The 136,758-nt window shown below is 39.4% G+C and overlaps 1 protein-coding gene across 1 annotated transcript; it reads left to right on the top strand.

Annotated features, from left to right (window-relative positions):
• The first annotated feature begins 16,283 nt into the window (after positions 1–16,283).
• On the top strand, positions 16,284–115,805 carry trrap (transformation/transcription domain-associated protein). Its single transcript, XM_079846123.1, has 71 exons — positions 16,284–16,389; positions 16,481–16,530; positions 16,615–16,725; positions 16,821–16,925; positions 18,227–18,310; positions 18,427–18,483; positions 18,567–18,692; positions 19,429–19,506; positions 20,017–20,105; positions 20,235–20,331; positions 20,433–20,571; positions 20,944–21,022; positions 22,921–23,155; positions 23,301–23,631; positions 23,777–23,874; positions 24,077–24,265; positions 24,387–24,578; positions 25,520–25,685; positions 25,982–26,238; positions 26,323–26,523; positions 29,642–29,793; positions 30,996–31,195; positions 32,655–32,872; positions 32,976–33,173; positions 33,265–33,525; positions 34,534–34,695; positions 34,785–34,881; positions 35,595–35,716; positions 36,107–36,277; positions 37,520–37,588; positions 41,067–41,087; positions 41,409–41,528; positions 42,207–42,326; positions 42,454–42,618; positions 42,720–42,901; positions 43,759–43,957; positions 45,609–45,737; positions 46,268–46,534; positions 49,017–49,223; positions 49,551–49,709; positions 49,826–49,960; positions 50,091–50,201; positions 50,286–50,432; positions 54,215–54,428; positions 54,827–54,952; positions 57,680–57,826; positions 60,027–60,229; positions 61,636–61,757; positions 62,170–62,383; positions 63,417–63,596; positions 65,070–65,216; positions 71,053–71,172; positions 72,129–72,416; positions 72,688–72,825; positions 73,402–73,505; positions 73,925–74,060; positions 75,736–75,927; positions 81,183–81,378; positions 81,461–81,726; positions 83,296–83,396; positions 87,172–87,373; positions 92,991–93,152; positions 97,066–97,156; positions 97,264–97,463; positions 98,303–98,564; positions 104,075–104,300; positions 104,832–105,049; positions 108,354–108,538; positions 111,545–111,748; positions 114,198–114,392; positions 114,493–115,805. The coding sequence occupies exons 1-71, from the start codon at positions 16,290–16,292 to the stop codon at positions 114,775–114,777; spliced, it is 11,520 nt and encodes a 3,839-aa protein (XP_079702249.1). The 5' UTR covers positions 16,284–16,289; the 3' UTR covers positions 114,778–115,805.
• The last annotated feature ends 20,953 nt before the right edge of the window (positions 115,806–136,758 follow it).

The following is a 136,758-nucleotide window of genomic DNA, read 5'->3' as shown; positions in this document are numbered from 1 at the left end:
TATTTATAGGTGAGTGGATTGTTTTAACATCTATCATGTTGATATAGCCTAATATGTGAATATTATAAATTGCTTGTCTATTTTAAATTAAAGTAGCCTAGGTTCATTTTATGCTCTAAACTGTTTAAATTATTGTCACATTATAGACTACATAAAGTGGCATTGTTGTTGTAAAACTAATTGAAAACATGGACATTTAACATTTTGTGCATGAATTAACTGCAGTAATAAAATTATGTAATATAATAATTACCATCTTCCATCACCACCCCACTGAAAACAACTATTAAAAAAAAATAAAATACATAAAAAATAAAATGCATTTCTCTCTCTCCACCCCATGGCTTCTTGTCTGATCTCCACACTGTCCTATCCAATAAAGGCATAACTTAAAAAAAAACCTATATGGGGACAAAATGTCCCCACGGAGATGGCAATATCCAAATTCCTTGCCCTTGTGGGGACATTTTTTGGTCCCCATGAGGAAAACAGCTTATAAATCATACTAAGTAATGTTTTTTTTAATTTGAAAATGTAAAAATGCAGAATGTTTTATGTGATGGATAGGTTTAGGGGTAGTGTAAGGAGATAAAATCATTATGTCTATGGAAAGTCACAAAACATGAACACCCAGTGTGTGTGTGTGTGTGTGTGTGTGTGTGTGTGTGTGTGTGTGTGTGTGTGTGTGTGTGTGTGTGTGTGTGTGTGTGTGTGTGTGTGTGTGTGTGTGTGTGTGTGTGTGTGTGTGTGTGTGTGTGTGTGTGTGTGTGTGGTTTAGGTATACCTTACATTATGGAGTCAAATAAAGACGGCAAAATCCAAAAATGTCCTTGACATTTTTAGTCCCCATGCAGGAAAAGAGCTTTTTAAAAAATTTTACAAAATGCTAAAGTTTTCTGTGAGGGTTGTGTTTAGGAGGGTTAGGGGATTTAATAATGGTGTTATGCTTGAAATAGAAAATTAGAATATATATAGCTTGTTTTAGACATTTAAGTGAAAATCTTGTGTGGTTAATGTCAAATTATATTACAAATTACAACAGAAATGATGATGGTTGATGCCTGTTCTGTTTTTTAAAATCCATAAATGCAAATTTATTTTTTCTTGCATAAAGATTTGGCTGTAAATGCAACTTAAGATTGCACCTCTGCTCGATTCTTATTGGTTAAACTAATTTTAATCGGAACACTTTCCGGTGTCCCCTATAGCTTACGTATGTTCTGTTACTACGGATGTAGGCAAGATGAAGTTAAATGAGATTTAGATTAGCTTTACAGGTCACTGTGAGGGGTCACGTGTCATCTGCAGTAAAATGGAAATCAAAACAGCAAGTGCTGCATTATAAGCTTATTCACACTGCTGTGAGCAGGCTAGGTTACTCAATGGTTGTCATTGTCAAACTATTCATTTTTTAAATGTTTAAAACAAATATTCATAATTATATAAGCAGAATAAATATAAATATATTTATAAAAATATAAATAGAAGAAAAAATATTAGGCTAATGTTGATTTACGTAACTAAACATGGTGTGCCTTTGGACCGGAGCAGAGGTTTTACAGGATCATGATCAGAACTTGGCTTTTCACCAGAGCCACTGCAGAGAAAACTGATGCCGGGAGCAGCCTAAGCTTATTGCTGAGCCTGGCAGAACTTTGACACCTTCTCAATGGTGGTAAGAACATACAGTCAAACGGACACTGCACAATTAATACTGTTTTAGAATGTGTTAGTACACAAATTAATTGACAATCAGGGCAAGTTACTATCAAGACAGAGACCTTCTTGAATGGTAATGGAAATAAAAAAAACAGTCAAAAATAATTATTTTATATAATAATGTAATAATTTTTTTTTGAACTGCCGATTTTATTAATGGTGAGACCATCTGTACTGCATATTATTCGGTTGTCCAGTTTAAACATGTCCAGTTCATGAACAAAGAATACTTTTCAATCGGTTCTTTAATGAATTGTTCATTAAAAGTTACCAGACTAAATCTGTTAGTTCAGATTATTCACTGAATAAACTCACTGAATACACTGAATAAATACATGGCTCACTTATTGAATGATCCCATATAATATCCTTTGATTAATACAAAATTATGTTGGAGTGGGCCATTATTGTAAAAAAAAAATTGTAACCTGAAATTGTTACCTTAAAGAACTATTTCTATAGGCTACTATTTCTACCTAACCCATAAAAAATTTGGTTTATGTATAAATGAATGGTTCAGCGATGTTAAATAATATTTTGAACTTGAATAAATGCCATTTTTAGGTTATATATATATATATATATTTTTTGGTGTGTACAGTCTATTCTTTTCATCAAACAGCAGTAGAACATGGCACTAGCAATGCCAATGTCATTGGTAAATCATAAAAAATAATCTGCCAAATGTACAGTTGTGGTCAGAATTATTGGCACCCCTAGAATTTTTTTATGAGTAAAATATATCTGAAGTAGATTCCCATTAATATTTACACTTTTTGGCACACCTTGGTGACTAGGAGCATGCAATTGTCTAGCCATGACTTTTATTTCACAGGAGTATTAATATGAGGAAACACAAAGGCCAACCTCCCTTAATCATCCATCAGAATGAGTAAAACCGAAGTAGTTCTTCTGTGCAGCAAAAGATTGATGAGCTTCAAGAAATAGAAAGTGGCTGTAAGAAAATAGCTAAAGCATTGATAATTCCAATTTCCATCATCGGAGCAATACTTAAGTTCCATGAAGGATTCTGTAGTCACAGGCTGGAGCTCTCTCCGGATGCTGGTCAAGGGGTGGAGCCCTCTCCGGACTCTGGTCACGGGCTGGAGCCCTCTCCGGACTCTCCGGACTCTGGTCATGGGCTGGAGCCCTCTCCGGACTCTGGTCACGGGCTGGAGCCCTCTCCGGACTCTCCGGACTCTCTGGACTCTGGTCACGGGCTGGAGCCCTCTCCGGACTCTCCGGACTTTCCGGACTCTGGTCACGGGCTGGAGCCCTCTCCGGACTCTCCGGACTCTGGTCACGGGCTGGAGCCCTCTCCGGACTCTCCGGACTCTGGTCACGGGGTGGAGCCCTCTCCGGACTCTGGTCACAGGCTGGAGCCCTCTCCGGACTCTGGTCACAGGCTGGAGCCCTCTCCGGACTCTGGTCACGGGCTGGAGCCCTCTCCGGACTCTCCGGACTCTGGTCACGGGGTGGAGCCCTCTCCGGACTCTGGTCACAGGCTGGAGCCCTCTCCGGACTCTGGTCACAGGCTGGAGCCCTCTCCGGACTCTGGTCACGGGGTGGAGCCCTCTCCGGACTCTGGTCACAGGCTGGAGCCCTCTCCGGACTCTGGTCACAGGCTGGAGCCCTCTCCGGACTCTGGTCACAGGCTGGAGCCCTCTCCGGACTCTGGTCACAGGCTGGAGCCCTCTCCGGACTCTGGTCACGGGCTGGAGCCCTCTCCGGACTCTCCGGACTCTGGTCACGGGCTTGAGTCCTCTCCGGACTCTCCGGACTCTGGTCACGGGCTGGAGCCCTCTCCGGACTCTCCGGACTCTGGTCACGGGCTGGAGCCCTCTCCGGACTCTGGTCACGGGCTGGAGCCCTCTCCGGACTCTCCGGTCTCTGGTCACGGGCTGGAGCCCTCTCCGGACTCTCCGGTCTCTGGTCACGGGCTGGAGCCCTCTCCGGACTCTCCGGTCTCTGGTCACGGGCTGGAGCCCTCTCCGGACTCTCCGGTCTCTGGTCACGGGCTGGAGCCCTCTCCGGACTCTCCGGTCTCTGGTCACGGGCTGGAGCCCTCTCCGGACTCTCCGGACTCTGGTCACGGGCTGGAGCCCTCTCCGGACTCTGGTCACGGGCTGGAGCCCTCTCCGGACTCTGGTCACGGGCTGGAGCCCTCTCCGGACTCTGGTCACGGGCTGGAGCCCTCTCCGGACTCTGGTCACAGGCTGGAGCCCTCTCCGGACTCTGGTCACGGGCTGGAGCCCTCTCCGGACTCTGGTCACGGGCTGGAGCCCTCTCCGGACTCTCCGGTCTCTGGTCACGGGCTGGAGCCCTCTCCGGACTCTCCGGTCTCTGGTCACGGGCTGGAGCCCTCTCTGGACTCTCCGGACTCTGGTCACGGGCTGGAGCCCTCTCCGGACTCTCCGGACTCTGGTCACGGGCTGGAGCCCTCTCCGGACTCTCCGGACTCTCTGGACTCTCCGGACTCTGGTCACGGGCTGGAGCCCTCTCCGGACTCTGGTCACGGGCTGGAGCCCTCTCCGGACTCGGTCACGGGCTGGAGCCCTCTCCGGACTCTGGTCACGGGCTGGAGCCCTCTCCGGACTCTGGTCACGGGCTGGAGCCCTCTCCGGACTCTGGTCACGGGCTGGAGCCCTCTCCGGACGCTGGTCTGTGAGAGGAGAAGTCACTGGGCTCTGGACGGAGACAGGAGGCGTGACTGGGCTCTGGACGGAGACAAGAGACGTCACTGGGCTCTGGATGGTGGGCATGGCAACCATGATGGTTGGAGATTTGGGCGTGGATGCCATGACGGGTCAAGACTTTGGACTGGCGGCCATGACGGGATGAGACTCTGGACTGGTGGACATGACAGGAGTGCTAGATTCATCCTCTGTAACTCCCACAGTGAATGCAGGACCACTCAGTGCCAGATTTATATAAGATTCCAGCGTCCAATTAGGGAGGTGCAATATCATGACTGAACTGAGTGGCTCAGATAGTCCTCCACGAAAACAAAACCATAAGACATGCCGAGTCCATTGTAGTCAAATGTGCCAGCTCAGTAAAGTCCTTGATGTAACTCCACAATAGGCCTGTCTCCCTGACGGAGACGCATAATCTGTGCTGCTGGATTCATGTTGGTCGGTCGTTCTGTAACGTATGAGCAGGCATAGTGAGAATCCAAATGCCAGTACAAAACATTTATTCAAAAACAACACAGATAATCCAAGAACAAGAGCATAATCCACAGAGAACCAAAAGGAGCCCAACGGCAAGAACACATACTGTATACAGGAGCAACGACCGACAAACAACAACTGAAGCACTAGGGTATATACACACAAAGGGAAACAAGGTTAACAAGAGGGTGTGGCTAAATGGGAAACACCTGGGGAAACTAATCAACATGAAAAACTACAAAGAACTACAAAACATGACACAAGACAGGAAATAACAAAAGTCCTCACAAGACAGGGAAACAGGCTGGGATCATGACACAAATAATATAGCAAAACGCAACCTATGTAGTCTAGACATGTGCCGGTAAACGGTAATACGATGAACATGCACAATATTGTTATCGTGGGTACTTCAAAATACCGTGAATAATTATTTATTACGAATTATTCAGATTTTTAGAATTAATTTTAAGAATACTTTACCCATCAACCGTTTAAAATGAAAAACACGTCAAAGAGGAACGCACTGATGTAAATAGACCATGCATGAGCCGAGCACATGGCGGAATGAGGAGACTTGCTGAAGTGCACATTCATTCTTCGACAGCAGAGGGCGCTGACGGAACAGCAGAAATGCAGCCGTTTCCCCAGTAATCACATAACCTAATACATAATACTTAAAGACTTAAGGCTATTCATTTTCAAACTTGCAGTTTATATTTTAATCTGGACTAAATTACATGCCCTAGATATTGTTAGAATATGTTCTGACTGTTGTTCAATCACACACTTTACAAGGCTCCAGTATTTAACATGAGTTCCTTCATTAACAAACTGACAATGAAAAATACTTCTAAAGCATGTATTAATCTTAGTTAAATGTACATTTCAGCATACCTATTGTTCTTTATAATTCTTTTGCACTTTAATCTGTTTTAAATATTTGTTTACTTTATACATTTTTGTGTATTGCTTTATTGTATTTAAATGTTTGGTTCTTTTGTTATAAGACAGTTATTTAACCTGTTATAGTATGACAACACTTTTTTTGCAACTTATTTCAATATCGTGATAATACCGTATACCGTGATAAAAGCTTCAGCAATTAATCGCAACATGAAAATTTGATACAGGCACATGCCTAATGTAGTCTAGTTCACAGTCAAATGACATTTATTAATCGATTCTTTAATTGATTGTTCACAAGAAAAATCACAAACTCTGGAGTTACCAGATTGAATCTATTTGATGGATTATTCACTGAATGAACTCACCGAATCAGAGTGGATACTGAATAAAAATATGACTCACTTACTGAAAGGAAAGTTCCACATTATTATCATTTCTTCAATACATCCATTAAGCTCTTACTTGCAGTGCCTCCAAGAAAACAAAATTACATTCTCTCTATTGTCCTGTAAGACCTATTCTCTCTATTTTCTCTTTACCTGCCTGGCCTCTTATAAGAGAACAAATGCATTTTCTTTTTTTCATATTTCACTCTAAAAGGTTTTTGGTGCGTCTCAAGATTGATAGGCCTATATCTCTCTAGGTGGGTGCTAGAATGAAAAGGTTTGGGAATCTGTGATCTTCTAGTGAACCTGTTTTAACACATCTGATCATTAGCAGAGTGCACATTAATTAAATTAGACACAGGCTACACTGTATCAAACAAGGTACCAAAATGTGCAGTATGACCATGGTTGGGAAACACTGCTCTATGTGATTTACCCAAAAAGTAGCAAGTATATGGAAACATAATATAACTGAAAAGTTAATCAATAAAATTTCAATGAGAAACACATTAGTCCTTGCCCATTAATAGAGCGCTTGTGACTAATAAAAAAATCATACAATCATGTTTCTGAGAGATGGAAAAACCAGTGAATAAACAAGGCCCTTCACAAAACGTATCTAAATGAGTTGATGCACTCCGCAGAGAAAATGTTATAGATATTATATTTTGAGTCTGGTACCCTACACTCATTAAACTGAATAGATGAGAGCTCTGTTTACAGTGGCAGCACATTTGTGCTGTGAACCCGTGACCCTGTTTACCGCAGAATGTGAGTCATCAGGTGTTTAGTGAACATCGCTGTGCTCTTACTGAGCCTCACACAGCATCAATTTTAGAGGTTTTATTAGAATTAATTTTCTACTTTGAATCTTTTTCTTTACATCAACTTGCCTTAATGGTGCATAGTCATTTTAAACCTCCTGAATGCCACTGTCCACGTACAAAGACATTATATTTGAGTGAATTTCTCTGACACCATACATGTCACAGTTTTAACTCTGGGCTTTTCAGAGATATCATTTGTTTCACCAGGACAACAACTTCTCCTTAGTCTTTAAAAATGACTGAATGATCAAATATAGCCCTCTTATTGAAATATAATATTTCGTAATTATCATTTAAAACGGACTAATTTTCAAATTGTTTGTTATAAATCAGCATCTCAGGAAAATGTTATGGGGTTTCTAATCAAAATATGACTGTTACAAAACTTAAATCATGTTTATCAGGCATTTTGGGAGACACAACAAGTGAATAGGGAAAGAAATTACATATCAATATTCCTATAAAATATTTTTATTATGAAAATGTTGCCAACTTTTACTCCCAATATTATACTTCTTTTTTCATTACATGTTGCTCCAAGAACACATGTATATGCAAATTAGATCCAGTGTATAGACACATTGCCTTGAATGGGAAAAGCATATAAAATGCAATTTTACCCACATATTGCATAAAATAAAATGGTATATTCATTCCGTTATATCTTTCATAAAACAGCTGAGAACCAAAGTTTGGTTAAAATAAATCTGAAACCTGAAATTAATGGGTAAATGATTTTTTCCTATACATGTCAATTCATTTCATGTCATTTTATTTTTTAGTCCTTGTGTTCACTTACGAGGACATAGCATAACATGAATAAAATATAATTTTTCCAAAAAAAAAAAATATATATATCTGTTTTTTTCTTATGCTCTAAACCAGGAGTCTCCAAACTTGGTCCTGTAGGGCCACTGTCCCTATGTAAATCTTTTGTGGGTTTTTTTCTCTCGTTTGGTTTTATGTTTCTTGTCTGGATCTCGTCGTACCTTTTTGGTTGCAACAAATAGATCATCACCTCTCCTCTTAAAGGATTACTTCAAAATGAAAATTTCCTGATATTTACTCACCCCCATCTCATCCAATATGTTCATGTCTTTCTTCCTTCAGTCGAAAATAAAATTAAGTTTTTTGAGGAAAACATTCCAGAATTTTTCTCCACACCATTGACTTCCATGGCAACCAAAATGTTGAAGGTTCAAATCAATGCAGTTTCAAAAGGCTTCGAATGGCTTCAGAGGCTCTGCGCGATCCCAGACGAGGCATAGGGTCTTATCTAGTGAAAAGATCTGTCATTTTCAAGGAAAAATAAAAATGAATATACTTTTTAACCTAAATTGCTCATCTTGCGCTGCTCTGTGGCTCGAAAGAAAGACATGGGGGTGAGTAAAATATCAGGAAATTTTCATTTTGAAGTGAACTATATAAATATATAATAGTTAACTAAAATAATTTTATTTGTTGTTTCTGTTCACCACTATAGAAGTCTATACCCAACTATGACAACTTCTGTTTCTGAGAACCCCTTGCAAGAATCCACTTGCATTACTTTTATATTGTAACCTATATGTGTGATCTAGGTGTGATTTTTTTTTCAATTCATGTAAAACTATCACATGAATCAGTTAACAGGTTCAGTGGGAGACAGGATTTTGTTCCTGCTTTTATGCTCCCAGCCCAACAGAGAGGCTATTGAAATGATAATGTGACCTTTCACCATCTGGGCTGTTGAAGCTCCACTAGGATTACATCTGCTACCACCGCTGTGATTGTACTCAGTTAGTATGATTGGTAATAGACAGCTGTGACGATGTGAAAATTAAAAATGTATAGCTATGTGGATTTCTTATTATGTCTGTTTTACATTCATTGGGGCTGTCGTGGCCTATATGGTTAGAGAGTCAGACTTGTAATCCGATGGTTGCGGGTCGGATTCTCAATACCGGCAGGAAATGACTGAGGTGCCCTTGAGTAAGGCACCTAAAAAAGCAAAAGTATTCTGGTTGATAAATATTACAGAAACATGTAAATTGTGATAAACTACAGCTGCATAGGACACCTGTGTGAACTTAAAGGCCTGAACACACCGGGACAAATATCCCGCGCGCTTATCGCCAGCGTTTTTCGTGGCCTTTTTTCGGCACGTCTTGAGTGTTCACACCCAAGCGATTTTCACTGGCGATGCGCCGAGTGAACGTGCACATTCAGTAGATAGCGTTCAGACCTTAAGGGGAACTGATTTCATACATCCACTGAAAAGTCCTTAACCCCTTGAAGATCATGCCGGCGCGGCCACCTCAATTTTTTTCTTATCAGTGCCAAAGAGACTCAAATAACTCTGTTGATTTTTATCATTCAGGCAAGTGTTATACATCATTATAATTTGTTATGTATATACTTTTATTTATGTACACTCACAATAAAACAAAATGTTGTGCTTTTTGTAAAATAAAGAAAACAAACATAATGCGCGATCTGCAGCCTCCCTGTCAATGAAGTCCAAGCTGATACTCTTCAGAACTGTAACTTAGTGAATACTTGTCACACAAACATGAGACATGTCTAAAGAAACATTGAAATATCAGGTTTTAAATAATTTAAATAAAATAGAAAACAAATATTCTCTGTGTATGTAATCTGTTTGAAAAGAGAGAAAGGTCACGGAGCACGCGTTCTTTGAAAGTCAAATACTGACACCAAATACTGATCCATGCGAGCAGAGTCAACGCCCACATCAACTCGAATTAACACATCAAGATTAGTGCATGTACTTTACATCGTTTTGAGACACGGTGAATAATCCTGGAATAATTCACCTCAGAAGAAAAGTTGTTTATTTCCAAGAGCAATGGATTCAGCCGATGATTGTGAGGTAAGTTTATTCTGCTAGTGTCTGTGAATATTAATAGCCACCAAAGACCTTTTAAATATGAATCCTGCTGCAACATAAAATGTCATAGACGTAAGAGTGTTTAGATAAGATTTCTTTGGCCTGTTTTGGACAGATTATGAAGTGTTTACTGTAAAATAGCCTAGTGTCACATCAATAAAGCTTTTGTTCACAAATTTCTGCACAGATGCTATATGTTTTGTGTACAATAGGCTACTTGTAGTAGCCATTAAAACGTATTTTGTTTCATATTAATGTTTAAATATTATAGCCTAATGTTGTTTTTAATTTAATCTATGTTGATTATGAAAAGTGAACAGCACGAGTAAGAAAGGACATATCATAAGATCAGTTCGCAGTTCAATTATCATATAGTGTCATTGCGGGCGGATCAGTAATATAGTTGAATATTTAGTGTCCCCAACTAAGCAAGCCAAAAGCCAAAGGCAAAAGAGGCGACGGTGGTAAGGAACCAAAACTCCATTAGATGACAGAATGGAGGAAAAGAAACTTGGGAGAAACCAGGCTCAGTCGGGCTGCCAGTTCTCCTCTGGCCAATGAACAAACAGTGTGTGATTATGATTCAGGCAAACATTACAGGTTAGAAGTCAGATTAGATAGGAACATTCAGAGTATTTTTCCAGTTCCATCTGCTTGAAGATCGGAGTCATCACGCAGGAGAAGGGTTTGTTGAGGATCAGTGCCACTGGATGTTGTGTCGATGAGGCCTTCACAGGGGAGAGTCTAGTTGACCCGGTATCTGCAGACACTTCAGAGATGCGTTGGTCGTGTCTAGGCCCAGTTCCACCATCTGATCTGGATACGGCCCGGATCCGGCTGACTACAGTAAAACTCCGGATAAACAGAGAGACTAACATTAGCGTAGATACCCTTCTTGTTATGATGTAATGAGTACATCAGGTGTTATGGGAAGTGTTCCCGGTTATGGCAGACCTAGTTAATGCAGCCTAAAACAATAATTTAACTCATTTGAATAATATAATTTAAAAATGTTTTATGTGTATGCCATAGTAAAGAGATTTTTAGTCTAGATTTAAACTGAAATCATAATTGCATTGCATTATGTTTTTTTAAATCCCAAATATTTTACTTATAACATTCATCATTAGAAATTATTCTATTGTATTTACTGAATACCAAATTGTGTTCAATGTCACAAAATTACTGTTTGTTTAGCATGAGACTTCTTTCAAAAACATTAAAACTAGTAGTCAAATCTTTTGATAATTTAAAATAATAGGCTTTTGTAATGTGCCTTTGGCTCTCACTTTATATTGTTAGCAGAGGTGGACAAAGTACACAACTCCATTACTTGAGTAAAAGTAAAAGTACTATTGGTTAAATATTACTCCATTACAAGTGAAAGTTGTAAAGATAGATTTTTACTTAAGTAAAAGTACAGAAGTACTTGCTTTTAAAAGTATCAAAAGTAAAAGTAAACACATTATTTTATTATTGTTGCATTGTTGTATGAATGCACACTGTTCCATCATGGTGGTTTAAGCCAGTCATGCTCCATCTGACATGCTAGCATATCTTGAACTCATTTAAATACTTGCTTAAAAGTTACAAAGCTCTTATCAAAGTCAAAATTATACTAGAAAGGAAAGGTTTCTACATTGTGTTTATTTGACAGGATTATGTATAAACATATTTCTGAAAGGACTTCAGTTAACATTATTAGCCCAACTACGTTTCTGCATGCTAACTAACATCATTGTGGAACGTTACCTATGCGTTAGCACTGTATCCACAAGGCTATGGCAACTTGGCTTGTAAATCTATAAAAATCACTTGACGAATCATCCTTCATACCATTGTGAATTTTGACAGCAAATTTGGATTTAGTTTTAGTCAGTCTTTTGACTAGAACATTTTAGGCATCTGAATTGTTTTAGTCTAGTTTTAATTGACTATAATAAGATTTTAGTTTTCAATTGACTAAAATTCAGTGGTCTGGCGTCTGAGAAGGAAGCTTTCTGTGTGCACTTTCGTGTTGTCGCACTTTTTCAGACTTATCCATGTCTGCTCTTCAGAATTTTAACTTTTAAAGGGGTCATAGAATGACATTTTTGTACAAGTTAATATGATTCTTTAGTGTCTAAATGAAAAGTTTGTAATACACTTTAATTAAAAATTCTCATTAGTATTGTAAGAAAACAGTCATTTTACCTGGTCAAAACCAGCTCAGTTTTCAGCAAGTCATTTCAGTGTATGTGACTTTAAATGATAATGAGCTTTGCTCATTTTTGACATTACTTCTTAATCAGTAACAGACACTGTTAGAAACCATGTACAAAAGTGAGCTTAGTGTAGTGTTACCACGTTAACTTTATCACCTGAGTACACAGTTTGTAATAACAAACATAACGCATTGTTCATTATAAACATGGGATTATGAATTATATTGAGAACGTCATACACAAAGCATGCCGTAATGTAACTTCCCCTGTAAACTTTAGCCTCATTCGTCGTGAAGCGTGCAAGCGATTTGCAAAGATTAATATAAAGGTTAATAAAACGTTACACTCACTTCTTCCTAAGGTGCAGCAGGAACACGATCCTTTTTTCAAGAGCAGCTTATTAGCAAAACCTGCTTTATACTGACCCTCGTTTGCTGAGAAATGATTCGCGCAAACATTGACGTTGATCGGGGGGAATATTCCCTTCTAAAACAAAACTCAGCAGCCATTGGGTCTTCAGCGGTTCGGATTTAGGAACATCAAAATGACTGCTGTGTTCGTTATTACACCCAACAACACAACACCACAATCACTTAGACGCCATTCTGCTCCAGAGTATCAACAATGGCGGATTGATGACAGCTCGCTCAGGGCGGGTCTGTGTTAAAACGCTGTTGTCAATCAACAATCGTAGGAGGGGCGTACACCGTGTAACGTCACACGATCAGACGGCTCGATTTGAGACAGGGGAAAATATATAAGGAGATTAAAAAAAACACTGTATGTATTTTTATCATTATAGGATGGTTGTGTACAGGCACTGCCAACACACATTTCCGTATAATCAACTTGTAAAAGTGCATGTACCATTATATGACCCCTTTAAGAATAACCATGGTTCTGCCGCCTTCTATTTTGCCATCAATTGATTGGTGTTCAAAAAATACTTGGAAATCATTGAACTTCATGTGATCCTACAAGAGTGATTACTGATAGGCTGTCTGCAAAAACAAAAAAACAAAAAACATCACGTTTTAAAGAAGAAAACAAATCATCCACTGTCTTTCAAAGCGGCTACGACTTTCTACTTCGAGGGCCTTGATAGAAATGTAGTGGAGTAAAAAGTACGATATTTGTCTTTCAAATGTAGTGAAGTAAAAGTCATAAGTTTCCAGAAAAAATACTATTGAAGTAAAGTAAAGATACTCAAAAAGTGTACTTAAGTAGTACTCAAGTAAATGTACTTAGTTACTGTCCACCTCTGATTGTTAGATATATTCTAAATAAACTACAACAAAACATATTTATTTTGTCCTGTTCCTTAGCTCCCTCCGTCACTTACCTGACTCAAAGGTTCCTTCATTATGCTGCTCATTGTGCGGCTTATTCGATTCTATTGTCCTCAGGTGTAAATCACTGCATTATTCATGATCATTCAGGCTTTGTAAAGAAAATGTGTCTTACAAAAATGTTATCAATATATTATTTTATCACCTCACATCAGTTCGAAGCAAAAACTATAGACAACAACACGCATTAGTCAAAATTCTTGTGAACACATATCTTTTGTGTGTTTTGTGGCCTTACATTTAGTTTTTAGTTTTTTTTTCAAAAACACATGCATAAACGTTATTCTCTCAAAAATACAAGCATGTACATGTTGCTCACATATTATGGTAGCCCAGTTTGTGCTGAATACAGTGTAATGACACTTTTGCCATTAATATGTTTATAAGCAACTGAAAAAAGCGCAAATGTCAGAGCATATCAAAACTTCTAAAGGGCCCCACTGTGCAGATTCTAGGGGTTTTAAGGTCAGTTGCCAAAATCAAAACAGAATCACAATGGGAAATGAAAGTTAGTTCTTAACAAAATATTTCGTTATCTCACGAAATGCTGATGTTTTATTAATTATTAAGTGACTTTTGATGGTCTTTTTGGAGATTAATACACATGGATGAGTTTCATTGAGGTCCCAGCTTTTCTGGCGCCCACAAGTGGTCATATATGTACCTGCCTGTTATTTGCTGTTAGATATATTTATTTAGAATCCTTATTATGATCCAACAATAATTATTATGGATCTAATAAAAACCAGCACATCAACGGAGCTGATCTATTAAATATTTTAGGTGTCATTTATCCAATAGTATTTCCTATAAATCTGATACAACCAAACGTGTCGAATGTATTCTTTCTAAATCACCCTGAATCGATTATTAAATTGTATGTTGTTTCATAGGGTGCAGTAACGTTAAATTAAACATTTATATACCAGTTGAAATGAAAACTGGAAGACCATCGTTATCGATGGTCTTCGCACGCCTGCTCTCCTTGTGGTATCCGTCCGCGTGGAACTATATTGCTGTCTAAATATGAAAACCACTGCTTGAAACGAACCTTGGACACCCAATTCTAGATTAGAATCACTAGTATAAAAGCATAAAATTCGCTTGATATGGTTTACAAAATATAACAATTCACACAATTAGTAAACACAACAACGGCGGATTGATTTAAACCCTTCCACTAAATTTCATTCGGTGTAGCGGAAGTTCATTTACAACTCCATCCGGTCTCCTTGCTGGGTAAGTTGGTGCTGTTTTTTGTGAGTAATTTTGTAATTTAGATACATAACGAGTGCAGAAGTATCTCATTAGCAATTGTTTGAAAGAAAACCGCCCTAGATATTTGCACCAATTGAGGTAAAAAGTGAAAATCTTCAATTCTGCACGTGAAAAATGTCTTGGACTTGGTATGGGTTAGCAGCCGGCTAGTCAGTTAGCGACAGTAGGCTCTTTCTTCTGTAAATGGCCTGGTGTGCTGCTAGCTTATTCTATGCTATAATAAACAAAGTCCTTTTCAGAAAGAGTAAAAGTCTCAGTGTCCTTGGCAGTTATATGATAGATAGGTTCATTTCGTTTTTAATATTAATACTTTGGCTCGAGCGCATCATGTCATGTCAGTGAGCGTGACTGCAGTAGGCGTGTTGTTGCAGTTTGGCGCGCCCATCGCTTCCCCTGTACTAGAGGAGAACTTATCAACTAGTCTGAATAAAACATGTTGAAAGTAATTGTGCAGGATAAGATGTTGTTGTTTTTTTAGATTATTCTTGTTGTTTGCTTATAACAGTTGTTATAAATACAATGTCAAGTCATGTTGCTTGTTTATGTAGGGCTGTAAACAACAGATTGCTTCAAAACAGCCTTACAGTAATAAACAGGAAAAACCGTCAATGTTGCAAAATTCTTCCGTTATGAAACAATTTTAATTATAAAGCTGCTCTACAGAAGACACTATAGTGTTATTATTCAGCTCAAACTCGTCTTCATTTGTTGATATTTCTGAATCATCAGTGAAATTACTGTTGTAGTGTAGACCAGGGGATTTTAATCTTATGGACCCATAAACATGATCATCCTTGTGCAAGGGACCATGCTAAAATTAAAAAAAAATTATAATTATACCCAATTTTTACTGTTTTATTTGTTCTACTCACTGTACTGTTGGATGTGTTTATTTAAATTAAATTAGTGTTACTTTATATTACCATATGTAAGATTTTTGGATAAAATATCCAAAAACCACTAGAACAATGTTATATATTTTGTTGACTTGAGTTCTTACATTATCCCAAATGTTTCCAACATCTAGAAAAATCAGCTATTTTAACCAGTGTTACGGACCGTGTCTTTGCGTGGCCTGTCAATGATGTCGTATCCACGCTGCCCTTTCCTTCCTTAGAAACCATGGAAACACCAAAGACGCTTTAATATATTACCTGTTTTGTTAGACAGGCGGGCAACTGTTTGGATACCTTTATTTTGTTAGACAGGCGAGCAACTGTTTGGAGACCTTTATTGACAGAAAACTAATCATTGTTATAGTCTTATTGTTTGAATCTCTCATTTTCATCTTGATTTACTTGTATGTTTGTACCATGCCTCTCAAAGCGGCATCCATGAACGCGATTTCTGTACATGAATTTGGTACCACTGCATTTGTTGAGTACTGATATTGTACTATAGTATATTTATTGTCCTTCATTTTGCAAGGTTGCATAGTAAAATTGACCGTTCCTCTTGTTTATTCTCCTAAAGATGACATGAATTTCTACTGAGACGAGCGCAGACACTAGTCTGCCCCTATTCAGCGCAATCCTGTCTGTCCCGGCCGCCACCATGTCTTTTGTCCCCACCCCGAGCCCCACCGTGGTGGACCAGACCACCCTCATGAAGAAATACCTGCAGTTTGTGGCGGCACTCACTGACAACAACACGCGTTAGTCTATTTCCTTCTGCTTCACTTGTTACTATGTTGTCTCTGTGTTGTCTCTGCTTACTGATGTGTTTTTCCTTCATTTAAACATCAGCGGATGAAACCAAACTGAAAATGATGCAGGAAGTCAGTGAGAATTTTGAGGTAAGCTCTTATATTTTGCTTATGAAAAGCTGAAATCAAAGCTGCTTTCTCGTAGTAATTGATGGTTACTTTCTTCCTCCTCAGAATGTCACATCCTCACCACAGTATTCTACTTTTTTGGAGCACATCATCCCTCGTTTCTTAACGTTTCTGCAGGATGGAGAAGTGCAATTCCTTCAGGAGAAACCAACACAGGTGTGTTTAAAAAAAAATAATAATTATATTGCTCCAGTCATTAAGGCCTCATTCCTGACATTTAAATAAACTTGGTGTGTCTGTGACTCTTATAGCAATTAAGGAAACTCGTCCTGGAGATCATCCACCGGATCCCAACTAATGAACATCTGCGGCCCCATGCCAAAAACATCCTCTCTGTCATGTTCCGCTTCCTTGAGGTCAGCTTTCTTTACCTGAATTCCACTTCGTCTGATGTAAAGAGAAACTGTAATATTTTCATTTTACAAAGCATTTTATTGAACAAATGTTTGTAAATGCAATTTTGGGACAGCATTTTTGTTCTGTTTTTACATAAACATGGTCAGCAGAGACACAATGATGAGAGCGATGTGCTTTAGTCCGCGGCATGGTACTGTGTGTGTGTGTGTGTGTGTGTGTGTGTGTGTGTGTATGTGAGAGAGTACCAGTAAGCCTGGGCGCTGAAAGCAAAACTGATAAGATCTGAGTGTCCAAATGCTGAACTGTGTAGATTGACAATATTATAGTATAGCCTGATGCTATTGATCAGGGGTGTCCGATCCTGATCCTGGAGGGCCACTGTCCTGCAAAGTTTAGCTTCAACCTCAATTAAACACACCTGAACCAGCTTATCAAGGTCTTATTAGGCATACTAGAAACTTCCAGACAGGTGTTGAGGAAGTAAGAGCTAGGACAGTGGCCCTCCAGGACCGAGTTTGGACACCCCTGCTATAGATAGATATATGCATATAACATTTTGTCAACTTTTAGAATACTCTAGCATATATAGACTACAGTTCAGTTTCGGGTCAGTAATATATATTTTTTTGAAAGGAATTAATACTTCTATTCAACAAGGATGCATTCAATTGATAGGGTCATTACAGACTTGCACTGTTTATATTTATTATTCCAAATAAATGCATTTGAACTTTTGATTAATCAAAGAATCTTGAAAAAAAAATCAGTTTTTCCATAATTAAGCATTCTAAAAATTTTCTAATATGATCAGAAATCATGTGACAGGCTAAAGACTGGAGTAATTATGCTGAAAATTCAGCTTTGACATCACAGGAATAAATAACATTTTAAAATGCATGAAAATAGAATACAGTTCTTTAAATTGTAATATTTTACAATATTCATGTTTTACTGTATTGTTGATTTAAATAAAAGTGACTCCTTTCAACAACAAAAAATACTGACCCAAACTTTTGAACGGTATTTTAGATGGTCTCAAAGCTTTTATACATGGACTAAAAGCCACAATACTGAATTTTTTTATTTTATAAGTCTTTAAAGGCTAATTACTTTAAAGAGTATTCTAATAGATGATTTATTTAATTCATTTAGCAGACACTTTTGTCTAAGTTTACTTAAAAATGAATCTGTGGACATAATTAATTTTACATTTCTTTACAATGTATCATGTGTTTTTTTTAATATAAATAATGGTTCTGACTGGATTGCTTCTGAATTGCTTCTGTGTTTTATCATTTAGATTGAAAGTGAAGAGAATGTGCTCATTTGTTTACGCATCATCATTGAACTGCATAAACAGTTTCGCCCACCAATCTCTCAAGAGGTAAAATGCAGCCTTCGTTCTGGTGCTCTGGGATGTTGACTAGCATTTGCATTTCCTGTGTTTCAATAAATAGTTTCAAATATTATTCAATAACATCTTCCTGTCAACTCTTACAGATTCATCATTTCTTGGACTTTGTGAAGCAAATTTACAAAGAACTGCCAAAAGTTGTGGTAAGCTGTTAGCCAGAGTTGGATTTGTAGTATTTGTTTGTGTTAAAGTATCTGTTTTCTGAACCTGTCTCTTTGTCTGTCAGACAAGGTATTTTGAGAATCCTCAGGTTATTGCAGAAAACACAGTGCCTTCTCCAGAAATGGTGGGCATGATCACCTCAGTATTGGTGAAGACCGCACCGGAGCGTGAGGACAGCGAGACCCGGACGGTCAGTACACATGCTCTGTAACTGCACAATCCTCCTCATCTAAATAGTTTTGACAAATATGATCAGCAGAGACACAATGATGTGAGCGATGTGCTTTAGTCCAGAGAATGGTACTGTGTGTGTGTGTGTGTGTGTGTGTGTGTGTGAGTGTGAGAAACTGTAAAGTACCAATAAGCCTGGGCGCTGAAAGTAAAACTGATAAGATCTGAGTGTCCAAATGCTGATCTGTGTGGATTTTGACTTGATCACTAATGCGCACTGATGAATACTGATATCAAAAAATTGGATCCGACAGTCTGAATTTAGCCAAAGACACTACACATTCAATGTTGTCACATGCGTTTGTGCATTCAGTCACACAATGTTTTGAACCCTGATTGCACATGTATTTTTTCCCACCACTTTAGCCATCATGTGTAAACTTTACATTCCTTGAGGATTCTAATGCAAATGACATCTTCTTTATGTAGAACACTAGGGGGCACCAAATTCCTGCTTAGAAACTTTGTGCAAAGAGGTGCTAAAATGCAGTTGCAATCCGGCTCTTCTGAAACAAACATTTTCTGTAAAGCTGCTTTGAAACAATATCTATTGTGAAAAGTACTATACAGATAAACCTGAATTGAATTGACTTTTACTATCAACAAAGACAGCTCCATATAGGTGCTAGAAGGTTTTATGTTGACACCTAGTGTAGTCTCTCACTGGCCTCATCCGTCTCCTCTGTGTCCTCCAGCATACCATAATCCCCCGGGGATCGCTGTCACTCAAAGTGTTGGCTGAGCTTCCCATCATCGTAGTCCTCATGTATCAGGTGAGAGCCCATAAAAACCAACCATCCTCTTTTAGACATTTGGCTCATTTATCAAAGGTGTTGTCAATCAAATGAAACTCATACTTTCTAGCTAAATCCATTGTTTACTTAAACCTGGCACGCTTATCGAAAGGGTTGTTGTGATTCTTTTTTTTGTGTGTCTTTGCCATAATGAGCTTTAATTGTAAAGAAAATAAATTGATGTTTGGAGCAAACACTGCTTTTGGTTTACTATTTCTGCATGTTGTTATTATACATTTGACCAGCAGGTTTATTTCAATTTTTTTGCCTATAATATAGCACCAACAAATATCCGGATCTTGCATGAAAAATTCCACAATATGATTTGTTTTTAAAATGCTAAGATGTATTGGTAGATCTATACAGGAATTTGCTGTTCTGTTTTGAGTGCATGAATCTTATAAAGTGTGTACATTTCAAGCAGGGGTCTGCTTTCTGTCTGTGGCCCACTGATACATTAATTGCTTTTCTGTTTGATGTCTTTCCTAGCTGTACAAACTGAACATTCACAATGTGGTGTCGGAGTTTGTGCCTCTTATCATGAACACCATCATGCTGCAGGTGTCTCCGCAGGCTCGGTCAGTGACCTCGCTCGTATCGTTCAGTGTGTGGTGTTACATCACTGTTAATGCACTGAAATGGATTTCATAGATGCAATTTAACACACCGTGACATTTAACGCTTTTTCTGGTTTCTATCCGTGACAGGCAACACAAGCTGTTCAACAAGGAGCTTTATGCAGATTTTATCGCAGCTCAGATCAAGACCTTGTCATTCCTCGCTTACATTATCCGGATCTACCAGGTAGTGTGGCTCCAGAAACCATAGCTTGACCACCTGTTAATTAAACTTTTCTCAACTTGAGATACTCAAACAGTGACTAATGTGAAATGTGTGTGTATCAGGACTTGGTTGGGAAGTACTCCCAGCAGATGGTGAAGGGGATGTTGCAGCTGCTGTCTAACTGCCCCCCTGAGACGGCTCACCTGCGGAAAGAGCTGCTGATCGCTGCCAAGCACATCCTCACCACAGATCTACGCAGCCGTGAGTCATCCACCGCTAAACACTTTGCAGATTGTTGGCAGATATTCCCAAATAAGATATGCAAAGCGTTCGCTATTGTAGGAGCGCTCGCATCTGGTGTTAATTACACCACTGAGCTTCATGGGGTACCACTTTGATATGTAACGGCTGCATTCTCTTTGAGCTTCACCCCTCAATCAATAGCATTTGAGAGAGGAATCTGATACACTCTTCTAAATCATTAATCCTGTAGAGAAGGTTAAATGAATCGATGAGAAACTCTCACTGTTGAGACCTGACATTGATGCATCTCTGGGTTCATGGGCCCTTGAGCCGTTTTGGTTGAGCTTCAGAGCCTGCGATGGCATCTGATAAAGTCTGTTTGTGTTGCAGAATTCATTCCATGCATGGACAAGCTTTTTGATGAGTCGATACTCATTGGCTCAGGATACACTGCGAGAGAGACACTAAGGTAAGAACACAGATTAACCCCCTCCAAACTTATATGGAGTTGTCCAATATAAGAAATCTGTGCAATTTGCAGGGCACACATTTAACTTCCAAATACTGTACTAAGGTGCCTACGTTGGCAGTGTTTCAAGGTATAATAGATTCTTGCATAAAACAGGCTCTTTTCTAAAGCCAAATTCTAAGGTAGGGTACATTCTGTGCTCTTCAGAGAAGACAATCCCAGAATGCAATTGAAACCACTTTCAACATAAAACAGCCCGGCACTTACAACAATAGGAGGATAAATCAATGAAGGAAAAACATGAATAAAATAATAATAGAAAATGCATGTGATTTTAGGCATCACAACATTATAAAATACAGTGTGAAAAGTGGATAATCATTTTTAACTGATATTACTTTTATTTTTTTACAGATTCACTTTAAGTACATTTTAGATGATGGCAAAGATATTTCTTAAAAAAGATTGTTTAATTAATAATGGCCAATATTTGTAAATGCTATGTATTTTACTTACTAGAGTATCACATTGTTAGCTTGAAAACATGCTCCAGTGAAATCTGTTGTGAGTTCTAAAAAGCACTATTTAAATGACTCATGTTTATACTGTATGGTTGCTTTGGTAGAGGATTGCAAGTCAAACACTTTTTTTTTCTCGGTTGGGTTGCTCTCTTAGAAGGTGGCTGCCTACATAAACAGCAAGGTAGGTGTTTTTTGGAAAGGAGCCATAAGTGTTCATTTTATTATAATTTCTTCAGTGTGGCTTGAGGCCACAATCCTTTTCCTCTCAAATTTCTTGAAAAAAAAAAGAAGGAAAGTTAGATTTCATCAAATGCAACATATCAGAATTGATAGTTAATGGTGCTTGACTGAGCTGAGATGCCCCACTGGGCAGAGGATCTCCAGGTGCCCATCTTCATGTGCCAGGCCGTCCTGGCATTGCACACTCTCTGTCTTCCTGCCCCAGATGTCATATGCCTGCCAACATCACCTCTCTCTCATCCACGGCTTCCATCAGCCTTCAGCGGGCAAATTTGGCAGTACTCACAATCTGTCAAAGCCATTAGTGTCGTTTATTCTGAAACTTTGCCTGAAATCCCCCAAGTATTGACCCAAGATATTATTATCAGCCAGGGTTGAGAGCTATTTGCTCTTTGAGGGTTGGTTTTGATCAATTTTAGGCTGGAGGTTCTACACCACAAGAGTAGAGATGTATGTACCAAGTCAATAGTAATATAAAATTACACTACCGTTCAAAAGTTTGAGGTCAGTACGATTTTTTTTTAAAAAGAAGCTAATGCTTATGTTCAGCAAGGACTCATTAAATCGATTAACAGTAAAGACATTTATAATGTTCCGAAAGATTCATATTTCAAATAAATGCTGAACTTTTTTTTTTATCAAAAGAAAAAAAAAATGGTTTCCACAAAAACCTTAAGCAGCTTCAAATTTAACTGTGATGACAGAGAAATATTTATTGAGCACCAAATCAGAATATTGGAATGATTTCTGAAAGTGACACTGAAAACCGGAGTAATGACTTTGGCTTTGACACCTCAAGAATAAATTGAATTTTATAAAAATATATTAAATAGAAAACAGTTATTTTAAATTGTTATTTCTCAATGTTACTGTTTTTATTGTATTTTCACCAAGCTTTGAGCTTTTGAATAGTAGTGTACATTTGTGAATATTCAAAAGCAGTTAAACATCCCTGTTTTAGCAAGGTATTCATGTAAACACAGTCCTAAGAACACAATGTTGAGGCCATCAATGAACATCAACATGGTATTGAAATTGCGATCGAAATTAACAATCATGAAATTGGTTTAAGCCTAACAGAAACCCTCTAGAATGCATAAATGCTGTTGTCTAACACTGAGTCTGTTGATGTTTCAGGCCCTTGGCATACAGCACACTAGCAGACCTAGTGCACCATGTTAGACAGAACCTCCCCTTGACAGACCTCTCCCTGGCGGTGCAACTGTTCGCTAAGAACATTGACGATGAGTCCCTTCCCAGCAGTATCCAGACCATGTCCTGTAAGCTGTTGCTAAACCTCGTAGACTGCATCCGATCCAAGAGTGAACAGGAGAATGGGAATGGCAGAGACATTCTCATGAGAATGCTGGAGGTGAGAGAGACCACATTAGCCCATGTAAACTATGTTGCGATCGTAATGACAATGGGCTACAAAATGCCACTGTCAGGCCATCTGTCAATGCATTTGTAAAGCACAAAATCATTGATCTGATATTCTATAATTTCTATATCCTCAGGTTTTTGTGTTGAAGTTTCACACCATTGCACGCTACCAACTGGTATCCATCTTTAAGAAGTGTAAGCCCCAATCAGAGATGGGTGTGGTAGACTCTGGGGCATTACCAGGAGTCCCAGCAACTCCTACTGTAGCTACACCAGCCTTACCTCCACCTGCACCCCCAACACCCGTCACCCCTGCACCACCCCCGGCCACTCCTTTTGATAGACCTGGTGAAAAGGAGGACAAACAGACCTTCCAGGTTTCCGACTGTCGCAGTCTGGTGAAGACCCTCGTATGTGGAGTGAAAACTATCACGTGGGGCATCACTTCTTGTAAAGCTCCTGGAGGTGAGATGGACGGACATTCTTGGCTTTAGTGATCTTTTTTTCCATCTTTGTAGGGCATCTCAGTCATTAAAGGGTTAGTTCTGCTCAGTATTTCCATTTGAAATAATTTGTTTTGGTATTTAATGTTGGTATTGTTGTATTTCAGAGGCTCAATTCATTCCCAACAAGCAACTCCAGCCCAAAGAGACACAGATCTACATCAAGCTGGTCAAATATGCCATGCAGGCCTTGGATATCTACCAGGTACGACCGTCCACTGATTGGTGCAGGTTATTACCACAGCAAAATCCTCAAACCTAAACTTTCTAATTGAATTGTAGAGGTGTGTCCAGTTATGTTGCCACATCTTAGAGCGTAATACAGTTGGTTTATTCAAGTACACATGATACAGAGAGCTGAAGTTTACAGCTTATCACAGAGCCAACCCCCTTTTGGCTAGGTACAGATTGCCGGCAATGGGCAGACATACATCCGTGTGGCTAACTGTCAGACGGTGCGGATGAAGGAAGAGAAGGAGGTTTTGGAGCACTTTGCAGGAGTCTTCACCATGATGAATCCTCTCACTTTCAAAGAGATCTTCCAGACGACTGTTCCATACATGGTTGAACGCATATCCAAGAACTATGCCCTACAGGTACTGGTGCTGCAGTTTTCATTCAGTGCAGAATTAAATTTGATAGTGACTTTTTAAGGCTTTTTCTTTCTGTAAAATTCATTGACCATTTATATGACATGGCTGTTCAATCTTTCAACAGATTGTGGCAAATTCTTTCCTGGCCAACCTAACCACCTCTGCACTGTTTGCCACCATCCTCGTGGAGTATCTGTTGGAGCGTCTGCCTGAGATGGGCTCTAACGTGGAGTTATCAAACCTCTATCTCAAACTCTTTAAACTGGTCTTTGGCTCGGTGTCTCTCTTCGCTGCTGAAAATGAGCAAATGCTCAAGGTGAGTGTTGTGTCTTGTGCTCATGCAGGTTTATAAAGTAAATTGTAGCCTCTTTTGTCTTTTAGTTGGCTAAGGTGCTTATTTAGATTGAGTAGGATTTAGTCATTTTTTCAGAGTGTTTAGATCGCTCACACATTCCAAGCTCTGATGACACGGTGCTGTCTAACGCCTCAGCGCCAGTAACCGTGCTGCATTAATTTTAATGCGTTCTGTCAGCTCCTCTGATGAGAAATGACACTTGTGCCTCAGATTGACAGGAAAGACCAAAGTGAAGGTCACTGTGAAATAGTGGAAGGGAAGAAGCTTCTGTATCTCACTTCCCATCAATCCTTTTGCCTGCTGAAATTATCATCTTATATTCAGTAACTGTTTTGAAATGGTCTATTTTTTTTAAGCTGGATGCAGTTTACTTTTCAACTATATTCTTTCACACACACATTTGTTTAACTATATTAGTGAGGGCATTGCATAGTCTTTGACATTGCATTTTATGTCAGGTTAATGATATTTTCTATTGCTAAACCCAACCCTTACCCCTAAATATAACCCTAACCGAAACATGTGCAACACACTACATTTACATTTACAATATAGCCTAGCCATCACAGGAATAAAAAAATTAAATATGAAAAGTTACTTTAAGTTGTATTGATATTTCACAGTATAATTTTAGGAATATTTTTGATCAAATAAATGAAGCCTTGTGAGCATGAGACTTTCAAAAACATTTAAATATTTTACCAACCCTTTTTGAATGGTAATGTAAGTGTCTGTCAAATCATATCATGTATAGTAAAAGATATCATTTTCACCAAATCGTCAAATGTATGCCAATTAATCAGTAAAGCATTTTTAATCACTCTTGCATACAATGACGATGACGTATAGAGTTTTTTAAAAAGTGTTTACTAAAGTATGTGTTGAATCTATTTTTTTCACAGCCTCACCTTCATAAAATAGTGAACAGTTCCATGGAGCTTGCTCAATCTGCCAAGGAGCCCTATAACTACTTCCTGTTGCTGAGAGCCCTGTTCCGCTCTATAGGGGGGGGTAGCCATGACCTCTTGTACCAGGAGTTTCTGCCTTTGCTGCCTAATTTGCTGCAAGGTAAGTGAGATCACTTACTGTAGTGTTTTTCATAACTGTAGTTCTCAACTGGTGGGTCATGGCCTTATTGAAAAGGTCATGGACAGTAGATAAAAAAAAACAGTGTTTAAATGCAAAAACAAAATAAAATATGAATATCATCTCTTCACATCTTACCAAAACTAGTTAAGAACCACTGGTTTAAAAAAAAAAAAATCAAAAACTGAAATATTTTTTTTTACTATGAAAAAACACTACATAAAACACTTAAACTAAATGACCACCCTGAGTATTGATTCTTTGTGGCATCTCTTTAGGTTTGAACATGTTGCAGAGTGGCCTCCATAAGCAGCACATGAAGGATCTGTTTGTTGAACTGTGCCTCACTGTCCCTGTGCGGCTGAGCTCTCTTCTGCCCTACCTGCCCATGCTCATGGACCCACTGGTGTCAGCACTCAACGGTTCCCAGACTCTTGTCAGCCAGGGCCTTCGCACACTGGAGCTCTGCGTGGACAACCTGCAGCCTGACTTCCTCTATGACCACATCCAGCCAGTCCGAGCCGAACTTATGCAGGTAAAACCTTTTGACCTGTCACTTTTGAACTGAGCATAGACCTGAGGGATAGTTCAAATGTTTTGTTAATGCCTTTATGGACAGGCATTGTGGAGAACGCTTCGTAACCCTGCGGAGACCATCTCCCATGTTGCTTACCGGGTGCTGGGCAAGTTTGGAGGAAGTAACCGGAAAATGCTGAAGGAGTCACAGAAGCTGCAGTATGTGGTGACTGAGGTTCAAGGCCCCAGCATCAAGGCAGAGTTCACCGACTGCAAAGCCTCCATTCAGCTGCCTATGGAAAAGGTGATGCTTTTATAATTTTCATAGGCATCTCATTGTGATGTCATTGCATCATAAATGTAGTACCTTGTAGGCACTCACAATACATAAAAATAAAATCAATATTGTGATATGGGTTAGTGTGATTTATGAAATTGCACAGGCTGCAATTTTTGAGTAAATAAATAGGCATCGGCTATTTGCCGCTAAGTGTATTTACGCTCAGTGAAAATAGCATATTTTCTTAGCGATAATTGCTATTTACACTAAGTGCAAATAACTGTAGATGCTATTTACTAAGTGAAATGGCATACTAAGTGGAAATAGTGATATATTCTATTTGCACCATATAAAAGGAGCAGTTCTTTGCCATATGTGTAAATGGTAATTGCGTGCAATTTATACTTTATTTTGACAGATACATACTATTCGCACCTCAGTATTGTTGTACATTAACAGGATGCAATAATACCATAGTTAAATTATTAAATGGATCCCGCCTTAATGGGACGATAAAAGCCCTCCCATTTAGAACATTTTCTTAATTTTTATTGAAAGTAAATGCCTTTCTGATGTGATTTGTGATGAGAAAAGGAATAAGAGTGAGCTCTGCAAAAGGCGGATTCGAACCCGGTTCGATCGCGTCAAAACCAAGATCCTTAAGCCATACGCTTTACTGATTGTGCCACTGAAGTTTTTTTTTAATGTTGTTTGGCCCAACAAGCCATTGTTAGGCGGAGCTAGTGCGGATAGCACTTGCCAACAAGGCACACTATTTGCACTTGGTGTGAAGAGACACTCCGAAATAAATATATGCCCTGCAGGTTTCAGAGTGTAGCATGACACTGCTCATTTACAAGTGTAAATGACATTACATTACATGTTTGCATAGTACCACACTTCACTCGGAAACCAGCATTTATTTATTTGCCTACAAAAACACTGAAATACATTGTTTGTATGACAAAAACACCATAAAAGTGGTCCATATGAGCCTTCTAAAACGTCCAAAATACAATAGTTTTTGTGAGATGAACAACCCAAAATACCACCAAAAGTGTGCCTTCAGAAGACTTGGAATATAGTGCACAAGTAATACAAATTACAGATTACTTTTAGTTTTTTTTATTTGTTTATTTTGTAGTTTTTCAGCAGGGGATCCAATTCGGTTTAATTTCATGGAAAAGAAAGGCCAGTATATTCTTAAACATTCTGTCCAATGGGCTTCAAGTGACATTTTCATTTATGGTTTAATTATAAATTCCTTTAATAAGGAATTGATAAATATATTCATATTAAATGCCGCCTTTTCAATGCTGAAGAGATTTGAATTTGAGGTTGATTTACGATGAATCCACTTGTGTTGGTTATGTTTAAGGACTCTTACAGAACCATAAGAGGCAGCGAACCACCACAGCATATGTAAACACCAATTTTGTTTTCTGGCTTGCTTCTCTATAAACCGTAACAAATCCACTTCCTTTTATGTGTCAATTTGCCCTCAATATGTGTGTGAGAGGGATAGGGAGGGTCAGGGGTTGGAAGAGGGATTCACGTCATGTAATGAATACTTGTCAAAGTGTAGTGTGTGCAGAAAGACATCGTCTTCCCCAGGTAATTAAATAGATCATCAGGCTGTAAGCTGTGCTCATCTCTTCCCTCCTACCCACCCCCCTCTAATCAATCTCTCCCTGCTGTGCAGACGGGATTATTTACTCCAGCTAATGGCCTTTCCTGCTGCTCGTCGCTGCTTGGGAAAACGCAAACTGTCATTTCTGTAATTGTGTTCACTCCACAAAGATGGATGCTACCGCCGTTGTGCCGTCGCTGCTTAATTTCATTTGCATGCGCCCTGTGGTTGCTGCAGGCGGCAGCTGCTGTTTGCAGCCGCCCGGAGCCCAGCGATGTGTTTGGATCGAGACAGACAACAACTCATTCTGTCCCCCATAGGACCGGCCTTCACTCTCGAAGCATGCTCACTTCTTTCAATATGTGTGGGGATCCGCTCAATAGCGCAATTTGATTTAGACACCAGCCAAACTGAGTCTTCTTCCAATTTAATATGAAGCCACACTTCGTTCCTCCTGTCCAGGAACCCAGGCATTTGTAAATGAGAGCTAATGCTGCGTAGTTCAAGGAAGTTCTTTACGTATCTTCTCCCGTCAAAGACCGATTGTCTCCCAGCAGCACTGATGGGTTCTCTGCAGCATGACTGCTTGATTAATCCTGCCCATATTTATCTGATTTTCAAGCATCATGTTATTGAACAAAATTTAAACATTCAGACATGGTGTCAGAGTTCATTACAAGGGGTTCCTAGGCTCATTTGCTTGATGCCACTGAAAAGAAGGCACAATTTAATGTTGAGGGAAAACTCCCAAAGAGTTTTAAAGAAAAACACATGCTTTTATATTTAATACACACACATTTTTATAGGCCAGGCCTCCACAGTAGAGGCCTTGAGCTTTTGAAAAATGACATGGTTTGTGTAGAGGGATCTCTTGGGAAAAGAACATGTGTACAAGGTTATGTGACATTTATAATAATGTCTCAACAAGGCAGAACAGCTCAGGAGTCCAGGACCCTCAGGAATTGTAAAACAGTGCTGTACTGAGAAGTATGGCCCTCTTTTCCTCAACCCGTGTGCCATTTATTTCACCTTTTCCCAGAGCACATCAGTATTAAGAGCTGTTTTTGGGGTTTGACTTGCATGTCTGTCAGTGGTCACGCTGTCTTTGGCTATAATTCAGTCAGACGGGCTCTGTGGCAAGCTGCCTTCTCTATTTTTGAATCTTATAAATTAGCTCATCTTCTCCTTCGACGCGTCTTACCACTTTAGCTTGTCTCTTTATAATGTAAGGGTTTAAGAGGCATCTAATCACTGCAGAATGTTTTAATGTTTGATGGGTCTTTAAGTGTCATCACAGAAAATTTCACTCAAGCGAGGGAGATTAGTGTCGTATAAATGTGCAACGTAACTTGAATAAAAATGATGTGTGAAGTGCGTGAACATATGTAATTTTGTGATGAGATTTCTATCACTAACTAGATTTTTGCGTCGTAAATGGGATGTATTAAGCCATTTTTTTGATGCGCACGTTTGGTCCACTAACGCTTAATGCTGTTCTCCTGATGTATTTAGGCTATAGAGACTGCATTGGATTGCCTAAAGAGTGCCAATACTGAGCCGTATTACAGACGACAGGCCTGGGAGGTGATCAAATGCTTCCTGGTGGCCATGACCAGCCTGGAGGACAACAAACATGCCCTTTACCAGCTCCTCGCCCATCCCAAGTAAGACAACCACTCAATGTATCATGCACTGGAATCTGTGTGAATAGCTCAATATGAAACAATTTTTTTATATTAAACTGGTTACTGTTATATCTTTATCTGTAAATGTTAGAAAGTCTTGTGCATATTTCCATTTTGCATAATGGCTCATCCTGACAACGAGAGTCTCGTTAAACTTAAAAAAAAGAAAAACGAAACAAACCAAATGTTATTATTTTAATGTAGTGGGGTTTTTTTTGTCTGCAAATATAGCATAGCCTACATAGTCACAATTTTTCAAAGCCTTTAATATATATATATTAAAACAAAAAAAATGAATCAAGGAAATAATCAGCATATCATTATCAAAATAACCATTAATTGCAGCCTATTCCTGTGCACTCTGAGACTGAAATGTGCCTCTACATTTTTCACTGTTTTTACTATGTTTGCAGCTCCTCTGGGCCTCGTTCAGCCTGGCCGCCACTGTCTACAGTGTTCAAAGGGCTAATTACTCAGAGCCGTTTCTACTGGCTGGGCAACAGGGTCACATAACAGAGTCATTGATCTCCACACTGAGGCTAATTGACTGTACTTTATCTGTTTACCCCAAAAGCCAGTCATACAGGCCCCTTAACTGAAATAGCCGAGTGTCATTTATACGGGAAGAGAGCCGCTGTCAGATGTCTTGATTCATGACATCTTCTCTCCCTCTTTCAGTGTGGCACACTGTGCTGGTCATCATGAAAAGGGCCTTTTTTCAGAAGGCGGAATGCCCTCTTAATATTGCAAATGCCAGGCTGGATAATTGAGTCCCATTCAAGTGGCAGCGTTATGAATTTGAATTGATCTGACCGCTCTCTTTGGCTCAGTCCTCTCCCTAAGCCAAGCCTTTTAAATAGCGATAATGAAATGGAGCGATCCATCACCACTGCTACCGGCTTTGGCATTATAGAATGCAAGCTTGAGGAAGGATAAAACACTCACTCCATCACTGTGCTGCTATCAGCTGGGGTAAATAACCAAACATGAGACAAAATGTCAGCCAGATGCAAAGCCAGACTCCCATGGGGCTCAGCTGTCTAAACACAAAAAGCCTTTTATACTCGGTAATCAAATCAAATCGCCTGATTGGGTTATTCAACCTCAGGCTCTTGTAATGGAGCGAGTTCATGGATGCGATGCAAAATTATGAACTAAATCCCTTTGCTGGTTTTCAACAGCTTCACAGAGAAGTGGATCCCTAACGTGATCATCTCCCACCGGTACAAAGCCCAGGACACCCCAGCACGCAGGACGTTTGAGCAGGCCCTAACGGGGGCGTTCATGTCTGCGGTCATCAAGGATCTCAGGCCCAGCGCTTTGCCGTTCGTTGCCAGCTTGATCCGCCATTACACCATGGTGGCAGTGGCTCAGCAGTGTGGTGAGGAATCATTTGGCCTGTGTGCATTGAAGTTCAATCTTAACATTGCTTGAGATAGAAATACATGGACTGCATCTGGATTATTTAAAACTGTAATTAGCATTCCTTTTAGACCATAAACTTGACTAAAATGTCTAACCTGTTAATGTATGTGGTCCTTATCCCGCAAATTTTTCAGGACTGTGGTACTGAAAATAGTGAACATGAAGATAGATCATAGTTGTTCATTCGACCTATAATTCAGAAAATCTGCGAGTGTACGCCGTAGGCTGTGTGCTGCGCGCGTACCCTACGACGTACCCTGACGCGCACCTCTCCAAAAATGTAACAACGCGTCAATTCTACGCAGACCTGGTCTGCCAGAACCCTTCCCTCAGGTCAATAAATAAATAAAATCTGCGATAGGAGTGTGTGTGTCCAGAAATGGGATGATAGTTTCATCCTTATATCTGCTATATAACACAATATTTTGTAGTGCAGAGATTCTTTATGTTAGTGAATAAATACATAGATCTGCTGTGTATAGTTTATTTATTTTCTCATGAAAACCAAAGATGTTAATCAGTGATTGTATATCAAGAACAGGGACACATCACAATGGGTGCATTTCGTTTTGTGATTTCAACAGAACGAATAAAGTCTCCGCAACAGCGATCGATTGAAGCGCTCGTCTGCATGAGCCACCGATACTGAAAACAGCGGCCACGAGCATAATTTCAAAAACGCATTCCAGCGGCAGATCGCCTCTTAGTTAACTCTACTAATCAACAAGAGATGCTTAATTTGTATTACATACAACAACTCAAGCTGCAAGAAAAGCCGCTATCTGCCATGACGGCTGCTGATACTCCAAAAATGTAAACAAGCTGCTTCTTTGGCTTTTGCCTTGATACTGTGGGTTACCTCTCTACTGTTGATACTGTTCGCTCTCGTCTTCCACTGTCGTCACTCATCCTTTTATCCTTCTGGAGCTCCTCCATGACACCAGTGTGGGCCGCTCATTAAAGGGATAGTTCACCCAAAAATGCAAAATTTGTCATCATTTACTGACCCTCAATTTGTTCCAAACCTTTATGAGTTTCTTTGTTCTGCTGAACCCAAAAGAAGATATTTTGATGAATGCTTGTAACAAAGCAGATAGAGAAACCATTGACTACCATAGTATTTCCCCTGCTTTGTTACAAACATTCTTTAAAAAGATCTTCTTTTAGGTTCTCATACAGGTTTGGAAGAACTTGAGGGTGTGTAAATGATGACAGAATTTTCATTTTTGGGTGAACTATCCCTTTAACAGTCACTTCACCGGCCTCGCTCCGTTCCCATGGCCCTCGGGCCCCCTCTCTGCTTCATGTCAGATATAGTTTTATGACTTTTTACTAAGCAGCAAAGATGCTAGATTTGATTTTCTGTCTGTGTGGGTGAAACATCAGAAGTGCACTCATAACATTCCTTTCCTTAGGTCCTTTCTTGCTGCCATGCTACCAGTCAGGCAGCCAGCCCAGCACTGCCATGTTCCACAGTGAAGAAAACGGCTCCAAAGGCATGGACCCTCTCGTGCTGATCGACGCCATCGCCATCTGCATGGCCTATGAGGAGAAAGAGCTGTGTAAGATTGGGGAAGTGGCACTTGCTGTCATTTTTGACGTTGCCAGCATTATCCTGGGCTCCAAAGAAAGGGTGAGGTTATCTCCTAGATATTATTTTTCCCACAAACCCTTTTTAGAAGATAGATTACACTTGAAGGATTTTCTGTTGAAGCTTGATCTTGTTTTTTTTTTAGGCGTGCCAGCTGCCGTTGTTCTCCTACATAGTGGAGCGACTGTGTGCATGTTGCTATGAGCAGGCCTGGTATGCTAAGTTAGGTGGAGTGGTATCCATTAAGTTCCTGATGGAAAGGCTTCCTCTGATCTGGGTGTTGCAGAACCAGCTAACTTTCCTCAAAGCTCTGCTCTTCGTCATGATGGACCTCACAGGAGAGGTACAAACACTTTCAAATGTCATTAAAACGTATTGATCTTGATCGTTGGGTTACCTGCATGAACTTCTGTATCCCATAATGTCCCTCTCAGGTGTCTAACGGTGCAGTTGCCATGGCAAAGACCACGCTGGAGCAGCTGTTGATACGCTGTGCAACTCCTCTAAAGGATGAGGAGAAGACTGAGGAGCTTCTGTCTGCCCAGGACAAATCCTTCCACCTGGTGACCCATGACCTGGTACGAGAAGTGACCTCCCCCAATTCCACTGTCCGCAAACAGGCCATGCACTCCCTGCAGGTGCTGGCTCAAGTCACAGGCAAGAGCGTCACCATCATCATGGAGCCTCATAAAGAAGTGAGTATGATACACTTCAATATGATTATAGCAGGAATTTCTTTGCCGGCTCAGTCAGACTTTTTTTTGCCCTGGTGACATTTTCACTGGCCCAGCCATTAAAAATGGTACATTATATTATTTTTAAAAAAATTATGTGTTAGGAAAAAATATATATATATTCAAAGTTTTCTCTAAAATAGAAATTATTTATAAATAAAAGTAATTACAATTATTCAAATAAAATATTAATTTACTTAATTTTTCTCTGCTAAAATAAAAACCATGTATTAATTCAAATTAAATATCCATTTTTAAATGGAAATGTTTATATTTAAAAATATAAATAAGTATAAAAAAAGATTTTGCAAAAAAAGATGGGAAATATACTACTAGAATTTAACTCCAATTCATGAAGCAATTTTTAGATATGTTAGTCTGCTAAATAGTTATATTGATGAGGTAATTAAATCAGCAGAATTCATAGCCACAGTTTTCAATATTTCACAGAAAAGCAAATGTTTATTTTTACAAAACAACACATGTTTATATTCTATTAGATTAGATAACACTAGACTGCCCAAGTGACCGTTCCATCAATTTTCTCAACATAGGCCCAGGTAGGCCCAGGGCTATCACACAATTCTTATTCTTAAAGGAACTGTATGTAAGAAATGTATTTCAATTAAGCATAAAATCGTCCTGATATGTCACTAGACATTAAGAAATCATGTTAATTTCAAATACTTATATCACTGACAACAGTAGTCCAGCCAGGATATTGTCATTTAAAAGTGAAGTTGCAGCCCTCAACTGATGTTGACATGTTGTGTTTTGACCTGAAGCGCCACCTTCCACCTATCTACCAATCACATCGCTCTACAGTAATTTGAAATTGATTGCAGTACCAGTTATGGCCACAATCTTACATACATTTCCTTTAACTCCTTCAAGGACTTGCAAGGAACATTAGGTCAACTTCCTGCCTCTATTTAGGGAAAGTTTAAAGCTCTCCTTATTTTCATTCAGGTGCTGCAGGATATGGTTCCTCCAAAGAAACACCTGCTGCGGCATCAACCCGCCAACGCTCAGATCGGCCTGATGGAGGGCAACACCTTCTGCACCACCCTACAGCCCCGCCTCTTCACCATGGACCTCAATGTGGTGGAGCACAAAGTCTTCTACACAGAGGTCGGTCTGAAACTCTCTGCACTGAAGTGAGTAATATGAATACATCAATGTGTTGATGCTCTGTGAACTTCCTTTCTGATTCCACACAGTTGCTGAACTTGTGTGAAGCTGAAGATGCTGCCCTGATGAAGCTGCCTTGTTATAAAAGCCTTCCTTCACTGGTGCCGCTACGCATTGCCGCTCTTAGTATGTGCTACTTTTTCCATTCATATGTACAAAGAACTTTATAAGCTCTGTTTCAAAACATGGTAGACTGCCTTGCTGTTTTCTGCCTACACAGACAGCTTTAAAGCAGCATCCTATCTGAAATGGAACCTGATAAGAACCTGGAACCCGACATCAGTTTTTAAACATTTAACAGAGGCAGCAATACAGATAAAACTCCTCACACAAAATGCATAGGAGGCATTGGCTCTCAGCGTATTGGTTGTTAGCATGTTGCTTAAGTAGTCCATGTTTAATTAGATTTAACTTGTTTTATTGATACTTTGTGTACTTGAACTGTACTTGAGTCGATTTTTCGACTTTTAGCTGCATTTATTTGATCAAATTTACACTAAAAACTGAATTATTGTGACTTTTTATTACAATTTAAAATAAATATTTTAATATATTTTTAAGTGTAATTTATTCCTGTGATGCCAAATTTTCAGCAGCCATGTCACGTGAACCTTCAGAAATCATTTTAATATGCCAATTTGGTGCTCAAGAAAGATTTCTTAACTTTTTCAGATTTTTCAGTATTGTTTGAATAGAAACATGATACTGATAAATGGTAATGTTTTGGTGTGTGCCAAGTAACTGAAAGAAAATAATAAATGTGCACTGTATATTAAGGCCTGTAATCTTGTCAGTCTTTAGGATTTTGCTGTTTAACCCTTCCTTGTGTGTTTGTCCAGACGCTCTGGCAGCCTGTAACTACCTTCCCCAGTCCCGAGAGAAGATCATAGCTGCCCTCTTCAAGGCCCTCAACTCCACTAACAGTGAGCTCCAGGAGGCCGGAGAGGCCTGCATGAGAAAGGTCAGCCCTCTCCCTCCACCAGCCTTATTTCCTTTCTCCAATCTCTCTGTCTCTTCCTCTGCCCTGCTGCCTCTAATGAGTCCTGCCTAAAAAGATCAATACAGGATGGAGTGAAACAGGCTGAGAGGAAAATGAATTTGGCCGTGATGCATCGTCTCATTGCGGAAGGCTGGCGTGGCCTTTCTTTTTAAGCTGGTCTAGAGTTTTTCTGCTGCTGTGAGTTGACAGGACAGTAGAGAAAACAGGGTTTTAAGATGCCATTATCGTGTAGTCTTCCTTGTAGGGCATGTAAAAGCAGCTGTCTCTATTAAGCACCCATGGGGTGTTTAATGGCCATTTATATATGCATTGAAGTCTCAGTGTGTATTCATGTTCCTATGCATTTTTCAGTTCTTAGAGGGAGCTACAATCGAGGTCGATCAGATCCACACGCATATGCGTCCCTTGCTGATGATGCTCGGAGACTATCGCAGTCTGACGCTCAATGTGGTCAACAGGCTGACGTCTGTCACGCGACTCTTCCCCAACTCCTTCAATGACAAATTCTGTGACCAGATGATGGTAAGTTAATACTGTAAAACAGTTTAGTGTTCATAAATACTAAAAATAAGAACCAGTTTGGGTTAAATACGTCTTGAGGTCTATACCACCTAAAAATAATTTGGACCCTTAGTTTGAAGCAAAGTTTGATGGTACTATTGTGTGTATATGATGAAAGAGAAAGGTCACGTTTTAACCAAAATGTTCCCTTAATAAAGGTAATGATGACTATTAATTAGGGCTGGGTTAAAAATGATTTCTTGATTCTCATTTTGAAGAACCGATATATTGATTCTTAAATGACAAGAATCAATCTTTGTCTATGCTGTTTTCAGCTGACGAATGAACAAAACTTTGTAGCATGTCTCCCATCCAATAAATTGCAGTAAGCCTTGTGCTTTTTAACTTATAATTTGAAAGCTGAGACTTTATTTTATAATGAATTTAAAACAATAAATACAGTTTTTTCGGTTTAATGCAGCATTAGCTTGTAGCACCTCAGTTCAAGCAAAGTGCCAGTTTGGAGCACACGTGAACCGATCATATCTTTCTCTTTACTACTAGTTACAGCACAAAATAAACATGAATGAACATCAGACGGTATGTTGAAAGATGTGTTGTTTCAACCACAGAAAGACGTCAATGAAACAGCTTGTAAACAATGTCACGTAATGCTACATTTATCTCAGAAAAGCCATTCAGTGTCAACTTGTTAGTCAGCTAGAAAAATAAAACTCTATAGAGGAGCGTTTTGCTAAAATACACTACATCAGGGTTTTCAAACCGCAAGAGTGACAGGGGTTCCGTGGAAAAAGCTGTTAAAAAATGAAAATAATAATAATTAGATTAAAATATAAGAGTAAAGCAATACATTAAATCTATATGAATAAAAGTGATATTTTTTTTAGTAAATTAGATTTAAAATAAAATAAACAATGATTAATATAAATAAATAAAAAATTGATTCTAAATAAATAAATAAACAAGAAATGCATAATTCATATAACAATACATTACTACATTGAGTAGAGCAAAATATATACAAATGTAACTAAACTAATTTTAGATTTATAATATAATTTTTTGTATAAATTGAGTGTTTATAGAAGACGGAAACCTTTATAAATTTTAAGATGGTGGTCCCCCACACAGGGATGATCATATTTGGGGGTTCGTGGCTTCTAAAAGATTGAAAATCCCTGCACTACATTATTCAAAGAATTTAAACAGTCAGAGAACTCCATGTTTTTCCTGCTCTTGCAGCAACATCTGCGTAAATGGATGGAGGTGGTGGTGATCACGCATAAAGGAGGCCAGCGTAGTGATGGCAGTGTGAGTATAAGCTTGTTTTGATATCTCTGTTGCATACACTGGGGTTTGTTGGTCTTTGATTCCAACAAAGGCCAGTATTTTGCTTTACTTTGAATTATATGTTGAACTTTACAAGGGTGGCAGCCTCGTAATTTATCTGTGAGCGAAAGGGGTCTCTGCATATGGAGAGCTGAGATGAGCGCTCTGGACTGGACTCCCCCTCCAGCCCAGATCGTCCCACTCAGACTCCGTGAGTGGCCATATTACAATCAATGATTGATTAGGCGCCATCCACCCCCAGGCCGCCTAAGTAACGAGCCGCAGAGTTCTGGATCCTCGTTATCTTGTTGGACAGATAACCTTGTAGAATAAGAAAAGGTGAAGGGGGAAAAAGCCTTGCTGTTTCCACGCTTCAAAACGAGCTGCCATTCTTTCTGTCTCATTCACGCCCTGCATTTCTCTAAAATGTATTATAATTACATGCAAATTGGCCCTCTGTTCCTGCAGTTCTTAATATTCTTACAACAATGACAGAATGACCAGCCATACATGACAATGAGGTGGGGTCAGTCAGGTTCAGGGTTGGAGGGGTGGGGAGCATTCAGAACACTAGTTCCCGAAGATTAGTTTAGTCATACTGAGAAAAAGAAGGTCGATTCAGGGAGAGCGTACAGATTTAGCCTTCATAAGTGTACATACTCGGTAAAAGCTCATGCTGGGGTGGTAGCATTTTTTTTTAATGTTCCCTCAGTGTAAACATATCTTGACAGGGTCTCAAAAATAGTGAGATGATGCATTCAGGGCTCATGAAGACCATTGTTTTTCCGTGCCATTCTTTATAAAAGGACATTTTTATTCAAATGTATCTAAAACAATGTGTGAAAAAAACTTCATATTTTACCCCTAGGAATTTTTTTCCATGAATATGCTATTTATTAGGACTGCTAAGATTCTGGCATTATGAAAGTTTGACTAATTTTACCCCCTGAATTCTTACTGTAATGCAAAAAGAAAAGGTTTTTAGTATGCATTTATACATCATTGCAGCATTAGTTGTAATTTATTTTAAAAACTGTAGTTGCTTGATGTTGTAGTTAGGCACTGTTGCTAATACTGGCATCGGTATCAGGTCCGAAACTATGCTCATGTACTTGTTCTCATTAAAATACTCTGATACATGTTAGTGCAGTGTTTGTCCCCACACAAAGAAATACCAGAATATATAACAGAACAGGGGCCCGTTCTTCGTACCTCGCTAACTCAGTTAGCTGGATTTGATTGTTGACGATTTGGCATGATCTTGGATTGTTTGGTTCTTCGAAGCTCATCCTGGACTTGCTGTCATAGTAACAGGTCCGTGAGCTTAAACCTGCTCGGGAGCAGGCTTATTTCATGTAAACAGGATTAGATTGCATCTTGAGGTGATACTTAAAATCTGTCCCAGCCACTGCTACTTTATTACAAGAGTGCATTACTGAACCAGGGGAAATAATAATAATTTTAAATAATAATATAAAAATTTTATATTGTATATGTAGCCTATATGAGAATGTATAATACTATAGACACAGCCACTTGATTGAGCGATTTATTTGTGATGGAATAATTACTTTATATAATTTTGTTTTTATTGGTTTACACACATGTTGTACAGTTAATCTGAGCCGTGCATTAAGTGATCACGGATATTATGGGAGTGGCTTGATGCAGCGCAAGAGAGGATAATTTGATCTTGACCCATAAGAAACTTAAATACTGTCACGTTACAAATCTGCTTCAAATTGAATTAAAAATTAAATTACAACATTGAAATAAAAATGTAAAGGGTGTACAAATACTGTATAAAATCGTGAATATAAATAATTGGTTATCATGTTAAAAAAAAAAAACATTTATCATTTATCTATTATAACTTTTATGTTGGTTTGGTCGTTTGGCTGTTTCCTTATAAAGGTTCAGAAATTTGTGGGTTTTTTTTGTGTAATTTGTCAAGTTTTTTGCCAGGTGGCTTTTTAATTATATGATGTCATTACGTTGCTGTCTTGACGCCAGCCAATCGCTGCATTGCTGATCGTGGTTTCGAGGATCGATGCATCTGCCCTCTTCAGGGAAAAAAAGACATTCAGTGATCTTAGATCATTTAATCCAGATATTTTAATCCAATCCGCAAATTCGTTTGAAGAACCAAATTAGCCAGAGATCAGTTATCACTATTAAAAGATCTGGGATCTGTCAAATCATCTTAGATGTATTAAGCGAGGTATGAAGAACGGGCCCCAGGGGTCCGTTCTTCGTACGTCGCTAACTCAGTTAGTTGGATTTGATTGTTGACTGGTTCTGTCAGGTCAAGCGGCGTACGAAGAACGGACCACGGAGAGCAGAATAGAGATTTCCAAGATTAAGGATGTCTATATTGTAAATTTATCTAATTTAGTGGTGAGCGATATGACCAAAATATTATATCACGATAAGAGTGATTTTATTTCACAATACTGATATACATCACGATATAGTTATTTTTGCTTTAAATAAAGTAAAAAAAAAAAAAAGTAAACAGACAGTGATTTCAAGTAGAAACAAAGAAATTAATAACAAGCATTTACAATAATTTTGTTCATGAGCTGATAGAGTGAAGCATATTTAGTGGATTCAGTGCGCAGTCTGGAAAATAATCTCAATCTCAATTTTTTTTTGACAATTCTTGCTAGGTTTTGTGAGGTTCACGTGGATGTGTAATATAAAATACAATGCGTGTAAAGTATGTATGTGTATATAAAATCATCCACAATATTATTTAAAGTATTTATGTTACCTTCGTCTGTTATTAAATTATGGAGAGGTTACGCAGTACTTGTACTCTGTCAAGATCATTAAAATGTGATTTAAATGTTTAGAAACTATCATTGGTTTTGCAGTTAAAGGGTAAGTTCGCCCAAAAATGAAAATGAGCCCATGATTTACTCACCCTTAAATCATCCTAGGTGTAAATGACATTCTTCTTTCAGACAAACACAATCTGAGTAATATAAAAAAAAATGTCCTGTCTCTTCCAAGCTTTATAATGGCAGTGAATGGTAGTTTGTGTCTGTTTTTGAAGTCCATAAAAGTGCATCTGTCCACCATAGACGAAATTCACACGGCTCCGGGGGGGTTAACAAAGGCCTTCTGAAGTGAATCGATTCATTTGTGTGAGAAAAATATCCATATTTATAACATTATTAAGTTAAATAACTAGCTTCTAGCAGACAGCGGAAGAATAACAACTGAACTGGCGCATGCACAGAGGTTTTGCAACAAGCAACAAGTGCGCAGCCCAGAAGGAAGATTTCTCTGAAAAAAGAAATACACACACACACACACACACACACACACACACACACACACACACACACACACACACACCCACCCACCATTCACCTGAACCCATCCCCTCAATCCATACAGTGCTCATTACCCACACTGCTTTGCTGATTGTTTGTTGTCTCCTGTTCTGGCGCAGCCTGCCATGGAAGGTGTAGAGGTGAGATGGCGGTCCGCTGTGGGGTCTTCATTGGCTCCGCTCTCATTGTGCTTGTGATTTACTCTGTGCTAGTGCAGTCTTTGTAACTGTATCTCTGTGTCTGTTGTATTGTGTTTGATCCTTAAGTTTCACATTTCTGAGGTGGTCCCTCTCAAATGAATCTGTGATGTTTTTTCAGGAACCTACCTGCCACTCTGACTTTCCTGCAAACGTTCCCCGACTTGTCACTGTTGATCATATATTACAGGAGGTAGACTTGGGTTTCCACTGCTGGTTATCACTAACAATCACTGTGATGCATTCCTCTGTTCACCTCTGTAGGAAATGAGGATCTGTTCGGCCATTATAAATCTCTTCCATCTGATACCAGCTGCTCCACAAACCCTGGTCAAACCTTTGCTGGAGGTGGTCATGAAGACGGAGAGGGCAATGCTCATAGAGGTACAAAAATGTTGGTCTAATCTGTAGCTAAAGGTAATGTTAGTTCAGTTTGTTTGAACTGGGCCAGTAATTAATCACATCTTCATTTGTGGGTTGATATAAATATTGATAATTCAAAGACTAATATGGCAGATTTGTGAATTATTGAATAGACTTCATTGGAACACACTACTGTTCAAAGTTTTTTATTTTTTATTAATACTTTTATTCACCAAGGATGCATTAAATTGATCTAAAATTACAGTAAAGACGTTTACAATGTGGCGCAAGATTTCCATTTCAAATCAGTTCTTTTCTTTTAAACTTTCTATTATTTAAAGAATCCTGAAAAAATGTATCACGGTTTCTTCAAAAATATTAAGCAGCACAACTGATTTCAAAATTGATATAAAGAAATGTTTCTTAAGCACCAGATGGTTAGAATGGTTTCTAAAGGATCATGTGACATTGAAGACTGGAGTAATGGTGCTGAAATTTCAGCTTTGCCATCACAGAACTTACATTTAAAAATATATATTAAAAAAGAAAAGTTATCTTTAATTGTAATATTTCATAATATTACTGTTTTGATCAAAATGAATGCAGCATTGGTGAGCTTACTAATTTGAAGGCTATTTTATATTATGTGAATATTGTGGCTTTATGCAATTATTTTGTGTCCGTGTTGTTACTCCACAGGCAGGCAGTCCTTTTAGAGAGCCGTTGATCAAGTTCCTGACGCGTCATCCATCTCAAACAGTAGAACTGTTCATGATGGAGGCCACGCTCAACGACCCACAGTGGAGTCGCATGTTTATGGTGTGTTTCTTTTTTCCCTTCTTCATACCGCTACTGTATTTTGTGTCTTTGCTAAAAAAAAACTCTTGCCATGATATCTTATGTGTGTTTTATTTTCCCTTATCTTTTTACTATTATTAATTTGCAGAGCTTCTTGAAACACAAAGATGCCAAGCCACTTCGAGATGTCTTAGCCTCTAACCCAAATCGGTTTGTTCCTCTGCTGGTTCCAGCTGGGCCTGCTGCAACTGTGCGACCCGGGTCTCCCTCCACCAGCACCGCACGCCTTGATCTGCAGTTCCAGGCCATCAAGGTGGGCCACACTATCATAACTGAATCATTTACTGTTATATTTGATGTAATGTGCTTGTTTGTAGAGCCTGAATATTAATGAGCATTCATACACTTCCTCAGATCATAAGCATCATTGTGAAAAATGATGAAGGCTGGTTGGCCGGTCAACACTCTCTAGTGAGTCAACTCAGACGTGTATGGGTCAGCGAGGCCTTCCAGGAACGCCACCGCAAAGACAACATGGCTGCAACCAACTGGAAAGAGCCCAAACTTCTAGCGTTCTGTCTGCTTAGCTACTGCAAGTAAGTGTTGTCTTATTGGTGGTGCAGAAATGACACGCTTCACTAATGTTGTTGCAAATATTTTAAAGGGTTAGTTCACCCAAAAATTAAAATTGTCACCCTCATGTCCTTTCAAACCCGTAAGACCTTCACCTTCGGAACACAGATTAAGATATTTTTGATGAAATCCGAGAACTGTGACCCCTCCATAGACAGCTACTTAATTAACACTTTTAAGGCCCAGAAAGGTAGTAAAGACATTGTTAAAATCATCCTTGTGACTCCAGTGGTTCAATCTTAATTTTATGAAGCGACGAGAATACAATTTTTTCTGTGCAAAAAACAAACAAAATGACAACTTTATTCAATTTCTTCTAGCCTGTGTCAGACTCTTAAGCTGTTGACGTAACGTAAATAGTGCAGTGCTTCCAGAATGCCGGCTTGGCCGACGCTATTCGCGTGAGCACCAACGACGCATGTGCACAAGTCGTTCTGCCGTAGAACTAGGAAACACTGCTCTGTTTACACTACGTCAACGGCATAAGAGTCTGACACAGGCTAGAAGAAATTGTTGAATAAAGTTATTTTGTTTGTTTTTTGCACACAAAAAGTATACTCGTCGCTTCATAAAATTAAGGTTGAACCACTGGAGTCACATGACAATGTTTTTACTACCTTTCTGGGCCTTGAAAGTGTTAATTGAATAGTTGTCTATGGAGAGGTCAGAGAGCTCTCGGATTTCATCAAAAATATACTAATTTGTGTTCCGAAGATGAACGAAGTTCTTAGGGGTTTGGAACGACATGAGGGTAAGTAATTAAGGCACATTAATACAGCACATTTTGATTTTGACACTAAAGTCATGCATTTTCCTTTAGACGCAACTACTCTGAGATTGAGCTGCTCTTTCAGCTGTTGAGAGCCTTCACTGGCCGCTTTCTATGCAATATGACCTTCCTGAAGGAGTACATGGAGGAGGAGATCCCCAAGAACTACAGCATCACGCACAAACGAGCTCTCTTCTTCCGCTTTGTGGAGTTCAATGACCCACACTTCAACGATGAGCTCAAGGCGAAGGTGAGGTTATACCGTTATACTGCTGTGAGCTTTAACATGCGAGGAGAAATAATGAATTTTGCCTTTGTGAAGACCTCTCATTTTTGATTAAGAGCTACCCAGGAGTGTGACTGATGATACGACACGGACCTCTATGGTCAACATTATAAATTTCACCTTTCTGTTCAGAGTGGCTCAGCTTCACGCTCTCTTAGCGCTGACCATCTAATGCGGCTAACAACCAGCCCCTGATGAATATGTATGTTTGAGAAGGGGAAGGTGACAGGGACTGGCCGTGCATGACACACTTGGCTCTCAAAGGCACGTCTTCACCGCCATCCGAAGTCTTTGAAGAACGCTAATGAATATTTATCTGCAGATTACTCTAATAGCCATTGCTCAAATGCTAAGGGATTTGCCTTTAATCATCCCTGGAGAAGATGGGAACTTTTTCTTCTAGCTTGGATGCACCAGTAATTCAGATGTTGAACTTGTTTTGGTGGCATTTCATCACTGAGGCAAATTTAAACGAATCTTGCTTTTTGTTTTAAATGACAACATATCACACGATAATGCAGCATTTTTGAAAATTGTCACTTCTGTTGTGATTCTGTGAGCAACCTTATACCTTACCTTTATAGTGGGCGAGCTCTACCTGGAGTACATGGACCCACTGGTAAACGGGTCATTGTGGTATTCAAGGCTTATTCCCAATTCATGTTTATTCATGTGAAAGAATTCCATCAAGTTTGAGAAAATGATCAAATGCCAGTTCATTAAAATGAGCTGGATGTTCTCCTCCAAATGCCACCCTCTACAATGACATTGAGAAACGGTAGAAGTTCATTGTCGGATAGTCTTCACAGTTTTGATGGCTGAGGCCGTTCCTGCTCTGCTATATCACCCCTAACAGCCAAACAGACATTGCATCCCAAACATTCCCCAGGAGAGCTCAGCAGCTGCACACTCTTAACAGAATACACGTTTAAGGTGATGTTTTCAGGCAGCTGGTGCCTTGGTGGTTTGGGCTGTGATGGATTGTGTAGAAAAGGATTTGTTGTGATCCATCACTCATGTTAACGGTAGAGGGGCTCATTAGGACGAGGGATAATGAAGGAACACCTGCAGCCCTACGGCACCAATGTTTGAATAAATCCACATGCTGATGCACACTCCAGCTACCAAACAACACAATTATTGTGTCTGACTGGACAAACTATTGTCTTGTCTAAGTAAAAAGCTAGTATTATCCCATAGCTTAAATTAGTGTTCAAAGACACTAATTATATAACAGGGTGACATCTGGAAAGTCGAGGCTCGAGGAATTTGGGTTTTTGAGCATTCTGATGATGGTAATATGATCATCAACGGAGTAGTTAATAACAGTGGGCTTTTATTTTAATGGCTTTATTTATGCCGGAGCTATCAAAGCAGCCCTGGTGTTGATCATTTAAGCAAATTCAATGGTGTTATAATTGTATTTTAACAATAATAATGTGTATATAATGTATACTAATTATTTTTATTATAATGCTTATTATTAAACATTATTATTATTATTATATTTTATATTGATAATTATGATGAAGAATATCAAAGCACTGGGAAGGTATCTGTTTATAGATGTAAATAAATAAATGTAGCTTGTATATTAATTTTGTCCTTTGTCCAGGTGTTGCAACACATCCTGAACCCAGCCTTCCTGCACAGCTTTGAGAAAGGGGAAGGCGAGCCACTCCTTGGGCCGCCCAATCCAGAGGGTGACAACCCTGAGAGCATCACTAGTGTCTTCATAACCAAGGTAAACCCTATCCAGCAGCTCCAGACCAGCACTTTTTTGAGTCACTAGTTAATTTTGGATGACCTCTGGCTGTTATTTCACTGGCAGAAATTTCAAGGCCACGCTAAAGACCATAGTGTTTGTTTTTCAAACTGACCCAGTGAGGCACAGAGGTGAAGGTTAATAGCCTTCATTTATTTCATGCTTAAATTGATTGTTCACTCCCCAGGCGCCACAGAAAAAATGGCTGCGCACTGCTCCGTGTGTGTGTGTTCACTACTCACTACTCCTAATGTGTGTGCACTAAGATGGGTCTAATACAGATGACAAATTCTGATTATTTGTTACCATACTTGGCCTTCACATGTCACTTTCACTTTCAAGGAGCAAACTGTTTGTTCACATGGTCTGTTTTCAACACCTCCAGCTGGAGAGGAACTTGAAGTTAAAATAAACTTAGAAATCTGTTGTACATCACAGCCGTGGCCTCACGACACTGAAAACAATGCATTTTTTAGTATCTTTTGACATATACCTCTCGTTCTTGTTAGGTACTTGACCCTGAGAAGCAGGCAGATCTGGCAGACTCATTGAGGATTTACCTGCTTCAGTTCTCAACCCTGCTGGTAGAGCACGCCCCCCACCACATCCATGACAACAACAAAAGCAGGAACAGCAAGCTGAGACGTCTCATGACCTTTGCTTGGCCATGCCTGCTCCCCAAAACCTGCGTGGATCCGGCCTGCAAGTACAGTGGCCACCTCTTGCTGGCTCACATTATCGCCAAGTTTGCCATTCACAAGAAGATTGTGCTACAGGTGAGGATGCACCAAAATTTCAATTGCCAAAAGTACTATGAAACGCCTTTTATCTGATTTTGTCCGATTGAACACATGCAGAAAATATTGGTCCAAAATAGTAAGAGAAGTAGTTTCTTTAACAGCTGATAACTGAATCTTTGACGTGGAGAAAAAACAGCAAGCCTGTGACAAATTTTAATAATCATATTTAGTATAATCTCCAGCTGATGAAATCAAATAGGATATTGGCAAAAGGTAGGGTGCATCCGGAAAGTATTCACAGCAATTCACTTTTTCCACATTTTATGATGTTACAGCCTTATTCCAAAACAGATTAAATTCACTCAATTCTACAAAAAATACCCCATAAAGACAACGTGTACGAAGTTTGTTTGAAATCTTTGCAACTGTATTAAAAAATAAAAAACGACTGATAAAAAACGAAATCCACTGATCATCCTTGAGATGATTCTACAACTTGATTGGAGTCCACCTGTGGTAAATTCAGTTGATTGGACATGATTTGGAAAGGCACACACCTCTCTATATAAGGTCCCACAGATAACAGTGCATGTCAGAGCACAAACCAAGCCGTGAAGTCCAAGGAATTGTCTGTATACCTCTGAGACAGGATTGTATTGAGGCACAGATCGATCTGGGGAAGGGTCCAAAAAAATTCTGCAGCATTGAAGGTCCCAATAAGCACAGTGGCCTCCATCATCCATAAATGGAAGAAGTTTGGAATCACCAGGACTCTTCCTAGAGCAGGCTGCCAGGCCAAACTGAGCAATCGGGGGAGAAGGGCCTTAGTCAGGGAGGTGACCAAGAACCCGATGGTCACTCTGACAGAGCTCCTTTCTGGGGAGAAAGGAGAAACTTCCAGAAGAACAACCATCTCTGCAGCACTCCACCAATCACACCTGTATGGTAGAGTGGCCAAACGGAAGCCACTCCTCAGTAAAAGGCTGCCTGTAGTTTGCCAAAAGGCACCTGAAGGACTCTCAGACCACGAGAAACAAAATTCTCTGGTCTGATGAAACAAAGATTTAACAATTTGGCCTGAATGTCTGGAGGAAACCAGGCATCGCTCATCACCTGGCCAATACCATACCAATACCATACCATGCTACAGTGAAGCATGGTGATGGCAGCAGCATGCCTATGGGGAAGTTTTTTCAGCGGCAGGAACTGGGAGACTAGTCAGGAATGAGGAAAAGATGAATGCAGCAATGTACAGAGACATCCTTGAAGAAAACCTGCTTCAGAGTGATCTGGACCTCAGACTGGGGCGAAGGTTCCTCTTCCAAGAGGACAAGGACCCTAAGCACACAGCCAAGTTAAAAAAGGAGTACTCTGTGAATGTCCTTGATTGGCCCAGCCAGAGCCCAGACTTGCACCCAATTGAACATCTCTGGAGAGATCTGAAAATGGCTGTGCACCGATGCTCCCCATCCAACCTAATGGAGCTTGAGAAGTCCTGCAAAGAAGAATGGGAGAAATTGCTTGTAGCATCATACTCCGGTGCTTCAACAAACTATAGAGCAAAGACTCTGGATACTTATGTACATATGATTTTAATTTATTTTTTTATAAAATTGCAAAGACAAACAACTTTCCCATTGTCATTGTGGGGTATTGTTTGTAGAATTGAGGGAAAAAAATGAATTTAATAAATTTTGTACTAAGGCTGTAACATAACCTAAAATGTGGAGTTCTGTGAATACTTTCCAGATGCACTGAACATTTTGTACAAATAGAAGTACAAATAGGTTGTAGAGTACAGATGTTACTTGTAAAAAGGTGTTTTTTGTTTCGTTTTGTTTTTTGTGCGAATCAAAAATGCCTTTGAAAATGTACACTACCATTCAAAAGTTTGGCTTCTGTAAGAATTTTTTAAAAATTTGTTTTTAAAGTAAGTTTCTTACTAAGCCTGCATTTATTCTATCAATACAACAAATAATATTTCACAACATTACAGTTTTTACTATTTAAATTGTTTTCGTAAATTAACTTTTTTTATTTTAAAATGTAGTTTATTCTTTTCATGACACAGCTGAACATTCAACAATCATTACTACAGTCTTCAGTGTCACATGATTCTTCAGAGGTCATTCTAATATTCTGAGTTTGGTAATACAAAGCTCTTATCAATGTTGAAAATAGTTGTGCTGCTTTATATTTTTATGAAAGATTTGAAATAAAGCTGTTTTGTAACATTAAAAATGTATTTATAGTCACATAATTTAAAGCATCCTTGCTGAATTAATACTTTTTAAAAACATACTGACCCCAAACTAAACTAAGTCAATGTGTTCTCAATTTATTGAAACGATTTAAAAATCATTAGATTCTATGTTATTGTGGTCACACCAATTAATTATAAACCCAAATTGCTTGCATACCTCAGTATTTCAAAGGATAGAGCATTTGCTACTTCAAGTAGTACTTTAGTCAGCTACTGTGAAATGCTGCTAAACGTCAATGTATCTGTTCCGTTCAGGTTTTCCACAGTCTGCTAAAGGCTCATACTATGGAGGCACGTGCCATTGTTCGGCAGGCCATGGCAATTCTCACACCTGCTGTACCTGCTCGGATGGAGGACGGTCATCAAATGCTCACGCACTGGACCCGCAAGATCATTGTGGAGGAGGGCCACACAGTTCCCCAACTTGTTCATATACTTCATCTCATTGTACAGCACTTCAGAGTATGTAACATGACTTAACACTCTAAAGATATTTGTTATACTAATGTCTCCCATACTACAGCTAGTGCATATCCACAGTGCATTTTAATTTGTAATCATATGACTTTTAATGTAATAGGTTTAGTAGGGCTGGGATATATAGTCTAGATATAGATCTTGATATTTTGACTTTTGCTTTGGGTGATATATTGCTTATTTACTTTTATTATCCATTATTCACATTGTTCAATCTATATTGCATAGCTTAAGCTGTTTAGTTTGTTTGGTAGTTCAAATAACATTTCGTTTTTTTGTAGCTTGCTTGAGTGTATGTGTCTCTGCTTACAGGTATATTACCCAGTGAGACATCACCTGGTTCAGCACATGATCAGTGCTATGCAGCGATTGGGCTTCACCCCTAGTGTGACTATTGAACAGAGGAAGTTGGCAGTGGATTTAGCTGAGGTGGTCATCAAATGGGAGCTCCAGAGAATCAAAGACCAACAGGTCTGTCGCCAGGAAATAAGATGGCAAAATCAGTGTTTTGGTGAATTTTATGTGATTTTAAAATATGTTGTGATTTAGATTCCGGCAGTTTATTGGGTATCAATTTCTTTTTGCAGCCGGAATCGGAGGCTGATTCAGTAAGTGTGGGGGAGGGCACGAGTGGAGCCTCTGCTGCTATGAAGAGAGGAATGTCTGTTGATTCGGCACAAGACGTGAAGAGATTCCGCACTGCTGCTGGTACTGTCGGCACGGTGAGGAAACCTTAAACCGTTCGCTGAAGCCTGAATGTGACCACTGTAATCAGTCTTTTGTGCTCTACCCTGATGGCCTGTGCCATGTTGAAGTACATTGGCTATATTATGTTTGTGTTGGTATGTGCAGGTCTTTAGCCGCAGCCAGTCGATGCCAGGCACTGAGGCTTTACTTACCAAACCTGTGGAGAAGCAGCACACAGATACCGTCGTCAACTTCCTTATCCGCATCGCGTGCCAAGTAGTTATTTCATACCTGCTTAGTGAATCTTACTGAAACGTCCACTAATACTTGCACAGACTAATTCCTGCTCTGTGTTTGCAGGTGAATGATAGCACTAATGTAGCAGGCTCCCCCGGTGAGCTGCTGTCCCGTCGCTGTGTGAACCTCATGAAGACTGCCCTCAGGCCGGATATGTGGCCCCGTGCTGAACTTAAACTCCAGTGGTTCGACAAGCTCCTCATGACTGTAGTGAGTTAGAATTTTTTTTTTTATACCAGAAATGTTGAATGTTCAATGTATTGAGTGTATAACAGCTAGGCCACAACTAAATTTGAGTCTGGATGTGAAATGTAAAAAGAAAAAAAGTTTGACAAATGTAAGTAAACATTCAGTCTGATTTTCCCATGTGATTTTTGTCTGTTAAGACTAGTGCAAATTCACTCTCTGGCAGTAGGTTGTGCATTTCGAAAAGCAGAAATGCCCTAGTTACTCCAAACACAAAGCGCTACATAACTTTGTTTCTGACACCTGCTTGTAACAGAGAAGAAAGGAAATCAAACACTATTTGCATGTTTTCAAACAGCTGTTGCGATTTCTACGGTCTTAATCAGAGAACACCACATACAAGATACAGAGATGAGAGTTGGTTCCAGATCTGCTATTAGCAAAATATCTCTTAGCAAAATACTCTGCTTGTGAGTGCCACCATGTTGTGGTTTTATTTAACAGCTGCTGCTCTGGGCATGTGATCAAAACCGTGAATCCTATTGGTTGGCTGGTTTTCTTTGCAGTGTGATGGAAAAGAAATTAGAATGAATCAATGAAAAATTGATTCCGCATTGCCGCCATTCGAATTTGTTGTTCTGAACAGACTCATTAACAGCCAGTCATTCAAATTAAAAATGTTTGAAATTTTCCTCTTGGTGTGAACACGACTAGAAGTGTTCATTTTGGAGATGAAGACCGCCATATCCTGTTCCTCTCTCATCCTTCTTCATTATTTCCAGTGCCTTTCCAAGAGCAGTTTTGATGCCAGCCAAATCGATATCCTCACTCTTATGAATGATTTTTCTTTCTTTAGGGTTCACTGGTGTGACTAACTCAGCTGTCATCTGAGAGAACAGCTCTCAGTTACTGAGTGTCAGCCACCTGCACTATTATCACTGTAACCTCCCATCCCTCTCTCACTTCCTCTCTCACCACACCTGTTATGAAGCAATGGGCTTCCTGTTGTTTGGACGCAACATTCTATCGATTCTTTGGATGGCAGACAGTTATGCGGCTCTCTATGCTCATGTAGGCCAGTGATTGAAATGCTGTGATATGGCATTGAGGAGTGTGCCTGGACCTTGCACAGACTTTTCATTTGCCCGTTACGTGTCAAAAGATCAGACCATGCCTTCATGTCCTCCTGGAAAGTTCATGCTTACGTCATCATTATGACATGGTGATAATCTGTACATATGTTGACTCCCACATTGACACATGCAGCCTCTCGTGTTTTCAAACAGCCATAGAAGCTGATGATTACCGCCCTACCATCACCAGCATTTGGTTACACCAAAAATGTATAATAATATGAATTATTAGTATTATATGTTTTGTTTCTTGGAAATGCACATTTGACTGTAAAATTAGTTGACAGTAGCAGTAGCTTCAGATGTGGATGTAACTTTTATTTTCATTAACATCTGTAAAAATTGTACCCAAAACAACCACATTTTTAGTGTCTCAAGTCTAAGTATTCTGACTGAGTTAGAACTCTACTCTTATTAAAGCTGGTCCTCCGTTGTATCATATATTTTTAGATCATAACCACAGGTAAAACCACACATAACACCTAACTATCATGCAAAAAGTAACTATGGTTTTATATTTGTTATAATAGCCTAAACTCATTTAGTATAAATACAAATGCAAAAAAAAATGTAACCAAAAAAAATACTGTATTTGTATTCAATTATTGCTTTAAAGGATTAGTTCACTTTAAAATGAAAATTATCCCATGATTTACTCACCCTCAAGCCATCCGAGGTGTATATGACCTTCTTCTTTCTGATGAACACAGAGTTATATTAAAAATAAATATCCTGACGCTTCCAAGCTTTATAACGGCAGTGATGGGGTCCATTGAGTTTGAAGCTCAAAAAAAGTGCATCCATTTATCATAAACGTTCTCCACAAAGATCCGGGGGGTTAATAAAGGCCTTCTGAAGTGAATCGATGGAGTTTTGTCAGAAAAATATCCATATTTAAAGGTGCTCTGTGTAAATTTTAGCGGCATCTAGTAGTGAGGTTGTGACAGCTCACCCCTCCCTTTTGAAGCACGTAGAGAAGATACAGTGGCCGACACATGACAAAAATGTTGTCGTCTGAAACCGCAGGGAGTAGCTACCGCTCTATAGAGAAGTTTGTCAGTTTAGGGCTACTGTAGAAACATGGTGATGCAAAATGCTGATTTCATAAAAACATAATACACCACTGAAAACATAGTTATGTATATTATATTGCATTTCTGTCAATAGATCCTCATAAATACTGCGCACAGCACATTTAAAACTTTCTAAAGTGAATTATCTAGCTTCCATTTTCAACTCATGAAAACAGCGTAACTGGCGCAACGTATGACGTCATTTGGAACTACGAGAGTCCTTAAACTTTCTGCGTAACTTATTATGATTATCTCACATTTATGCCACAATAATACCATGTTTACAGTTAGTGTTACTATAATAAATGCATTGAAAAGCCTTCTAACTGGATTGTTGTGATACTATGTTATTCCTGTTTTCCATGTCAGTGTTGTTGAGAGAGTCGGCATTGGTTTAAATTACAGAGATGTTAAGGTTTTGCATAGAAGAACTCTGGTCTTTTGAGCAGAGTTGATCAATCGTCCGCACGGTTCAAACGAGTAGCACTGTTCTTTCCACTTTTGTCGCATTTAATGCATCTCATATGCAACAGAAATGGCAGCAATTGTCAGTTAGTCAAATTGGTTGAGGCACCAGTGCGACCTCTTAAAAAAAAAAAAGAGTCCCACTGGCAGTAAAAGACATCGTCACAGTCTAGAGCCCGGCTTCTCTTCCATCTTTATTTTCAGAGTGGGTCAATGACACTTCCTGTGGCAGGAGTTTAACACAGGTCACTCATCGCCTGTGCCCCGGAGCCCTGTTGAAGAAGTGAGGTGCTCTTATCCAAACTAATGAACAGTGCTGCAAATCTTAGTGGCTTTTATCATCTCATTGTGCTGGCTTGTCAGTGATTAAAGAACAGGCTGCAGGGACAGGTTTGGCTTTGTGGAGATCTGTCTGCCTGTCCCTCGGCCCTCGGGGGCCAGACCTTAGTTGTCAATATTCAGCAGACCCTGAAACCTAATCAGCACTGGTTTTTACTTATTGTGCCAAGCCTATGCATTACTTGGCTTAAATGAATGTTACCTGTTTCATAGGGCTGTAACTAACGATTATTTTGAAATTTTAGTTTAAAAAAATTCAGTTAATCGGATAAAAGGCCCATTTATTATTTTGACAAAACACACTATTCCACATCTTGCCCAATGCTGTCCTTCAAACAAATGGGTCAGTTGAGTGCTATGAAAACATACATAGTGAATATATCTACCATTACATAAATTAACCATGGTTTTACAATAAACAAAAACAAACAAACAAAATAATAATGATAAATAAATAAAGGTTATTGTAGTTATTCAATTGTAACCACAAATTAACCACGGTTTTGCTTCAAATCCGTAGTTTAACGATATGGTATTTGTGTAGTTATACAAATGTTAATCAATACGCCAAAAAACGTATTGACTACAATAAAACATTCATTTTCATATGGTATGGAAATGCGTGCGTAGTGGATTTGCTTTGGAACTTTGAAACTTTGCACATCTTTTACGTTTACAAACAGCTATATTAAACACATGAAAGAAACGGTTCTTTATTAATAAATCTTACTGACCTTTTAGTGTCAGTTCCTCTGTACCTCATCAATCAGTGCATGCATCCTCTTCTGTTTTTCAGGAGCAGCCAACTCAGGCGAACTTCTCCAACATCTGCACAGGACTGGAGATTCTCAGCTTCCTTCTGTCAGTGCTGCAGCCTCCAGCTATCCTCGCACACTTCAAGCCCCTGCAGCGTGGCATTGCAGCTTGCATGACCTGTGGCAACACCAAAGTGTTGAGGGCAGTCCACTCCCTCCTGTCCAGACTCATGAGCACCTTTCCCACAGAACCCAGTGAGTAGATCGAGTTCTGATTGATATCTTCTCCTGGAGACCTTAGTTGAGCGCAGCTGTGGATGTGTACGGTAAACAATAATTGCATCATTTGATTTGCTCGAGTGCAAGACACAGTCAGAAGTATAGTCAGCAGCTGTTAAAAGACATAAATGGGTTGAATCTCCACAGGGGTTGCAAAAAAACTCCAGACATGGTGGTGATTATCAACAGGATATGATGTCACTGTTAAATCATTGTTAAAATTGGTATGAAATGCAAGTCGCACTAGTCTTTCTTCTCTATAGTTATATGTAGGGAGGGACTTGATTTTGTCCATTGGGAATTTATTGGATCACTGTCATTTGAAAACTATGGTAATTGTACATTTTTCTTCCAATATTTTGGTTTTCCTTTAGGCACATCCTCCGTTGCTTCCAAGTATGAGGAGCTGGAGTGTTTGTACGCTGCCGTAGGGAAGGTCATTTATGAAGGCCTCACCAACTACGAGAAAGCCAGCAGTGCTAACCCAACTCAATTGTTCGGTGAGAATTTAATAGCTCTACTACCTGACCACACACTACATGGATATTAAAGGGTTAGTTGATTATAATTTCGGCTTTTTTAACTTTAGTTAGTGTGTAATGTTGCTGTTTGAGCATAAATAACATCTGCAAAGTTACAACGCTCAAAGTGCAAAGCAAAGGGAGATATTTTCTTTTAAAGAAATCTCTTTAAGGACTACAACTAACGGCTGGTAGGGACTGCACAAGCTTCCTCCCGGTTTTATGACATAACTAACCCTGGAATTTACATAAACCCTGTCCCCGGGAACAGGCAACAAAGGGGGTGAGATTATCATGACAGAATATTCTAATTAATGACTTAAAGATCATTAACTCCGCATCAGCTACATATATTAATCAACTAACCATTAAGAAACGTCCTGTTGCATTCTACATTGTCACTTCTTCTTGAGTCTCACCATCATTGTCCAACTCCAGTGACCATAAAAGGCTGAACAGTTTCATTGCCTGTCTGCATGAGGTTATCAGAGCTGCTAACACAAGCTTTTGAAGCTCCGCTCTCTTCTTGAAAGGAGCAGCAGCTCATTTGCATTTAAAGGGACACACAAAAACGGCATGCTTTTGCTTGCCCCCAAAAAGTGATAATTTTAACATGCTATAAAAAATGATCTGTGGGGTATTTTGAGCTAAAACTTCACAAACACACTCTGGGAACATCAGAGACTTATTTTATATCTCTTTTTTTTTGATCGCCTTTTTTCGTATCATATTTTTTAGTAATTATCATAAATTAGGTATCATTCGAAAGCTTACGAACTCAAAATTCATCCTTTGAAAACCGTTTTGAAATCAGACGTTGCCTTAAGGCCTGTTCACACCGGGACGATTTTCGCGCGCGTTTATCGCCGACGTTTAACGCCTCGTGACTAAACAATGGGCGCCAATGCGAGTGTTCACACCGACGCGTAAAACGCCAGGCGTAAAAGCGTCATTTAAAAAAAAACGCCTCGGGTTCGTTTTTTTATTTTGACGCGGCGCGTTAAAAACTGGCCGCCCAATGAGATCAGCGCTTTTGTTCACGTGCCTGGAGCTGCTGAAGTGACATTAAAACACGACTTGGTGGCGCTCAAGCACAACATCGGTCTTGCCGAGCACACATTGATACGACGAAGAAGTAGTAAGTAGACAAAGAAGAAGATGAACTGCTAATGCTGCTTGCCAGTTAGCAAAAAGTGTGTGAATGTTTTTGTCCAAATACATAATATGTCTATGGTTTTAGCAAGCACGTAAATACTGTCTCTCTTCTCCTTCTGTGTGACAAGCGAGTGTCAGAGGCTTAAAGTGCCGCAGCACCATCTTGTGTACCGGGAGCGCATCTACTGAATGTGCACGTTCACTCGGCGCAGCGCCAGTGAAAATCGCTTGGGTGTGAACACTCAAGACGCGCCGAAAAACGTCACGAAAAACGCTGGAGATAAGCGCGCGCGATATTCGTCCCGGTGTGTACAGGCCTTTACCCTGTAAATGGTACTTTAAATTCTTCTAGCGGGCTCCTCCCCTAGTGGGCGGTGTCATGTTTCATATTACAACATTTATTTTAACTACTTTATAATCAAAATCTTTTCTAATCTTGACAAAACGCATATCGTTGGAAAGGTCTGAGTCTCAAGGTTCCATATCTGGTGACTGTTTTGTGATGGAAGTGATATTTGGACTGAAATTTACAGGAAAATGCATAAAAAAACAATCAATGGAATTTCAATGACACCGGTGGCTATTTTTGACACAGCGCCTAAACAAAATCTTATGGGAGCTTCATTTTTTGTGATATCAACTTCAAATTTGGAACACAACTTGGTTAGACATATGGCTTTGAATTTATAGTAATTTTAAATTAAAACATTTTTGTAAAGTATATATATTTTATATAAAATAACAAATATTTAGTATAGTATTTTTTATTTACTGTAAATTTAAACTTCCATAACTTTCATACTTTCATATTTTGAATTGCTTTCACTGCAGCAATAATCTGCTGAGTGTCTGCTTTAAAACAAGACTTTGGTCTATATTCCAAAGCATTCTTGAATTACAGCCCTTTAAGTTTGGATAGTGCATTTTCATGTGTATTCTTAAAAAGGGGGGTGGACAGCTAAGGGGTTAAATTGTGATAATAATATTACTGTTTTATCAAATAAATCTATCTTTCTAAAACATTATAAAATCTTACCAACCCCAAACTTTTGAATGTTGGTATTCTTCAGTATGGATCCCTTTCAGATGAGATATTTTACAAAAGAATACTCGTCTTTAATTATTTCATAATTGAAAACAAAAAAAGTGACAACTCTATTGGATAACATTCTAAAGTTACCGGTGTTTCATTTCAGCCCAAAATGGCACCATTGGTCAATAAATGCCTCCTGATTCCGCTCTGGCAGTGCTCTAGAGTTACACTTACCACTGATGTACTGTATGTGTCTCCATCGAGGGTGACTTTTTACATTTATCTTTCCTCCCCAGAGCTGTGATCTAAGAAATGCATTACTCATACATTTTTTTTGTCCCTATCCTTACCCGGTAACTCGGTTAGATTTCTCCAGAAACGTCCTTGTAATACAACTACAGGGACAAAGGAGCTGCACCCAAAGTCATTAGCAGGTGCATGTCGCTTGCTGTCCCTGACAGTGTTGTGAGGGCAGCGGGGCGTCATGTTACCGGCTTCTCTCTCCTCTGTGCTTCCAGGAACGCTGATGATCCTGAAGTCCGCCTGCAGCAACAATTCCAGCTACATCGACCGCCTCATTTCCGTCTTCATGCGCTCCCTGCAGAAGATGGTGAGGGAGCACCTGAGCCCGCAAGCCAACCCCGGAGCCGCTGAAACCAGCACAGGTGACCATTCTTTAGACACTTGGGTCAAGGAGGTTTTTTTTCTTTCCCAAAGACGCATTAAAGGGTTAGTTTGCCCAAAAATTAAACTTCTGTTATTAATTAACTTAACCTCATGTCGTTTCAAACCTGTAAAGACACGTTCCGACATCTTCGGAAGACAAATTATGATATTTTTGATGCAATCCGAGAACTGACCTCTCCATAGACAGCTTTTTATTTAACACTTTCAAAGTCCAGAAAGGTAGTAAAAAATTTGTTTTAATTGTCCATGTGACTCCAGTGATTCAACCTTAATTTTATGAAGCGACGAGAATTACTTTTTTTTTGTGTGTGCAAATAGCAAACAACGACTTTATTCAACAATTTCTTCTAGTTTGGCAATATTTTATTTTGTGTAGTTTTTTTTTTTTTATTATAAGAATTAATTATTTTAAATATCAAATGAATATGATGCAACCAGCTCGCAGGAAATTAAAAACGGGTAATGGTATCATAGAGAGGACCCCTGCAGACCCACATCACTGGTTGTCAAGATCAAGAAGTCTCTGAAAATATCAGATTTATTAGTCAAGGTTAGTTCAGATTGTAAAATGTCATGTAATGCAACTCCTCAAAAACTGAATGATATTTATAAATTATTAATTCATGATATTTGTTCAAATGAATAATTTGTTCACAAATGTATTCAAGTTTTAAGGAAAATAACTTATTAATTTATGGTTGCTAATTATTACAATGTAAAACATTTTTGAAAATGGAATGAAAGTGTTTTTTTTTTTTTAACATATGAAACATGATTTTTAAAGGATTTTTTTGTATCATGTAGACTCTTATGGCATTGATCCACTAAGTAAATTTAAACCGAGCAGACAATATAGAGGTCAGATTCGTTCGTATGTTGATGGCACTTAGAGGATTGCCAATTCATCTGAATCAATCCTAATTGGCAGCTGTCTAGAGGCAACCATGTAAAGTTAATGCAATATAGATGCTATGCTCAATTTAAACAATTTTGTGCGTTAGCACTGGCCTCTTTCTGTCATTAACCCATCTGCACTTGGTTAAGATCACTTCCTCCCTTCCAGGAGGCCGTTTTCAAGCCTTTAAAGATTTCAAGCTTGACTTTATTTTGGATAGTATATGGAAGCCAGCTGAGGTAGGTTAAGATCTATTGCTTTGTCTGACAGAATGGGTTTTCTTCCTCTTGGCCCAGAAATGACAGTCTGTCTTAAATTTAGGCTTTTGACAGTATGATGGAAAAATATACACTCTTACTGGGACAGCTTTAATCCTGTTGTCTGCAGTCATCTGGAGTAGTTTAAAAAGTGGGCAGAAAGACAAAAAGACACGTTGTCACCTTGGAGCAGAGTGTGAGAGAGAGAACCATTAGACTCCAGCATGTGCTGTCCATATTTGACCACTGGGTGCTGCAGGAGGGCCAATCAAATGTTCTGAGACCAGCCCACAAATCCGTCCATACTGAGACGCATCTTCTGTGATTGAAGTCAAAAATCTCCCACTGTGTCCACTGGAATATAAAATCCAGACAATTCCATCTGCTCTGTGCCTTCTAGATGCTATTATGGTTTTTAAATGATACATGGAGATGGGATTGAACAGACACACGCACATTCGCATGCTCTCGGCCCTGCCTGTCCTGTACTGTCTGAAAGGCCTCACACTTACACTGCAATGTCACCCTGACAGCGTCGCCCAAGACCACCTCACAGCATGAGTCAGCGGCGAACTGGAAATCAGCCTCTAACATATTCTCTCCCAAGGGTTCGACTCATCAGAACAATCACATTTTACCTTGAGCAAATCAAGCAGAAAATGCATTCAGAGGCCAAACTAAACTCATAACCCGTCTCCGTTCTGATACGACTCTCCATGCTAAAACTCAATCACGTTTTCCTCCATTTTCAGCAGGCAGAATTTCGTATTTTATGGTTCATATCCTCAGCTGTCTTTTATAATTTTTGATGTATGTTCAATGCTTGCTTTTGAGATTTATGTAATATTTGGCTGTGTACGCAAGCTTACGTGTAGGTTTTCCTCTTTGTTAGGTTTGGAAAATAATAAGTCCTGTGAAGCTCAACAAAAGGGAAAATAGTGTTCAACTGTATCACAGATTTCTGTTGAATATCACATATATATATATAAAAAATCGTGTGCGCTCATTCTTCTATGCTGTTTGTAGTGACGAGCGAGTTGGTCATGCTCAGTCTCGATCTGGTGAAGACGAGGCTGTCGGTCATGAATATGGAAATGAGAAAAAACTTCATCCAGGTCATTCTCACCTCCCTCATCGAGAAATCTCCAGACCCAAAGATTCTTCGAGCTGTGGTGAAAATTGTGGAGGAATGGGTCAAAAACTCAGGCAACCCCATGGCCACCAACCAGGTAAACTCTTGTCAGGCTGACGTCTCAAAATATTTAATCTGTCAGCATCTGGTGTCGTATGAGAAATACATTTTTTCCTTTGTGTTTTGAGTTTAGATTTCAGTGTACTATGAAAACGTACTGCATCAATGTTCAGAACTCTAAACTTTGCTAATACAGAAAGAATTAAGCAGCAAAGATTAAATTTACATTTCAATCACTCTTGGGTGATTAGAAGCTTTGGCTGCCCAGAGCAACATGGAGGATAAAAGAATGATGCTATTATTCCTACGGTGTGGACCATTGGTTCTCAGCGTTTTTTGTCTCCACAGCCCCCATTAGTTTGCTGAGGACCCCACCCTCCTGGTTAAGAATTGGTGTAGATGGTTTAAACTATATGCTGTTCCTGGCTGTGTGTAGCACCTATCCTGCATGTCCTTCCAAAGGAGTACAAGCAGAAGTTTCCTTTTATAAGATCTCTAATCATTTTAATCTGACCTTGATAGTTTATGTGGTACTGGTACATTTTTGGCATGAATTGTTTTGTGGTCCTGTCACAATGTAATGCAGACTTTGCAAAGAGGCTATTGAATGATGGTGCAGTTAAAATGAAAGTCGACAGCAAGGTCAGAAAGAGGATAGAAAATGATAATTATAACTGGACCTCAGGGAAAAGCATTCAATAATAATAAAATGTATGACAAGACCCATTAAAAGGGACTTTAAATGTTTATTTTTATTTTATTTAAAAAAAAAATATTTTTTTCAAATTGTCAATTTGTACAAGATATGGTCTAAGAGGAAGAAAAGAGTCGAGGAGTGTTTTTTTTTTTTTTCCACCAACAGAATTGCAAAAACAATGACTGTTTTCTATTTGTCTCTAATTGGTCTAGCTGTATAATCCCACCTCAAACTCATGTTACTGCTTAAGCCAGTATTGTTTGTTTGAAATACAGAAACATATAGTGCTACAGTTCTTGCAATTTTTAGGCAAATCAACTAAAATTGGCTTAACCTGATTCACATTTCATGCATTATTGATTAACATGGTGTTGCTACATTAACATGTAATTCTGTCGACTTGCTAACCTCACAATAGTAAACCAACCTTGTGTCGACTCTGAATACACTGGCATTAAACATTTTGAGCTCAAGCCTATCCTGCTGTAAATGAGGCATTGTGTATTCAGCGCGCTGTGGCCCGGACAGATGAACTCAGGTGTCTGTTCTGTTAGCCCAAGGCGAGAGAGCAGACAGGGAGAAAAAGGAGCCGAGCAAAGGTGCTGCACAGCTCTCCTGATAGATGAAAGATAAATGGACTGTATCAATCTGTTGCCCCCTCCTCTCCTCTCTTCTCCTCTTCTCTTGCAATCCCTTTCTATTCTTCTGTCTTACTCTCTCTCTTTGTCTTCATTTCTCTTTCCTAGGTGCCTAATCCAAGAGAGAAGTCCATTCTGCTGGTGAAAATGATGACCTACATTGAGAAGCGCTTTCCTGATGACCTTGAATTGAATGCCCAGTTCCTGGACCTCGTTAATTACGTCTACAGGTAATTACGCCGATTAATCACAGGGTCTGCTGTCCACACTGGCCCTCCATCTATTGCCATTAGCAACAAGACTCCGGCTGGTGGGTGGTAGGCCCAGTTTTGATTGCTAAAGTTGGGGTTGTGGGTGTTTGGTGGCTGAGGGGCAAAAGGCATTAGGGGCCACAGTCACCCTCGCCAAGAGAGCATTTCTCCCGCATCGATCAATTCATCCTAGTGAGAACAAACAGGCCTAAATCAACAGCTCTGTATCTATGCTGGAACACATGCAGTCCATAATAGCTGTGGATTACTAAAGATCCACATAGCTGTTTATCGTCACGCTGCATTTCATGCTGTCTCGGAAGGTAAATACAACAACAGTCTTGCAGAGTATGTCTGAAGCACTTCTGTATTTTCTTTTTGTTTTTTTCAGAGATGAGAACCTTTCAGGTAGTGACATCACATCCAAGCTGGAGCCAGCGTTCTTGTCAGGGCTGCGCTGCACCCAGCCACTGATAAGAGCGAAATTTTTTGAGGTGTTTGACTCCTCAATGAAGCGACGAGTCTATGAGAGGCTTCTGTATATTTGCTGCTCGCAGAACTGGGAGGCCATGGGCAGCCACTTCTGGATCAAACAGTGCACTGAGGTACAGACACATTTTATTGAGAAAAAAAAAAAGAGTAAGGAAAACACATGAGACAATTTTAAAATTAGTTGCTGGTTAGAGATGCATCAATATTGAAATTTTTGGAGAAACCTGCTAATTATTTTTGACTAGTTGACGCAGTTATTAGACTTTTTTTTTTCAAATAGTAAATATAATACATAAAATCTTAAATGAAACCTAAAACGTTGATTGGTATAAATTAACAAATAAATATTTTATTTTTAAATAAATATGAAATACAGAATGTATTATATAATAAATAATTATTATAAATCAATAGATATACTATTTATTTATTTATTTATTTATTTAAATCAACATTTTTGGTTTCATTTTAGGATTTAAGGAATAACAAAGCATGCCACCGCAGGATGTGTCTAAAAATAATTTTATTTATAAAAAAACAAATAAATAAATGCCAATATATGGTACATCTCCAATCATGTTGTATGCTCCAATCAGAGTTGATAATACTTAATTATGCACATGCTTAAATTACACTGAAGCTAATTGCACCTTGAATTGCACCTATATGCATACTATGTCATTTTAACGTCGCAGTTTTCGCCTTGATGATTTTATGAAAACTTCAGCTGGATTTCTGGTGTTAATGCATTCACCATAATGTAACAGCTCTGGTTTTTGGCTGCTCTCGCTCAAGTCAGGTCACAATCCATCAATCTCAGCCACAATCAATGCTACTCTGGCTCTTGAATTATTAATGCTGTCCTATACATGGCGGCTGTGTGTGTGATTCATCCTGCCGTGATGGAGTAGAAGAACATTCACTGTTGGAGCTCTACAGATGGTGTCAAGCATTTAGATGCATGTACGCTAGTGGTTAAAAATGGCAGCTGTTAAACAATGCTGGCTCATGCAGGTGTCATTTATTTGTGAATGTTAGCTACTTTTTTCCATGTGATGTGTTCCTCACAGACGGAGCAGCTGTTTGCATGTGTGTTTGAGCAATTGTGGCAGTTCAGAGTTTGATTCTGTCGTCTCTGCTTCACAGCTGCTGCTGGCGGTCTGTGAGAGGAACACCACCATTGGCACCAGCTGCCAGGGCTCCATGCTCCCCTCCATCACCAACGTCATAAACCTGGCTGACAGCCATGACCGTGCAGCTTTCGCCATGGCAACGCATATCAAACAGGAACCTCGTGAGAGAGAAAACAGCGAGACCAAGGAGGAGGTCAGCTGTGATATTGTGTATACAAACATCTGTACAGAAGTGCTTGTTTTGTGCCTTTATTAGCTCATTTCAGCTCTAATATCAAATTCTGATATATAGAGAAAGTTTTAATTGCATTTCATCAGCATATAGGAATACATAATATATATATATATATATATATAAAATTTACTTTTAATGAGTTGGAATTTCTTTTGAATTGATTCTATATTGATGTTTGACTACATTTTGAGTTGGGGAGATTTAAAAGCAGGGAATCAAAAAATGGGGGTTTGTGAGGGAACTGCAAAGGGGTATGTATGTAACATAATTACAAAAAATGTATAATAATATAAGAAATATGTTAGGACCAACCCCTAGTAGTCGACAAAATATTAGTCAAAGAATCATTTGGTTAGTCGTAGAAAAAAAACTCCACAGGAATTGGCGAAGTCACACAGTGACAGATCGCTAACACAGCTGTCTATGCGGTTATATGTCAGGCAGAAAATCCAATGTTGGAACATTTCGAGAGTGTAAAGAATGACCACAAATATATATATATATATATGTGTGTGTGTATATGTATATGTATACATATACATATACATATACACACACACATATATATATTTGTGGTCATTCTTTACACTCTCGAAATGTTCCAACATATATATATTATGTATATATATATATATAGCTTTTGTGTTCCGAGTTTTCATTCAATGTTAAAGCTGCTTTTCTGTTGGACTGATTATGTTTACACGATACTTCTGTTATTTCTATTATAGGTTCTTTATTTTGTTTGCATTCTGATTTCAGAAAGGTTCATGCAATGTTTGCCAGTCATTGCGGCAAGATTTATGCACATGCTGGAGTGCTTTGTTTCTGTTTTAAATGCTCATTATTATTGTTTAGTATTTCTCTCTTGACTAATCAACTAATGGCTTAAATGAATGACTAACAGTAGACTAGGAAAATCTTTAGTTGGGGCTAGCCCTATTATAATAAAAAAAAAAAAAAAAAAATATATATATATATATATAAAATAATTTCATAAATATAAAAAAATTTATATATTGTTATACAATTTCATTGTTATTTTACTCTATTTAAACAGATTCTGTAATTTAATTCAGATTTAATTTCAGAGACATTCTCAGTTCTCAAGTTCATAAAGGCCTGCTGTAACTGTCAATTAACCTTAATTTATTTATTTACAATACAGATTGTTTCAAAGCAGCTTTACAGTGATAACTGGAAAATAATGCAACAAAATTAGTTTCAGCTGTACTGCTGCTCTTGAGAAAACAGTGATGTCATCATCCAGCTCAGTTCAATTATCATAAAATGTTGTCAATGCAGGCAGATTAGTAATATTGTTGACTATTTAGTGTTCCCAACTAAGCAAGCCAAAAGGCGACAGAGGCAACTGTAGCAAGTAAACACATTTTCTTCCAATATTTGATGTTTTTGTGACCTTTTCATCTGTAGGATGTAGAGATAGACATCGAACTGGCACCTGGAGACCAGACCACCCTCCCCAAGACCAAGGAGCAGGCGGAGAGAGACACAGGCAACCAGCTGCACATGCTCACCAACCGCCACGACAAGTTCCTGGACTCCCTGAGAGAGGTCAAGGTGAGCAATCACCTCAACATATGTCGCCCTCACGAGTGCACCCTCAAGCAGTGAGAAAAACAAAGAAAAACTTAAAAAAGGACACCGGTTACATTGAGGACATGCGTGGGAATGAGTCACATGCAGAAGTCATACATGCTTTTGAACAGTGATTTTAATATGCGCCACTGGTTCTTGCTACTTTCATCTCTAACCTACTCTTCCTCATTTGGCTGCTCCCTCATAAGCGTCTCTGTTAAAGAGAGTTTGATCAGGGCAACATGGGATTCTGTCTCTGAGCGCTTTGAGGTCACAACGTCATTGATTTCTATTTAATCCTGGACACGGTTCTGATTTATATGCACCTCTCAAGCAGGCTTTAGATAAATGATGAAGTGAGGAGTTCAAAGCCCTGACCTGCCTGCTTTGCCCACCGGAGCCGCTGTCAGGAACCACAGCACACATTTGAGTTCTGACTTATGCTAACATCTCTCTTCTTCTTGTGGTCAGAGGTCCAAACCTTTTTCGTGCAGTTATGCCCTAAGAATTATTCAGTGGCAAGATGTGATTTGACCGGTCATGCATTTTAAAGTACACTGATCCCTTATGAAAAGTCATATTTGAGAAGGAATAGTCTCGTTTGCCCTTGAATGTTTTGTGTCATAAGTGACGATTAAATTGTAAGTATCTATTTCTGCTGCAAACGTGGCAGTGGGTGATATACTATATGCAGAAGCAAGTGTGAACGGTGAATATTTAGCAATGTTATTCGTTAACTAAAACTAAGCTAAAACCATTTAGTTTGACTTGATGTACTAAAATAATTAAAACTGAAATAAAATTTAAACTATAGACATTAAAAACCACCAAAAACGAATAATAATGATATAACACAAAAAATGATAATGCACACAACAAAATTACAAAAACTTTAATTATGGCATTATGACCATCTAGGGTCAGCTGTAACATAAATGAATGTGAGCTCACTCAAAGGTATAAACTCAACACATTTATTTATTAAAAACAAAAATTATATAGTGAAAACCACAAACAAACAAACAAATGGATTCAATTCAGGAGTGGACAAGGCCAAAATAACAAACATAAATTTTGTACCCTCTAAATTCCCTAAATGAAAGAAAACAAATGAAAACACCTTATGACCACAACCACACCAAGGACCGTGACGTCGCCCGGCATGGCGCAGCCGGGGCCCCACCCTGGAGCCAGGCCCGGGGTTGGGGCTCGTATGCGAGCGCCTGGTGGCCGGGCCTCCCCCCATGGGGTCCGGCCGGGCTCAGCCCGAAGGAGTGATGTGGGGCCGCCCTCCTGTGGGCGCACCACCTGCAGGAGGGAGCTTAAGGGGCCGGTGCATTGTGAATCGGGCAGCAGTCGAGGGCGAGGCCCCCGACGACCCAATCTCTGGACACGGAATCTGGCTTTAGGGACGTGGAATGTCACCTCGTTGGCGGGGAAGGAGCCTGAGCTTGTGCGGGAGGTCAAGAGGTACCGACTAGAGATAGTCGGGCTCACCTCCACGCACCGCTTGGGCTCTGGAACCACACTTCTCGAGAGAGAGGCTGGACTCTCTACCACTCTGGAGTTGCCCATGGTGAGAGGCGGAGGGCTGGAGTGGGTTTGCTTATAGCCCCCCAGCTCAGCCGCCATGTGTTGGAGTTCACCCCGGTGAACGAGAGGGTCGCTTCCCTGCGCCTTCGGGTCGGGGATGGGTCTCACTGTCGTTTGTGCCTACGGCCCAAATGGCAGTGCGGAGTACCCGGCCCTCTTGGAGTCTCTGGGAGGGGTGCTGGAAAGTGCTCCGACTGGAGACTCCGTCGTTCTACTTGGGGACTTCAACGCCCACGTGGGCAGTGACAGTGACACCTGGAGGGGCGTGATTGGGAGGAACGCCCCCCCTGATCTGAACCCGAGCGGTGTTCTGTTATTGGATTTCTGTGCTAGCCACGGTTTGTCCATAACGAACACCATGTTCAAGCATAAGGGTGTCCATCAGTGCACGTGGCACCAGGACACCCTTGACCGGAGGTCGATGATCGACTTTGTGGTCGTGTCATCAGACCTTCGGCCATATGTCTTGGACACTCGGGTGAAGAGAGGGGCGGAGCTGTCAACTGATCACCACCTGGTGGTGAGTTGGATCCGATGGCGGCGGAGGAAGCTGGACAGACCCGGCAGACGCAAACGTACTGTGAGGGTCTGTTGGGAACGTTTGGCCGAGCCCCCTGTCAGAGAGATCTTCAACTCCCACCTCCGGCAGAACTTCGACTGGATCCCGAGGGAGTCTGGAGATATTGAGTCCGAGTGGACCATGTTCTCCACCTCCATTGTCGCTGCGGCCGCTCGGAGCTGTGGCCGTAAGGTCTCCGTTGCCTGTCAAGGCGGCAATCCCCGAACCCGGTGGTGGACACCGGAAATAAGGGATGCCGTCAAGCTGAAGAAGGAGTCCTATCGGGCCTGGCTGGCTTGTGGGACTCCGGAGGCAGCTGACCGGTACCGGCAGGCAAAGCGGACTGCAGCCCGGGTAGTCGTGGAGGCAAAAAATCGGGCCTGGGAGGAGTTTGGTGAGGCCATGGAGAAAGACTATCAGTCGGCCTCGAAGAGATTCTGGCAAACCGTTCGACGCCTCAGGAGGGTGAAGCAGTGCCCTACCAACACTGTTTACAGTGGAGATGGGCACCTGTTGACCTCAACTGGGGATATCGTCGGGCGGTGGAAGGAATACTTTGAGGATCTCCTCAATCCCACCGACATGTCTTCCGTTGAGGAAGCAGTGGCTGGGGACTCAGAGGTGGACTCGTCCATCACCCGGGCTGAAGTCATCGAGGTGGTTAAAAAGCTCCTCGGTGGCAAGGCACCGGGGTTGGATGAGATCCGCCCTGGGGTCTTGTTCACGAGTGAGGGAAGGATGGAACGGGAGATTGACAGACGGATCGGTGCAGCTTCTGCAGTAATGCGGTCGATGTACCGGTCTGTCGTGGTAAAGAAGGAGCTGAGCTGCAAGGCAAAGCTCTCGATTTACCGGTCAATCTACGTTCCTACCCTCACCTATGGTCATGAGCTGTGGGTCATGACCGAAAGGACAAGATCCCGGATACAGGCGGCCGAAATGAGCTTTCTCCGTAGGGTGGCTGGGCGCTCCCTTAGAGATAGGGTGAGGAGCTCGGTCACTCGGGAACTCCACATCGAGAGGGACCAGCTGAAGTGGCTCGGGCATCTATTTCGGATGCCTCCTGGACGCCTTCCCAGGGAGGTGTTCCAGGCACGTCCCACCGGGAGGAGGCCCCGGGGAAGACCTAGGACACGCTGGAGGGACTATGTCTCCCGGCTGGCCTGGGAACGCCTCGGGGTTCCCCCGGAAGAGCTAGAGGAAGTGGCTAGAGAGAGGGAAGTCTGGGCTTCTCTGCTTAGACTGTTGCCCCCGCGATAAGCGGAAGATGATGGATGGATGGATGGATGGATGGAAAGAAAACAAAATAAAAGAAAACTACAATGCAACTTGCCTAACTCCCTTAACCCAAAACATAAAACAAACGATAAATACAAAAGAAATGGCGTTGCACTCCCTACTTCCTTTAAACTGAGTATTTACAAATAATATGTACACAAATACAACTGAAAACAAAAAGTAATGCTTAGAATTGAAAATCCTACTAAACAAAAGTAAGTTTGACCAAGAACACAAAATCAAAATGGAAACCCAGACAGAGCAAAACAAATGGCACACATTCGGCCTCCATAAAGTATTTGGGGTGGTGCTTTTCACCAGATCCAGGAATAGGCCAATCAGGACTGCCAGGATGCCATTTTTGAGACATAAGTGTTCATTGAATCGGTTTTAAAATCGATTTTCCATGTCTAACGTTTCCATTTTCAATGCCAAATATAGGCCAATCCACAGACAACTAACAGGCATTAGGACGAACGTAAAGAGGGCGCTTGAAACGCACAAGTCAGCAATATTTCTGATGATTTATTGGCGTGAAGTTTCGTGCTCAATAACAAACAGGAGTGCAACATTCTCGAAGAACAATAAGCAGAGTGGACTGCCATAACATCAATGAAAAACATTACTGCATGCTTTAACATGGCTGTGTTTACGATTACGAAACATTACGAAAAATTTGCCTACATAGATGATTGTAGCCCATGAAAAGAGGTTGAAAATAAAACTTTACATTTACTGCCTACATTGAATGTGAAGTTCGTGTAGGATAAACACGCAGGGCCGCTACATTCTCCAAATCAGACAGTGGACTAGAAACATATGTCGCAGTCTACAACAGGGATGCATTTATGATTTAGGCTATTCAAAAATCTCCTGAATTATTTTGCGTAATGATTCAATCTATTATAGACAACTGTTCAAAAATGAAACTTTAAATGGACTTACTTGAGAACAGGCTATGTGTTTTTTGTTTTTTTATATTGAACGTAACAACACTTAGGCTAGGCAGACGTATAATGAAACGTGCAAATAAAGTTAGGCCTATTAAAAATTATTGGACAGGAAAACAAGTCGATCAACATTTTTGGGGTCCAGAGCAGAGTGTTTTTTATTCACTATATGTCCAGCTGTAGAGAAGACGCACTCCAGACCGCACTGATGTCTGAGGGACTCTCGTACTTCATTGCCACTTGACCAAGGTGGGGGTATTCCGTACTTCCAATCTTCCACCACAAAAGCAGGTCGCTTTTGTTACATCTATCTTTTTTATTCATTTAATTAGTTTAAAATGAATTGTGTACATTATTTGGTTAAAATAGATTCCCTATTTTCGTTTTCGAAACTGGTGTTGGTTGGTCCGATCGAAAGTGCAATCGATTTTCGAACGTAAAGTGACATCCCTAATCAGGACCAGACCAATCAGGAGCTCTGCTGGCTTGAGTGCAGGCCACACCTTTCCCTGCAACAGACACACTCAGAAACAACACACATTTCTAAAATGACATTAAGACGTAACCGTATGTATTCAGTTGAATTAAAAAGTAAAATGGTCATTGAGCATGTGCACCAGTACGCTGATAACTCACAAAAATATCCGGGTTTACATGCAAACCGATAACCCAATTTACAAGACTTTATTAATAAATCAGGTTTATTTCCTGGTAGTGACATCAAAATGTAATAATTTGCTTATCTGAATACGAGTATTTAATTTCTTATGTGATGTTAAATAAAGCATTAAAATCTGAAGAAGTGTATTGCAACATGTTAGCAGGAAACTTACGGATCATATGTTATCCTCTAATGCAGTTAGAGATGCAGCATTTAGACTTTATAAAAGTGATCTCATCTCGTGCAGCAGCAGAAGAAGTGAAAATGTTTTGGGTCAAGAAAGAGTTTGCGACTTTATATTTCCTCCTCCCTTACTCCAAAACCCTCGCTCTTTCTGGGTGCACTTAAATCTACAGTAAGGATGTGTTCCTGTCACATATCACGCATGCACACTTCGATAAGCCGTCAGGTTATCGACTATCGGCACAAGGGGCAAAAATCTAGCTGTGACGATCGGTTTATGCTTAAGCCATTTGTGACTTTACTCTGATAAAAGAAAACGGGTTAACGTGTTTACATGATCACGTGCGTTGTCAGCTTATTAAGCATGATCGGGTTATGAATGTGCATGTAAATGCGCTCATTGTTACATTGACAAAGGGTTCCTGGTAGACTTTGGAACTTAAAGGTGCACTCCTGTTAATCAGCTGAGCCAGCCCTGTTATCAGCCAATGCGATAATCTCAAGTGGCTAAATGTCGGTTGATTAATGGCTGATAAATTGCCTATCACTAAATGAGTCTCGTGTGTGTGTGTGTGTGTGTGTCTGTGTAATCAGACGGGAGCTCTGCTGAATGCTCTGGTTCAGTTGTGCCACATCTCCACCCCACTGGCCGAGAAGACCTGGGTTCAACTCTTCCCCCGCCTCTGGAAGATTCTGTCGGACCGCCAGCAGCATGTGAGTATTTCACTGTCCCAGTTCTCCAAAATAGCTGAGCTGACAGGTGGCCGTTTTCATCTAAACATTTTCCATCTAAATGTAGCGTATGACTGCTGATGGTTTTGAACTGACCTTTGCTGTGGTTAAAGTATAGACGTACTACTAATAATGCATATGACTGCAGAATCAGCATGCAAAATGTGTGTTAATGGTGTCAGAGGTTGCGCCTATCCGCTCATCTTGGAGACCTTTGCATGGGTGGGGGTCCGACGGGCTGTCTTTCTGCTCCTGCTGCTGAACTTAAACAAGCAGCATTTGCTAATGAGCTGAAATTAAACCTTTTATGCAAATTTCAGAGTTTAATGGACCAGATGTCTTAAGTATTAGAATTCTCATTAAAGAGCTTTAATTTGGAGTGACTGAGGCTGTTGACTGTTACAACATATTCAAAATGAAAATCTTCCACTTTATGGCCTTTTGTTTGTAGGAGGTATTAAAAAAGGACACATTAACTGCGCCAGTATTTTCTATAATAATAATGCAACACTGTTTGTGTAACACAGGATATGTTTCTTTAGAGTTGTCATGCCTATTGAATAATTACGGAAAATTCTCATTGTTTGGTGTGATGTTAGGTTTGTGAGGAACTACTTGAAGATGCTTTTTGCATTTTATTTTAAATTTTATTATAAAGTTCTCATCAAACTTGCTATTCTATTGATTGGGGTTGAGCATAATAAAAATTCAGGCTGATGCCATTAACCCAATGCAACTAAAATTAATTCTTAAATCAATGATTTTTTTTTTAAATCATAAAAATATATCTTTTATAATGTTTTATATTACCTTTTTTTTACATTTTATTTGTAGTTTTTACATGGCCTATAAAAATCAATAACAATTCAGCCAATGACCAATATTGTACAAATATATCATGCATTTCGAATTTTGAACTTTTGTATCCCTTTTTGTAGGCACTGTCAGGAGAGATGGGTCCGTTCCTATGTAGTGGTAGTCATCAAGCTCAGAGAGATTGTCAGCCCAGTGCTCTAAACTGCTTTGTGGAAGCCATGTCTCAGTGCGTGCCGCCCATACCCATCAGGCCTTGCGTGCTGAAGTACTTAGGCAAGACCCACAATCTATGGTTACGCTCCACCCTGATGCTGGAGCAGCAAGCCTTTGAGAAAGGCCTTAGCTTGCACATCAAACCCAAACAGAGCACAGAGTTCTACGAGCAGGAAAGCATCACTCCTCCACAGCAGGTAAAGTGATTCAAGAGCCCTTCTTCAGTCTTTGTTGCCGTTGATTTTCTTGACAGATGAAGTTCTGAAGTGTTCTGAAGGTTCCCGGTGTCGCTCAAAATGAACTTGCTGAATTTCCAGTTGGCTTTGTTTTGACCTGTCAGTGAGTTCAGTTTGAAGTATCCCAGCATTCAAGCTGCTTATGCTAAACAGTCATCTCATTGGGACACCTCTGAATATGGATGTGTTTGTCCCCTATATTCTTTGAAGATGTGTTTTCGTATTCCCTCAGGAGATCCTAGACTCGCTGGCAGAGCTCTACTCCCTTCTGCAGGAGGAGGATATGTGGGCGGGCCTGTGGCAGAAGAGATGCAAGTTTCCAGAGACAAGCACCGCTATTGCGTACGAGCAGCATGGCTTCTTTGAGCAGGTGAGACTGAAAGTATCAGCATGTATCAGCAAGTATCGGCGTGTATTTAGGGCCCTATGATGTCCACTTTGCCAAAAATGTGGATTGGATTGTGGAATACCGTCATAATGGTAGAATGTCATGGATTTTGGCAAAATTTGGATGAATAAATCAAAAGAAGGCTTGTACACATAATGTCAGTGAATATTAAAATGCAAAAAGACTCATATTATTTAATATTACATTTCACAAGATTAATTCCATTGTTAAAGTTTTTTGATAATAAACAACTGTTTTTGAAAAAACCTTTGTATATACTTAAAACACAGCATCCTGAGAAATTTCAACAGACAACAAGGAATTTCTGGAAAAAAGGAAAACATTTCATAGGTCACTATTATTATTAAAATGATTAAATTGATAGTTTTCGGAATTCAATGGATTAGGCATACTTTTTGATTATTACATTTAATTACACCATTAAAACGTTCAGAAAATACAGAATTTGGGGGAAAAATCAAATGGTTTTCTTAGGGACCTTTGTATTGTCCCTCTCATATTTTAAGGTGTTAACATTTCTGGTTCTATCATCATTAGGCTCAAGAAACCTATGAAAAGGCTATGGAGAAAGCTCGCAAAGAACACAATGTTTCGCCCGCCATCTTCCCTGAGTACCAGCTGTGGGAGGATCACTGGATCCGGTGAGTTGAATGATCACAGCTCAGACTCAACACTTGATATGTCCTCCGTCAAATAGGTTTTCCATCCTCATTGAAAGCAAAATACTGCAGCAGGCAACAAAACCTCTGCCAACAAGACACATTATTTTTGATATACAGCGGTGTAGTCGTTTTAGACGGACCAAAAAGATTGTGAGTGGGTCAACCTAGCACAATGCAAACAAAAGCAAAGGACTTACATAGATCGACCAAAAATACACGCTTAACGTTTTTCTTTTTTGCAGTGTAAAATAATTAATTGTTACACATGGATATTGTCAGCCGTCCAAAAGCTAATATGATTTTAAAAAAAATGCATGAACATTCTGGACCATCTGTTATATTCTAATATTTGATCAATTTATAATGTAATGTAATCTAAATTTTATGTTGATTTTCAGCTGTTCTAAAGAGCTTAACCAGTGGGAGCCTCTGACTGAGTACGGGCAATCTAAAGGCCATAACAACCCATACCTGGTGCTGGAGTGTGCCTGGAGAGTGTCCAACTGGGCCGCCATGAAAGAGGCTCTGGTGCAGGTAAACTCAGTACCACACTGCAATCAACACATATAGGGATTTAAGATTTGTGACTAATTGTATGTTTTATTTGTGGTCTTTACTTAATCTTACTACCACCTTACTATCTAATAACCATCACTGAAGATGAGCGAAGTTCACAACCAGTCTATAGATGCATACACTACCGTTAAGAAGTCGGAAAGATTATTTTAATGTCTTAAAAGAAGTCTCTTATGTTCAACAAGGTAATTATTTGATGAAAAATACAGTAAAAACATTAATATTATTACAATTTAGAATAACTGTTTTCTATTTGAATATAATAATAATAAAAATGCCATTTAAGCCTGGGATGACACAGCTGATTTTTCAGCATCTGTTACTCCAGTCTTTAGTGTCACAAGATTCTTCGGAAATCTTTCTAAAATGCTGATTTGCTGCTCAAGAAACATTTCTTATTATTTTCAGTGGTGAAATAAATTTTGTGGAAACAAACCTATTTCAAAGATTTTTGAAAATATCACTATGAAATAAAATATTTATTAAATAAAATACAAATTTGTTTTGTAGCTGTCTTTACTGTCACTTTTAATCAGTTTAATGTGACCTTCTAAATAAGACTATTAACTTCTTAAAAAAAGGGCCTGTAAGAGTTTTCCCTAAAATGTTTTTTTTTTTTTTTTTTTTTTTTAGATACTCTGCATTTTTGCATATACACTTCCAGTTCAGTAAGATAACTTCGTAGTTACGACTTCACTGTGACTCTTAAATTATTATTGGAGCTTCACCATATTGCCAAACGAAAAAAGCGCACCACTTTTTTATGCAGAAAGTCACACTCTTAACTATGCTTGCTGAATTGTTTATGACTTCAGAATTGTAGCCTTGCAGTCGGTGGGTAATTTATGGGCTTCACTTCTAAAACAAAGTAGAAAAAGTGTGCGATAGAGGCTGGACACATTATAAATACTCTTGGCTCTTGTTCAAGGAGACTTGGAACGAATCCATTCAGGTTTCTGTCCTAAGGTGACACCTAATTAAATTGTCCGGCCCAGCAACCCTCCCACTCCTCCTCCTCTTCCCTCTCCTTTCGCTTTGCATCTAATATTTACGGATACGTGCTTGAATAATTGCTCAAACATCTGCTGGGAAGTGATTTGTTTTCTCTGTTCCAGGGCAGGCTGCTTGGCAGCAGCAGTTGCTCTCAGGAAGTTTAAATGTCCCCTCTTTCAATTAAAGGCGGGTGGATAAGGCCAGCCCTGACGCAGGGTTATTTATCAAATGTCGGCCATGATAAGCGCACACTGACCCAAAGAGTGTAAATCCCTCCAAATCGTCATACTGTACAATGCCAGCAACCTGTGCTGACTTTTTATTCTTCCTGCGACCACCTATTTAGCTCGAATTGCAGTGTGCAGCACCCACTGTGGAATAGGGTGACCAGATGACCATGAACAAAAACTAGGACACACGTGCTGCTCAAATAACAGGGATTCAAGTTTAAAATCATTATTTCTAGCAATCAAACTAAAGCTAAGATTTGTTTTAACCCCATCATGTACACAAGTTTTTACTGTATTTTTGATCAAATAAATGCAGTCTTGGTGAGCATAAACCATTTAAGAAATGTTAGGACCCCAAACTTTTTAACGATAGTGTATGCTGATACAGCTGTGTTTCCTGTCTGCATCAGGTGGAGCTGAGCTGTCCAAAGGAGATGGCCTGGAAGGTGAACATGCATCGTGGCTACCTCGCCATCTGTCACCCAGAGGAACAGCAGCTCAACTTCATCGAGCGGCTGGTGGAGATGGCCAGCAGTCTGGCCATCAGAGAATGGAGGAGACTGCCACACATCGTTTCTCACGTTCACACGCCCCTGCTGCAGGTGAGGACCATCAGTGTGTGAGCTGACAAACACCCTTTAACCAGACGTTCTCCAGCTGTAATTTAATGTTCTTGATGGTGTTTTTTACTTTTTCGAGCAGGGGGACTCAATCTGAGCACCACTAGCGATCTTATCTAAATTGATTGTCAATTTTAAATAATGATATCTCAAAAGCAGAACATCTGGTCCGATATCACCGCTGACAAGCTAGAGACTCGGGCAATCTCATTTCATGTGCGTGCGTGTGACTTTATACAAACCCTTGTAGCAGAGAGAGTGCTTAAAGGGGTGGTAAACCACGATTTCACTATTCTAACTTTAGCTAGCGTGTAATGTTGCTGCTTGAGCATAAACAACATCTGCAAAGTTACAACGTTCAAAGTTTAAAGCAAAGGGAGATATTTGCTTTTAAAGAAATCAGTTTCTAAGAACTACAGCAAACGGCCAGTAGGCGACTACACACATTCCTCCAGGGCTTGCTGACATCACCAGGCCCAATATTTACATAAACCCCTCCTCCGAGAATATTAAATAAGGGGGGGTGAGGCCATTTTGTATCGCGGCGCTGTTGTGGTATAAGTTAGTTAGGCTGGAGTGTTGTTGCCGCGATGCCGAGGAAACGCTGTTATTTTCATCCGGATTGCAGGTCTGGGGTACTTGCTCTGTTCAGCCTTCATAGGGACGGGGGTGCGTTGCAGAGCGTTTAACATACAGCATGTTATATGCACGTGTGTTTGAGTCAGCGTGGAATCAGGCGCGCGAAGGGCTCCCTGCAGCTCATCTAACAGAGGAAAACATCCACCGTCTTCGCGATTTCAATGCCAGATTTGCACAACGTCAGCTGCGTGAAAAAAACACTGCCGGTGCGTGGATGCTCGACGCGCGCGCTGCACATTTCACGGAGGACAACACAAACTTCCACAAACTTCGCGAGTTCAATACAGGATATGCACAACGGCTTGTCCTGAAAGCTGGATTTACAAACAGAAGCTGTTCACGGGCCACAACCTGTAAGTCTGATTTATATTTCATCGATGTGTTTTCCTGTAATAGGTTGTAGCAAGGAAGTAAACAGATGACAACGCTGTTCTGCAACAGTCTGTTAAATGCTCATTCATACTTAACGTTATCCGACGAACTCCTAACGTTACAAACACTAACGTTAAAATCTCAACAGCGAACTTGGCATTAGTGTAAATGATTCTTTGATTAGAGCTTTTATGTATTGTTTATCTACAGGCATGCTAAACATGGTTCTGTGTGTGATTTGGCTAACTTACTAGTTAAAGCCAGTGCTTAGTGTTTGTTTTGGGTTAGTTCTTGTGACAGATATTTGGCTATAATCGTTCTAAAAATACAAAAGTTAAAGTGCCATTCAGTAGCGATCACTATAGATCCGCAGTCTTTACTCTTGAGGACTGAACAGGTTCTGCTCGATCATCTTCACTCAAATGTTCTGGGTCTGATTCGGGCTCAGATTGGTATGGTTTTATTGACGCCGTTGTTTCACTGACCAAAGCACAGCCTCCGGTAAGGGAAGGGGCGTGACGTCTCCGACATACGTGCACTAGGCGTTTAGCGAATCACAACACACTGGGCCAGCTAACCAATCAGAGCCCACTGCGTATTTTTGAGGGACTGGCTTCATACAACCCGGAAAGCATCAGACCGTTTTACAAGGAGGGACAGAGCAGTGTAGAATAAAGGTCAAATATATGAAAAATAATGCAATTTTTCTAAAAACGAAGCATGAACATGTTACAGTGCACCCCACAAACACAGTCAAGCCTTCAAAAGAATGTGTTTTACCACCCCTTTAAAGCAGACATTTTTCTTATAATTGCCTTTTTCGCTCTGAATTTTTGCGCAATATCACTTTTTCCTTTGTTAGACATGGTCCCTTCCTCCTTCCTCCCTCCTTCCCTCTTTTTGGCCCTTTGGCCCTTTCTTAAATGGCCGAGATAGTGTTGACTGCACCATTGTGGTGTTCAATAGGCAGCTTGTATTAATATTCAGCAGAAAGAACAGCCTCCTGACTGCCACACGCATAATCAGGCAGTGCACACAATGGGACGGAGCTGAGGTGATGTGTGCCTGTAGATTAGGGTAATGTGTGAGAGCTGTCCACGCACCACGTCCTCTGGGGACTGTTAGAGACTAGAAGCACTCTTCTTGAGCTCGACTGTGGTGTGATGGCAAATATGACAGCCAAATTGAGGAAATGAGGCGTTGTTGTTGGAGATTGTGAGTACACCACACAGGGTGTTATGGGTAATGGCTGATAGTTCTGTGATCCGCATGATTGAAGAGTTGGATATAGTAGATGTAATCTGAACATCTTGTATGCAAGGGATTTTTGTTGCTTGATACTATTTGTAAATCTAAACTGTATAACATAATGTATCAGTATTTTATTATGATTAATATTATTATGAAAATATTGTTCTAAATTAAACTGCAATTTATAACTATTATTATTATTATTTAATTGGTTCTTTAATTTCTCATTTCCTCTGTGTTAAAATGAAGAAACAAAGAGAACATGCGACAAGAGACCATTATTTACTAAATAATTGTGTTTGCATTTTCTGAAGGAAATATCAGTGCTTGTAATGCAGAAAAACAGTGCTAAAATGTAGCTGTAGACGAGACGTGCCCAAATTTTTTTACCTGATTTGTAGACTGTGCGCCAAAAGAAACTGTTGCAATTTTATATTTAATTTTTTTTAATAATCAAATTTATTTATGTTCTTTAGGTTTCAATGCAAAAAAATTTAACTCAAAATATTAGGGGTGTGATGAGACACTTAGCTCACAAAACTGGGTTCACAAGAACAAGACAAGATTTTTGCACAGTAATTTTTCGAAATCCTCAATGACAAAATTAATGACTGGAAAAATGGTCTGCAGGTGCATTTTGAATTAAACTAATCATCTTGTAATGAATGCCATTTCAGCTCTACTTTCTGAGTATGAATTATCATGCATTGAAAGACAATATACAAACACTGTAAAAGGTTTTGCCACAAACTCAACTGATTGGCTTCTCTCATGTATGATTTCACATGAGTCTCTTCAGACCTTACTGTACATGAATTAGGAGCTTCCAGAACTTCTTATTGCGGCTGTGTGACCTAAATAAAAATATCACAGTTTTTCATCTTAAGTTTTTAGTTTTATTAAGTGCAAGTGCAACCATAATCAACTATAATACTCTCTCAATATTCAAAGTGCAAACAGAGACCTAAGACCTAAGATAGGCTATTGTATGTCGCCTAATTTGTGTGCATCAGGGAACTCTCGTTTACTTTCACTTTCTATTCGCGATTGCGCATACTCCGTGTATAGGGAGCGGCGGTGCTAAGCACGCATTCTACAAGATAAGACATTTATAGGGCGCTTAGGCTCTGTTGTGCAACGAATCCTCCACCATGGTCTTTCTTGTCAGTCATCTCACCTTACTCTTGTCACGTGATCAGAGAACTGTGATTCCTGCTGCACTGTGTGCGTCTGTGCGACTCGTGCTGGATGCGCAGAGCATACGTTTACAATTGAAGCGACCGTTATCCAACTGAATTAAATGGTTTTTATTTCTATAAAAAAGCAAATTGACAGTGAAGGACGTCTTTCTCACAAAATCACATTTTAATATCATGATATTTCGTGGTACGTGAAAAATCACAATTGATTATCCAAATGTGTCGTCAGTAATGAGTTACATTTCTGGTCATTCAAAACTGGAGATTTTATTCTTTCATTTATGCACAAAACAAAGCGAATAAAGTCTATACATTTAAGTGATTAAGACTGAAGTTTAATATTTCTTATTATTGTAGGTGAAGAACCAGCTGTTATTAACATACGTTAATGGCCACAGTTTAGTGGCTGTTTTAGTCAGGCCTTCAGAAATTCAGTCTTTGCCCCAGAGCTATTGACTTCAGTGATAATTGAATTTACTGATAATTGAATCTGTTTACGCCTGCACCCCTAATGCAACCATTCAGAAGAACCAAGTCCAATAAGAACAATTGGAATGGACGGGAGAGGCAGACAGCAGCCGTGAGACAGAGAGAGTGAGAAACCAAGTTTAAAATGGCTCGTAATTACTTTTCCCCATCAGATAGTGTTTGATTAAATACCTGCAAGAAAATTAAATTTACATGATGAATGGGCACTCAGAATGAAGGTTATAATGTGCCATCAGCTGATATTAACAGATAATTGTGAAAAATATTGTATTGCTTAATTTATTTTGTTTGGGGGGATTTGATTTGGCAAGTCCGTGGACTGATTTGAGGCATTTATCTTGTAAAGCAGGCATTACTATTGAACGGATTGTTTTTGGATGCGTGTATGTGTTCGCGGGCATAATTCATTATCACGGCTCAAGCTACTCCTCGTGTGCGTAGTAAACCATCATGTTGTAAATCACATTATAAGTGCCAGGCTCCCTCCCTCACGTCTTTCTTTTCCAATTCACAGAGGAGATTAAAGATCCCTGTGGCCTTTTGGGTAAGAGTGCAGGGTGTGTGTTTACCGTTGATATGTTAAGGTCATGCATCGGTAGTTTGTGAGGAATGAGTAGCCTTTTTTGGGTCACCATGGTCTTTGTCCTCTGCTGGTGTGGTCTAAGTGTCGTCTGAGAGCGTGATTAGGCATTAGGGGAATAGACGCTTCACTTGTGCGCTTCCCTCTCTCTGCCCGTTCTCTGAGTAAATGGCTTTTAAGATACTTTGATCCATCCATTCGTTCAGCTACCTTGAGACTTCGTTTCTCTATTTCTTTTTCTTTCTCAATAGGAATCATAAGCCTGTAATACATTCACAGTAATGGATTTTTGGAGTGCTGTGTGTGTGTGTGTGCACGTGCGATTGTGCTAGTGTGTGTGATTGTGTCCCCACATGGATAGTAATACCAGTAATTTTAGAGCTCGTGGGGACATTTTTTGGTCCCCATGAGGAAAACGGCTCATAAATCATACTATATATATATTAGAATTTATATCTATATTAGGCTAGAATTTAGGGTTAGTATACGGTTTGTATTGTATAAAAATCATTGTCTATGGAATGTCCCCACAAGACATGGCAACCTGTGAGTGTGATGTATAGATGTTTGGGTGACTGTAGCCCTCAGAATTAAACTGACCAAGAGCTTTGAAGAGAGCTTGAGATTGTTGCATCTTCCTGTTAGATGATTTATAATTAACTACACTGAGATTCTCATTTATTTATTCTTGGATTGTTCTCATTCAGGCGGCCCAGCAGATTATTGAGCTACAGGAAGCTGCTCAGATTAATGCAGGCCTCCAGCCTGCCAACCTGGGCCGCAACACCAGCCTCCATGATATGAAGACTGTGGTGAAGACCTGGAGAAACAGGCTGCCAATTGTCTCAGATGACCTCTCCCATTGGAGTAGCATCTTTATGTGGCGGCAGCACCACTATCAAGGTATGCAAGAATATGGCAATGAATTCCAGTGACATTCTGATTTATCATTTTATATTTAAAACATTTTTGTTTTCTTCTATAGCAATTGTGACCGCTTATGAAACAAACACGCAACATGACCCAAACACTAACAATGCCATGCTTGGAGTGCACGCCTCTGCATCAGCCATTATTCAGTATGGGAAAATAGCACGGAAACAAGGTCTGGTCAATGTGGCTTTGGACATTCTGAGCCGCATCCACACCATCCCCACCGTGCCTATTGTAGACTGCTTCCAGAAGATCCGTCAGCAGGTTAAATGCTACCTGCAGTTGGCGGGAGTCATGGGCAAGAATGAATGCATGCAGGTGAGTGAATTTAAACCATGACTACACATTTTCAAAACCGAATAGTCGTTGAGTTACTTGAATAACTAATACGAATTGTCATTTTAATGGGAATCCACGTGGTTAGGACTTTTGAATAAGGGCGATTAGATTTCCACACAGATTTTGCTGCTTATTCAAGTTGGACACATATTTGCCACATTAACCAACATAAAGTGGCTTGGTTTGAAAGTTACTTTCTATTAAATTGCTACAGTGTTGAGAATCGACACTTTACATATTTGCCTGCTATATTTTGCTAATGTGACCACCTTAAATTCAGCATTTTCATCAGAAGTTGCGCTACTCTTTTCTTGCACTATGTTGATGTATATCCAAGTGAAACTTCACGAATGAGAAACAAAGGTTATGGGCAGGACTTGATTTTGTCCATTGTGAATTTATTGGTTTGTTGGATCATTGTCTTTTGCTAATTGCTGCAAGCTCATGTGAGTGACAGGTTGCTGGATGGGAGGGATTTTTCTCCAGTCCTCACACCTGTGCACACATTATCAGAGAAGAGATGTGATGTAAGAGGGAGGGGAAGTTATTGTTTTTGATTAAGTATTACGAGGGCAATTGTGCACAGATAAATAATTTATAATAAACGTTGCTACATTCCATAAAAAATAAGAATTGTCGTTTTTGAGTCCATGGTGACTTGAACAGAATATATATGAACAAGAGTCAAGTACACAAAAGCCAAAGATGTCCATCCGAATGTCATTTTGGCTGTAGCTGTTTGAAGGAGATGCATTTAAATACAATGAATTTCACTTCTCCAAGCAGGATTTGGCATATATGAAAAACTGTATAATTATTCGTCCTTTGTGACCTATCCGTAAGTTCATATTTTTTCAAATTCCGGTACTTTTTTACAATACTTAAAATAAATGTGTTTTTTTTTTTCAGCATTTAAATATTTTTTTTTACATGATTCTAAAAGAATATGCGCTTTTTTTGCTGCTGTCAAACTGACTTCCTCTGTACCAAATCTAGTTTACTTTGTCGACTCACCTGCTGATTTTGCTGTTAGCCGGACTCTCTTAATCCAAATAACGCTGCTCTCATTACGGTGAGAATGACTGCGGTGCTGTCACAGTAAGAAATGCATTCCAAACAGTGTAAGGAATGGGCTGCTTGCTGCAGCATTCGCTTAAGCCTGATTAATGGAGCTGCCTCAACTGAGCTCAAGTCATTAAAGTACCATTGGATTTAATAAGTCTCTCTCTCTCTCAGCTATCACTTGGACCTGTTCTGTTCTCTTTATCATTTCTCTGGCACACTTTAAGCCACCGGCTCTCACCTGGGAGTCTTAGATTGAGCTACAGAGATGTCTACAGCAGATATACTCTGTTGTTAGTGGTGTTGACTTCTGATGTATAGGAATTCTAGGACAATTCAGAAAACTACACATTGGCTCAGTCGCACAAATTAATCCCATTGTTTTTGAGGCATGTAGAATCATTCTGCATGAGAAAATTAAAAATGTGTCCCTGTGTGAAATATTTTGAGGAATTATAAATGCAATCATTGTTGTTGTTTTGCCAGGGTCTGGAGGTGATTGAGTCCACCAACCTGAAGTACTTCACCAAGGAGATGACCGCCGAGTTCTACGCTCTCAAGGGCATGTTCTTAGCCCAGATCAATAAGTAAGAGTTGATCCCTGGCTTTGTTCATCTTCACTCCTTTTCTGCCTGTCACTTTGAGTCTTCTCCTTATCACCCTCATTCACTCTTTCTTTGTCTTTAATTGACACCGCTCTCGCAAGTCTGATTTGCTCTGACATTAAAGAATCTGAATTGGCGAGATCATTAAGAGTAGGGTTGGGCGATGTCCCCTAAATTGGAAGTTGACGATGTTTACAGTAAAACATCGTGATGGTCGATAATATCGTCGTTTGGGGGGGGGGGGGTAATTATGTAAATAGGTAGATAATATACTATATCTCTTTAGGCCTACATAAATACTATTTTCTACTTTCTAGTTAAAACTATCATTTCGTTATTTTTACTAACCCAAATAATGAATCATCCGCTAGGTTGCACGTGAGGGGAAAAAAATAGGTTCCTTCCACTTAAGAGTTGAGCTCTTTTTTTTTTTAAATATATCTCTTTACATAAATACTATTTTCTACTCTTAAAAAAATACTTTCGTTATTTTACTAACCCAGTGTTTTGTATGTGAATGCTGTTGCAACTTGCACGTGAATATTACCACAGGAGTGAAGCACAAAGCTTTTAGCCTAGAAAGGAAATAATGGTCAGAGAGCACTTTTTCATTCTGCTTTGCAATCTGGATCTGGTCACTTGATTTTCCGTGAATTTTAACAATAGGCCCAGTCCATTTTATCCCAATGGACATGGACATCTCGTTTCTTTTCATAAATCTTCACTCACGTCGCCATTTTCGCAGGGGATTATATCGTTTCTTCCTTTCGTTTGCTTATAATTAAGTCTATTAACTATTCACATCCTTTACTGTGGTAAAGTATAAAAAACACTCTAGGACGAATACCTTTTTACTTCAAATTGTATTTAACACAGTTTGTTCTTGTTATTAAACTTGGTTAGGCGCGTCAAGAATAGCGGTCTATTTGAATAGCGCATTTCACACACACGCCGCTGTGATTTTAGTTTCGTTTTCTCTGGCAGTGAATAATCAAACATTGCCTAAATGTCTTGCCCTTGTGGAAGATAAAATCCGCTCTTCAGAACTTTTACAACAAGTGTTGCCTTGCAACATCAGGAGAACACATGAAGATGAAGATATTCGAGAAGTTGTCTATCCAGCTTGTGTCCCACATTCCTCTCAAAGCGCAGAGTGGTATATGACGCATCTTTGCTGGGAAATAGTATGAATAAAATATTTTTCTAACTAATATTTAATTTTCTTATATTCTTGAGGTAACGATTATTTACTGAAAATCGTTTAAATGTTTTATAGGCTGTGTTGTTTCACTGACGGAAGTGCTAAAATAAACACGCATGCATATGGATGTTTCAGCCTCAAATGATTTCAAAATGTAGGCTATATATATCTGGCATAGACTACAGTATTTAAAATAGCAAATATGCAGTAGTTACATTCTCAATTTAATTTACAGAGCAATTCCTGCTAAGTTTTTAGTTTAACTAATACTATAGAAGAGGATTAGTGTGTGTCGCACTCGCAACGGGGGCGTGGCATCACGATGGTCGCGCTCCATCGTGATGTCGGTCAGCCATCGTCCATCGGCACAACCCTAATTAAGAGCTCACTTTTTAAAATGAACAATTCTGACAAAGAATCATTACGGAGAGTAAAGATAAACATCTGTGCGTCTGCATGTGTTTGTGCCACTAATCATCACTTCTAAAACGTTATTCCAATAATGAGGTCAGAACAGTCGTTAACAGTCAATATGAGAATATGATGAGTAATTAACCTTATATAGCATGTCTGCGGCAGAGGATAATGACACTGAACTTATGATGAGTGATTATCTCCTGTCATATTTCTATTGACTGGCATTTTCACGAGTCGGTCTGATGAGAATCTGTCATGTAATTGGTTTCCATCTCAGAATACTGTAGATTAATTTGTAGTGCAATCAAGCCAGGTGTTTTAACCGCCTACAAGATATTTAAACAAACAGGGTGGTCAATGACCTATACGGATCAAGATGACGAACAGGAAAAATCTCTAAAAACATCTAATTTCAAAAGTATTTGCTGCTAAGTTCTGAGAAATGTAATCCTTTTTTTATATCAGTTTCGTACATGATTGAAGAAAAATGTATGTATATGTGTATACATATATATTAGTGTTGTCAAAAATATCAATATATTTCTATATGTATTGATACTGAAATATCTGAAATGGTTCCAATACTCCTTTTCTGCCGTATCGATACACCGATACCAGTTGGGCGTTCTCGCTCTCTTCTCTCCAACAGTGAATTGGCGCTACCCGCCTTCTCTCACTCACTCGTCTCATTCGCTCCAGTTGATTAGTGTTTGTATTGGGCATAATTATTCTCATTCCCACAGGTTTTGCGCTCACACAAAAGCGTGCGCACCTCTGATCTATAAGTGGCGCTCTCCTAAAGCTGCCTCTCAAATATCTTGCGAGTACCAAATTGACTTCTTTTTCGTGTATTATTGTGCTTAAATGGTTAAACACAAACAAAATTGTCAAAATGCCCTTCTTTCTGAGTGATTGTGTAATGATTGTGTAATATATTACAAGGCCACTTGTTTTTGAAGAAATTTGCAGATAAGTATTAGATAGCAAAGTGAATTAATTCAGAAATAGATTTTTTTTCATGAGGTGAATTCAAATGATTTGTCAATATGAATTGCATTTTATTAAATATTTAATACAGACTAAAACAGAGCATTATGTAATTATCTAATAAACAGATATTGATGATAATAACCTGCTTTTTTGCAACATGATAGCTTTATATAAGCCTTGCTCTTTTCCTCCTCATGGGTGAATTGATGGCGAGCCCAGAGCCTGGCACTGGATTGAAATAGCTTATTAAATACACATGCTGAATAATTAACTCAATAGCAATTTGTGAAATCTCTGTGATCAGCAGAAGTTTCCCCCAGCCTCAGCAGGGCCTAATGTAATCATTACTTTTTCACTCTCTATGAATATTAACGTAGGGATTTGATAAAGCAGCAGAGCTGTCGGAGGAAGATGTTTGACACTTGACTGGGCGTGGGGACTTGTGCTCTCCAGGCCCGGCTCTCAGCAAAGGCCATGAGCAGAAACATATTATACATGTCCACGACTGACGAGACGCTTCAGTGGATTTGGCCTCCCCAGACTCCCATTGCAATCAAGTGTAATTCTGTTGCTTGCCACATACTCATTAAAAGTTCCCATTATATGCGATTGGTTTAGTGGGTCTGTCATAGGGTAACATTTAGAGATGGTGATGGTAAGGACAGAGGCTTCAAGCACAGATTATGAGTCTCATCCAGTTCTTTCAGTTCCTTATAAAGCCCTTTACGAGACTTTCTCAACTTCTATTCTTAAACTGCTTCTATAAAAAGGCCTTCAAAAACATGCTCTTTGGGGACAAATTCTCAAAGCTCTAAAATGGCTGATGAAACAAAAATATTGGACCCAGTCAGCTAATTTCAGTTAGGTGCTGGCCAACTGGATAGTGTTTTTTGTTTCTTGTTTTTTTTTAAGTAAAAGTGTTTCTCATTAAGTATTTTCCATCAGACACTCATTAAACTAAACATACAATTATGATCAATTTTACATGCTTCCTGTTTACCAGTGCATCATTGGCATATATTTTTCTGACTCAAGCTTAATCCTCCAAATTCCTCATATTTTTTTACATTTAAGAGATGCCAAGATTGTGATGATCAGAACTGACATGTTCCCCACTCATTCAATTTGTCACCTTATCTCTTCTACCAGGTCGGAGGAAGCAAATAAGGCATTCTCTGCTGCAGTGCAGATGCATGATGTTCTGGTGAAAGCCTGGGCTATGTGGGGAGACTACTTGGAGAACATCTTTGTGAAAGACCGCCAGCCTCACCTTGGTGTCTCTGCCATTACCTGTTACCTACACGCCTGCCGCCATCAGAACGAGAGCAAGTCACGCAAATACCTGGCCAAGGTAAGATCTCCTCTCTCTTGCTGACCTCATTGAGTTGTCTAGGTTTCTTTCACCAATGAGGGCCATGTCAGTATAAAATCAGGCAAATTGTCTTTGTTAAATAGTTAAACCATTCTCCCACACCCCCCTTTTGGCAGGTGGGGCATAAATAACATACCCAAAATAAAAAGTTTGCTTCTCATAAGTGATTCAGAATAGACCCATAACCAACACTATATTTACAAAAAAAAACACTTGTTTACAGTTCAAGACTCAAAGTACTCAGACTTTTATTAGTATGGAGATATATAAAATAAATTAAGAATATATTTTTAAATGTAGAAAAAATATGATGTGGATTTTCTGTAAAAGCTTAGAAACACAATGAAGCTGAAGCCGCAAGTGTAGTCATGCTTGATTTCAAATCTGAGGATGTTATCTCTAAAACTATTTTTATGAAACATTTAAGACCAAGTCATGTAAGCTTTTAGAGAAGGCTGATAAGATGCTAATAATTTTTTTTATTATTGCCCTGTAAACACCCACTTGCACTCTATTGTCTATGGTGTGGTGAACTGCCCCATTCATGTTTCTATTGTTCTCACTCAACAAACCTTTCACACTTCTGCCGGGTATGAGACCTAATCTTCATTATTCTTTTATCATTATTCTTTTGTTTTTATTCAGCCATTATTAGCCTTTATTTTGGCATTACATGGCTTGCCCATCTACACCACCATTCATTTATCCACCTATTATCTGAAGTCTTTCTAAAAAAGAAAAAAAATCATATTCTTAAGTGAATTCTTTTAACAAATTAGATATGAAATAGAATAGCTCCTGGCCGAATAGGTGCATTCGATTAAAAGATTAATATTACGCTTTTACTCAACTCACTTTAAACCACAACCGAGTATTTGTAATAACTTCCGATTGCGATTTTAATGTGGATTTTAGTAATATGTTGTTGAAATATGTTATGTATAGCCTTTTATAATCGTTACACCTGCTTAGCATTTATAACATAATTAATTTTTTTTTTTAAATATACCCCAAATCACATGAAAATCACAGACAAATCCTGTACTATAGTAATCGTGTGTTTATTAGCTCGTTTTAAGTGTAGAAATGTTTCTTTGGGTTTGTTTTTCATGGAATGTTCTTTGCTCAGAACAAGGAAGTGTACAGGACATCATCATCCAGAAGGGGAGGAATTATTGTCACGTAATATGATGGAAAGCTCTAGACCGAATGAGGTCATAACAGTGCTCCTGAACGCTCTTTCAGCTCTTCAGGTTGCATAATTCAGTGGGAAATGAATTTAAATGATATTCTGTATGATGAAATATTTTTCAAACATGTGAGAATAAATCAATATTTCTCCAAATATGCAGACTTTTGTACTAAGAGCTCTAACGGACGCTGTTCAGTGCAGCTGTGTGAACACAAATAAACCACAGCAGGCGTGACTGAATAGGAGTGTGTTTTTATTCTATTCAAAAATCTTAAATTACCGATTGATTATTTTGCACTCCTGACATAAATTAAGAAATAAATGTCACTGCAACCGAGTTTTATCTTATCAAAGCTGGAGTCTTAAATCATTCTAATGATACACAGTTTGTCCCGATCAAGTAAGAGCGTGATGTTTTAACGTGCAGTGAATGTAAACAACAATAATCTGGGGCGGTCTGCGATGCGCTGCAGGTTAAGGAGTTAAATGGCAATCTATCAGTGTTCTCTATCATTATCTTGTGGTTAAGATCCACCTATAGAGAAAAGCACTGAAGTATCCAGTTGCACCAAGTCTGGCTTTAGTTTGTCTTCTGCTTTCCTTTTTAGCCTGTTTGCCTTATTTTAAGGCTGCCAACAATTAATGCGCCTAATGGCATATTTTTTTTTAAATGTTTAACGGTGTAAAAATTCTCAGCACAGTCTAGTGCAGGGTTTCTCAAATCCAGCCCTGGAGAGCCACTGCCCTTTAGAGTTCCAACCCTAATCAAAGACACCAGAACAAGCTAATCAATGTCTTCAGAGAGAGTTTGATCAGAGTTGAAGCTAAACTCAGCAGGATTTGGATTTGAGGAACACTGGTCTAGTGGTATTTGTCCGTTTTTCAGAGTTAGGTTGAAGCTATTTTCAGTTAATATAGACATTTTGTTTTAGTTTTTAATGATAATAACACTGGTAGCCTAACCCTTTACAACAAGGGGAAACCAATAAAACTATCATACTGTGTAATCTAGATGTCAACATGCGCTTAGTGATTTACTTGTCAAAAACTGGCAAAAATGGTTGGCAGAGATGCACAGAGCATGTCATAATAGGATAGCATCTTTTTTGACAGGCCTGTAATTAGTTTTACCATTAAACGCATTTACCATAAAACACAGGCAAACTCTGTGCTCATTTGTGGTCCAGTAAACCCATTCTGCTCTGACGGCTTTGTTAAATGGGGGCATATCCGTCACCGAGTGCCATTTCTGAATTAATGCAGCTGCGGCGGGGGGGATGCACTGCATTCAGACTGATGAACCTCCAAAGATGGATGCAATTATATTATTAGACTAGATGATGGGTTTTGTATGGATACTATATACGTGGCAGCCTGCTCTCTGTCGAGTATTGCGTGCTGGATCAAACAGCTCCATTTGGCTTTTTCCTTTTTTTTCAGCATGGGTTTGAATGCAAGGAGCACTTTAGATTGTGTCTGGAGTGCTGCTGGCCACTGAAGCTTTAGAGACGGTGGCGTAGTTTACACGTGATTAATGAGAGTAGCTGCTCGCTGATTATCAGTAATTACCCGTAAGCCGTGTGGCCCGAGCTGTCCAGTGCTTAATGTCTCCATCAGGCCTCAGCAGAAATGGTTTATCTGTTACCATCCCTCCAGCCACCGTACCAGAGCCCCACCAACAATAGCAAGAGAAGGCAGCCGCAGCTGACTGTGGGAGTGAAGCGGCCGAGATGATTTTACAAGCCATTAAGCCCTTGAGTAGCTATTTCAAGGAGCTGATGGCCTCAACTTCAATCGCTGACATAGTTTTAGTTTAAAATGAAAATGTTACCCGTTCAGTCCGACAGGTTAATGAACATTTCATCTACTATTTATGAATGTTTGTGCCAGAGAAAAAAAAAGAAGAATGTTTGCCCTTTTTTAAAATAAATTATCCATCCTTTGCCGATTTAATATTGAATTATTTTAAAATATATTATTCATTTTAAATGTCCATGGCATAAAATATTACATTTATTTTGTTCTAATTAAAATCTCAATCTCAAAGTCCTGGCAGTTTCTATGAAAATCTCTAAACATAATACATTTATATTAGCCTGACGTCGTCATACTCAATTCTAGTCAGAATATGAGTCTGATTCTGCTCCGTTGGGCTGTGATTATGGGGCGTGTTTCAACCGAACCAGGAAAGACCTCAATTGGATAGACATACAACCAATCAGAGCAACGGAGCGACCGAGCGACGCATAACGTTAGTTGTCAAATGTCAACAGAACTCAACTGCACTGTGTTGCCAAGTCCACGGGTTGAAGCGACCGCAATTATGTGATATACAGACCCAGGAATGCGAATTTTAGCAGGCAGTCCTTCCAAAATAACACATATTTTACCCCCCAAATGCCTTTTTTCCCGGAGAACCCCCTTGGAAAGCTATTGGGCTTGTTTTTGGCTAGTTTTGAGGAACGTTAGCAATTGGGCGGGTTTTGTTGTAAACACTTGGCAACCCTGTCTGCACGCACGCTGGACTAACGTTAGAAGAAAAAGATGAGTGTAAACTAACTTTGCCGGTGTTGTAAAAAAAGAATTTAAGGATACACAGAGTACTTACCAACACGATCATCATTTCTGAGAGAAATAGTAAAGGTGAATGCATATATGAACAAGTTCTCCGTTAGGATTGGAACAAATTCAACCCAAGCGGCTTTTGATGACGTGGATGATTACGTTACTGTTGATCATCTGTCCATCATCCTCTAAAGCCCGCCCTGACAATTTCATTGGTCCGAACAGCTTCAGTTCGGGCATAATTACTTCTCTATTGAGCAAGTCCAGACCGAACTGCCCGAGTAAAAATGTTGTGGGCGGGGCTAAGTTCGGCTGGCATCCAGGCTACATTAATATATTAGGGCTGTCAAAAGATTAATCGCGATTAATCGCATCCAAAATAAAAGTTTGTGTTTACATAATATATGTGTGTGTTAATTATTATTTATATATAAATATACACACATTCATGTATATATTTAAGACATATTTGCATTTATTTACTGTATATACATTTATATAATCTATAATATATATAAATATAAATGTTTTATATTAGTGCTGTCAAACGATTAAAATATTTAATCGCGATTAATCGCATTAATGTCATAGTTAACTCACAATTAATCACAATTAATCGCACATTTTTATTTATTCTAAATGTCCCTTGATTTCTTTTTGTCCCATTATTTTTTCTTATTTTAATGCTCTTATCAACATAGAAAAGTGGATCGGCTTGCTTTGTTCAAATGTTTGTTTTATTGAAAACAACATTGGCATACTTTAGTGTTCGATTTCACACCAACATTCTCACTTGGAGCAAATAATCTCACACAATGTAACACTGCCCATCAATAAAAGGGTGAAACAAATACTTTGTTGCACAAACAGCCCCTTCAACAGCCCTTTCTAAGGGATCAAAACAGGGTGATACAAAATAAAATTACAAAGTGCACATGCAAGGTAAACTAGGACTCCGCCTATAGTGCAGTTAAACCAGGGGTCGCCAACTAGTGAACTCCGGTCCGAATCCGGACCGCGAGATGCGTCCATCCGGACCGCGAAGCCTTTTGACATAATGAAACAGTTAACGTTGCAATGCTCACTGTTACTACGTTCAGACCCAGACGCGCGGTCAAGCATGCAGTGAAGAAGAGACTGATGGTGCGCTCACACCGGACGCGAATGACGCGACATGCACACCGCTTAATTCGCGCCGCAGAATGTCTATTTGCGTCTTTGCATTGACTTAAATCACTCGCGCAAAACGCTTCATTCGCGTCTGGTGTGTAGGCTACGCACCATCAGAGCAGAAAGCAGCGCTCAAGACAAGCACTTTTAGTTGAAGACCCCTGAGTTAAACCATGGCTTAATACGTTTCTCATTTCGGCGTCTCACGCTTGCCATCCACGTCTACTCTTTTAATGGCCCAAACGAGTGCGGGCAGCCGCAGTGTGCCTGATGTTTTGTTTCCGGTCTAGCTACATCCGGAGTGGTGTTGTAGTTTTTCTAACGTTACTAGTTGTTGCAACAGCATGTGAAAAAACTACAAAGTTTGTTAGACCAAAAAGAACGTTAATCTCGCGATAAAAAAATTGACGCCGTTAAAATAGGTTTGCGTTAACGCCGTTAATAACGCGTTTAACTGACAGCACTATTTTATATATAAAAATAATAATTAACAGAGTACACACACATATATTATGTAAACACAAACTTTTATTTTGGATGTGATTAATCGCGATTAATCTTTTGACAGCCCTACTATATATATGTAAATATATCAAAATGAATTTTCCTGCAGCAGGATTTATAAAATCAAAACTGTTACCAAAAGAGACTGTCTCTCTTCTTTTTCAGGTGCTGTGGCTGTTGAGTTTTGACGATAAGAACACCTTGGCAGACGCTGTAGACAAATACTGCATTGGAGTGCCGCCCATCCAATGGCTGGCCTGGATCCCTCAGCTCCTCACGTGTCTGGTGGGCTCAGAGGGGAAACCACTCCTCAACCTCATAAGCCAGGTTGGATTCCTCACTACATTACATTTTCTTAGCAGCACATTCACGCTTGATATATCGTCTAATCAAGATTAATTTCTTCTGCTGTCTTTAATAAGAGGCTGTCTTCAGTCAGTCCCCTCTTTGTCAAATTCGTAGTTTTACCGGTTCCCTTTTTAAATATTTATGCAAAGCATTATTATTTGGTTAATATCAAACACTCACCCACTGTGGGAACAGAACCACCAATTAAACAAGAGACTAATTTTCCCTCCTTGGAGTATTATTTCCAAGCCATTTAAAAAGCTCCTGAACTTCAAAGAGGAAACAGCTGCTCCAAGGGCCCAAAGAGAGAGGGAGAAAAAGGAGATGGAGGAGAGAGATCTGTGTACTTAACCCACGTAAAAAAACCCGGCTAAATCCCCCTCTCATTCACTGACACGTTCCAAACGGGTTTTGCATGCAGCTCGACCACCTCTTTTCTCACGTACACATGCCAGACCAGCGACTTTTAATCTCTCCATTTCAGCGCTGACGCACCCGTGCAGTGGAAATGCTTCGCTTTGAGATTAAGTACACTTGAGTCCCTGATAAGCACCCAATGAAATGGATATGTTTGCACACCATAATCTCAATTAATGGACTTGTCAAGGTTGGTTTAGGGATGACAAGTCTCCTTGTTGAAGGATCTTTGGGGTCTGATCTAAGGCAGCGATGACGAGCGAAAGGTAGATGTTTTGTAAAACTCTTGATTTTCAAGTGAAATCTCCAGCGGATGGAGCACCTTTATCTCGTGCTCTGAATTATTTAGCTGTGCTTCAGTTGGCGGGATGTTTTAAAAACGTTTGGTGAAATATTGATGAAGGTGAGCCGTGGGGTGCCTTGAGATGAAACTGAGGCGAGGAAAACTCAACACCTTTATGCACACAGACACCCATCACATGCCAGCACTCACACACCCTAAAATATGATGAGAATTCTCTCCAATTTTAGGGGTGATCTCTTCCCCTTTTGCCTCGTTCATTTTTAATGCAATACTTAACAAGCTCTTAACAGAAGGTCTTGGCCATGGCTGCTTTTCATGTAAAAGCCCATCTGGACTCCGAGGTGTCTCTTTACACCTAAAGGCCAGCCTGCTTTCCGCCGTCTGCTTGACAAAGATCGTGTTTCCACTCTAATGGGCTGCTTGAGCTGGGTGCTGTGAGACCTGAGAGGGGTTGCGGGTGGTTTGAGGAGCAGCGCTGTCTGCTGCCTTCATATTTGTCTTCATCGCCCCTCGTACTGATGCGGACAACATTCACAGCCCTCATAGATATTGCAGTGCCAGTAGTGAAAGAAGAGAGGAACAAGTTGAAAAGTATGTTTCTTGTAATATTACATAACAATAAAAGGATCCAACAATTGGGTTATGAGGCAGACTCCTGTTGGTTGGGTTTAAAGTATAGAGACTGGGGGCAGACTTTTTTTTCTTCAAAGTATGTGAAATAGACCTCACAACTTAGTACTTTGAGTAAAGCTTAAATGTGTGGCGTGCAATTTCTGTGGAACCAAATTTTGTTGTCAAAATAAGGACAGCTTCCAAACAGGTTTCCCAAACACACTGCCTATCTACAATTGATTGTTCAAAAACATACCATTGATTAAGCAAATGTTGCCATGTCGTGCCACTTAATTTACTGGCCACGAAACTGATTTAGCAAAAACAGTTATGACACTAAAATTTTAGATGCCAGTCAAAATTCACAATTCTTTATTCCAATTTCGATTCCACAGCTGAAACTTCTAGCCTAATATAAATTTAAAACATCATTATTAAAGACAAGTCAATCAAAGTCAATTATAAAATAAGAACAAATAATCAAATTACAAGCAATAGTACAAATAAATACAATAGAACAAAGATACTAATGAAAAGCAGTGTACAGTAGTCTGTAGTTTTTAGAAAATTAATAGAGTAATCAAAATTAATAACTCTCCATAGTCGTCACTGTTAAACCTAGATTCATCCTTAAAGGTACAAAAGTTGTTCAGTCAAGGGCAGTGAATTTTTTTTTTTTTTTTTTTTTGGGATCAATGTGAAAAACACACTGCAGCATGAATATTAGGCTGCTGTCACTTTTAAATCTAATGCACAGGTCCAATATACTCATACTGTACACATGCGCTTTCTCAACTGTTTACGATCTGAGACGGTACAGCGCACAATAATAATAATAAGTAATTGAGTTCCCTTTTGCGTTGTCTTCTGCTTGAATGTTTAAATTGACAAGGCTTAAGCTTTTGTGACGATGCAGCACTGACCCGTGAAGTGTCTCGAGCGTGTCTCACGTTTGTTCTTGTTTTCACAACATTGCATGTAGAATTCATAAAAATGTTATCGGACAACTGCCGATTGACACAGTTATATATACTCGATATTGCCGAGTTTTTTTACTCACGATTTTTACTATTGGCGAGTGTTAATTTTAGGCCCTGTATGTATGTGAGCGAGCGAGTCTTGGATCAGCTCTAACGCAACCCTAATCCACTGTTAAAGGTCCCGTTTTTCGTGTTTTTTTGAAGCTTTGATTGTGTTTACAGTGTGCAATATAACGTGTTCATGTTTCGCGTGTAAAAAAACACAGTATTTTTCACACAATTTACTTATCTGTATACTGCTGTTTTCACTGTCCTCAAAATGGCTTGAAAAATTTCCCTGTTCTATGAAGTCCCTCCTTCAGAAATACGTAACGAGTTCTGATTGTGCCAGCGGTTCCCGTGTTGTGATTCGACAGCAGCTTAGGGCACGCAGAGCGCACTTTACCGGAAAGGTCACGCCTCTCGCCATAACGGGAATGCATGTGCTCAATGATCTCTAAGTACAGCGTCCCTGGGAAAGCCAAACAAAGGTGACTTGACTCCGGGATGAAAATAACAGCGTCTCGACGACATGGCAACAAACAAACTATACGAACGCAACACTTCCTATTCTCCACGCGGGAGCAACAAGACCACGCCCCCTTTTTCGTGTGTTCTTGTGGACGGAGGTTAGTCGACATACTGCTCTACTGACGTAATTAAAGCAGGAAATACCAGGATGTAGTCCTAACCAGCCGTTCGCTGTAGGCTTTGAAAGGGAACTTCTGTTAAATAAAATATCTCGCTTGGCATTGAACTTTGAGCTTCATAATTTTACAGGTATTATAAATGCTCTAACAGCAACATTACACACTAACTAAAGTTTGAAAAATGGGATCACGAAGAACAGGACCTTTAAAAATAAATCATCCACTCATATATACAAACATTTTATATATATAAAATATATTCTGTTTATTCTAAACATGTGCTGCAATCATGTTGTCTGCTGCTTTAAATGCTCAAGCTCTTTAAAGCAGGATGAATTCTGATTGGCTGTCAATGTTTTTATTGTTCATCAGCTAGAAAAAAAACATTCTGAAAGTAAGTCCAACGATTATCATTTCTCTGTGCCGTTATAGTTTTGGTGTGGACTCTGCTATTGTTTTATATTTAGAATGATTTTTAGAACTATATCAGTATAGTCATTGTCCTTGCTGTGAACAGGCCTTTACTGTGATATTTATCGTGATCAGCCCTACGCTAACGTTAATTAAAAAAGACTTTTGTTCTTTTATACATGAGCTTTTGGGCTAAAGCATTAAACATCCTGAACCTTCTCTTTGTGATGATGTTCAAGGACACAAAAAAAGGAGAAAGTGTACACTCGACTTGACAAGCTTTTAGCGAGTGTCATATTGAGCCATGGTTTTAATCTGCCCTTGATGTTTGTCCATCTCATTGCTTTCTCCCTACGGTTTCATTTTCAAAAGCCTGCACTATCACAGAGAAGTTTCAAAACATGTCAGCACAGCGTTTCTCGCTCTGACCCAAGCCCACAGGGACGATCTGAAATGTAATCTGCAACTGTTTCTCTTAGGTGGGACGTGTCTACCCTCAAGCAGTGTACTTTCCGATCCGAACCCTGTACCTGACGCTGAAAATCGAGCAGAGGGAGCGCTACAAGAGCGGTATGACTGGAGTTTTTTCCCCCCAGAACATTCACATTGAACAATATAATGTCCTAGAAAAGTCAACTTTTTTCTTCATGTGCTGTGTGTCTCTCACTTTTCCTCAGACTCTGGCCAGCAGCAGCCCAGTTCGGCGGCTGCCCAGGCCCACTCTGCATCTGACCCGGGTCCCATCCGTGCCACTGCTCCCATGTGGCGCTGCAGTCGGATCATGCACATGCAGCGTGAGCTCCACCCCACCCTGCTTTCCTCTCTGGAGGGCATCGTGGACCAGATGGTCTGGTTCAGGGAGAACTGGCATGAGGAGGTGAGTGGTTTTATGTGTTAAAGAGAGAGTTTTTGTATTCCAAAGGTGAGTGGCTACCTCTTAAAGCACATCAGCCCTGAGCGCAAGTTAAACATGACATGAATGCGTTTTCTGTCCGGTTTGCTTACGTTCTTTCGTCTCATGCTGCATGCTCTCGTACACGTAGCTGTTTTCAGATGGCCGGCTGGCCAGATGAAAGCTGACAGAGGGGAACGATTGGGGCTCAGTGAGGCTGAAAAGTGGTTTTGCGGTGCATGTGGACATTGGCGCTCCAGTGCTAATCGGGCTTTGGCGAGAAGCTCGCCGTGATTGATGGGTGAGGGGAGTGTAGACTGAACGTGGGGAGATTGGATTGCTGTGACAGGGCTGATGCGGTGATGCGCCCAGACTGGACAGGGACGCAAGAGACCCACTCCTGTGGGACGCTCAGCAACAAACGGCAGAAGAAGAGGGCAGAAAAAGGGCGAGGAAAGAAAGTTTAGCAAGGAGAACTGGAGGATGAAAGAAATTGGCATTGAGAGAGCTCAGTGAAGTAAAACATGGGTTTAATTTTCCAGACATTGATGAAGTGTAGTCCCAGACTAAATTAGTCTGTTAATGGTGATCTTCTTCACTTGAAGTCTAAGCTTAATCTCTGCAGCAGAGACCGGTAGAGGCAGGCTTTTACTGATCTCTCTGGTGAACATCTTCGCCTCTGAAGGATTTTTAGTATTATCAAAATGGCAAATTGGATTGAATATGTGGGAATGGTGTTATCCTTCATGGTGAATTGCTAAAAACTGGTTAACCATTCATCCTTGTCTCTTGGTTTCTCATTTTTCTCTCATTTTCTACCTCAGGTTTTGCGGCAGCTCCAGCAGGGCTTGGCGAAATGCTACTCTGTGGCATTCGAAAAGAGCGGCGCGGTGTCCGATGCTAAAATCACTCCACATACACTCAACTTTGTGAAAAAGCTGGTCAGCACGTTTGGCGTGGGCCTGGAGAATGTCTCTAATGTGTCCACCATGTTCTCCAGTGCCGCCTCAGAGTCCTTAGCCCGCCGAGCTCAAGCCACTGCTCAAGACCCTGTGTTCCAGAAGATGAAGGGCCAGTTCACCACAGGTCAGAAAACAGAATTCAATTCTTGTGCATGTTATTCTACATAGCAAAATGTCTTTCAGCAAAGTAAAACATTTTCCACCTCTAAATTATGAAATGCAATTTTCTCCACATCTGAAACTAACATGACAGAGTTTGTAGGCGAGGAAAGATTATACAGGGTCCTCCTACAGTCATGGAAAACTTAGAAACATCAGGTCATTTCAAAAGTGATATTTCCAAACCTGGAAAAGTCATACAATTTTTTTTTTTTTAATTTATATAAATTTTTTTTTTAAAATCAGACAGTTTGTCAATATCAGTGTTGATTTCATATTATGTATACTGTATATAACTATAGTATTTATTATTATTTTGAATTTGTTTTTATTAGTTTAATATAAAATATTTATTTTTTATTTTCTTCAGTTGTAGTAAAAATGATCCAATTCATGATCCAATCTAATCTTGATCTCGAAAATCTATTTTACTTTATCTAATTTACTTTAAAATAGCATATTACAGAAGTTTAGTGCATTCCCGAATACCGTTTCTTCAAATGTTGTAGAATTTCATTGTCTGCAAAAGCACAGAAGTCTACTGACTCTTTGAAAATGATCTGTCACACGTGGACTTCTCACAGAAGTCTAAACTGCAGGCAAGCACACTTAAAGGATCACGTCCCCTGTGCACAATTACACATGCTTTCGCTCTTGTCTCTGTTCTGCATAACCACTTCTGCTCAGAGTTAACCACAGGCCTCTCTACCAGACCAACTCTGAGAATAATTGGCTCTGTGAACCATGTGATTAGATTTAATGGGAAGATGACTGGGCAGAACTGTGTGTGTATCAAGGTGCTGTTGACTGTAAAGAAATTACACAGCTTTAAGTCAACATGCTTACCAAAAAAACACTACACATGCCAATTATGTGTAGATTGGTTTGGAGGAAGAAGGAGCAAAAAATGTTTTGGTAATATGTAAAATGTTTAGGATGTCCTAATGTTATTTATTTAATATTTTCACGTTCTAAGGTGTGCAATTATTTTCAGGGAAACGGTGCTTCGGTAAAATAGTTATGTAACACTGCTTACGTAAAATAACTTAAAAGCTACATGACATTTCTCACTAATAATGTAATAATGGCACTGTTTTTGGAGCAGATAAACTTAGTTTCGCTATTAACAGAGACTGCCGAACACTGTTGAGAGACACAGACTCAATTCATTGATACGTGCTCAATCTCTGGAATTAGCAACAGAGGTTTTGGATTAGATGCGTAAGAAATTAGTCCTACACTTGAGTGTTTTAAGGACAAAAACCTAACAAATGTCTTGAAATGCATCATCTGAAGTGAACAATGTTTTGAGATGTGGTAACCGTAGTATAAGATGAATAACTGACTCTGGGACGTTGAATTATTGAACAATAATGCATACTTCTCTGTCATGGCCACATTACCACCTCAGGTGTGCATTATTTTCTAATAATTCAAGTTTTTTGTGAGAAACTACCGTAAAACTTCAAATAATAGCCCGGGCTTCTATTTACCCAAATCGCTGAACTGCACCGGCTTGTATTTGAAACAGGCGTCTATAAGAGACAGGCCTTTAATTTACTGTTGAGATGTTCAAGCATGACGGTAGGAGGTTACCACATTATATTACGTTTTATTTATAATTAATTTGAATGTGTTTAACAAATCATTTAATGTAAGAAATGTCTTAGATTATTGGCAGCACAAAAAACGAAACGATGTGACAGCAATGGGCAGAAGTAGAACAATATAAGTTACCGCTAAAATCCATTGAGCGTATGAACTTGTTGCCCGAAACACATCAACAAGAAAGAATGAAGGCTACCCTGTAAAACAACTGCAATCATGTGATAGAAAATTACTCTATTCATCACTATCATCATCCCCGCGATTCTTGATTCAAGTTCATGGGCGAATTCCTCCTCCACTTCTCCCTCTCCAGCCTCCGCTAACTCTGCCTGCCTTGCTCGCACTAACAGATCCCGCCCAGATGCGCACTGCTCTCCCTCTTTGAAACAATGGATAAGGTGAACCTCGCTTCCATCAGAAGCTACTGTCAGGCCACATACCTAAGGATAACATCCCGAAGTTAATGAAATATATCTCCTCCTTCTCCCTCGCACACACAAACACACGCGCACGTCTGCGCGCAAGCATTAAAGGAATTTTTCAGCCGCTCCGTATCCAGCTTTACCCACGCTTGAAATTTGACAACTGTCAGCTTAAATGTCAAATTATACTTTTCTCCATGGTGGTATTGAGAGAATTAAGAAAAACTGAAGACTGAAAGTTCGTTAACCTCTTTGTTATGTTGCCATAGTGATGAGTCGTTCATGAACGGTTCCGTCTGTCACGTGAAATCTAATCAAAGAACAGACGATCTGACGGGTTTGAGAAGATCAAATACAGCCCGATACTAAAAAAACAGACCAGGCCTCTTTTTGAGACCGGCCTTTATTTACCCAAACCTGTCGTCACACCAGGCGTTTAAAAGAGACAGGCGTCTATTTGGGACTCGGCTATTATTTGAAGTTTTACGGTAAATGCTATATTTTTTCCCCTGTGACTTTACTTTTAAATCCCAAATGTCCTTCGAGATGTTTGTTTTTAAAATCTCTTGAGTACGGAAGAAGTTGGCACGGCTCTTTCCTGAGGCCAGTTTTGTACACATTGCCCGACAATAACCTTTCAGTGCCCCTGGTGTAGACCTGGCTCTCAGGAAGAAGAGCATGTGTGATCCATGGCGTATGTTAAAACAAACTCCCCCTCAGCTGTCCTCTGCTCAGGAGAGCAGAATATGTTTATACTTTCCTTCCCTGTCCACCTACAGTCTCTCCACCTCAGTAAACCTTGAATCCTGGAGCTACTGTTCTTGTTTGCTTCATATGAAGTTCTATCCGGAGGCCTGTGTGTGTGTGTTCATGGCCTTAGAGGACTGTTAAGGTTGTAAGGGTGTAAAACAGATGTTGTGGTGCCAGCTGTCTCTGGGCAGTGAGGCATGGCCAGCGCGCCCTGAGCCTTCTCTACTCACCTGACACCTTGTGCTACAGGGAATGAGTTTTGGAGGGGAACCAGCAAAGCACACAGCCCATTCAATCCCTGTATCCTTCTCTCCTTTTCCCTAAGAGTTTCTCCTTTTTAAACTTGCATTAAAAACATAAACATTTTAAAATGTAAAGGATTTATAAAAATATAGAAATATGAAATATAAAAATGAGAATTTAAAAAAATATAAAATGTACATATTTACTTATGTTTTAAGTAAAGTTTATATTTAAAAAACATTTATACAAATTAAATAAAAAAAATGCGTGTACTATGGACATTAAGTAATTTTCCTGAGGTAAATGAATGTTAAATGAAAAGTTGTTTACAAGCCATTTTATTGACATCTTCCCATGGTTTAATACCGATTGTGTGATTGCATAACACTTTGTCTACACCGAACGAGAGTGGCACAATGCAACACAGCAAAAGGCAAGAGCCCATTAGAATCAGTGTTACGGTCTACACTGAAGGCAATGCGAAAGTAAACTGATGCTCCATTGTATTTATAATGTACTGCACACGCTTGCGCTACTTCTGACAACAGTACAAATGGATTTGGAGCTACAACAGCCGCACTCGGTGTAGGCACGGTGTAATGATACTTTTAACACTCCCCTAATGTTTGTTCTTATTTTCTATGCCCGTTTGAGCAGTGTCGCATTAATAATTTAATTTAAAAGCTGTTACATTTGCTTCATCTATTTAAAATCCCAAAGAGTCTCGCATGGAGTGATAATGCCATTTCCTAACATTTTTAAGTTTGAATATACTTTTGGAGATTTTTGTAGGTTTTTTTTTTTCTTTCTTTCTTTACAATCCCCAATATACGGAGACATTTTTAAAATCTTAAATTGTGTATCTTTCAGTTTATATTGAAAGTAATAATGTAGTGCTGGGTAAAAATGCTAGTAATAGTACTGTGATATAGTACTAGTGGTGTTTATATTTCTGAAATGCTTGTTTTACCGTAGCGGGGTTGTGCTGTTCTCGAGCGTTTGTCGTCTACATTGATCTAACGCAGGAGCATGTCTGCGGGGCCGAGGCTGTTTCAGGGCTCCTGTTGTGCTGTACACTGTGTTCACTCAGGCATTTCAGTGATGGAATTTAAAGTAGAGAATTCACCGGAGAATGCTGCACAGCGAGCAGCGCAGGCAGACGGCCGATGGGGGGATGTATTTTTAGCGCCTGGCCACCTCCACCGCCCGAGCATTATTAGGCGCAGAAAACTTCCACCTTCAGTGTATCTCATTCACAGGTCAGAGAGCAGAGACTTTGTTTTCTACAGCAGCGGGGAGCTCAAATCCCCCTAGAGTTGAGCTGATCCTGGGTCAGTGAAAAGGCTGAAACTGAGCGCACGGTACTCCCCATCCATGCTCAAAGGTGCTACATTTATCAGAAAAGAACCCGTGCTGCCCAGGAGGCGCCGTTATCTGAAAAAAAAAACCTGCTTCGGGCCACCGGCGCTGCAGGGGATTGTCTGGTCATTTTTTTCTAAAATGATTGCACCAAGTCGACCGCTGCATATACGCGCAGCCGTGCTTTTCAAGTCAAATCTCTTTCTTAATGCTCACTGGTCATTAAGCACCTAAACCATCTTAAAGTCTCTCAGAAAGAGTCAGATTGGCAGAGATTACAGAGCGTGTCTGATTTTTACAAGACATCATCTAATTTGGGGCATGGAAATGGGTGGGAGCTGCAGTGCTCATGGCAGTTTACTGCTAAACAAAATGTCACATGGAACATTGACAATATTGCGAGTGTCATGCGAGCAGTAAGAGTTTCTTAAATGGCCTTTCATTATGTGTGGCAGCCACATCTCACTGGCTTTGAGATGAGTGGCAGCTCAATGCAAGATGCTTTTGAATTAAAGTCTCTTCTGCCAAAGCGTGAATTATACAAAGATATTTTTTTTTCTGGGGGGTGTTTTTCCTCTTAAATGTCTAAAATTAAATGCCAAGCCATTTCAGTATCTGCAGTATGTGGTTTTATTAATGTGGCACAACAGAAGTATGAAAGTGGAGCAGCTTTTAGCCTATTTGATAAAGACGTTCTGGCCTGGAGGTTGTCTCTAAAATTGGGAACGTGGCTTGCATTCCGACCATACCTTTTGTGTGTGCTCTCCAACTTAATGCACAATGTCATTTAGAAGTTGCATTGAGCAGTTAATCCTTTTTTCCCTCCTCATGAACCCTGATGTTATCGGCACCATCACGTCGCAAGGGGATCCTGGGAGGAAGTGCACCACTTCTGTTTCCCTGATCCAAAGATAACGTCTCTTCCCGTCTCCGTCTCTATCACACACTCTATGCCACGTGTACCTCTTTCACACATCCAGAGTCTTTTCCACCACCTGTTTTTATTCCATCATCTTTTGCATTTTTTTTTTTCTTCTTAGCTACCTATCAGTTCCTCTGTTTTACCGTGCTCCGTCATTCTTTCCGTACACAGATTTTGACTTCAGTGTTCCCGGCTCCATGAAGCTGCACAATCTCATTTCAAAGCTTAAGAAGTGGATCAAGATCCTGGAAGCCAAGACGAAACAGCTGCCCAAGTTCTTCCTGATAGAGGAGAAATGCCGTTTCCTTAGCAACTTCTCGGCCCAGACTGCTGAAGTGGAGATCCCGGGAGAGTTCCTCATGCCTAAGCCCACACACTATTACATCAAGATTGCCAGGTAACAATTAATACACACTGGGGATGGGGTTGTGCTGGTCGACTGATCATTTAGTCATCCAATAACTGACTAGTCGATCTGTCATAAGTAAGTCATAAATAATTTGCCTAGTTTCAGCGTTACCTGACGCATTTTGCTGCATAAAATATCAACCCTCAAAATAAGAATAAAAAGCTAGTCTGCTGCACTTATCTATTCATCCAACTAGTTATTGTTTTTTTTTTAATTCATTTATTTTTGCTAATTGCATCTGTGTAGGGGCCAGCAAAAACCAAAACTAGCCTAATTATTCAGCACTTGCTTTAGACAAATTAGTTGACTAGTGATTTTTAAAAATATTTAGCTTCATGTCCCTAATAGACTCTTGGACCCGTAGGTGGTTTTTGATTAAATATTTTTTTATTCTCATGTTCAGCATGGTGGACTTCTAAGCTAGACTCCAGCTGAGACCTTAATTCTCAGTGATTACTTCATCATTCTTCATCACACCCATCATTCTCTCTCTCACACCCACTTACTCTACCTCCTAAGGTTCATGCCCAGGGTGGAGATTGTTCAAAAGCACAACACAGCTGCTCGACGTCTCTACATCCGCGGGCACAACGGCAAGATCTATCCGTACTTGGTGATGAATGACGCATGTCTGACGGAGTCCCGCAGAGAGGAGCGTGTGTTGCAGCTCTTGCGGCTACTCAACCCTTGCCTGGAGAAGAGGAAAGAGACCACCAAGAGACACCTCTTCTTCACAGGTACTGCGGCAACCACAGATCACACAGTCCCTTCCTCATGAAATAGCACTCACTACATCTATTTATGTCAGTGCTTTGGACATGACCTAGCATTTCAATTACCAAGTTCAAGCCTAAAGTTTAAAAGCATATATATATATATATATATAATATATGGTGCAAAAGTGATTGCACCAAGTCGACCGCTGCATATACACGTAGCCATGCTTTTCAAGTCAAATCTCTTTGGTCATTAAGCACCTAAACCGTCTTAAAGTCTCTCAGAAAGAATTAGATTGGCAGAGATTACAGAGCGTGTCTGATTTCACAAGAACTCATCTAATTTGGGCCATGGAAATGGGTGGGAGTGCTTATGGCAGTTTACTGCTAAACTGTCACACGGAACATTGATATTGCAAGTGTCATGCGAGCAGAGTAAAGCATTATAAAGAATAAAATAAATGATTTTAAAGGGTACATAATACAGTTTCTGCCAATCTCATGTTAATCTTGAGTACCTATATAGTAGTATTGCATCCTTCATATCTCCGAAGAGTCTTTACTTTTATCATATTTATAAAAGACAAATGGGTCATTCCTGGGATTCGGTAATATTTCAACTTGGACTTTTTTAATTTTTGAACTACATAAAAAAAAAAGTCATAATTTTCCATCTTAATTGTATGTGATGGGGTTGAGTTGTTAAGCTTGACAGTACTCTCCCTGACTATAATACGCCTAAAAAAAGAATACAAAGTGTGATATCACTCACCTTCATCGCACCATGCTGTTGAAGAGAGTTGAATGATGCAACTTCCTGTGAATGATGTCACATATGGGTGGAGTCTAAATTATTATGGGCGGAGAATGGTTGGCGTGACAGGGTTGAGTTCAGACTGAGGGACGTAACTTTATAAGTTGTTTTTTTTATCAAATATCGTGCTTTTTTTTTTTTTTTTCAAAAGCAAAGAACACAAATAAATACTTGCATTATTGCCGAAAATTATAGACACTGTGCACATTTTATTAATTATTTAAAATTCAGCAAAGAACCTCAGGGACATGACAAAATGCTTACTGTAAGACAGAAATAAGATTTTTTTTTAATGATAATTTTTTTTTTAAAAACCAATAATTATTTGTATTCGTTATAAAGGACATACCAAAGTATTGTGACATTGTTGATTTTAATGTTCTAGAAACAAAATGACAGCGCCGCCGACACCTTCCGTAACCTGAACGAAGTTTGTTGATGGACACTCTCTCGCTCTGGTTGATGTGCGCATGCGCTCATCCGGGAGAAGTGCACATACAAGGAATTCTGCCCTTTATGATGTCATACCGGGTCGAAAAAAAACTTTCCGAAACCTATTCGAATCCTGAAGGGATGTATTTGGCACAGAAATACTGTCATACGTCCAACTCATTTTTTATAATTTTGGCCATTTTTAGCATGAGAATTTAACTCTTTAACAGTATAAATAAGTCAGAATGCATGAAATAGCATTAGTACCCCCCTTTAAATACATTTTTTTTTTCACTTCTCTAGTTACATCTATTTTGAATTGTGGCGTAAATGTGTTCAGATCTTCCCCTTTTGACTGCTGTCCATTTGCCCTCAGTGCTGGGCTCAATGGCCTAGTTGCTCTCAGGCAGATTGGGGGAGATAGAAGAGTAGAAAAAGAGGCAAGATTGAGTTGAAAAGTACCAGAAAAGCTGTGTAGTTGTAACAGAAGAAAAGAGCTGGAGCAGAAGGAATGAAAATTAGGTTGCTCTTCTCCCTGTGGGGACTGAGGGAGGAAAATCTAAATTGTCTTTTTGTGACGGACACATTAAAGATGAAACTCTCCGGTCAGAGGTCCAGGGTGCCATGTTTTAGCTTTTGCTTTTCGTCTGTACTTTAAAAAAAAATAAAACATTATGAAAAGGTTGACTTTTATGCTCTAACATAATTAATAATCATTTGGAATGTTTATATGCACTTTCTATTTTTATCATGAATTCATGCATTTCAGTAATTAATTAGATGCGTTGTGAGATGTCCCAGTGGTCAAGTGACATGCTTTTCTTTTTACTCCAGAGTAGGGATGGGACGATTACCGGTTTCATGATAAACCACGATAAAATGTTCTGACTGTTAGTATTATCGTTTACAATTTAAATATAATTAAAACCGGGTTTGATTATCATGATTTTGAAAACTTGTGGTAAATACTGTCCAGCCAGCATCAGTCTGACGCAGGCGTAGCGCGCAACTTAGTTTTTTGAATGACGAGAAATGGTGGAAGGCAGTGACATCGCTCGGGAGATTTTTTTCAGCCTCCCAAAAGGACCAAATCTGAGGTGTGGTCATATTGGCTTTTACAAAAGTCCTGAGGGAAACTTAATCGAGGATGGTCACCCTGTCTGCAGGGCATGCATAACATCTCACTTGAAATTAACCTGAAGCTTCCGCGAAGAAAAGATGAAGATGAACTAACAAGTTCAAACAAGACACTTAAGGGTGACATTTAAGGGATAATAATGTATATTCATTGTACACTAATTACACAGATGTTTTTTTACCACATAAATAATTACAGGGACATATTGAATTGAGATAAAAAAAATTAAATCTTGCTTATAAATCCATTTTGTACAGCGTACAAAACAATCGTCCAGACAAGAATCCTCTGATTTCATTTTCAATACAATCAAAAACAGAGATGCAAGATGGCAAGTTCCATTTGAATGAAACGAGAGTGCACGTTCGTTGTGATACGTGGATGTGCGCTGTTACAATGCATTGCGATTGACAATGGTCATTCTAAGGAAGGAAATGCCACAGAACATAGTCTTGCTTAAGAAAAGTGCATAGAGCTGCTCTTTTTTTATTTTATGTATGTTGATTTTCAAATATAAAACTTGTTGAAATCTTTTCAGTGTGTGCATCCGTTCTTTTTGAACACTTTCATCTCATTTTAACAAAACTGTGATAATATTGATAATCGTGATAATTTTGGTCACTATAATCGTGATATGAAATTTTCATACAGTCCCATCTTTACTCCAGAGAGACCCTTACAGGTGTTTGTGCCCTCTCTCAGCTGTTGATTTTTCTTGTTTAAAAACTGAATCTGTAAATGGAATGATTTTATAAACAGGTCTGTGAAAACATTTGAGAGATGTTATATTTCAGGTTAACAGTCCTTTATCAAAGCCAAATAGAATCCATAATATGCTATTCATGAAAAATGATTAGAATAGCTGCTGAAAGGCCAGTGGGATTTTGAATTGCTTTATATACCAGTAAAGTACATCCTCCTTAAATCTGTCCTCTTCTCAGTCCCAAGGGTGGTGGCGGTGTCTCCTCAAATGCGGTTAGTGGAGGACAATCCATCGTCTCTGTCTCTGGTGGAAATCTACAAGCAACGTTGTGCTAAGAAGGGCATTGAGCACGACAACCCCATTTCCCGCTATTATGACCGGCTTGCGACTGTTCAGGCCAGAGGAACCCAAGCCAGCCATCAGGTATGCCATGAATGATATAATATATCAATTAAAAAGGTATGAATCTCGTGAAATTGGTTATAATTTCTGTTATAATAATCTTAGTTGTATTTATATACAAATTAATTTTTTCCTATATTTATATTTTATATACAGATCTGGATGCATTATGGAAATGAGAATAATAATAGTAAAATATTTAATAGATAATAATAGATTTAACTTGGAAAAATAATAATTACCCTTTTTGCTTTTGGAGGAAAATGAACTGGGCATTAGGCATGGGTATCGTTTGAATTTTAACGATTCCGATTCTGCTTAACAATTCTGATTCTTATCGATTCCAATAAGGTAAAAAAAAAACTGTATATCATTCACATTTTGTTTCTTATTGCAAAACATTTAATTGTAGCAAAATACCATGAACAAAAATCAACAGGCTAATGAACACTTACACCACTGGGACATCTCATACACATCTAATTAATAACTTTAGTGAAATGCATTATTAATTCATGATAACAATAGAATGGGCATATAAATATCCCTAATGATTTATTAATTATGTTAGAGCATAAAAAAGCATATTGTTTAAAAATACCATGTAAAAAACTAGCCTAACTAATATACATTTCAAGCTTTATTAAAGACAAGTAAACACTATTACACAGTAAATAAAAAAAAATAACTTTGGGTAGGAAGCGAATCGATTCGATTAATAGGTTTTCTATTCAAGAATGATTTTTGACAATTCAGAATGATTCGATTCGAGTCGATTCACATTAAAATTCGATGCGATTCGATTATGCATTTTTTATATGCATTCATAGGATTATTAAAATGCTTCCCCTAATGTGTCTTAGTCAGTGTGTGAATTACACGGCGGCCTTCAGAGGTCAGAGTGGGCAAAAAAACTAAGTCTATTCATTAGTTAATAGACGTGCCGGTAAACGGTAATGCGATATACCGCAATAATGAACATGCACAACATTGTTATCGTGGGCACTTCAAAATACTGTGAATAATTATTTATTATGAATTTTTCCGAATTTTAGAATGCATTTTAAGAATACTTTACCCATCAACCGTTTAAAATGAACAACACGTCAAAGAGGAACGCGCACTGATGTAAACAGACCGTGCATGAGCCGAGCACATGGCGGAACAAGTGAAGGAGATGCGCTGAAGTGCACATTCACTCTCTGACAGCAGAGGGCGCTGACGGAACAGCAGAAATGCAGCCGTTTCCCCGGTAACCCTCGTAAACAAAACGATACGGTGCTCATCACATAACCTAATACTTAATACTTAAAGACTTAAGGCTATTCATTTTCAAACTTAAACATTTTATATTTTAATCTGGACTAAATGACATGCCCTAGATATTGTTTGAATATGTTCTGATTGTAGTTCAGTCACACACTTTACAATAAGGCTCTATTAATTAACATTTTGTTCATTCATTAACAAACTGACAATGAAAAATACTTCTTAAGCATGTATTAATCTTAGTTAAATATACATTTCAGCATTTAATAATTTAAAATCAAAATTTGTAACTGTATTATTTAATGGACCTGAGCTTACACTAACTAACAGTTGCCTTTTTAAACTAACATTATCAAAGAATAATAACTTCTGTAAAAATGTAGCTATTCATTCTTTGTTAATGTTAATGCATTAACTGGTGAGACATTATTGTAAAGTGTTACCTATTGTTCTTTATAATTATTCTGCACTTAATCTGTTTTAAATATTTGTTTACTTTATACATTTTTGTGTATTGCTTTTATTGTATTTAAATTTTTGGTTATTTTGTTATAAGAAAGTTATTTAACCTGTTATAGTATGACAACACTTTTTTTGCAACTTATTTCAATATCGTGATAATACCGTATACCGTGATAAAAGCTTCAGCAATTAATCGCAACATGAAAATTGCCTATTAGCCTGAACATGCCTATTAGTTAACTACATTAGTTAACATGAACTAATAATCAACTGCACCTATAAAGCATTTATTTTATCTTTGTTAATGTTAATTTTAACATTTACTAATGCATTAATAATATCTTTGTAACATTAGTTAATGCACTGTGACCTAACATGAACAAACCTCGGGACTATTCCTGTCTCAATAGAGAGCTCGCTGTCATCTGCTCATGTGGTCGCAGTGGCCGTCCTGAGGAGAGCTCAAATGTGAGCTGCTCAAACATGTGTCAGTGAGCGACAGACGGAGCGTGAGAGCACTCCAGTGAAGGCGGTAAAGCGCGTCTGTGAAGGAGAGCTGTGAGGGCTCGGATGACGCAGCACAACGTCTCTATTAATACACGCATGTAGTAGATATATTCTAATGTTCATTTTAAAGCACTGAATCGCTATTGAATTGCGATTCATTCGATTCTTAGCATTTTAAAGCGATTATCGGCCAAAATAAACGATTCACGATTCAAAATGCACGTTTCAAGATCGATGCATCGAGAAAACGAGTGAATCGTTACACCCCTAACTGTTACACATGCATTTTCTTTGTCAACTGTTTACGCTCACTTAAGACATAACTGACTGACCTATGATTATTAGGATATTTTGACACATTTTTGTGTGGATTTGTCTGTTCAAGTGCAAAAAGACGTGGAAGACAACTCCGTTCAGTGTTGTGCACTATACAAGGATGTGTGTGCAGCATGGGGGGTATTGCGCTTGAACGGTTTAAAATCACATTAAAATCACTTTTTCTTCTTTGGATGTGTGTGCAGTACAGAAAACGGCATGTGGGTATTCTTGCTCTTGAATGGTTTAAAGTCAAATATTAAAATTCGCACACAGGAATCGAAATGTTTTATCGAAACCTAGGTTTTTGGAAATTTGGAACCTGTTCTGAAATGGAACCGGTTCTCGATACCCAACTCTACTGCACATTTACCCTAATATGCAATTAATGCAAACAGGTATTGCAGGTAAATGAACCGATAAAATGGCTTTTTCTATCTTTTCAACTGTCATCTTTTTTGTCCATGTTTTAAGGTCCTGCGTGACATTCTAAAGGAGGTCCAGGGCAACATGGTTCCTCGTAGCATGTTGAAGGAATGGGCTCTGCACACCTTCCCCAACGCCACAGACTACTGGACCTTCCGCAAAATGTTCACCATCCAGCTTGCTCTAATTGGTCTGGCTGAGTTCATGCTGCACCTGAACCGCCTCAACCCAGAGATGCTGCAGATCGCACAGGTACCTGACATAATGAAACTGATCTCATACTTGATACTAGCTCTCTTTCATCAAATATACATGTATCCAATGTAGGGATGGGCAACAGTGGTCGAGTAATCGAGTACTCGAACGTGACAGCGATCATCGATCATGAGAACGATGATCGCCCTGAAAAAAATATATTTGTCTCTTTTTTTATTGGTTATTGCATCGTTTTGCGGAGGTCTGATTGGTTAGCGTTTTACAGCACGCCTCCAGACCGCGGCGAAATAAAGGCGTGCACTGCAGTGATGTCTGGAATCATGAGATCATTAAATGGTTAGTGCAAGATATGCAGCGCCAATCTGTCATAGCCTACATAGCATTATAATGAAAACACGATGGAAATTAGAATGCTGTAAATGATCTGTGCTTAGTTCCCCGTGTATCAGCTGATCCACAGAGAAACTAGCGATAACACTCAGACTAGCGCGTGAAGTTCATGTGCGCATTCGCGTCCTTATCTGCAGATGCGCGTTGTAAGATACTTTTATGTTGTCTATATCTGATTAATCTAATATAAGAAGCGTTTGGTTGAGCTTAATAAGCTAGAAAAGCGCTGCCGTTATACCGGCTGTTGTTCATTCTCTTCAGTTTCAGCTCAAACGCATATTTCATGCTCGACATTATGGTTTAGAGACAGTCATATTCTTTTCAGATAGGCTATTTCTTTCTCAGAATCATTGATATTAGTAATGGAGCACTGCTATACTGTTCTCGTATTTTTTAACAGTAGACCTAGTTTATTTAAAGTTGGTTTTTCGCTATGAGTTCGAAAACGCGCAGTGATGTCTGTAACGCTCGATCATGAATAATAAAATGAAGTGCATGATGTGCAGAGTCAATCTGTCAAAGCATTATAATGAGAACAGGATTTTAATAAAATGTTTCTGTGTGCTTTCGTTGTCCGTGTATCAGCGTTGTTAAGGGAAGAGCGCATTCAAAATGTTCCGTTTCAAACCCTTCGGCTGTAAAATCTAGCACGCTGAAGTTCACGTGCGCATTCACGTCCTTTTGTGTTGATTTATGTCGTTATAGGTTCATAATAATCTCATATTAATATTGATTTAGGGTGCGTTTGGTTGAGTTTATTAACCAGCTAGCAAGCTCTGCAGGGTGGTGTTATTTCACAGTTTCAGCTCAAAGGCAATGCTCGATATTACTGACTTGGTTATTTGAGACGGTCATTTTATAAAGATGTTTCTTTTTCAAAGACATTTATGCATCATAATCTAGCAGTTATTTTTTGTTTTATATGTTCATGTTTTCATATACCCGTTTTCATGTCACGTTTGTATTTGTCAACAACAATTTTCATAACAGTATTTTCATTATCTCAATGACGGACATGCCCCGCCCCCTGCACATGCCCCGCCCCCAATTACTCGAGTACTCGTTTTTGAGACCTATCGATGATCGAAATGAGAAATTGACAAAAATGCCCATCCCTAATCCAATGAGTCCAAAGCAGTGTGTTGGGTCATCACACATGCTTCAGTTTTTGTTGACCACTCTCCAGCTGTCCTGCAACATTTGCGATATGGTATCGGGTCAGAGCAGGTCCGTAGAGTGCATTTGAAAGTCTTTTATTAGAAATGTGCGTCAAACAAGCACCTCATCCTATGATTCTTATCTGCAGTTTTCTGACAGGCGGACGAATGGCCGGCTAAGTGGGTATAGTAAGGCCCCTTGCTGCCGGTTCCACTCTACAGATCTCATTAGGCACTGGGAGATTACCACGGCAGGCAGAGCGGACAAGCAGATATGTGCTGTCTTTGTCTCTGTCTCCCTCTCAATAACACACACAAACCATCATGCATTTCCCCGGTGTATCACTTCCAGAGTAGCTCTCCGTTTGACTTAAGATATTGAGTTTAGTCCTGTGAAGGGTCTAAATACTGTGCTTGAATCATATTTGAACACGTTCTTATTGTGCTTGGAGTGATACTTCATCATTATTAAACTAATAAAAATCTACATTCTGATCTCGCCCATATGAATGTTAATCTTAAGCATGTGATCTCTGAAATACTTTATTGGTGATGACAACCCTCTACATCAAGGGCATCGAAGGCCAATGGAGATTATTTTTGTTCATATGCTGAAATGCTGATGCAGACCACAGTGGGTGTAAGATCAATACATCCTCACATTTTTGTGGTCGGATGTCTACAACACTATCCAGTTTTTCCCAGAGTGCTATAGATTAGCTGTTGTCTGATGTTGGTCCCACTCGAGTCCCACATGAGTTTAGGCTCCTTTCCCAAATTTGCTGTATTTCTCTGGATGGAAACTAATGACTTGGCGCCACATTATATTTATCTCTCAAAGTTAACCAAAGTCTGCAAATTGTAGTTTCTGTTTGACAAGGTCAGATTCTCAGAGATTGATCAAGTGACACCACCCTGATGTGTTGTTTCCCCAACAGGACACTGGAAAACTCAATGTATCATACTTCCGCTTCGACATTAATGATGCCACTGGTGATCTGGATGCCAACCGGCCCGTCCCCTTCAGGTTGACGCCCAACATCTCTGAGTTCCTGACCACCATTGGCGTATCCGGACCCCTCACGGCTTCCATGATAGCGGTAGCACGTTGCTTTGCTCAGCCTAACTTCAAGGTACGCTTTATGAGGAACAAGAGTAATGCAGAATGTGTCTCCACACTTTCAGTCTCTAGGGATCTTGACCCACTCTCAATCTGTGTCTCCTCTCAATCAGGTCGATGGCATCTTGAAAGCAGTTCTTCGGGACGAAATCATCGCTTGGCATAAGAAAACGCAGGAGGACACATCCATGCCTCTGTCCCCAGCTGGACAACCTGAGAACATGGACAGCCAGCAGCTGGTGTCTCTGGTCCAGAAAGCCGTGACGGCCATCATGACCCGCCTTCACAACTTGGCCCAGTTCGAGGGTGGTGAGAGTAAAGTAAACACGCTAGTGGCAGCCGCCAACAGCCTGGACAACCTGTGCCGCATGGACCCTGCCTGGCACCCCTGGTTGTAGGTTGTGTAAAGAAAGAAATCCTGGCAGGTCTCCGAGAAATGCAATACTGTGAAAGAGAATGTCAGAGTTGATGAACTTGTCCTGCACATGTTAAAAAAAAGTCTAGGTTTGAGTTAATGTATTTAGAAGGGGGGGGGGTCATAAAGTGCACAAACTGTTATTTAAAAAAGAACATATTACCTAAGATCTTTAGTATTCTCTGTTATATTCACAGGTAAGGGATAAATGCAGCAATTAAAAGCAGCTTTGTTTGGTGGGGCGGAGACTATTGTGAAACTGATGAGCTTAGTAAAGTGCTTTTTTGAGACACTTGTGACTGTCACAAAAAGATGTGACGGTACAAGACAGCCTTTAAGAAAATACTGTTTCCACAGCCTTTTCCCAGCTCCACACTGGAAGAGGGTACAGCAGCTATCCCAGCAGATTTTATGCAACTCCCATCAAGCTCTCCTTTTACGCCTCTGCCATTTCTCTCTGACGGCAGCCTTTTGAATTTAGTAATCTAATTTACATGAATCAACACTCAGAAATGTTCAGCATGTTGTTATGTGTATGTCATTATTTAAAATCGTATGTGGGCCTATTTTTTTTTTACCTTTGTACTTGTAAAAGTGACATTGCATCCCTTAATTGCTGTGTACTTTTCTACAGGTATGTGCAGTTTAAAGCCGTCATGTGCTACTGTCAAACATTCAACCATAGATTGTCCCCCTCCAAATACTCTGGAAAGGCAAAGACTTATGAGCCTTAAGACAGGAGTCGCTCTGCATTTTTAGTAAATCATAATCGTTTTCTCCTTTTTAGTTAATCATAGCACATACAAATAATTTATCCGTTATTACAGCTCAAAGTTTTTGAACTTTGTCTTTTTAGGAGTGTCCCAAAGTGTTTGTATCTCAGTGATGCACCTAAAAGCATTTTTGTATACATCCCCCTCTTTTGTAAAGGTACAGAATCTTGTGCCAACATATGAATAGTTACCTCTGCAATGTAAATATGCATTTTGTTTTAATAAAATGCTCTTTTTCAAGAAAAGAAAAAGTGTCTGTGTTTTCATAAGAACAGTGGCCCAAACTGTGCTGTCTGTGGGTGTGATGTGCATCTCTGTGGGAGGTTGATTGAAGGACACTTTCGGAAAGAATAACCTTGTCTCTCACTGATTGTCTGAAGTACAGGAGAGGACCTGAGTGAGAGCACGCCGTGGAGTCGTTCGGGTCAGGTCAGATCTCCGTATGCTTTTCCTTCTTTATTACACCCCGTCAGTATATCTCACTGAGCGCTGTCTTCTCAGAGTTACACATGCTGTCAGTGCTGACTTCAATCCCATAAACCATTGCTTCACCCTGTATGCTTGCTCAGCACAGGTGCTTATCCTCCTTCTTCTGATCTCTCTCCAGCCACTTTCTAACATCAGTCAGGGACCATGCACTCCCATCTTTGTCCTCCTTTTGAGGTCCTTTGCCACCAAACAGTCCTGAGGGCTGATGTACAACTGCACTGTCTGAACTTGAAAGAGCTGCGATTTTTAACTCTGAATGTGAGAGATGTGTCATGACCCCCACCCCCTGCTGTATTGCCCGTTGATGTCTAGACTGATAGGAGCAGGATGTGGGCAAACTGATTGATGGAGCCCCCTCAGGGAGAGCTGTGATTGGCAGACACATGGAGGACAAACAAACCATTTCTTCTGGCAGCACAATGAAAGAGAAGAAAATCTTACTTGATGACCTCAAGTACCTGCTCAAATTCGGAGTGAAGTTGAATGAGAATTATTCCTTCACTGTTATTAACCTTGTTGAAAATTAAAGTTGAAATATGTCATTGTTTGATATTTCGATATCTTTTATCATCACAGTTTAATTAAGATTGGGTTTAATGTTAGCACGTTCCAGTTTTGGCACGCTGACATGGCAACATTAGGTGTTTTCTTTCACTTAAAAAATATTTCAAGCAATATTTTGTCACAAGAGCTGAAGTAGCGACAAATCTTTTTTTCTGTATTGTGACGTACATCTGAGTGAAACCGGAATGAGAGTGTGCAGTCGACTGTAAGAAATGTTTATGGTTTAAGCCAGGGGTTTTCAAACTGGTCCTCCAGAAGGTTCTAAGGGGTCCCCAGAAAATTTCAGAGAATAAAAAGACAAAGCAAAAATGGACAGTCTATCAAACATTCTAACTGTTTGATTTCTAAATGTTTATACATACTTTCCAGAATCGTATATGTTTGCTTTGTATCTTTCTAGTGAATTTTTCTCACTATAGTCCCCTTTATCTTGCTCACTGGGGTTGACCGTGAGCTGCATGCATATATTTATTGTGGAAGTTGCTTATACAAATCATTTTTAATTGAAAATGTTGGTCAGGTTTATACATCCAACATTAAAGGGATAGTTCACCCAAAAATGAAAATTAGCCCATGATTTACTCACCCTCAAGTCATCCGAGCTGTATATGCATTATTCTTTCAGATTAATAAAATCTGAGTTATATTAAAAATGTTCTGGCTAATCTAAGCATAATAATAGCAGTAATAGTTGCTCTGTTTTTGAAGTCCATAAAAAAATGCATCTGTCTGTCAAATAACGTGCTCCACGCGGCTCCGGGGTGTTAATAAAGGCCTTCTGAAGCGAATCGATGCGTTTCTGTAAGAAAAATATCCATGTTAAAAAAAAATGTATTACATTTTTTATCTATGGCTCTGCATCAGCCGTCCCCACGCCATCACTTCCGGCGAATAAGGTCAAAATACATGCAAAATACCGGCGCGATCATCAATATATATACATAGATACATTAGTGCCTGCGTGGATTGGTCGAATGAGGCATCTACGTGTATGTATATATATATCTTTGATCGCGCCAGTATTTTGACCTTATTCGCCGGAAGTTATGGCGCTGGGAATACTAGATGACATTCGTCTGATAAGAGGGCAGGGGTTAAAGTGGGCCGGAACTGCATTCCGGCACCTCAGATAAATAAATAGATCCAGCAGTCGCAGCGCGAGAGCAGCTGGGCCGTCTCACGCACAGCGCTGACAATCTCTATTGGCGCTTTCGCCATTCTATTGAAGTGATAACGAGCGCCAGGCATCCGCTTTATCCATTTGAATTTGATATAAGCGCAACATCATGTGTACAGTAAAGGCTCTGTGGCGAAACTAGCTGAACCAGACCTCTAGCTCCGGAAGCGTTGAGGTAAACTATAGGCTGCCAGCTGCCTACACGACTGTAATCATGGCCATAGTCAGCTATGAGGTCGCCGTGGTCTAGACCTCGGTATTTTTCAGAGGTGTATATAAAAAATGTTGTAAAATAATTTCATCAGATTTGGCATAAGATAATGAATGTGTGTGTACATATTGTAAATTAATTTATTAAACGTATTTACCTAGCGTTCGTAGCCTTCAGTGAATTAACTTAGAAAATACTTAATTAAATATAGGCTAAATATCAGTTAACCCTATGTTTACTTATTTCACCGACACAAACGAAAATGAAAAGACTATCAGCCAGAGCTCAGCTTTTGGAGGGGAAGAGACAGGGCAAAAGAAAGAGTGATGGAAATGAGAGTGATGAAATGAGGAGAGAGCAGGTATTACAGATAATCTACTGCCCAATAACATGGTTTTAAAAACGTATTTTTTTAAACCTTCAACCATCTTAAAATGCACATACTATATGTAGATAAGAGAAATAAAAAATGTATTGGGGGACCATGCCCCCCGAACCCCTCTTATTTGGGACCTCTGTGGTTTTAAAACTCCTTAAAGGGGTCATATAATGGTACATGCACTTTTACAAGTTGATTATACGGAAATGTGTGTTGGCAGTGCCTGTACACAACCATCATATAATGATAAAAATACATCCAGTGTTTTTTTTTAATCTCCTTATATATTTTCCCCTGTCTCAAATCGAGCCGTCTGATCGTGTGACGTTACACGGTGTACGCCCCTCCTAAGATTGTTGATTGACAGTAGCGTTTCAACACAGACCCGCCCTGAGCGAGCGAGCTGTCATCAGTCCGCCATTATTGATACGCTGGAGCAGAATGGCGTCTAAGTGATTGTGGTGTTGTGTTCTTGGGTGTAATAACGAACACAGCAGTCATTTTGATGTTCCTAAATCCGAACCGCTGAAGACCCAGTGGCTGCTGAGTTTTGTTTTAGAAGGGAATATTCCCCCCGATCAACGTCAATGTTTGCGCGAATCATTTCCCAGCAGACTGCTTTATAAACGAGCGTCAGTATAAAGCAGGTTTTGCTAATAAGCTGCTCTTGAAAAAAAGGATCGTGTTCCTGCTGCACCTCAGGAAGATGTGAGTGTAACGTTTTATTAACCTTTATATTAATCTTTGCAAATCGCTTGCACGCTTCACGATGAATGAGGCTAAAGTTTACAGGGGAAGTTACATTACGGCATGCTTTCTGTGTATGACGTTCTCAATATAATTCATAATCCCACGTTTATAATGAACAACGCGTTATGTTTGTTATTACAAACTGTGTAACTACTCGGGTGATAAAGTTAACATGGTAACACTACACTAAGCTTACTTTTGTACATGGTTTATAACGGTGTTTGTTACTGATTAAGAAGTAATGTAAAAAAAAAAAAAATCTTATAACATAACATCAATCTGTCACTAACACATCAGTAAACACATAGCATTCATATCTCACTACGCTACTCTGCCAGTACAAAGATAGATCAAAGTAACATGACGTTAACCAACCATTCAGAAACGTCCTGTTCGAACTTCGTTGGGTTCGTCATCTGTTCCTGGTCCGACTCCGGTTCAAATTGATAAGGTTGCTCAGATGTGTCTTCAGAGACTCCCGTTGCCATTATTTCTCGAAAATATACCCTCAACTGTTGTCAAGGCAACACTCCACGTGTGTTGTGGTGTTGTCGAACCGAACGCCCCCCAGATCACAGGGGGCGGGGTGAGCAAAGCTCATTATCATTTAAAGTCACATACACTGAAATGACTTGCTGAAAACGGAGCTGGTTTTGACCAGGTAAATTGAGTGTTTTCTTACAATACTAATGAGAATTTTTAATTAAAGTATATTACAAACTTTTCATTTAGACACTAAAGAATAATATTAACTTGTACAAAAATGTAATTCTATGACCCCTTTAAGGCAGTTGTATGCTCAAAAGTTGTTGCCATTTCTGGAAACCTGTTTGATTTGACCTCATATCTGGAGTTAATGTGTTGCAGTCTGGAATATTTATATAGGCCTACTTAATATTAAAATGTAATATTCAGACAGTATATACTCGTTGAATCTCTGTGCTTTGACGATTTAGTTTTTTAAAAATACGAATTATTTCTGTGGTAGAAAACGTTGCGGCACCAAGATCGGCTACTATGGCCCTTAGGTTTTTTATAGCCCCAGGGCCCTACGTGTTCTTAGTCCAGGCCTGGTTGCAGTGGAGTTAAAAGGACAAATAAAATCACAGTACCAGTCAATATGGGAGCTATTTTGACTGGATGTGAGAATAGCCACAATATTTGGACCATCATACATTGTTGTTTTGTTGCTGTTTTATGATACAGAAAAACTTTCGATTCTGCATTTTGACATTGACTCTGCATTAGTTCTATCTAGGTTGTGAATTATTTCTGTTGTAGTTGTGTCTTCAGCCATTTTGGTGTGTTACATTTGAATCAGTTTTGGACTTCCAATTTTTATGTTTGAATTTACATAGTGAAAAACAAGGTTGTGTTCCATATTGTGGTGCTCAGCAATTTTAACATAGTATCGTCATCATATCATTGTAGATGTAGATGGACCACAATAAAACCATTAAAATATCAAGTAAATAAGTATTGTGATACTTATCCCAAAAAGTATTGCTATACCACGATACTCAATATGTTGCCCCACGGTGAGTCATTTTTCCCTGTTGCACCTACACAAAATGTGAGGGTTCCCCCACCTGCCAAATCCCACTTTAACCACTGATAAGAGGTAAACAAATAACATAAATACTGTTCGGTTTCTCGCAGAAACCGATCGTTTCGTGTCTTAAGACATCAAATTGTCGCCACAAGCCGCATGGTTTAATATGGATTCGTATGTCTATGTGTTTTTACTCTCATTGCTCTCATACTCTGGGGATATTTTATTGACATGCACTATATGACTATCACACTGCAACGGTTGGAGTTAAAAATCTTCATTTGTGTTCTACTGAAGAAACAAAGACCCTAAATCTTGGATGCCCTGGGGGTAAGCAGATCAACATAAAAAAAATTGTTTTTGGGTGAACCATCCCTTTAAGTTTAAGTTTGGAAACAATATGTTGTATTTATAATGTCACACTTACTATTTATCTACAGTTTAAATGTTTTTTCATACATAAAAATATATAGATGGATTTTAGGAAGGGGGTCCCTCATAAAAGGTTTCATCATATTTAGGGGTCCTTGACATCATAAAGTTTGAAAACCCCTGGTTTAAGTGACTAAATAATTAACATTTAGCATACATGAACAAGTTATGACATTATAATTATGAGGTTAAAAAAAAGCCAGACTAACAGACTTGTTTCTGCATTTTTTGCATTGTTACTGAAATTACGCCATCTTTTACAGAGATATTTGAGAATAATTTGGGACAAAAATGTGGCCAAATACTAATGGAAGCAGTATGTCTGTGATGAAGCTATTTAATCATTCATGTCTTCATATGGGTGTCTGGTATAATTCCAGCAAAAGCCAGTCTGAGTTGGTTTTACCCATGGTTATTTGGCAAGTCCAGTTGTTTGAGAATAAAACCAGACTGTTACAGATCCCTTTCAGTCATTTAGTGTGAAATCAAAATATCCAAATAAATGGATTTTGAAGTGTCTTACAGATTGTGACCTTGCTTCCCATTATGAGCTGACAGCTGCAGGCTTACGATAGTACTAAACGCTAAGCTGACATGAGCAAATGTGTCCGGAGGATGTCACCTATAAACCACAAACATTACCTCTTTTTTCACACCCTAGACAAATTACAGCATCCTGTGTGAGTCTTTATCGCGATCTCACCGTGCGTGCCTTGAACCGAAGAAAATTTCATTTAATGCCTCTACACAGGATTTGAATTGGGATTGTTTTTGCTGAATAGCAGAATTCTCATACAGTTGAGCAACCATTATATTCTGCTGTAACAAATTAATGGCAAAAGTTTTCAAGGTGATGCTCTGTGGTGCATTACCAAGTAAAAGTCATTTGAAGGAGCGCCACATGCTAGTACTGGGAGCTGATCAAGGATAGGTTTTGCACCTGCCTTTTTCGAGGACCCTTCTTGAAAGATGTCCAAAAAACAAGATATTAAGTTGTAGATACCAGGGGAGCCCTATGGTGAACTTTGGTCTAGCTAAATCTTGGGTGTCCAATCCTGTACTGGAGGGACGCATTCCTGCAGAGTTCAGTTTAACCTGCTCCAACACATCTGCCTGTGAGTTTCTAGTAACCCTGAAGACCTTGACTAGCTGGGTTCAGACTAGTCTCAGACGTTACGCCCATGGACCGTTAGCCTGACGTCTGAAGCATACGGCACACTTATCTGGAAACACTTCAGGAGTTTCAAAGTCATCATCTGATTGGTTGAATCCTGGAAACAAATGCTGTGACGCCAAACTCCCTCGTGGAAGAAGAACACTGTCGTGTTTACAACTGTGACAACGCTGGGTTTTCAAAAGAATGTGAAGTTCGTGACTCCATTGTTGCAGTAAACTTGCACAACGTTCTTGAATGAATAATTTATAGATGCACGCCAACGCCGGCCTGTTATTGTAGGGCATAGACTGTAAAAAAAGATGGACGACGCGCCTTCACTCTTCCGTTGAAGTAAGTGAAGCCACCAGTGTCCAAATATGGCGCTGGCACCTTGGGTCTCGAGTCTGCACAGTTGTGAGCTTAACTAGAACTTTTTCAGAAATAAATGGCTCATAAAACCCACCCTCTCCATGAAATGTAATGGGACATAGACAATCTAAACAATCTATACAATCTAACCAATCAGATTACACTTCAAATACATTTTGGGCAGTTTTTAATCACGCTGATGTTAGTTCAAGTGTTCGTTCTTTAAATAAGTTTGGTTTTAGTTACTTGGTTATTTGATGCTATAAAAATAGGGGTGTGATGTTATTGACAGCTCAGATTGACAGCTTCTCTGAGAGAAGTAGTCACTGAGGCACCAACGGACATTTTTCGGGAACTTCGGGAGGAGATTGGAGCTTTAACTTTAATTTCTACGTTTCAAGTTAAGCTCACAACTGTGCAGACTCGAGACACAAGATGCCAGCGCCATATTTGGACACGGGTGGCTTCACTTACTTCAACGGTAGAGTGAAGGATTTATGAATGGAGGTGAAGTAACGTAACTCACGCTGGTAGGTCACATGATAATGACAACATGGCGAATGTACTATGCCCAGATTACATTCAAACTTTTTTTAAGTGGTTGTGAAGTAATTACTTGTTCAAAATAAGTACCTACTCAAGAGAGTAGGCCTAAAGCCCCGGGTATACTTCGGCCGCACACCCCGTCCGTGCGCAACAGCGCATGCGCCAGCAGTACAGAAGAGTCCACTAGGTGGCAATACGCACAGTATTGAGCACAGTGTTCAGCCGTCGAAGAAGAGTGTAAAAAGACCGGTTTAAAAACAACACACTTGAAAAAAAGAGAGAAAAACACGACAATGGACGGTAAACTCGACGAGTAAACTTAGAAGCATATCCTTCTCCATCGTTTTTGATTCTTCAGTGTTTCTTCCAAACTATGTTGCAATGGTGGATGCACTACAGTTCTTCTCCGATCATGCCCAGCAAATGTCCCGTTGATGACAGGACTCAGTGCTGTCCTCCGATGTCTGGTAGAGCATAGAAAAAAATTTACTGCACATGTGTCGAATGCGATCATCTGCGCGCATCCGTGGTGTAGTATACTTTGAAATACGCGCGGACAGGGCTGTGCGCGTGATGCATCCGGAAAGTGAAGTATACCCGGGGCTTAAGCGATTTCAGACACAGCCATAGTCTTTCTCTTCAAGGCAAAAAGACCAAGAATATTGATGACTCTTCCTGAACACCCCAGATTTTCATCCAATCAAACACACTCTAGAATGGGATACACGTAGCAAATCATGATTCATAGCGGTGACATAACTTAAGCCTATTAGCTATTTTAAAAAGCCCCTTGATATGCCCCGTCCAATCTTTAAATAGAAAACAAAGCTGCACTCATTAAGCCAATTTATGGAGTCTTTTAAAGGTGAAGTGTGTGGGTTAGGGTTAAGGCCCAGATATAGTAACGGTGAAGTTCTTAATTTAGTGATAAAAGTTTGAAATACACAAGCAGCGATATACTGTTAGCGAACATCCGACAGCGCCCACACTGCTGAGAGTAGCATTTAGATTATCGTGTAAATATGTGCTGCCGGCTTTCCTCTCAATAACAAAATAAATGCACAACAAAATGGTGCATGATGTATGACATACACTTTGTAGGCCAAAACGCGGAAGCGAGTTAGCATGTTAGCACTTTCGGTAATCTCGTCCCGAAGTCAATGTTTTTTTTTTTAATGAGTTTTATTTAAATGGCTGAAATAAGGTCTGTGATGAACATAAGCTCAAGACACTTTCACATTTTACTCTACGACATATTGTCTATGTCCCATTACATTTCATGGAGAGGGTGGGTTTTATGAGCTGCATCCATTCACCTGGGGGCGATCAACTCTTTGACTTCAATTTTCAGGACTCGTGTGGCACACTTGTTGCAGGGACATCGACTTTACATTTTCACGAAACGTACTGTGATTGGTTGCGTTACATGTCAGTCAAAAGTTAAATCTGCGATAGAGTCCAGACCTTCTGCCGTTAGTCTACGCAGGACTAGGTTCAGACTAAACTCTTCAGGAAGGTGGCCTTCCAGGAACAGGATTGTACACCCTTGATATAGTAGACAAAATATCATCATGATTCTTCTTGAATTTACAACTGTCTTTTTTGGACATCTTTCAAGATGGGTCCCCCAAAAAGGCTGGTGCCCAAGGGCATCACAGGACCATAATATGTCCTGGATTCACTCAGCTGTTTCCGGTAATAGCATGGGGTGCTCCTTTAAATGACTTTTACTTGGTAACAGTGCATCACCTGTAAATTATACATCTCCATTGGCTTGTTTCTTGGTATCGAGCCTGTCAGCTTAAGACCCCTGGCAATCAGAGGCCCTGGACATTTTGCCCCCATTACTCCGGTCCATAATCTGTCCTTAGCTTATTTAGTCAATGTATCAGCATTTGAGTGCCTTGCAGTAACATTCATTCTTCCTGAACCAATAACCACTGATTTCATTGACCGGCTGGTTGGAGAGGTACATAGTGTAATTTTGTTTGGTGAGGCTAGTGGTGAGTACAAGCTTTTCTGAAATGAACCTCTGCTGAAGTATTTGCTTCATTACCTGAACTTTCCCAGCGCTTCTCCTGAAATCATTCTCCGCAGTTCCTCTGTCTTCGGGTGCTTGTCAGAAACACTTCACGTCCTAAACCAATTAACCAAGCTCTTCTTGGAGTGCCCTGATCTCCTGACAGGCTGGGAGGGGAGGCTGTTGTGCGTCTGACAGGATCTCTCTCCGCTTCTCCTCCCAGTTCGCTGATTTAATTTGTTTGGTAATATGAGGATTGGCGTGTTCAGCCCAGATTCACTGCAAAGTGAAATTGGACAAGGGCATTGGAGCTTCAACATGTAAAACTGTCTCACCTTGACAGCTGGCTGAGTGGACTGGGGATTGCCTTCAGAGAGACCTGAAAGGACCACACACACCAATTCAGTCTCCATCGTAGGGATTCAGGGGACATCATGATGAAGGAGAAAACCTGTGTAGTGTTTGTTAAAGGGAGGAATAGAGACACTTGAATCTCTTGATCATTTTGGTTGCTGAGCAGTGAACTTTTCCCAAATTGTCCAAAACACTGTTACTATACACTGCCTCTTGTCAATCAGTCCATAGACAGATGAAATGGAAACTGTTATTTACTGTGTTTTACTTATTTATCTCACTTTCTACTCCATAAATGTGTTTAGATGGAGAAATGCTGACACTGCAGCTACAGAAGATAATCAACTTACTCTGGCCAAATGTCAGCGAACATTACTTGGGTTGATTCCAGCCCGTCGGATCCTCTGCTCTTCATCATAGATCATACAACTTTGACTGACATTAATGGATTCCTGGGGGAATTTGCAGAATGTTGAGTGTTCAAAGTTAATGTGAGTACATTTTTGTGTTTAAATTCTTTCTCCTGCCCCAGCTTAACAGTCAGAGACAGAGAAAGTGATCCATTGGAAAAAATGTTTACCAAGAAAGTATAAAAACTGTGGCACTTTCAAAGCATAGCTCTGTTTGTTTGAGAATCCTGACCAGCCCAGCTAAACTGACTCAACCATTGATTCGGGGCAGGGCTCTGTTAGATTGACCAATGGCAGATAGGTAAAGTATTCGGCAAACCTGTTTGAAAACAGTCATTATTTTTGCTATTTTGTTTGGTTAGAGGCACAACCCTAAAGGTCCCCGATATACTCCAAGCTAAATTGAAGAACTAACTGATGTGACGTCATTTCAAACAAAATCAGGCCAAAACAAACCTCGTTTGGAGTTCATTTTGGGAGTTCGAAACAGCTTTGTGGAAAAGTTCTTTGTGCTATCATTGGTCTGTGGCTATTATGTAATAGGAAGGTGTGCGCAGAGGCTCCACCTTCTTTCACGTGGAAATGTTTTCTGGTTAATTTCTGCTGGTGGGTCTGCCCAGGTCAGATTTCCACAAGTGAAAACATGAACACACTGCAGAGCTGCTTTACAGTGGACAATGAAGTCGTACTTCTGACGAAATGATACACTAAAACTGTTTTTCATGTTTAATACGGTAAAGCTGCTTGATTTCAAGCAATCTTTTGTATAAAGTGCTATATAAATAAACGTGATTTTAGTGCTCAATTGCATAGTTCATGCAAACATAGTGTTGCTATGATCAGATTCTCAGATTCTGCTGTTTTCTCAATGCTGGTGCAGGTATGACGTTCCTTTGTAGGCCAACCAGCAGTTAGTATCACACTGGTTCCCTTGAGAAAAACCCAATCGGATTTTCCCATATGCTTTTGGATTATCGCAAAAAACAAGCTCTGTGATTAACAAAAGTTTGCCTAAATGCAGTCACCAGAAGTAAAAAGCTAAAGGTAGGCTATAAACGGACTACAGCATAGCCCCTCTATTTCAATGTCACCATCACTAAGCTTCTGACAACTCTTTCAGTTTTTATCTCAAAACATTTCCCCAGAACGTTTGAGTCAGAATAGTTTATAAGAGCACAATTATGAGTATAATAAGGTTGTAAAAGCGGACTGAGTTTACCTGTTCGGTGTGATGACGTTCAATCTCCCCTACTGCCTCGAGTCCCATTTAGCCACTTGGTAGCAACTGCCTTTTTCAAAACACGTAACCGCTTCAAAAAATCGAGTGGGGTAATACTGATGTATTTTATGTCGTAGAATAAAATGTGAAAGTGTCTTGAGCTTATGTTCATCATAAACCTTATTTCAGCCATTTAACCAAAACTCATTAAGTGCTAACATGCTAGCTCGCTTCCGCGTTTTGGCCTACAACGTGATGTCATACATCATGCACCACTCTATTTTGTTGTGTGTTTTTGTTATTGAGAGGAAAGCCGGCAGCACATATTTACACGATAATCTAAATGCTACTCTCAGCAGTGTGGGCGCTGTCGGATGTTCGCTAACAGTGTATCGCTGCTTGTGTATTTCAAACTTTTATCACTAAACAAAGAACTTCACTGTTACTATATCAAGGCCTTAACCCTAACCCACACACTTCACCTTTAAAAGACTCCATAAATTGGCTTAATGAGTGCAGCTTTGTTTTCTATTCAAAGATTGGATGGGGCATATCAAGGGGCTTTTTAAAATAGCTAATAGGCTTAAGTTATGTCTCTGCTATGAATCATGATTTGCTACGTGTATCCCATTCTAGAGAGTGTTTGATTGGATGAAAATCTGTGGTGTTCAGGATGAGTCATCAATATTCTTGGTCTGTTTTCCTTGAAGAGAAAGACTATGGCTGTGTCTGAAATCGCTTAGGCCTACTCTCTTGAGGCCTACTTCACAACCACTAAAAAAAAGTTTGAATGTAATCTGGGCATACTACATCCGCCATGTTGTCATTATCATGTGACCTACCAGCGTGAGTTACGTTGCTTCACCTCCATTCATAAATCCTCTCCTATGGCTTCATGGGATAGTAAAGTATCCATCGTACGCGCACTTCAGAATCTAGCCGGAAGAAGTAGGTCATCCAGGTACTTTTTGCTTACTCTTTTATGAATACTGTGAATTCGGACATACTTCTTTCATACTATTTTTCACCTACAATATAGAGGAGTATGCGATTTCAGATGCAGCCTATGTTTTAAATGTGTACTGTATATCTGCAGAAAAAGAATTGTCAATGTTTAGGAGTAGCATGGGACCCAGAAAAAAAGTGTTTTGAATTTAGTATTTTTTCATGTCATTACATTGTTTAGAGCCTAAGAAACAAATGAAAAAAAAAAAAACATTTTTGAAAAATGATATTTTATTCATATGTTATGATATGTCCTCAGTAGTTGACACCAGGACTCAGTTGTTTAAAAAAATAAAATGACATGAAATTGCATGTATACTGTATAGGCAAAAACAATGGGATTTATTTTTAATTCACCAATACATTTATAGGTTTCAGGATTTTTTTTTAAACAACTTTGTCTAAAGATGATTCTGAACTCTGTTATGAAAGATATAATAAAAAACATTGATATACCATTTTACTTTATGAAATATGAGGGTAAAATGACCATACTTGGATTTTCCCATTCAATACAATGTATCTATACGCTGTATCTAATTTGCATATTAATGTGTTCTTGGTGCAACATGTAATGAAAATAGAAGTGTAATAATGGGAGTAATAATTGGCTATATTTTCATAATAATATCTAATATTTCATAGGAATATTGATATGTCATTTCTTTCCCTATTCACTTATGTCTCCAGAATTCCTGATAAACATGATTTAAGTCCTGTCGTCCACTACAGTGGTCATTTATGAAATCAATGCCCTGTTTTGTAACAGAAAATCATATTTTGATCAGAAACCCCATAACATTTTCCTGAGATGTTGATTTATAACAAACAATTTGAAAATGAATCAGATTTAAATTATAATTAAAAAATATTATCATATTTCCATAAGAGTGCTAAACATTAATGTCAGCCATTTTTAAAGACCAAGAAGTTGTTGTTGTCCTGGTGAAACCTCCAAACATTTGGTATCTCTGCAAAGCCCCGAATGTGCTTTTTAAAGGACATCCAGACTGTGACATGTGACATGTATGATGTCAGAGAAATTCCCTAAAATATAACGTCCACTACAGTGGACAAAAGTCTATTCGTGGGTCCCAGGAGGTTAAAGATTACCTCAAAGGGAACACATGGATCAAAAAGCACAACAATTGATGTAGCCTATATGAAAAGCTGGTAAGTAACACAAATTAGCCCACAAATGTTTTAGGGATCTATTATTGTCATATTTATGCAATGCAAATGAAACTGAAATGACTGAATAAAATGATAATATCCAGCTGGTGGGTTAATTAGATAAAGTACATTAAACCGTGCACCGCCGTGTTCTTTCGCGCTGCAGTACTGCAGACATTATTCCCAGACTGTCTGCCTAGTTGTCCTGAGAGACCGACACCAGGAGCATCTTAAGTCCGGCTCATTTCCACCTCCAGTGAAGGGAGACGGCTCCTTAAGGTGTGTGTATGAGGTGTAGCCCTCAGGGAAGATAGCTGATCTCAGCCAATCACAGAGCCCTGGAGATAGACACAATCCTTTTGGAGACTCAGTTTGGGGACTTGCTTTATTTTTTAACGATACAGCTAATGGTTGTTCAAAATGTGTCTTTATTACCTCTATTCAGTCTGCCATATACTCATAATATCCAATATAATTGCTTTATTGCAAATAAAATCGTAACATAACCATTTTGTGACTAGGCCCATGTGAAGAATCCACACAAAGTCCTGCTAATTTCCATAATCAGAATCCTCATTGTTTAAAATGTTCTACATGTCCCCATCCTCTTGTGTTTATTACATTTCAGTCAAATTTGATTGTTTTATCTACCAAAAATAGTGCACATTTAACACATTTGACCATTTTTACATCAATTACACAGATTATCCTACAGTTGCCATCTGGGCCTGCTTATGGTTTTTGCTCTATGAGTTTGGTTTGATGTTCATCTGAAATTCTAATATTATTCAGAATGGCTGATCTTTAGTACATTATTTCCAAACCAGATAATTAATTTGGTTAGCTAAGATGAAATCCTGCTCTATTCTCTCTTAATGTTTTATGCTAAACACTGGAGCAGCCAAATGGCACTTTTCTGACACCCTGCTGTATCAGCAGCACAGCAGCGTGTCGTCACCCGACCGACTGACGCTTCGGTATCCTGGGATTACAGTCTTAATGAAACATTCCCTGCACCATTTCTCTTTATGGCCTATAATGATTATTAAACAGGGCCGTGGCGCTATCAGGAAAGCACAATAAAAGCTAATGATGTAGCCAATGCTTTAGCCAAGCTTCATCAAAATACCTGATATTTCTGCATTGGGAATCCCTGATTAAATATTTAATTACAGATTTCATACTTCAATTCACTGAGGACCATTCATGCAAATTTGGGTGTTTGTACAAATGCTCTGGTGAGGTTATTTATAGTATTTCAGAGATGCACTGGGGCAGGTCGACTGTTTATACCTTGATTGCTCAGGTTGGGTATATGTTTTTATGTATATAATGAATTATGTACAAATATTTTAAAGGCCTGTCTAGTTTTGTCTGAATGAACCATTTGGTCATGCAGAGAAATGATTCAAATGATATTGTATTGTATGCTCTTTTAGTGTCTATGCATAAAGAAGACCTCGATTTATCCTGCTATTTGATTTCCATAAAACAAACATCACACTACATCATAGCAGCACTTGCTGATTTCTCCATATGCATAAACCATTAGCTTCCATTACAAGCAATGTGTTCAAGCTAATGAGCAAAGCATCGCTCCCTAGAGAGAAAAACAAACAAAAGGAAAATCAACTAAATCTAGTTTACAAAGCAAATCCTCCTCGCATAGACCGGCTGCTCTTTCCAATCCGACAGACGCGGCTCTATACTGCCAACATTTGTATGTAATGGGATCAGGAGTTCAACAGTCTCAGATGAGATTTTAGAGGCTGTTACACCAAAAAATTATGTTTAGTAGTGTTTAACCCTATGAAGCCTATATATCATATTTGATGCATGAAATTCTAAGGTCTCGAAATGATCAACATGAACTTTCCTGAAAAACCTGTTGTCCACAATCTACTACCTTAGCAAGTAAAAGGCCTTTAGTTATTCTAAATACGGCCCCCTTCTGACACGTGTCTTTTTGCAGTGAAATCTTTAATTATTTTTATGAAGGAAATGTAAGAAATAACTATTATATTGTTAGTAATATTTGAAGGTGAACATTTATACGAGCTATTGGAATTTCATCTTACCTTTCGTCTGACGTTTTTATATAAAAAACAGTATCTGCACCAAATCACACATTTTTGCTCAGTTTGGGCCTCTACTGTAAATAAAACTCTATGAGCCGTAAATCCTGATGTGTATGTTGTTTGAATATGATACAAAAATAAAACGTATATTCATAACTTTTTTTTTTAAATATATATTTTGGTTCACACTTTAGGTTAGGGTCCAATTCTATGTATGTTCATGCAGAATAAGGCATTAATATGTGCTTTATAAGTACTACTAAACAGCCAACATCCTAGTAATATGCATGCTAATAAGCAGCTAGTTAATAGTGAGAATTGGACCCTAAACTAAAGTGTTACCGTATTTTGTCTAAAAGTTCAATGAACTCTTTGAAAAAAAAAAAAAACGTGTCAGGCTTTACAGGGTTAATAATTCAGGTGGCTTTAACTAATGTTTATGCTTTCTTAAACTGTGAAATTGCTAATAAAAAGTCCTCAGCTGTTACAGAACACAATGTCATATCAAATTCTGTATTATTTTTTATAACCATTTGCCTTGTGATTGATTAGCGCATATGATTATTATGTTCAATAGAGCAGGGGGAACAATAGAGCATACATGAATGCATAAAAATGGGTGAATCTCTTTCCTGTGCTCCGTTTGAATTGGAAAGTACGTCTGCTTCTATTTTCATCAGCAGGCTAATGTAATGTCATGACTAATATTATCCCCATTGACATGACAGGCACAATTTATTTCTTAATACTCTCAGAGGGAAGCTAGCTCAGCGGTGCTTTTCCATCTCACTGATAGCCATCAAACGGCGGCCCTCATTTCAAACAGGGCTCAGCCGTCTCACTGCTATGAGAAAAGGAGGCCTTTCATTCACACTATTTCTCTCTTCTGTCTGTCCACCCAATCGCCTGGAGAAAAGTCAAACAACACCATTTAACTTTGTTGTCCATTACAGCAGCATTATCTATTAACAAGAAGGCAGATGCATCCCAATGACAAATTCCAAATGTAGTAGGATTCTGACTGATCATGATCCTGAATTATCTCTGTAGCCAAGTAGGGATTATTGCACGTTCCAACACCTTGAGCCAGCTGAGATCGTTGAGCTAGATTTTTTTGCATGATGATGATGATTATTATTATTATTATTACATTCAGTAGTTAGTTGCTAATTTAAAAATATCTACACATTAGAAAATAAAAAGTGTGAAGAGTCATCTATTGCAGGGCCGTTTGAAAGGCCCTGTCCCAAAATGGCACCCTAAACCCTCACGGTCTTCCTCTGAGTCCGCACTTTCATGACGTAATGCCGCTTTGACTGCTGGGAAGAAATCCGCTGCGTAACCCGCACCAGTGCGGGCTCGGCAGAAGTTCGCATCGAGGGCGCATATCGACCTCAAAGGGGGCGCTCGCGAGCACACTTCTGAGACCTAAAATGACAAATGGGGCACCCTGCGGTCTCGTCGACTTAACGGACACTTGCACGCAGTGGCCATTGTAAGTCCACTAGACCGAAAGTGCACTTGAAGTGTGCCATTTGGGACAGGGCCAAAGTGGATCAGACCAAGCACCACAAAGCAATTGTAGCCAATCAGTAGTAGGGGGCATGTCCACTCATGATGGAGGAGGAGAGAGAGTGAGCAAGAAGGAGATTTGAAGATAGACGGTAGAAAGAGAGATGGCTGAGAGACATTACAAGAGCGAAAAGTTCTGAGGAATATCACTGGGTTATGATCAGGCAAGAGCTTTAGAACCCACATTAATATTGTAAAGCTTTCCAGCTCTGGAGAGACCTAAGCGGGAAGGCCTGAAAATGGACGGCAAGGATGCTCTGTTTCTGCTCCATCCATACGTCAGTAACATTGGTTTTGCTTTGTTTCACAGAACCAAGAAATGCTGCTGTTGTAATTTTAGCCATAGTAACAGAACAGTTTTGACAGTTATTATTTTTCTGGAGCTGGTGAGCTGCTGGCAACTATATGAACTGCTGCTTGTATATCCAGTACTGTATGTTCATTTTGTTGCATTTTTTTTTCTTCGCTTTATTTTTCGTGAAAGAATGACTATGCTCCGCTTCAGCTATGGTAAAGGAACTTCCACTCTTGCATTGTGTGTTCATGTATTTTGAGGGCGGAGCAATGAAGAGGGGTGTGTGTTTGTTTGGGTTGATTTCAAATATCAACAGTATTTATCAGAAATCACCTACTGTCTGCACCTTTAACTTGTCAGTCCTGGCAAGTGCCCATGGCATAAGTGGGATACTCCAAGAATAGGTGTATATAGTGATTTAAATAGTTTTGCCTGTCTTCGTGACAGTGATGCATTGTTGTGTTTTCTTCTTTAGAGAACCATCAAATAGTGAAAATATATAGATAAACCTGACTTTAAAGAATTACCAATAACTGATGATTACATAAAAACAAATACAGATAATCATTTGAACCTTGTTCACCCCCCTTTTTTTAACTATCCCTTTAACATCTGCAATAAAAACCAAATTCAGTCCCACACAGCTCTTCTATGCTGAGGCAGGCACTTTGAAGAATGGGAGGGCTAAGAGCTTAAGAGAGATAAAGAAGACCCATCAAGTCTGCTGTGTTCTGTCACATGGGTTGTTCTAAACTTCATTCCATTAAGTGTGCTGTTCTAATGCTAATTAGCTGGTATAATTGCTTTTCAATTCTACACCTGTGATTACCACCTGAGTTGTCTTCTTACTGATTTGTCTTAGTCTGAGCAGACAAAAGATTACGCCTGAAATTTGCCCTTCAGTTTTCATCAACAAGCAAGTAATTCAAGTCCTACAATGGTGTTCAGTGTTATTTTGTCATGGGAATGAGAGGGAAAAACTCGGCAATTGTTACCAGGCACAAAAAGTAATTCTCGTCAAAGGACACTTGCCAATGCCTTCAGCGTGGATTTTTTTCATAGACGGCCAACAGCATGTAAATGTCTGCAGCATCATGATTAATGGACTAAATGCCCTTACTGTATCCTTCACTGTGGCTACTGTACCCTCATCAGCCCTGTTCCCTATGGAGACAAATTCCTATAATCTACACATTGATTGGAAAGCACACAGGAACGGACCATGCAGCTGGGCTGAAGCGGACTAATGACTAAGGCTATATCCTAATTGTACATTTACACAAAAGTGCATGTGAAGGATTTGATGCTTATTTCAGCATAAGCCATTAATATTCATTATGTTCCAGAGATGCTTTTTCTCAGAAAACACCACAATTTGCGCATATATCAAGATATAAGGTAGAATAATCATTATTAGTAATTTATGTTTAAAAAAAGACTACCCAAATACATTTTCAAAAAGAGACCCTATTATATATTCATGTGCAACATAACACAACTGTGGGCACACTACTAAAAAATTAACTCAAAAGTAGCTAGTACAGTATACTATAAACATGGAAAAGGTACAGTATCTTGCTACATTTATGCTACAAAAACAATAAGCTGTAATTATTAAAAAGGTGTAAAACTAAATGATATATCCGTTTGTTGTGCATGAGTAAAAAAATTATGCGACATTAGCTACATGAGCGCATTCTATCAAGACAAAGCACCTTTAACGGGAGTACAACATAAAACAGTAGCCAGATTAAAGGAATAGTTCACCTAAAAATTAAAATGATCCCATATTTTACTCACCATCAAGCCATCAGGACCTAAAACTAACTTTTTGCAATACCACAGTGTAAAGCATTACAAGTAGCTTGAGTTACATAATCAGATTACTTTTTCAAGTAACTAGTAAAGTAACACATTACTTTAAAAATTACAACAAAATATCTGAGTTACTTTTTCAAATAAGTAAGGCAAGTTACTTTGTTTTCCCATTTACTGACTTACAGCTCTCTTGTCATAAGCACAGAGGCATTGTGGGCATGCAAACATGATGTTTTTTGTCGTTCTATCTAGACTAAATGTGAGTATGCATTTACAAATCTCACTTGCCAAAAAAGATTCAGTATTACTCAAAATGAATAAAAATGAGTCAAATACAAAATCAGAGTAGGCCTACTATGCAAACCTCCAATAATTAAATATATCAAATAAAACAAATATATTTATGCATTTAATCTCACTTTTTTGACCAATGTAGCCTACTTGCTGCTGACCTTCGATAATTCATTTAAACCATAAGCAAAATTACTTTAGACTTTTTGTTTTTATTGGTTAAGTAAGGGTTAAACTTTCTCCTGCATCCCATTCTTCCGTTATCCAGAATGGCGGCACAGGTTTGTTTGAGCTGCATCCTCTACTGTACATCAGTGAATTTGCATTTCATTCAGCCTGAGGCTTCAAATTATTTGAATTTTGGTGTGAGAGGGTCCTTACATTTGCCCAAAAATAGAACTTTTTTGTTGTAAAAAAACCCAAAACAAGCCCAGCCCAGGTGAGGCAAAAGTAACGTAACACATTACTTTTCTTACACAATTAGTTACTTTTTTCAGGGAGTAATGCAATATTGCAATGCATTACATTTCAAAGTAATTTTCCCAATACTGCATGCCAATGGCCGGTGACTTAAAGAAAATGTATCAGCCATAAATATTTTTTACCAGCCATGAAACTGTTTTTGCACAGTTAAGACACCAATATTTTTGATTTTATCCAATTTCGATACCACAGCTAAAACCACAAGCCTAATATACATTTAAAACAGTTAAAGGGTTAGTTCACCAAAAAGGGAAAACAATGTCCTTTATTACTCACCCTCATGCCGTTCCATCAGCGAGTCGATTCAACTGATTTCAGCAGTTTGGCGGGTTGACACCTGGTTGACACGCGATCCAAAACATGATTCGACTCGCTGATTCGATACGCTCCGAAGCTGCAGTGTTTTGAAATCGGTTATCACTAAATACGTCGTTATTTAGTTTTTTTTGCGCACGAAAAATATTCTCGTCGCTTTGTAATATTAATATTGAACCACTCACATGAACTGATTTAAATATGTTTTAGAACATTCATGGATCTTGAGAGAGGAGATTTCATTGATGCCTAACGTATATGCAGGCCTCACTGAGCCTTCGGATTTCAATATCTTAATAATTTGTGTTCCAAAGATGAACGGAGGTCTTACGGGTGTGGAACGGCATAAGGGTGAGTAATAAATTACATTATTTTCATTTTTGGTTGAACTAACCTTTTCAGGTAGGCTAGAGACAAGTAATCAAATTAGGGGTGTGCACGAATATTCGATCTGTAATTAATATTAGAAAAATATACTATTCGAATTTTACTATGTTGCTTTGCTGGCCGTAAATGCAGTGAATCCATGATAA

The sequence above is a fragment of the Gobio gobio genome (genome assembly GCF_949357685.1).
Source record: "Gobio gobio genome assembly, chromosome: 20".
Classification (NCBI taxonomy): Eukaryota; Metazoa; Chordata; class Actinopteri; order Cypriniformes; family Gobionidae; genus Gobio; species Gobio gobio.
This window is presented reverse-complemented; position numbering and strand designations above follow the sequence as displayed.

What these genes read in the sequence shown, in the direction of transcription:
- trrap (XM_079846123.1), top strand. Translation starts at nt 16,290, where the DNA reads ATGTCTTTTGTCCCCACCCCGAGCCCCACCGTGGTGGACCAGACCACC. An exon ending in ACTGCGAGAGAGACACTAAG is followed by an intron (nt 21,023 to 22,920) that starts GTAAGAACACAG and finishes TTGATGTTTCAG; the next exon opens with GCCCTTGGCATACAGCACAC. An exon ending in ACAGCGAGACCAAGGAGGAG is followed by an intron (nt 63,597 to 65,069) that starts GTCAGCTGTGAT and finishes TTTCATCTGTAG; the next exon opens with GATGTAGAGATAGACATCGA.